We start from the raw sequence: 144,179 nt of genomic DNA, 5'->3' as shown, positions 1-144,179 counted from the left end.
GTGCAGATATTTCTGCCTTTATGAGAGGCCTACATCCCAAAATATGGGGTTGATTGGCATCTTTTATTCAGTCTAGATAAACGGAAAAGCTTTCCAGCCCTCAAATAAGGAGCATGCTTTATAACAAGGGACAACCAGCAACCCAGATCTTGTGTCAGGAGGAAGACAAGATGTAAAATAAACCAAACAAACAGAACTAAATATTTCTACCCTTCATCTGGACACATTTTTTTGATGCATGAACTAATTACAAGGGAAAAAATGCCAAGATAAGAGTTAGAATGTGTTCTCTTCCTCCCCTGGTCCAGTTTTCTTACATGCACATGCACACACACACAACATACACACACACACACACACACACACATATATATATGAATCTGCTCTGTTTCTTTCGACATGTCACATGATATCTGATGACAAATTAGTTTGTTCTTAGTTTACCCCACCACCTTTTATCTTAAAATGGTAGGAAGGTTATTGTGTCTTTCACACTTCTGGAGTGGCTTAGACTTTGGATGGGTCCAGATTGCTGGAAGACCCCCTCCCCCCTCTGTTGTGCATAAATGCACACACACCTACATACAGACACATACATATCCTACACACCCACCCACTTCATAGAGTACAAGTAAGCTATTCATATTTCTGAATGCCTGTGTGAGGTTGGGGGAATGGTGACACTGACATTCCCCATTGAAATATACTTGGCTGTTCATTTACATTCACACATTTTTGGTTTTTTAAAAATTAACTAATGATGTTAAATGCTTTGCCAAAGGTCCTAGCAGGTCAGTTGCAGAAGTGCCATTTCAGCCTAATTAGAGCTCCTTGGGGTAGCCCAGGGGCCTCCTGCTACAGCGGGTGACAAGCTGGGAGCTGACAGCTTCAATTGGCTTCAACAGGGAAGGTTGGTCTGGTCATGTTTTCTAACTCAGCCAGGTGTTAGCTGAATGAGGGTGGAGGGAGAAGGGGACATGGTCAGTCTCAAGCTCTTGTTTGATCTCTCTTTCTTCTGTTTGCTCTGTTTTGAGGCCCTTCCCTTTGCCCATCCCATCTTGTGTCAAGGTCAAGAATGGCCTTCAGTAAATCAGCATTTTCTCTTATTTCTGGGCGGTCATTAGCAGCAATCCTTCTCCTTCGCCAATACAGACTGAGGCGTTGGGGCAGAAACAATGCTGGGGCTCTAGAAAGCCACCCACTTCACATTGTGAACTTAAAACCAGATTAAATGAATGAACACAGGAGATGACAGAACCCTGCCACCCTGCAAGCTGTGTTTAAGCCATATTAGAAACCAAAGCTAATATTGTTAATCATACTTGTGCTTATCAAATGCCCTTGACCAAGCTAGCTGTGCTTCACTGAAAAGAAAATATCAGTAATCAGAAAGATCTGTCCTTCTCCCCCAGCCAAAAAAAAAAAAAAAAATCCTATGCGTTTCATAATCACCTTTAAAAAATAATTTGGCCAGATAATATTATTAACTTTCCTTTTGATATTTTTAATTGTCTCACCAGCAGGAATATAGGCCCCTATCCAGCAACTTCATTCCTCCAAGCTTGGGGGAATTTATGGGCATGAATTCCTGTTCACAAATGCTATGCCCACATCATACTCACCAGGTATATTTAAGGTGGAATATTTTCACTTAGGTTCAGAACTGTGATGGTGCAGAATATCAGAACCTAAGTAGGTGTAAAGGACAGTTCAGTATGATGATCATGCCCAAATGCTCTGACCCAATACTAAAGTGTAGACTTTGGGCTGATTTTCATTGAAGCATTGACTTCCAAGGTCACATCAGCACTTGGTTTCAAAGTTCACTGAGAGATCTTGAACCTGCCACTATTTTTTATCCTAACCTACTTTGCAAGGGATATAAATGAGGAGAAGGGTCATGTATTCTCTGTTGACATCCTTGGAAGAAAATCCAATTCAGAGGAGGTGGGAAGCAGGAGGAGAGAGGGAGGAAGAAGTAACACTATCCAATGAAAAATAAAATTTGCATGAAGCATAGGGGAAGCATAATCACCAGCAGTGATTATGGATACAGTTTACATTGTGCCATGTGCATATCTCATGCGAAACAGTGAAAAGCATAGAGGCAATGAAATCAGTGATTCTAGAAAATCCAGAACATTCGTAGGTCCCAGTATTTGCTGATCTTTAAAACTGTCATCATAATGTGAACTTCATCAGACTCTGATGAGCCCACAGCCTTTCCCTCTGATTAGCTTCATTTATACTTCTCGGTCCAGTCAGCCTCAGATATCTTGACTCTGACCTTGTTGCCTTTCCCTCTAGGTTTGCCAGACAGCAACCAGGGTGCCATTTAAATTCTCCAATGCAGTGTGAGATGAGGCAGCCAGAGCTTTTTCTGACCATTTCTTGAATGTCCAATGCTCAGCTGACTCACCTGGAGTCCTACCTAATGTTACATTTGGGGGGAGATGGATGACAGGCCATTGGTGACTTGTCTTCGTTGCAACTGATGTACCACACATCTCAACATTGCAGTGTGGCTTCTCCATTTGACACAATTGTGTCTATATCCCTCTTTCTGACCCCCACCTATGATTTCTCTGTATTTATGTCCCACAAATGTATGAGAACATAGTGATCATTTTTTATCTATAAAGTCTTTATTTTTCTATGTAGACCATAGATACAATGCATGGTTAGGCTTTGGAAATTGAATCTTAATAGCCAACCTCACAAATCCAGTGCTTTCCAGAACTGTGTGTTTATACGAGATAATGTTCTGTGCATATAAATCAGCTACCCATCTACATGCTGTGCTGATTTAAAGACATAAACAGATGGACAGCCTTCTTCTCTTTGCCACACATAAGTGTTTTTATTTCTGATACAAAAAGAAAGCTTATCTTTTATAAAGAGAATTATTTATTAGGAGAAAAGTGAAAAGAAAGCTTGTGAGTGTTTAACTGAAGTGACTGGTAAATCGACTTAGCGCTGTGCTATAAACTGTGATACATTATTTGTTTTGTACAGGTTGTAACACTGATAGTGAACTGGTGGTTGCTGTTCATTTACAAGGATCTTGTTAGAAGAAAACATAAAGAATGATATGTGTAAAGTGTTGTAGGGGGCAGAACTAAATGCAAAACAGAAAATTAAGGTCAATTCACATAACCAAATTGACCTGGATCAGCGCGATGGATCAGCGCAGTATTTGCTATTTGGTAAAGCAGCGATGTAAACATATCAGCACAGATACATATATCTTTCACACATTTCAACTACGTTTCACAGAACCACCACAAATCAATATCATAAGTTGAATAATAAAACTTTTAAGGAGATAAACAGATAAGAACAGTCAGAAATCAGGAGGGAGGGGCAAACTCATCTGCCGGAAGAGATTAGTCAGGTGAATACACTGTCCAAATTTAAAACAGCATTGAAGACCAGTCTCTTCTGGCAGTATTATCTAGATGATTTTTTAATTGTAAATTTAGATGATGAATTTTACATGTGGATTGTTTTAAAATGTGCATGTCTTATTTGTCCTTTTAGACTGTTACATGTTTTAATTAATGTGTATTGTTGATTTGCCTTGATCCACGGGGAGAAATGACTGTGCGACAAAATAACACAATGTCTACATGGGGAGTGGTGCCTTTTGTCATATGTGGGAAGAGGGCAGTAACAAAAAACCCAAAGACCTTGGTTTGTCCCCTGATAAAAAAAACAAACAAACAATACAAGGGGAGTGTACATATGCAACCACCAATGAGTCACTTAAAATCCATAGGGGTAACCTGAGCAGCTGTTTAAGCTCAAAAGCAACAAACCCCATCACACACACTTGAAGCATTTAATGTTTTTTGTTATCTGGCCTCACTTTCCCATCTCCCATTTCCCAGTGCCCAGCATTGACTGAACAGTTTTCACATTCCCCTCCCCTAATGCGGATCTCTCCCCCCCCCCTTTTGAGATTTATATTATTTTATGGTAATGCACTTCTTTTTGGTTCTACTATTTCCACCTAAAGATGTACAATATCTCCAAACAGTTTTGAAAGATTGTAAAGAAAATAAAATGATTCCGAACAAGGAGAAAAAGCACTGAATGCCTTTTGCTTTCTTTTTTCAATATTGTATTTGTACTGTATGTAAGTACTAAAGCTGCCTTTAAACTCCCTGCCGGTAAAATGAGAGTGCCCATTAAATTTTCTTAGTATAGAAAGATAATTTGTCAAGAAGAATCCTCACTGTAGTGCTTTGGATGCTTGGTGTTTTTTTGTTTTGTTTTTTAAACAGCTTCAAAATAAATGAACAATTGATCTGTATGGTCACTAAGATCTGAAATTGTCTTATCTGTCACTTGTTCCAACACCAGGCTTCTTAAAAGGGAAAACAACAATCACAATCAAAGGTGCTTCACTGCCTGGAAGAAAATAGAGGTTGTAAATGGGCAGATGAATTATGCGTTTCCAGTAGGCTTTTCAAGGGAAGCATTTACTGAGGGAGAAAATTGGTTTGTGTGTGGATTTTTTTTTATCATATAACAGCTGAGAAGTAGAGTTTGTAAAAACATGGAACACCTACACAGACACTTAATTTTTGTTGCATAGGAACACATATCAAATAGGTTTCGACAAATCTGGGTGGGAAATGGGTTTTTCCCCCTCCACTGATACCCTTGTATCAAGATCTTTAACAAATTTCTGAAACACCCAGGAGAAGTAAATGTGCCAGAGTTTAGGCTATTATAGTAGTAGTAAAAAAAAGAAAGAAAGCACAGCAGTTGTGGAATATCCTGCTAAAATAGGAATAGGAAATCTAAGTGGCAGACAGATGGAGTATAAAATTTGCTGCATTGCTCTTGAAAGCTGTCACCTAAAATCCAGACTTCAGGAGCAAGCATCATTTATATTTTTTTTTTCCAGAAGTGGGCTTGAATAGGCTACAGGTTCTCTTTTCCACAGAGTGACCTAGGCAGTGTCTGGCCAATCTACACTAGTGCTTCACCTTCCCACTACTGTGCTGTATGGCATACGTGTGTTAAGAGGTAGAAATTTCATTGGCAATAAGCAACAACAAAACTGATTTATTGTTGCAGCCTTCAAAGACTCCCTGGAGTGTCTGTGCATTTGCTTAACTTTCTCCTTCATTCCCAGTTTGTTGCAATGCCAGGGTTCACTCTCCACTCTGTTCTGCATCCATATGCAGGTTAGATGTAAATATCCTAGATTAAATATTCTTTATCCTGCCCCCCTAAGTAAGTGAGAGGAAATAATCCCCTTGAACTGAAAACAGCCTCTTTAGCTAAGAATTCTATCTTAATTTCCAAACAAAAACACAAGACCTGTGTTTGTTTATGTGTGTGTATTTAAGTGACAAGCTGTGGATAGTAATGGTCAATGTATAACATAACATTTCTTATGTTTAATGACATCACCAAGTGCCACCCCTAGGTCTCAGGTTTGGGTCCAGAAACCTCATGGTATGAGACAATATTGAACTGGCAACCCAATAACTACCCAGATGGAGGTATACAGGGTATCTTAGTGGTTCTCAAATTGTAGGGCAGAACCCCCAAGAGGGTACAAGAGATGCTCAAGACTTGGAGGCCCTGATACCTTCTCCTCTTCCCAAACTTTTTCTCTCCTGGAGAGGAAGAGAAAGGCAAGGAGGGTGCTTGGAGTGTCTGATTGACACAGGGGGAGAAAGAAGGGGAGGAAAGCTATTTCCTTAAAAATGTTAAAATAAGAATATACATGAATGTGTAAATGAAAATACGCACACTAAACAAACAAACTATGTTTATTCATCTACCAAATCAAGTGTGGGGTGACATCTGCATATAGATGTAAAGTGGACCACAAGGGTAAAAGGTTTGGGAACCACTGGTATATAGCCTTAAAATGCAAGCCCTAGAACTTCTGTTGCTTGCTCCAGAATTTATCTAGGCCAATACTACTCTCAGTGGAGACTAAGGAATGGGTGCTGATCCTTGAGCTGCATCATTCCCTGGTGGGTTTCCAGGAAAGAAAGAAACAATTGCAACTGATGGGCAAAAATAAAGAATTGATTCCTTGCAGACTGGAAAAAGATTATTGCCAGTCCCCTACATCAGATAGCTTGGGAAGTACAGATTTAGACCGGCAGAAGCAAATTCAATAAGTAGTACATCAATCTAGGAAATGATTTGCCAGTCATTTATTCTGCTCAAGGGAGGGTCGTTAAGTATTCTGAGCCTGAGCCAATAGAGAATATTCTCAAAAGCTTCTTGTTTTGACAGGTCATCACTTCTGTGTGTGTTTATGGAAGGGTTCTTCATGTGCTTGCAAAGCTGAGGTGCAAATTACAAGGAGAAAATTATGGATGAGGAAGTGCTCTTCTCAAATGATATGACTGTGTTCAGACCACTGCGGGACAGCCTGCACTGACATATGCATATTTCCATATAAATTACAGTATACTGCTGCCAAAAGATCAATTAGAATGTCTGAGGCCTCAACCTGCCAGTCATGCAAGTGAGGAATAAATGCATTTGGGAGAAAGAAACAGAATGTCTGAGGCTCTGAGGACAAACAGTTAGGTAGGAGTGTTCTCTATAAAGGAATTGGTGAGATCTAACAGAGCAATCTTTGGGATCCTGCCACTTACCACTTGCCTCCAGCTGAGAAGAGAAATTGCACACACAACTAATGAAAAGTCTGACCATTTTGCAATGGGCCTTTTACTGGTACCTCAGTTGCCCACAGATACACACCCAGCACTTGCTTAGATGAAACTAACTGAAAACCCTCAAATGCACAATACTTCTGGCAGTAATGGTGGACATGGAAATCTGTCACTCTTGCTTTCTTCAATATTGATTTTTTTAAAAAATTCTCAATTTGTTTACACACACACACACTCATAAGATGCTTACTTTTTTGTTTAGTTATTCAAAAAGAAACTGAAACAAAATTATCTCACATCTTCTCTATCAGATTAAATAGATACACCATTCCTAGCATTTTATAGGATCATCTTCTAAATGTCTGTCATACACGAAATAAAAAATGCAGAGTCTCATGAGGAGTCACAGAAAAAGAGTGGCAAATGCAATTCACTCTTTAAACTGTTTAGTATACAGGAATGGAAATCTAGATTTTTTAAAGCTAAATGATTAAAGTGCAGAGCATGGATAGACAAACATTTATCTTTGAGCTCTTCCTACATCTGACTTTTAAAAATATTTTATTTTTTTCATCCTGGATAGCAAGAAATGTATGTATTTTGGTAAGCTCTTACTGAAAATGAACTGAAATAAAATTTTCACTCATCTCTAGGCAGTGATTTTATTCTGTGCAGAGCTGGCCCAAACCATTTTTGCTGCATGAGTCTGAGAAGATACAGGATTCATAATATGCAAACCCAGACAGTACCTCAGGCGGGTTACAGACCGCCCATTTGGGGTGGCCTGCACCTGCCCCTTTCCCCGCTGTATCGTCGTAATGGCAGTGGCCGTGTGGAATGGCCGCCGCCATTTTGTGTGTGCTCCGCGCGTGCTAGGGTTGGGAGCGTCCGGAAAGGATGCTCTTTTCTAACCCTAGCATGCGTGGAGCGCGCACTTTTAGGCCCCAAATCCACAACCAACTCTCTTGGTCCCTCAGAATTAAAAATACAATAATAGCAAAATAAATAATTAATGGTATGTTGCCCATGCATGACACACAAAATCTGAGACAGCTGCCCTACACTGCCTCATAACATAGATGACCTTGATGCTTCTTTGCATTCTAGAATTCATTATATCTTCCATAGTCAAGGTCAGGTCACTCTGTCACTGCCATAATACCATACACGGCCATACATAATGATGCATCTGCAGTACACCATTATATCAGTTTCATACAACCATTTGTTGCTTAGTGAGGTACTTCGACTCCTCTGCCAGAGAGCTCTAGTCCAATTTCTTGAACTATAAGTGGCTGTATAAACTACAGAATTAAACCTATTAAGTCATCAGCCTTTCTCTTCCTGAAGTACAATGGAAATTTGTACTCTCTAGCAGATGTGAAGACCATGGTATATAAATTCTTGAATCCAACATTTTATCAAAAGACCAAAGACAGATATTGGTGTCCTCCTGGGCAGATATCTTTGCCTGATAGTTGAGGTGAATATAAATTCAAACTGTGATGAATAAGTACATACAATTCCACGTATTCCTCAATATTTACATCTCCCTTTCTAAATCTAAGCTATGGTGCGTTACAAACTGCCCTCAAGTGGCCGTTCTCCCGCCGCCGCCATTAGCTGCAGTGGGAAGCCCCAGCGGCCAGACCGCGAGGCTTCCAGCCGCAGCGAAAAAGGAGCACCGAAATGGCGCTCCTTTTTGGCCCCCGGAAGTGGCGCAGTGAGGCGCGGGGTATGCACTCGTGGTGTCACTTCCGCTGCGCCACGTCTGGACGCACAGCGTTCATGACATAAAAATGGCAGCGCCCATGTGGATGGGCGCTGCCATTTACGACGTGCTCCGCGCGTGTTGGGAACGGGGCCGGTTAGGAAGGGGCAACCCTTCCTAACCCTAGCACGCCCCTTCCTAACCCTAGGACGCGCAGAGCGCGTCCTAAATGGCGGTCTGTAACCCACCTATGTGTTTTTCCTATACACCTCAAATAGTTGTAATTGTGATTTGGAAACCCAGCAGCTCTACTCAGCTCCTGTAAGGCCTGTAGGGACAGAGATGAAACCCCATCTTATTTTATTTTTAAAATACAATAAGCTGGTGGAAGGGTGGTGGAAGTGGGCGCCATGCTTTAACATCAGGGATTAGCATTAGATAATTCTGAAGTCCAAGCAGAATAATGCCCCTTTGGACAAGTTTGGATGCTGCTGGAAGTGAAGCACGCTTCTTTCTTAAGCTAACAAAGCTGAAATGAAAGGCCACTCAAAGCTTAGTCCAGGTTTGGGAATGCAGAGAGCATGTCACTGGAAATAGCCTCTCTTATTTATTTATTTTTTTAGGAAGTACCGAGTAGGGGAAGAGGGAGAGAGTAGGATGAGTAACAAGCAGATCCACATTCTTAGTTTTTTGTGGGTTTTTCGGGCTCTGTGGCCATGTTTTAGAAGAGTTTATTTCTGACATTTCGCCAGCATATGTGGCTCGCATCTTCAGAGAACCCTAAAGCATCTTTATGATGGACTTTTCAATCACAGTTTTGTGGACTGAGACTGTGACTTTGACAGTTGCTTCCTCTTTCCTATATTCAGCACACATTTACTAGTCTTTGCAATTAATCTTTGAAGCCTGATGATACAAAATATCATAATAATGCAATTTGACACCATTTTAGATGCTGTAGCTCCTTCCTATGGAAACCTGGGATTTATAGTTTTATAAGGTCTTTAGCCTTCGCTGCCAATGGAGTCCTGATGCCTCACCAAGCTACAAATTCCAGAATTCTGTAGGATGGAGCCATGGCAGTGTAAAATTGCATTATTTCCACAGTGTAGAAATACAAATTCCATGCAAAATGGGGGAGGGTAGGGAGAGAGTGGGAAAGGGAGAGAGATAAGCAAACACTCTTTTAAATGGCTCACCAAATGAATTGAGCCATTACAATTCTAGCGATAAGATACACCCATTAACTGTAATACTGTCTTAAGCCATATGAAGAAAACTCTTAAAACAAACACATACACACCCTAGTACAGGCTGAGTCTCCTTCATCCAAAACGCCTGAGACCAGAAGCATTTTGGATTTTGGCTTCTTTTAGATTTTGGAATTCTGGATACAGGAGACTCAACCTGCACTATAGCTAGTAAACTTGTTTTTTTATGACATCAGGCAGAAAATCCCTCAAGTACTTTTCCCTCTCCCCGGAAGTATAATTAACAAATTAAATAGTGTACAGTTTTTGCTGCCTTTCCAATATCTGCTGCTTGAGGCTGTTGCCTCACTAATACTAAGGCAAGGCCTAATTCTGGCCTTGGCTATAGAAGGATCTGAGTAGCAAACATGAGCGTTAGCCTGCCTGCAGTGAAGTACTGAAAATTCTTCACTTAAGTACTGTACAAGACGTGACTGCCTGGGCATGCGGCCTGGAAGCAAGCCGGCGGTTTGGCACTTGGCAGGCAGTCACTCAGACAGAGAAGCAGACAGACAAGCAACTGAATGTGTGCCCCAGGAATGTGTATCTTCATTAAGAGAGTTATGCCAACAGCAGCAGAAGGACAACTGAGATCCTATTTACTGCCCTGGAAGTTGCAGTCTCCTCTGAATTCTCTCCAGTGAATCTGCTGCAGCAACTCCTTTGTCCTATATGCTACTATAGTAGTGCAAAATAAGGATAAAGACAATGTGGCTTTCCAAAGAAAGCTGGACCGCAAGTCCCATCATCTGTTATTATTGGCAATATGCTGCCTAAAACAGCTGGCCAAAAACTTCAAATACTTGCAACAAAACTGGGAGGCAGAGTGGGAAAGCTAGTTCACAGCCAGGCTGTGTCGGTGTACAACCCTAGTTTGCTAGAGGAAAATCTGAACAGGTACAACCCACAGGCCTCCTGGAGCCCAAACTTCTTAGATGTCTCAGGCACTTCTTGCCTGTGTTGATACCCCACACTTGAAACCCCTCTGCACCAAACCCCCAGCAAATCAGCAGAAAACCAAACACTTCATACCCAACAACACATGACTTTTTCATTTGCAGCTTTCAGGTGGGGGAAGCTGCTTTTTTTCTTTTGGATTTTGGATCTAATAGTTGTTGTGCAGAGAGAGCATTCATCAGAATCAAAACATATAGGGAACATTAAAGCCTTTCCTTTTTTTTTTTTTTTTCTTTTGGCTCAAAACCCAATGAACAGTTCCTCCCTGAAAGTTGCTTTTACCCCAAGAAAGATAACTTCCATCATGCTGACAATCTGATAATAGCATGAATTTAAGATTGGGACTTTGCCACAACTGCAAAGCCCCTGTATTCACTTGTGTCACTTCATATGGAAGACATTGTGCGGGATTACAAAGTAAGGACTTTAATATTGACCATTACACATAGGAAGAATATATAGGCTAGTGCAAAAGTGATATATGAGGTAACTGAGTCTCCAGTCCTTTGTACCTTTAAAGAGAAGAAGCTTCTTGTCAAGTGGGATGTAGGGGCTAAACAGGCTACCCCTACATGCCGCAGCCCCGATCTGGCATTTCTGCAGTGTAAAAAAGAAAAAAAAAAGGAGTCCAGGGAAGAAGAGAAGAATTTTATGTAATTTTATGTATGGGCATGTATGTTATGAAAAGTGGAAGGTTTTATGTTTGTATGTGAAAGAATATATATATATATATATATATATATATATAGTGGTTCCTTTTTGCACTGTGGAAAGGGGGGCTTTGGTGTGCTGGCGGCACCTTTTGGCACTCCTTTTGACACTGTATCATCTGGATGCGTCAAAGGAGCAACATGACACTGCCCCTTGTCAGGCGCATGGCACGATGGTGGCATCAGGACAGCATTGGGGCATACATCATGTGGATGACACCCCTCCCCACTTTACCCTGAGGCCAACATATAACACCAGTCTGTACAGGCTTCTTCGTGTTCAGGACATACACATATGAGGGTAGTTTTTTGTTTGCCAAGCAGGATCTCTTTCTGGGTTTATACAGTAGAATGGAGAAGCTGAATCCAGTCTGCAAACTGGTTGACGCCAATATCCTGTATATCCCTAAACAGTCAACACAGAGCTTGATTCCCAACCCTCCCTCTGTATTATCACCCAGAATTTTGTGGCTTTATTTGTAATATATGTGAATCTTTATAGTGCAATTAATGTCACAACTTTATGTGGTTTTTAGCATGGAGCCTGACTCCAGCTGTGGGAAGATGAGGCATGAGTGCCTATCAGACTCAGCTGTGGGTCCTGTAATGAGACTTTGGGGGTGTAGGCTACCAAATTCATGCCCAGCTTGGGGGCAGGTGGTCTGCCCCACTCTCTGGTGGCAGGGAAACCACATAGTGGCTCTACTCACATAGAATCCCAAGTCTTTCATTTCAAAGGTATACCCAGCAGGTGGTCTGGGTGATTGGTTCCCATCAGCTGGCAGGTGAGTTGACTGACACTTTGATCTGGACCATGCTGGAGTTAAGCCTCTACAACTGTAACCAATAAAGACCTTGGTTGTAAAGCCATCATACCTCAGTGTTTTGTTATTTTTAAAGTTCTGGATGGCTGAAATTATATCTTGCTCAGTTATTGGTGAATTTAAGCACTTTTTAAAATTGTCATCCAAACTTTAATTAGGAGAGTATCAATAAAATTTGATAATGTAAATCACACTGGAAGGATGAACTCTGTTAAAGCTAATTATAATATTTTTTTAAATACAATACAAATTTCCCTTGGAAAGGAGTACCACAGCCCTTCCAATCTTTAGATTGTAAGCCTGAGGGCAGGGAACCGTCTATTATCCCCTCTGTTGTAAGCTGCCCAGATTCCCAGTAATTGGGCGGTATATAAATAAATCCTATTATTATTATTATTATTATTATTATTACTATCTTTTTTTCTGTTTTTATTTTCACTGCCCTAGCCAACAATTTAGAATTTTTATTACCAAATCCACAGCAAGACATCTGTGTATAAATGAGAGTCTTTCTAGAAAACCTGATCACCCCTAGAACTTCCACTTCTGGGACAATTCACCCCAGTCCCTCATATCACCTGTTTCCTTATGTTTCTTCAATAATTCTTCTTTTGCCTCTCTAGCTTAATTTTAAGCTTGCCTTTTTTTCAAGAAGGAACCTTCCTTTACGAAGTGTCCCCTGAGGACTGCTTTTAAAGAATCCCATAGGGGGGCAGATGTGGTATTGTCCTATATTCTTCACAGAATTGCTTTGATTTTTCCCCTTTATTTTATCTACTACACCTGCATTAAGTAAGCTTGAGTTTGACCTCCAAATTGGGATTTGAGGGTGCTTCAAAACAGATGCCCATTTGATTTGTATATGGAGTGAGCTGAATATATAATATGGAGTATATAATATTGTATATGGAGTGATCTGAATATGGATATATAATATTGTATATGGAGTGATCTGAATAAGGCCAGGAACAAAATTCATATCATACTTAGTAGACACAACTCGAGCTGAAAGCAGGCTATGATATATTTTAGAGTAAGTATGAACAGAATGTATACTCCTTAACTTTTGGGTAGTCACTCCAAGCATTTACTAAGCCAAATCTTCTAAGAAGCTGATGCAGCTTTCTCCCCTCTGTGTTTTGTCTTTATCATTTTCACTTTGGGTCAAGGATACAGTTGCTGTCAGCTCCCAGTATCTTGATGAGCACTTTTTGGACATTGCTCTTGATAGTATTATCTGGTTATACTTTGCATCATGGAATGTTTTCTGTGGTGGGATAGGGTGGGTAGGGGATAATTTATTGTTTTAACATGCAAACACTTAATAAATATATTATTTAAAAATAAAAAAGTTTGCCCTCTTTTATCTCAACAGATGCGGTTTGTGTCTTTATTGCTTAGCAAAGGTTCAGTCACTGCTGAACCTCTAATAATTATTTTTCAGCATCTTTAATCCAAAGAATTGTATGGTGACATGGGCTTCTCTAACAAAGACAAATGGGAGATTATCTGTATATTTATAAACTGAGAATAGGTCCAATGAAGTACAAATGAACAAACCCCATGGCATTCATCCTTTCTCTCTCTAATCAGCTTTATATATTTTTGTAGCACTGGCTTAGGGCCTAGCTGAAATGGACTTGTTAAAAACATCTTTAAAATAAGTAGATGCAAAACTATTTTTACACCTCCCCTGTCAGTTTCTGTAGACAATAGGCTTTAGGAGGAGATTTCATTTTCATTTAATAAATGCAAACCTTGTAATTAATTGCATAATTAAAAAACCAAGCACTGATCTAAAGATAAAAGTCCATTTGCCTAATAAATGATTTATTAAAAGATTTGCCTAAAGGCAGACTTTAGAGAAATCTTTTACATATTCTTTTCTAAAAATACAGAACGCTCAGGAGGAAATTAATATTGCATCACTAATGTTGTTAAACAGTTCCCATTTCAGCATTTCCTAGATGTCTGTTGATGAACTTAATCTTAATGAAAGCCTCAAAACTTGAACATTTTTTTTACAACTACTAACCATACTGGTAAAGACCAGCTAGGAATTTTAAAGTGTCCTCCCATGCTGTTGCAACCGTCTACAAGCTGTTGCACTCCAGACATCTAGTACTGTATTACAAAACCAATCACCTTAAACCATATCCCCTTTCGCCATGGCTAGGCTTGCCATATCCCGCCTGGGGGGTGGGACTTTCCCGGTTTGGGGCGGGTCTGCACGGTCCCGCCCCAGTTTGCCCCCGCCCCCGGGATTGCCCCCGCCCCCAGGCAGGATATGGCAAGCTGAGGGAGGCTTTCCCTTGCCGCTTGGGCTCTGCTCCCCGCTGCAATCGCGGCAAGGCCCGGGGCCCAGGCGGCAAGGGAAAGCCTCCCTCAGAGGAGGATTCCCTCGCCACTTGGGCTCCGCTCCCCGCCTCGATCGCGGCGAGGCCCGGGGCCCAGGCGGCGAGGGAAAGCCTCCCTCAGAGGAGGATTCCCTCGCCGCTTGGGCTCCGCTCCCCGCCGCGATTGCGGCGAGGCCCAGGGCCCAGGCGGTGAGGGAAAGCCTCCCTCAGAGGAGGATTCCCTCACCGCTTGGGCTCCGCTCGAGGTCCAGGGCCCAGGCGGCAAGGGAAAGACTCCCCTCAGCGAGGCTCCTATTCAAATGTAGGGCACACAAAAAATGTGTCCTACATTTGAAATTTTGTCCTACATTTTTCCCGGTTTGGAGGTCCGGACGTATGGCAACCCTAACCATGGCGGGTAGCAATGGTGGGACCTACAGTCTAGCAAATCTTGAAGATACCAGTGTAAGCAAGACTACTCTAGAGAAACAGCATGCAGTCTTTCTTATCTATCTAACACAAGTGCCATTGAAGGGTGTAGGGACTAGGGAGGGCAAGGATAATCTGTTTGAGATGCGGATGTTTGCCAAGACTTCAGTACAGGGAGTCAGTTCCAAGATAAGAACTACATCTGCACTGCAGAAGTAATGCAGTTTGACACCACTTTAACTGCCATGACTCAATGTTATGCATTCTGTTTTTGTTGTGTTTTTTTAGTTTTGTGAGATATTTAGCCGTCTTTCTCAGAGAGCTTTGGTGCTGCAGCAAACTACAAAGATGGAGCCACAGCAGTTAAAGTGGTGTCAAACTGCATTCTGCAATGTGGCAGCAACCTCAGTTGCTGAAACATTAATACACCTGAGGTCTGGAGGTGAGATACATTCATCTAACTTTAGAGGCACTCACTGCCCCTGCCCACTTGCATCATTGTGCCCTTTAAATATACTCTCTCTCTCTCTCTCTCTCTCTCTCTCACACACACACACACACACACACACAGATGTTTGAATATATTTTACTCAGAATGCCCCCTATACTCTCTACAAGATTTGTGGGACAATTTTATCATCTTCTCCAGGCTGTTTTAGGCCCAGAAGACCCCGCTCTTTTTTTTTTACCCAGCAAGGAGTAAACCAGTTTTTGGGAGCTGGGAGAAGCCGCTAAGGTTTTGAATGGCCTTGGGTGGTGGCCACAGGTACTGTGCTAGAGAATAAAGGAGACATTTTGAATATATTTTCAAAATATATTTCAAAAATAGAGATGGGAGCCCTAAGGAGCTGCAAAACTGACTTGGGGGCTTTATGTGGCTTGCAGCTGCATCTTTACCACCTCTGAACTAAAGTGAGTAAGAAATTAGAAGCTGGGCAGGGAATAATGTACATAAGGACTTTCAATCCACCAGGCCTTCTCACTGAACTTGAAGAATTAATGCATGGCACATTTCATTTAAGAGTACTTTGCTAAGAAGCCATATTACAAGTACACTGCTGCCGATTTCTTTCCAAGCTCACCACTGGCTGTCTTCCCAAAGCCCCAAAAGGTGATGAACAATGCATTAGGTGATGATGTATCAGAAGGATTAGTAATGATGAGGTGATGGGTTAACACAAGGATGCAGTGTAAAACTAGAGTATCTTTTCTTGGATTTATCTTGATATCCCTGCTAGGATATATAATCTAGAATGCTGTTTGAGATGAAATTTGTGCCAGATAAGGCTTCATTAAACTGGTGAAAAACTTTATCTGACTGCATCCACACTGTAGAAATAATGCAATTTGACAACACTTTAAGTGATGTAGCTCCATCTTAAGTAATCCTGGGATTTGCAGTTTTCAAGGTCTTTAGCCTATTTTGCCCAAGAGTGCTGGTGCTTCACTAAACTACAAATCCCAGGATTCTGTAGGATGGAGTCATGGCAAAGTGGTGTCAATCTGCATTATTTCTACAGCGTAGATCCTCTTTCTCTCTCCTTCTCTCTCTCTCTCTTGAGTGGGACATAGCAGCAATGGAGAGTAACTGGGATAAAGCTGTCCTGCATTTTGTGTGAAGCTTGGCAGATGGCAGGACACCTTTAATTCATGACAGACATGGTTTTTAATTGCCTCCCATCTTAGAGATTTAACATTTTTGGAAATTTTGAAGCCATGGGAAAGAAACCCTTTTCTTTTTCATTTGGGGTGAGAGAACAAAAACTTTTGGAAAAATTAGCACCCTGTGGAAGTTGAAAGTTACTTACTGTAACTACTTTTGAGATACATATAAATTGGTCAGGCATAAAAGTTTCACATTTGATACAGTCCGTCCTCTCCTTACGCGGGGGATCTGTTCCGGATCCCTCCGCGTAAGGCGAATTCCGCCTATGCTCGAGCCCCATTGGAAACAATGCGGCTCGTGCGTGGCGGCGTGGCGGCGCGCGCGCGGGGCGCAATGGGCGCACGCACCCATTCAATTGAATGGGACGCGCCGCCCCTTCCGCCCTGTGCACGCCCCGCGGCTTGAGCGCGTATGCTCAAGGCCGCGTAAGGTGCGCCCGCGTATGGCGCGGGCGCGCTGTATATGAAAACTATACTTTAGAATATAATTCCAACTTGAATATGTCTATTTAAATTTTACTTTTTGTTAGAGTTGGTGTTGTTTTTTGTTCCAATTGAAGCTACAATGTCCTGACTGAGAGTGTATCAACACCATACAATTACAGCAGTTGGATAATCCTTTAACAGTCATGGCTCCATTCTACAGAACCTTGAGATTTATAGTTTGGTGAGCTACTTAGGATTTGCTTGTAGAGAGTCTTAGGAGGGTTACTGACCGCCGAAATGCGGCAGTCTGCTGCCGCCGCCGGTTGCTGCATCCGGGAACCGCAGCAGCCAAACGGCGCGGTTCTCGGATGCAGCAAAGAAGGAGCACAAAAATCACGCTCCTTCTTGCGGCCCAGAAGAGACGCCGCAAGGCACTAGTCACGCACTCGCGGTGTCACTTCCACCGCCCGATGTGCGGACGCAGAGCGTCCATTATGTCAAAATGGCGGCGGCTGTGTGGAATGGCCGCCGCCATTTGTTACGGACTCAGTCCGTGCTAGGGTTAGGGGCGTCTGGAAGAGATGCCCCTTTCTAACCCTAGCACAGACTGAGTCCGTCCTAGGGTGCCCGTCTATAACGGGCCTTAGTGTCCTAGTTCTGTAACGCATACTGCAGGTACACACTGTATTTTCTTCTTTGTGTACTTCTGAGTAAAATTCAGGGAAACAACAGGCCATAACACCACTTCAAACCAGATAACATTTGAGACTGCTTTACAAATAATTAGCCTTAATCAAGGTCAAAAGACTTATTTTGCAAAGTGTTTCCAAATCTCTACACATAGTCACTACTTTGGCATTAGGTGCCTCAGATTATTCCTCTTTCTGTAGAACCTTACTATACCTTATGCACATTTACCTCTCTTCCCTCACCTTTCCTTGTCTATTTTGTTACTGCATTGTTGATTAGAAATCAAATTATAATAATATTAAATGTATGTTTATTAGCTGCACTCTGAGCCAACAGTCATACTTTCTAATGTTTTAACTGGCACTGTTTTAGATTTGTAAGCCGCCTTGAGTCACTGTACTGGGAGGAAGGCGGGATATAAATAAACATGATGATGATGATGATGATGATGATGCATATAACTATCACTGGTGGATGTGGAAGCTCCTATACCTAATAAGTCATGCTATCCTTATTCTTTTTGCCCATCTCTGAAAACTTCATTTGTATATCAGGTATTTTCTTCCTTCTGCATTAGTTAACTGTTAGCACAATGAACTTCTTTGCTCCCTGACTTCTGCCTTTATCTAGCTGCCTCTGCTTTTATACATCATGGGCTGGAACTTTGTTGAATTTTCTCTAGAAGCCCCTTCTTGAAAATAACAAAAGTAGAACAAATTGTGCAGCATTATGAGCATTATTGCAGTGCTACTGCCAGAGTGTTTCAGTGTGCTCAGTTGGATTGGGTCCTGAATGTCTTGAGGTGGCTTGAAACTATCCAACCTCCTTGGGACATATGCAACATTGATTTTGATATAAATTCTGCATTCAGTTGGATGGACAGACAGACAGACTAGACTAATGAAGAAATTTGTATAATTTGAAAGGCAGGCTGAATGCAGAGATGCAAACTGCCAGGGGTGGGAGATGAGAGGGCCTATATCAGAAAAGCCTTATAAATGTGATTATTTCCACATACAACCACAAGGTGGCAGTACATTGTAAGAGATATGCTACCTGACCTCTATTACTGATTCACCCTATTTTCATAAGATTTTACAATGTGTCAGATTTCTAGAAAAGGGCATCTATATAGCTGGCTGGACTGAGAGAATGAAGTTTTGCACTCTGGCATTTGTGCAGGTTTAAATAAACTTTGGCTAGCAACAGGGAAAGGCAATTAGTTGATCATGATAGTGTAAGCCAACACATAAAAACCTCTTTGGAGGGTTTAACTGCTAGATGTTAAGGGCTCCATTAAAACGATTTCTCATGGGCGCTTTAAAAGATCTCTGAGATCAAACTGAATGTTTGTTTCCACATTTTCTCTTTCCTGAAATTATCACACTGCATTTTGTATGTGGATACAGATACCCAAACATAAAATACACAAGCCTCTCAAGTATGAAAGCCATGCATTTCTAATATTTGGTGTCTATGGTGTCTTTAAAATATGGCCCTATATCTTTCCCAAACTGTGTCTCTCAAAATGTTTAGAGCAATCTGTGCCATGCTCTGAATACATACCGACAACAGGCCTGGATAGTTGCTTTGGGACTCATTTAGAGAGAAAGTCAGGATAAAAATTAATTAATTAAAGATCCTTTACAAAAGGTGAATTACTACTCCTTGAGGGTTCCAAGAGAAACTGTGCACCCCTATTGTTTTTTCCCTTTGTTTAAAAAGGAAGAGGAAAAAAGTGGCTGTCCAGGGAGTCTGGAGGGGTCAAGAGGCACAGAATCAGCTCTCCTTATCACTCATTAAAAAAAAATCCTAAACAGAATTATGCAGTACAAAGCAATGAATATTCACTCAGACTAAAATCCCAGTGTCTTTATTCGATTTCACTCCTGGATAAGTGTTAGGTATGCAAAGAACCAAAATTATTGCAGAGAAAATTTGGTTAACTTGCTGTTCATTAAGAGCTAAAACACATTGTTTATATCAAGTTGGACAGATTCACTGAATCCATGAAACTCGTGTATGTATTAACATAACAAATCTAATTCATTCAATGTATCTATATTAGCTGGGCCTATCAGCTGGTTTTAGCTCTGAATCTGTTTAAATGCTTCAGAGATGGGACATTGCCAAACCTAAATACTGAGAAATTTTGGTATAAATTCTATGATGTGCTATAGAACAGCAGGAGCTCTGCAAAAAAACAAAACAAAAAAACCCATAGTACTGATTATGCAGCACCGTCATGTTCCAGGAATTACATTACACAGTCCTTCTAAATAAGGGTCAGCTGGCAGTTGCTGGTGGCACAATAGCACTGTGCTGAGTAACCTTAAGTACTCAAGAAAAGATAAATTGCCCTTAGAGGAGCAGAAAAATGGGTCTGGAAAAGAAATATATGAATGCCCAGATGCTTAAAAGCATTAAGTAATAAAATATAACCATGGGAGAGATCATTTCCTGACAGCTAATGTCTCAAAGATGACCTTTTGTCCTCTGCACCAGCTGCAAGAATTGCATTCTCTTCCAGTCACTAAACTGGGGCATGCAATGTAAATATTTTAACATCACACTCAAAGTATGTTTCCTCTCAGATCTAAGACTCACAGAGTTAAATGGGATTTGCTCCCAGGTAAGGGTGCATAAGATTTCACCTTGAGGAAAATGATGTGGGCTAGTATTCTAGTCTCTCAGCCCTCTTGCTACTCCGTTATCTACTAAATTTGTAACTTTTAATTATATTGATCATTATGGCCCATTACAAACGGGCACTTTAGTACGTGCTCTGCGCGTGCTAGGGTTAAAAGGGGGCGTCCTTTCCGGATGCCCCCAACCCTAGGACACATGGAGCGCGCACAAAATGGCGGCGGCCATTCCACACGGCCGCCGCCATGAGGACGTCACGACCGCGCCGCCTCTATACGGGGCGGCACGGAAGTGACGTCCTCACTCCGCGCCAGGGCGTCTAATGCGCCCTTAGTGCGGAGCAGGAAGGACCTCCATTTCAGAGCTCCTTCCTGGTTTGGTCCGCTGGGCGCAGCCTTCACACGGCTGCGCCCAGCAGACCAAAGGAGAAAGGGGCCAAGCGACCCCTTTCTCCTCCTCCCCGCCGCTGTGGGGTGTCCTTGGGACTTGAAGCCCCAGGGACACCCCTTTCCCGCTTTTTTGCCGCTTCCCCGCAGCCTGAAAAGCGGCAGATCAGGACCTCAGCGGCTGCCGTTCTGGCCACTGAGGCCCTGATACACAGAGGAAAGGGGCGGGTGCAGCCCGCCCCAACAGGCGGTCTGTAACCTACCTATTTTATGGCTGTATTGCTTTATGGGGAAGAATCAATTTGGTGGTAACACAAGAGATTTTCAGAAGCTAGCAAGGTTGGGCCTGGTTGGTTCTTGGATTAGACACCACCATGAAATACTAGGGATTTCCAGGGGCTCTTTCACACTACACAGTTGTAATACTATGACTTCACTTTAACTGCCATGGCTGTGTCCTACTGAATCCTGGGATTTGTAGTTTGGTGAAACACCAGGGTTCTTTGGCTGAGAATTCTAAATGACCCTCTCTAAACTGTAAATCTCAGCATGTTGTTGCGGTAGTTAAAATGGAATCATTGTGCTATAATTGTTTAGTGTTTAGAATGGGCTCCAGGTACTGCTAGGAAAAAATCCTGTCAGAAATACTGGAGATCTGCTGTCAGTCAGAAATAACAATATTGGGTTAGATGGGCCAATGGCCTATAAGGGGTGGGGGTAGCCAGGGGCATCATTAGGATGTCTGGGGTGTGTGGGCCACACCAGGTGACATCCTGGGGGTGTAGTACATCTGGTGGGACCAGTATGGCTTCTGGGAGAGTGACAAAGAGTGTTGCTTCTCTTTCTTGCTTGCCCAACAGCCATTCAGTACTCCATTGGGAGGCCACAGCATTGCCCCCTTCAGAGGTTACTGGTGGTTCTGGCACAGCTGCTGGTGAGCAGCCACACCAAACCCAAAATAGAACCCAGAATAGGCCACCAAAGAAGGATTGTTCATATGCCCATTCTGGCTTCTTCACTGCCATGCCTCTCTTGGCCAAGGGAGCCATGGCAGTGGGGAAAAGAGATGAAATCACCAACCATTTTCTTCTCATGAAATTTAACATCCCACTAATTTATGAGCAAAACATAATCTGTTTTAGGAGAATGTCAAATTACAGAAGGAACTAGGGCAAGATCCTGGGAATGCTGAAAATGCAGAGTATCTTTTTTAGAAACGGCTAGGGCTGCAGTCCCCCCCCCCCCAAAAAAAAACCCTCAATGTTCATTCAGGATGTAGCTGCTCATGTATTGGGATAGTTTAACCCCTTTACATAAACTGAGATCAATGTATTGACTTCCTTGGAAGTTGCTCAGCACTAAGCAGTTCAGAGTGACAGCAATAACTTCCACTTCCTTTCCAGCAATTGTAGATGGTTAAGCAAAAATATCCTTGTGTCCAAATAGTTCAGGTTACTGTTTCCTCAGAGCCTTGCACTGTAGTTATTTATACAAGGAATTGATCAGGCATCTTATTACCATTTGTGCTAAAATGGTGCGAGGTTGTCCTTCAGACAACAGCAGCATCTGAAACTTTTGTTATGGTTTTCATGGGAATGCCTACTAGAAGATGCAAAAATGAAGAGCAAGGACATCTCCTTGATGTCCTCTGGAACGTAATACATATTTGTTCGTTTTCTTCAATTGTCTTCCAAAGAGAAATTGTGATCCATCAACACTAATCAACATTTGCCTTCCAGACATAATGTAAGCCTTTCTTTCTTTGGGCTACAGTTAATGGGCTTATGGTACTTTAACATCAGTATTCATACACACAAACATATTTTATAGGACACACTTTGGGCTGTAAATCTAATGAGCTTGGCGAAAACTCAGGTAGGATAGAAAGAAACATAAATAAGTGGATGTGCCTACATATTTAGAATTTATCTTTCATTAAGGAGTAATCAGATTGTATTTTCTGAATCTGTGATCACATCTTATCACATTTATACCAAATCAGTTATATAGCATTCCCTTCTTATTCTGTTACTGCTTTTCCCACTTGTAAGTGAGATGGCTTTTACAGATCTGTTTCATTGGCATTGGCCTAACACTTTATCTATCATGTCTTATTGCCCCAGAATGCTGTGTAGGGCAGCTTATGACCAAAAGGATCCTGATAGTAAAGTACAAGCTACTAGCAGCTGTACCCCAATACATCTTCTTCAGTAACTGAGTTACAAAGTGTTGCCCTTCTGTGTATATTTATGAAGAGTCTGATAGTAAAATCAGCACTTCAGTCAGGAAACCTGCAGGATAACTTAAAACAAGTCTTCCATAGCAATAGCAATAGCAATAGCAGCTTCATACCACACAAAGAAGTCTCTAAGCGGTTTACAACTGTAAGCAAATTGCCCCCATCAAGCTGGGTACCCATTTTAGAGACCTCAGAAGGATGCAAGCCTGAGTTGAGCCTGAGCCCTGGCTGGTATTGAACTTGCAACCTTGCTGCACTACAGGCATTTAGCCACAGCACCACCAGGTTTCCATTACAGACCTAATTAGAAATATTTATTATTTATTAAAATATTTATATCTCACCCATATTTATATCTGAAGATCTCAAGGAGGCTTGCAATAAAATGAGCTTAAATCAAGAAATAATTACAAAAGTTTAAAAGATTAGAAATATACTAAATAGTTTTTTAATTTAAAAACAGACAATTTAAAACCAGTTAAAACATGCTTGAATTATATTCTCTTATACTGAAGAACCCACAGCTTCTTAGTATGATAAAGCATCACCAGTTTATGCATTTTGTTCTAGAACTGCCACATTAAATTGCCCTTTGTAAATGGTTGCCGATCATCTTCAGGCTTTCTTGGATGGAACTGATTTTCTAGATGCATTTCAGACTGGCTTCAGGCCTGGATTTGGAACAGACACTGCCTTGCACAGAAACTTCTTGTACAAAGATATAATCCATCACAATTGTGCTAGCAGAGATTCTTCACTCTGCTAGTAGTAAATTGGATTTAGCCCTTGATAGCACAACATTTGTTGTTGTTTTGGTTTGGTTTTTAAATAACACCACATTGTTTTAAATAAGCAAATTCCTCAGGTTGATATGAGTGTACATTGAGAACTGAATTATCCAACTAGCAACAATGACATGATTTTAGTTGTACAGTTTGTTTGAGCTCTGTTTCACATTTTACTAAAAGTGTACTAACTTTCAGGCATATGAATTAAATGTGGCATTTCTGCTGCATAAGCCAGTATGGATGAGCTGAATTAGAATGCAAAGCCAAGTCACTGAGACAGCTTACTCAAAACTGATCAGCTCTGCATGCAAAGATATTCCACATATCCCTTTAATAACTAATTCTCCATCCAACCATAGGTTATGCAAGTAGGGCATGAGAAGATACCACCTTTCTTTTAAGCAAAGCTGTGTTAGTAATATACCAGTAATAAAGATAAACAAAAATGTTAGATTGTGGGGAAATTATGGCATTGTGGTCACATTTAAAGGAGGTAGAGCCACTGCAGTGTAATGGTTTGAGTATTGGACTAGGACTCTGGAGACCAGGATTCAAATCCCTGCTTGGCCATGGAAACCCACTGGGTGATCTTAGGTGAATCACATGTTCTCAGTCCCAGAAAATCCAGGGATAGGTTCACCTTATGGCCCCCATAAGTCAGAAAGGACTTAAAGGCACACAATAACAACAGCCAACATTGCCTACTACAATCAGTATCCTATCTACTAATTTAATGGCAAAGATTTTACAGCAAGGATGAATTGTGCAAAACTGCACATGCAGAGTTCCATATGAATTGTGTTATGCAACCCTTGTTTTGCATGGCAATGTTGTACAAGTGAAGCAAGACACCAAATGTGTGAATGAATGTATAACCAGATGTGTACAGTATGCACATCCATGTACAACGCACAGTGTACAGTGGCATGTATAGTGCACAATAACATGCACAGTGCTCCGCATGTGCCACTTTGAACAAAAATGTCCAGCTACTTCTGCAGGGGAACTTAAGGCACTTGTAAAAGACCAATAAGATTCTGGTGTATGTGCTTTTTTTTAAAAAAACTTTTAAAAATATTTTCTTTAATTTAAAAAATAGAACACACACAAATAAAATACACAATAAAAACAAGAAGAAATATCATCAAATAAAAGTGCAGTTGGAATTACTGTTACTACTACTAATACCAGGAGGATGCTATTTTTCCACAAAGGTTTGTACAAAGTGGCTCAGAGTGCAAGAATAATGGCAAGAATAATAATACAGGAACAGGAGTACCTATCAAAGTGTCAGTAAGCAGTCAATAACCAGTTCACTACGAGTATATGTATAATGCCTTGTAAAATCAAAGCTGCATCTGGGAAAACCAGGTTATGAAGAATGTTAAAGGTCATATGAAAGGATACACATGTGGCATGTGGGAGAAATAGTGTGACAGGACTCTGCAGACACAACCAAAGAATGAGAAGCAGGGCATGATGGGAAGGACACATATTTCCCTCTAGCACCATGCCTTCAGTCTGTCTTCATCAATATAATTAAATTCATCCATAGTAAACTGTATATATTCTGACAGAGAAGTACTTTGGGTAAGGCAGGAAATGACAGAAGGAATCTACTTTTGCCAACTCAATCCTTTTGGTTGTATTATTGGACGTGAAAGAATATAGACTTAGGCGAGAATTTGAAACCTTTTCTGCAGTGACCTTGTTTGAGCAAGCTCTTTTCCTGTCTTCTACTATTCATTCTAGTCTGACTTGTCATTCTTCACTCTATGTTTCTCTGGCATGTACAGTTTCTAATTCTTAGAAAACCCTTTTACACTTAGCTCTACTACATGATTGCCCTGAATTTCTAGGAGCCAAGGCAGGCGTGATGCCCATTAGCACCCAGGTATGGCTGATGGCTTCCACTCCCCCCCCCCCTTTATTAGAGAGGGAATCTACTCCAGCGTTTACACTGACATGGAGTCTTGGAGCTGTCTCATCCACAGGGTCACCATTGGTCAAGAGCGACTGGAGGGTGGTTAACAACAACAAATACACACACACACTATACTACACTACACTCTCTCTCACACACACTAACATCCTGACTTTCCCCCAAACATTAATTTACAAAACTGTAAAAAGAATTAAACATTAGCATTATTAAACAAATGATTAAAACAGGTAAGATACTAAAACACTTAAAACATATTTAAAATTCAGTCTCTCTCTCTCTCTCTCTCTCCCCACACACATACATATACACAGATAAAACTCACCACTGCACACACTGCAACTCCATAGTTAACATTCAGAAGTCTGCCTAAATAAAAATGTCTTTACTTGAAAGCAGAAAGACAGAAGAGGAGGGAACAACTGGACCTCCCGTGGAAGGGAATTCCACAGCCTAGGAGCAGCCATGGTAAAGGCTCTTCCCCCAAGCACTAAACAACTGCACCTGAGAGGGTGGTAGGACTGCAAAAAAGCCCTCCCCTGCAGATCTCAACAGACACCCTGGTTTATATAAGTAGATATGGTCCTTCAAATAACCTGGATCCAAGTCATGTAGCTCTTCAAAGGTCTAAAACAGCTCTTTGAATTCTGCCCAGAAACAGACAAATAGCTAAAGTAGCTGTTTCATTGGGGGCATCACATGATCGCTGTAACAGCTACAACTACTACCACCATTACCAGTAGTACTACATGTTTTGTATTTCTGATTATGTTGATGACCACCACCTCTCCCCCCCCCCTCCTTCTCCTTTACCCTGTCTTTTTCCAGAGAAACACAGAGTGCTACATAGCTATGTAAGGTGGGTTAGAAAGAGAACATTTTGAGGCCCAAGGACAATCAGTGACATTAATGGATGGACAGGGATTCAAATACTGTGTAAGTTTTCCTGATCATAGTTCAGTTCTGCAGTTTCTACATCAAACAGGGCAACTGACTATTAGGTACTGCATTTTATAACTGTTAAAAGGGTGCATGAAAGAGCATGCTCCTCTCTTCTCCCCTTCCGTGCTTCACTTCTCTCCAGACAGCCTCCAGCCACTTTTGTCTGCTTCTGGCTGCCTTACTAGACATGAATGAAGAAAAGTGTCTGGAGCAATTGACTAAGGAGCATTAAGGTGTAGAACAAGGAGAATTTAGTGGTTCTTTGCTGCAGGCTCTTTTTACTATTGAAAGCTCCCCTTGCATTGGCGTGCATACACAGAGAGAAACTTTGTAGCATGAATAGGCAAACATTGTCCAGCCTTATACATATTCCTCAAGATTTCACAGATGCAAATCTGGACACATGGCTAAGTGACATCAGAATGTGGTCAAAAGTGTGTGGCCAGGCAAAAAGAGGGCAAAAGTTATTAATAGTTAAGAACACACAAAACTACTATTTTAAGCAGATAAACCATGGAACATATGCACTGCGTCTGGGAACACCTGAGTCTTCATGATTCTACCTCTTCCTTTCTTCTCCCTTCTGCTGAGTTAATTGAGTACACTCTACTATTGCACTGTGAATTTAGCAGCAACTGAAATAAGCCACAATGAAGGGGGAAAGTAGGAGGGAAAGAGAGAAGCCAGTGTAGTGTTGCAGTTTGCGCAGTGGACTATGACACTGGAGGCCAGGGTTCGATTCCCTGCTCAGCCATGGTAACCTACTGGGGGACCTTGGTGGGTTACATACTCTTGGCCTAAAAAAAAACTGTGGTGACTCCGTAAGTCAGAAACAACTGGAAGGCACACAACAACAAAGAGAACCAGAGTCTTTTAAAGCAGCTGGAAAAGTGAGAAAGCAGTGGATTAACTCAGGTTGTCCCTGCTGAACTGGGACACCTGAAGCATATGTAGTATATATTATTTTATTTCCTATTGTTTGTATAAAGCTGCTCAATAAAACTGTTCTCTCACTGTTGTACATGTCCTTTCAAGACTGCTACCTGAGGTGACTGTCTCATTCTCAGTAATTGAAGGTCAGGCCCTGTTTTCACCTGGAAAAGTAGTTTTTCCAAAAAGGAAAGGGCTCTCTCTGAATTTTATAAGTTTAAGCAGATGAACAACAAGGAGGAGGTTATTTTTTTTGTCTCTGATCAAAAAGCTTGCTTATTTGCATATGGGAAATGCTTCCTATTTCCCACCATTCGTTTTGCTTAAGATCACAGCTTCCTGTGGCTGCTGTAAGGTTAGGTTTTAAACAATACATTGAAGGAAAGTTACACACATGGAAGGGTCTTTGGACATCATGTGATCCAGCCTTCTCCCTCAGTCCAGTAGAATTACACTACAATATTCTGATCATCCAACCCCTGCCTAGATGTAGAGGTTGGAAAAGTTAGGTTTTTCTGTTGTGAAAAATAGGAGATTGGCACCGTATTCCCACAATACCTTTCCAAGCTGTGTCTAAATAGTGCTAGCAGATTAGTGACTACCACTCCAGAGGCGACTTTGCTCTGTTCTTGAACAGCTTTTGCCATTATGATACCTGCCTTAAAGAGAGTCAAAATCAAGGTCACGGGACTGTCAGCTGGTTCACTGGGTCCTGGACCCACTCTCAGTGGCCAAGGTTGTGGTACTGCAATGATGGGCCATGAAAAGCCTCTCTCTCTCAGGGGTGAAATTTGCTTAACCAGAACCTGAACCTGGGAAGGTCATCTGTCTCTGGCAACAGAAATGGTTTTATCTCCTGTCCTCCCACTGCCACTACCCATCTGTCCCAAAAGTGCCTTGTGGACTGTTAACATTGACATAAGGGATCAACAGGGTCCCAGTCCTGGTCCCCTGCAATTTCTATCCATTTGTTTTAGTGCTTCTATTTTGAACAAGAGAAAATGAGTATGACAGCTAATCACACACAACTGCATGTGACTGTGATATCCAATTTGGCCCCGTTTCCTGAGCCAACAATAACTAGACTAAATGGTGTGTGGTCATTAACCTCAACAAATAAAACATTAAAAAAAATAAAAAAAATAAATTTGGAACAGCTTCATAGGAACAATGCATTTGCAAATAAGTAACTAATTCTTTCTTTTCCCCTTTCTTGTCCTCTGTTCTTCATTCCCCTCCTTATTTGTAAAATTATTAAAATAATTGTGGGAACAATCTATACAGTAGCCAGAAACTAGTGATAGCCCTATTGAAATAATATCTTACAGCCAGTATAATCAAAGGTATTGTATGTAGACTGTGCTGTTGCTTTCTGTTTAGTACTATTCATGAAATTGTAAGTTTGTGGTCTGGAACTAATTTGTTCTTTCACCTGATCTTCACATTGATTATCTCTCTCCCCTTCCATTATGTAGACAATTTTAGGAAACAAAGCTTTACATTCACAAGAAAAATGCATTTATTTTGAAAATAGTGAAATGTCCTATCAGGAATTATTGCTTGAGAAGCCCTGAGATAAAGCTCTGTGACTTCAGATTGTTTGGGTTTCTAAATGTCCTTGCTGAGATCAGCTGGCATTGCAGGATTAATGAATTCAGTCTTGTCTCCTTTTCAGCTTACGTTCTCTTGAAAAGAGGAAGAGGATGTCCTGGGATGGAGTCCCATTTCACATCAGAGCTCAAACAAACGGAGCAAATTAGAAATTAGTGTGCAGCCTTCCAGTGACCAAGACCAGCCTCATAATTACAGTAAATGAAATGCCATGCATTCATCCATGATAATAAAATTATGGCAAAATGACATCTAGACAAGTAAACAATGCTTTCCTGATGAAAACTAGATCATTGTATTTTTTACATATGTTTATTAAAGTGATTAACAAAACAGAAATATTAAAAGGCTACAGCAGCATATCCCAGCTCTGCTTTCCTTGGCTATTCTGAAACAAATAGTGGTTTACCCAAGGTGACAGTTAAAAAACACACACAAAAAATATTCCGTAATGGATGGATGATGCTAAGTGTTATCAGCTAGGACTAGCTGATGGTATTAATCAAAAGGTTTTCTTTTTTTCTAACATCTTTGTATCTGGTGGTATTTCAGTTCCAATCACTGAGGGAATTCAGACTGGTAGCTTTTTTGGCATTGGTATCTGCATTGTCCCAGCAAGATATTTTGTGCTTCATTCCACTTCAAACCATGTTTCCTGGTGTGGGCTGATGCTCTTGAAACAATTCCCCTTCGTTCTTCAATGTACTTCCCAATGATTCACACTGATGATCTGGGAGAAAGGGATCTCTCTTAAGCAAGTTGGTTTGCTCTCAATGCAGATGCCACCAGCCTCCTCCTCTCCTTCATTCTGTTCAGCAACTTTCCCCTACTTTTCTACTATTGAGATTCACTTCCCAACTTTCTCTCTCTCTCATCCCCCCGCCCCCCTTCTGCTCTCCCTCGTCATTTCTGTCTTTTGTTCCCTCTGCAAACTCTGCAGTACAGGGTGCAAAAAAACACATGGAGAAAAGGAGAAGCATTAGCATCAAATCACTGTAGTTTTTATATTTAAAATGAAAAATATATCAGGAATCTAGGCCTGTATAGATCAGAATAAGATATACACTGGGCAGATTGTAAATGTGAAAACTCAAAGACTATTGTCTGGACAGTCCCCTGAAATGTGACAGTTCATCTGCTTGATTTCACCTGCTTGAGAAATCAGATTTCTGTGATGTTCTGCATTACCATGCCATGTTTATAATTTGAAGAAGGACAAGGCTATAGATCGGCCAGGCTCCGCATGGCTCTCGAGCCACCGGAGAAGGCCTTTGCCACAGCAGCAGCCTTCTCTGGGGGCCTAGCCACCCGGCCAGGCTCCTCGCAGCTCTTGAGCTGCTGGAGAAGGCCTTTGCCGTGGCAGTGGCCTTCTCTGGGGGTCTAGCCAGCCAGGCAGGCTCCTCGCGGCTCTTGAGCCACTGGAGAAGGCCTTTGCCGTGGCAGCGGTCTTCTCTGGGGGCCTAGCCAGCTGGCCATGCCCCTCAGCTCGTCGCGGATGGCGAGGAGCCAAAGGAGAAGGAGGCCTCACCGCAGCAAGGCTTCCTTCTCCCTTGGCTCCGTCCTGGGTGGAGCGGAGCCAAAGGAGAAGGAGGCCTCGCCACGGCAAGGCTTCCTTCTCCCTCAACGCCATCCCGAGTGGCACGGAGACGGAGGAGAAGGAGGCCTCGCTGTGGCAAGGCTTCCTTCTCCATCAGCTCCATCCCAGGTGGCGCGGAGCCAAAGGAGAAGGAGGCCTGTGAAGCTTCTTTCTCCTTCGGTTCCACGCTGTCCGTGATGGAGCCGAGGGAGAAGGAAGCCTTGCCGTGGCAGAAGGGGGCCTCGGGGTTTGGCTGCCGCTGCCACAGTAGCAGCAGTGGTGGTGGCAGCGGCCAAAACCAGGGAAACCTGGAAAGCTGGAATGAGACCTTCCCAAGGGTCTAAAACCCGGGAAAGTCCTGCCCAAAAGCGGGAAATGGCAACCCTAAGTGGATAAGATCTGGTGGCACTTCCCCCCCCCCACACACACACCAGCAGATAGCAGTCCACTCAGCCCCCTGAAAATGCTAAACTGGGGGTGAGAGATCTTGGCCTTACGTGGGCAGTGGTAGAGGCTGAAGAGGGATTCCTTGAAAACTAGGTTGAAGGAACCTTTCATGAGTCAGTCTTTCCGCTGAAACTATATAGTTTGCAGAGATAATCACTCCCCTTTTTAAATTTGATTCTCCAGTGAAGGGTGTGTCTGAAAATGTATGCAAGGCATTTTATCTAATAAAAAGAAAGCCTTGTTGAGTACACACATAGAGATGTACCCTATGCTGTTTTATGAATTTCTGTCTGTATTGAAATGGGAAGCATTAAATTTTGATTCTCTTTGGTATACCTGCCACTGAAAACATAGATATCTTAAAATGGAAGAGAAACAGAAATTGTTGTTTCTGTGTGCCTTCAAGTCATTTCTGACTTATGGCAACCATAAGGAGAACCCATCACACAGGTTTCTTGGCAAAATTTGTTCAGAGGGGGGGTGCCTTTGCCTTTCTCTGAGGTTGAAAGAGTATGACTTGCTCAAGATCATCCAGTAGGTTTCCATGACTGAGCAGGGATTTGATTCCTGGTCTCCCAATGTCCTAGTCCAGTGCTCAGACCACTACACCACATCACCAAATAATTAATGGCGTACAGGGACCTGACACCAATAGCAATGAATAAAGATGTAAAGTAACAATACAGAGAGTGCATGAAAATGTTAAAAAAGAAAAGAAAAGAAAGAAAAGAACCTACAGGGAGAACCATTAATCTCCTACAGCATAATATGATACAGATATGGTAAAATATTATTTAGGTATTTTAAGAAATGTTTTAAGGTATTGTCCTAGCTATTTTTAAAGCTAATCTTGTTTTTTCATCTGTTCTAGTACTCATAGGGTGCACCTTCTTTGCTGTTGTGTACGTAATAGTCACAACACCAAGGGCTTCAGATAATACTTCAGTTTCTATTTAGGGTATGTTTCTAAAGAAGGAATACCTTTATTTAGGAATCTCTGTTTATCTAAAGAAAGAATGTCTTTTTAGTTATTTCATTATAAATAGGATTCTGACAGCTAATGCACAAGATGTAACACCATGGGGAGTCTGATTTGAGTTCCCACATGTCACAGCTGTATACACAGACTGAGTTGTTTGTATGGATATCATGCCAAGAGGTTTGGCTACTTCTCTACACATAGATTTGCACTATAGGCAGTGCACACGAGCAGCTGAACACATTTGGTCTTACCTTGGACTTCAGCCCTCATATTGTTTTTTTTGCACTGATCTGAGTTAGAGGAACTTGGATAACATAAAAATATCATAAAATACAGTGTGGTTTAGAGACATGCAGCTGAAAATGGATCAGCTATTACTGTGGATCCACAAAGGTAGTGCTGATGGGGCTTAAGAGACACTTTAATCAGTTAGTATCTTCAGGGTTGTTTTGTAGGATTTTGAACAACTCCATGGAGACCACCCTCTCAAACAACATCTACATTTCAACTGAACTTTCATGCAGAGCTAGAAAACCTTTGAATAGTGCGAACTACTTGATGTTCTGGGCCTCATTCCCACTACAGAATAAACCGTTTTTCAAATTGAATCGATGAAGTGATTTAACATCGAATAGATGTTCGCACTATTCAAGCAGCAATCGAACTGTACCTGTTTCAATTTAATCCACTTTGTGTTTACATTAATCAATGAATCGATTCAACATGGAGTTGTGCCACAGGGCTGACTTTACCACAGGGAACTGATTCAGATCTGCAGCTCATTTGCAATAGCATTGAATCAATTCATTGCAAAAGACACAAGTAATTCAGCGAATCTGGAAGAAGTGCTTTAAATAGATTTAGTGCTGGGGCCCCCTTCACAAACCATATCGGGGAATCAGTGCAAGTACGAACAAGAGCCATTTAAGCCAGTTTAGATCCGCTTGCAAACCAGTTTATTATGTAGTGGGAATCAGGCCCTGATGTACAATTCAGCTCCACGTAGCACATCCAACAATAAGGGGCTGCCAGAATGGTGATCCAAAACATCTGGAGGAACATTTCCCCACTTCTGCTGAATATACTTCCTTGGCTGCAGTTCTCACAGAAGCTGTTGGGAGGAAATGGATCTCCCCCAGCAGTAATATGTTGTGAGGTACCTTTCTTGTAACACAAAGTATTTGGGGTTGGGTTGTCCCTGAATTGAGATACATAAACTTAAGAAAAGTGCTGCTCATACAGAAGATAGAACCTGCTAGACCTAGATTGTTGATATGTATCAACACAGTCACCTGCGTTTTCTGGACTCTCCATAGGAGAGTATCTATGGTCATGGTCAGTCCCAGCATTTTAAAGTTCACCAGTACAACACTGACCCTACTGTTGTAATAGTCAAAATCCAGCACATGTTTATTGCAGTGTAACAGTATTGCTATACCATTAAAAAGTTACTATACTACCATAACTCCTCATTCCACAGAAGTGCATTTGGTTGCTGTCCTGTCTTTTTCTCTGTGAATATGATTACACTATATGCTTTATAAATATTTCCGCCCAAAATCAGATTGCTGCTCTACTTACCAGGAAAATGTTTTATTTTTGTAACCACTTCCAACACCCATTTACTTAGGCTCCTCCTGCATTATTCACACTACCTACAACCAGACTGGTAACTTAGGCAACCTGATTTGATAGAGATTAATCCTGGCTGTGCTTGACATTCAAAAAGATGGCTCCATCCAGTAAATTTAGTGTTTATACAGACATTGTGAGTGGTTTTAATGAGAGTGGGGGAAGAAGGCCAAAAAAAGAAAGAAAGATAAAAGAAGGATGCCTATGTTTGTTTACATATTCCTATTAAATATATTGTTGGCATTCTTTAATTTTGAAGTCCTCTGTTAATTATTTGATATGAACCCAGAAGTCTGCAAAAGCCCCCCCCCCTCCCCAAATTAGGAAACTCTAACATGAAATGAAAGTTCTTTGGTTTCCTGTTTCCTATGAGTCTGCAGTCATATTCTAAATATACAATTGTAGCAGGCCAAGGGCCATATGTTGATCCCTACTGTGTAGTATCAACAGGGAGGAGGAGGAGAGCTTTGCCACATGCAGTCCTTTTCTCTCTGGGAATTTTCTCTCATAGTAATGAAGAGATGAGACTTCAGAGTCAGAGCAGCTGATGTCTGAGTAATGAGCTTGAAATGCTTTATGGTCACTGTTGTACAATACAGGCATATTTCAAAAGCAATCCAAAACAACAATGATCGTGGAATCTTTCTCAGAGGTGCCGCTTATCATATAAATCTCTCTTTAGCCTTTTGGGCTATGGTTATTTCAGGACTAAATAACAGTACAGGGTGAGTATCCTTATCTGAAATGCTTGGGATCAGAAGTGTTTGGGATTTCAGATTTCTTTGGATTTTGGAATATTTTCATATACTGTACATAATAAAATATCTTGGAGATGGGACCCAAGTCTAAACATGAAATTTATTTATGTTTTGTATATACCTTATACACAAAGTTGGAGGGTAATTTTATATGCAATATTTTAGTATTTTTGTGCATGGAACAAAGTTTATGTACAATGAGCCATCAGAAAACAAAGGTGTCACTATCTCAGCAATTTATGTGCACAATTTTGGATTATTTTGTATTTTGGAATTCTGGAAATATAGTACAAACTGGACTATAGTTCATCTCTGGATTCCAGAACATATGGAGCAAGATAAAAGTGGAAGGTAACTTTGAAGACATAGTCAAGCCTCAGCAACAAACAACCCCCAAAGGGGGATTAAACAAGAGAGTTTCCAATTATTCAATAATCGGACTTCTTAAAGTTGGCACCATTTAGCTCCTTCCACCCTGATTGTCCCCCAATGCTCTCTTTTGCAATTTATAAGAATATAAAACAAGAAATGTATTTTTCTTTTGTTTTGTAAGAATAAATACTAGATTCCCACCGAAGCATTTTATAGCCTTCTGCACATCAGTAAATGACACTGGTTTCTCCCCCAGTCAAGAGCACACTGGGGATTTGTTTTCTAACATGTTTTCAGCCAACATGCATGCCCCAGAAGAAACTGTCCACTCAATAGATGCATATTATTTTTGCTGAATACTTATAAACAACATGTAGTACCTATTAATTTCAATAGCTGCTCTTTCTGATGATGAACAAACACACCAATGTTACTTTATGTTTATTTTTACAAGAGAAGGGACATGTTGACTCGTATTGGTCACAAACTGAGGGTGGCTCTTGTGGGCCAGAGTGTAAAAAGCCCCTGACCACTCAAGATAGCTCTGCTGGATAACACTGTGCAGATGCAATGGTGGGAGAGAAGTATAATTGTCACAGCATAGGCCTTCAAAGGAGCTTTAGCCCATGCTCAGTCAGAGACGCTCTGAGTCTTCTGCCATCATTGCTCCAGTCTCCATCCCACTCATTTCATCACTGCCATCTCCCCAGAGGGCTCACTTCACTCACTTCATAGAGGACATTTAGGGACATTTGTGTGCACCCATGGGGCATTTCCCTATTCCAGAGATCAGCCAGGGCTTTGACAGCATCACCTGTCAAAGCAACAGGAAATTCCCCAACAGCTATCAGGATTCCATCTGGATCAATAAGTCTCCTGGAAGTCACTGGCTGCTGACTATTTGGCTGCTATTTTCAAAACCAGGGGTTCCAAAGGCAGCCCCACATAGAACAGATTACAATAATTAATCTATCAGTAATACAGTCAAGGGACACAGTGATGAGATTGTGGGAAGCTGTTATTCTAGGGCCTTTGTTGTTATTGGTGGTACAGATTGAGTCTCCCTTCTCCAGAATTCTGAAATCCAAAAGTCCAGAACCCCAAATTGTCCAAAAAGGGTGGCTGAGATAATGACGTCTACAGATGCTTTGTTTCATGAACAAAATTATTCAAAAGATTGTGTATAAAATTACCTTCAAGCTATGTGCATAAAGTATATACAAAACAAATGACTTTCATATTTATACTTGAGTTCCATCAAGATATTTCATTATGTATATGCAGATATCCAAAATCTGAAAAACTCCAAAATCCAAAACACTGATCTGAAGCATTTTGGATAAGGGAGACTCAACCCGTGAGAGCCAGTGGAGTGGAGTGGTGTGAGCATTGGACTATGACTCTGGAAGCAAGGATTCCAATTCCCTCTCAGCAACTGGATGACCTTGGGCAAGTCACACTCTCTCAGCTTCAGAGGTTGGCAATGGCAAACTCCCTCTGAAGCAACTTGCCAAGAAAACCATTGCAATAAGTTGGAGATGACTTCAAGGCATAACTACAACAATAACACTCAATGTGTATAGTTCTACATTTTGTAATTGAAGTCCCCAAACTGGGCCACAGTGCAGACAGTTATATTGATCCATATTTATCTATCTGCAGGTCTGTGTGCCTGTGTACTATTTATGTCTTTCGTAAAGTGACTGGTTCTTCCTTTCCTGTTCAAGATCAAGCAAGATGTCCCCGAATACTTTGCAGCATATACTATATTGTTATTTGTCAAAATCCATTCCCTTCCCCATCTCTGACACTAGGGAGTTTATCACATGGGAGGATTTTCTCTTAATTTCGAATGAAAAGAAAGTGGGGCCAAAACTAATTCAGCAAATTTATGTGAACTTGAATTGCATTCGAACTGACTTCCCATTGCCTGAAAATAGCTTGCCATTGCCCGAAATTGCATGTGGTAGCCTATCTCAGAATAACGTGAAACCCCATGATTGCGTTCGGACTGACTTCCCATTGCCTGAAATTGTGTGTGGTAGTCTATCATGCAATAACGTTAAACCCCATGATTGCGTTCGGATTGCCATTGGATTATACTTCCAATTTCCCTTTTCTGATAAACTCCTAGGAGGATTTTAGGTAAGTTTGGAGGAAACAAGGGAGGCTGCAAGGGATGGCAGATGTGTGCTAATCAAAAAGTCCCTGAGGTTGAATCCAATGAGCCTTGAGTCTACTAGAACACTTAGCAGGAAAGAAAGAAAAATAATAGAGGGACCTTTGTGCAACAAAAATACGTTATGTCCACACTTCTCTGCCACAATGAGAAAAGCCTCATGCTAACCAGATTTGAGCCACTATAACCAGAGTGACAGGAGTGTGGTGTCCTATGTGCTCATCGATCTTATTGAAGAGGCGGGATAGAAATAATGTATTATTATTATTATTATTATTACTACTACTACTACTATTATCATGAATGAGAGGGAGAATAGTTTTGTTGGATAAAATAATTTGGAAAATCAAGAATACCGACCAATTAAATAACTGGTATGAGAAGCTGTGAGAACCAGTCTGGCATAGTGGCTTGAGTGCTGGACTACAACTCTGGAACCCAGGGTTTGATTCCTGTTCAACCATGCAAGTCACTGGATAGCCATGGGCAAGTCATATGCGCTCAGCCTCAGGAGAATGCAATGGTAAACCTCTCCTGAACAAATAAAACCCCATGATAAATTTGCCATTCAAGTCAGAAATGACTTGAAAGCACACAGTATACAGACACAAGAGAAGCTGTGCTCCTCTGTAGTTCTGAGTACTAAGTAGATTCAAAGAGTCTCTTCCAGTGTTGCTCTTGTTGCAGAGATATTGGGCCCTAAAGGACTCAGAGTGAACCTAGCAAATGGTATGCAGCACACCTCGGTTGCTCTTATGCTGTGCTGTGCAGCAAGCATGAATAGCTATGGCATCATTAATAATGAGCAATGCAGCACTCTTTGCAGTCTCTGTCACCACTGGATATCCATTTGGGGGGATGTAACTGTACAAACATGGATAGAGAAATATGGATGGCATCCCCCCTTTTTCTCTCTCTCTCTCTCTGCAGTGCTACACATGTCAGTTCACTGCTCAGGGCTGCATGGGAGCACACATCTAACCACTTTTTATTTAATGGCAGTGTTCTGCTCCCATCCCCCCCATCAATTTCCAACAAAACTAATTATCTTTCTCCTCTGTGAGGGGCAGATGGGGCACCGCACTGCTGTCACTGCAGCCATTGCTTTGGCTTGTCATATGAACTGGCCTCCCATCATGGCAGATAAGGCCTTAACCACACAGTGCAGCGACTTGAGCATCTGGCGCAGCCACACATGGGAACGTGGCTGCAATGATCCAGGTGCAATTATTATTACCCAAGCAATCAGAAGCAGGAACCAAAGGAGCTAGTTGCCTGTCAGGGTAGAGTCCAACCTTGGCCACAGCCATTTGAGTATCCCCCTGAGCATCTGTCACAGCCACAAATGGGAATGTGGCCACAATTACTCGGGTTTGTTGCTGTTGTTGTTGTGTGGCTTCAAGTTGTTTCTGACTTATGGTGACCCTAAGGCAAACTTATCATGGGTGTTCTTGGCCAGATTTGTCCAGAGGAGGTTAGCCATGGCCTTCTTCCCCTGGGGCTGAGAGCATGTAACTTGCCCAAGGTCACTCGGTGGGTTTCATGCCTGAGCAGGAATCGGATTTGTTCAGGGGAAGTAGACTGAAGGTCATGCTGGCAACTTCTTTTTTTCCATTAGCCTCAAAGGTGCTACAGATCTCTCTCTCTACATACTTGTCCAGAGGAGGTTTGGCCTTGCCTCCCTCTGAGGCGGAGAGTGTGTGACTTGCCCATGGTGGCTTTCATAGCTCGGGAAACAGAAATCATGGGGTCTTTTGATCTGTCCAGAGGGGGTTTGCCCTTGCCTTCCTTGGAGACTGAGAGCATGTGACTTGCCCATGGTGGGTTCCATGGCTGAGCAGAGAGCATTTCAACCTTGGTCTCCAGAGTCCCACCCTCAAAGCAGGCTGCTCCCATGGATTGGGGTAAAACCCTACAACACCAAATGACACCCCAAGCCATCCAAAGAAGGAAGCAAAGCCCCAGAGGGGTAAGAAACAGGATCCCTTAAAGAAAGCAACTCCAAACCCAAGCCCCCCCCCCCTCTAGGGTGAGCTGAGCTGAGCTCCTCCTGTGCCTGCTCTTCCCCAGAGGGCTGCTCTGGGGGGCTCCTTTGTCAGCTGGTTCCCCTCCTCCTCCTCCTGCTGCTGCCTTCCCCCTCCTTCCCTGGCGATGGGGCTGGAGGCAGGCAGGCAGAGGAGGGGCCATTGCCTTTGCAGAAGACTGAGCGGAGGAGCATCCAGGGCTTTGCAGCAGCAGAGGAGCGAGAGAGGCGAAGGCAAGGTCAGGCAGGGGAGGAAGAAGAGGAGGAGGAGGAGGAGGAGGGAAGAAGGGATCGCAGAGAGAGAGAGAGAGAGAGAGAGAGCATCCATGGCTGAGGCTGCCCAGTGAAGCCACCGCCTCATCGCCATGGCCGGGACCGAAGGGGTGGCGGCAGGTAAGGGGAGTTGGCTGGATGGTTGGCTGGGGTCCAGGGAGGTCCTCCACCCCCAAATGGAGGACACTCCTGTTCTTCCCACTCTCTTGCTTCGGTTCTTTCCAGGTTCCAGCGAGCAATCGCTTCCAGTACTGCAGCCCTTTTCCTTCTGCTCAAAGGCATCCCTTTTGTGTGCTCTGTGTGTGTGTGTGTGTTTTAAAAATTGCAAGGCCCTCTGAGTCCCAGGTTGTTGTTGTTCTTGTGTGTGTGTGTATTTTGAGGGGGGGAAGCAGGATATAAAAAAAAATAGTAATCATAGTAATAATAATAATAAATAATAGAAGTAATAATAATAGTAATAAATAGTAATCATGCTAATAAATAATAATAATAATTAGTAATCATAGTAGTGATGATGATGATGAAGATAGGGCAGCCTCAAGGAAAATGGAGGACCTTCTCCAAGGCAAGGGCCAAGCCCTGGCTAGGAATTGCGAAGCCCTGCGTCTTTAGTCCTGCTCCAAAGGGAGGGCATTCCGAAGGAAAAGGGAAGACCTGGCCATTGGAAAGATCAGGACACACCTAGGAATGGACATTCGTGTTTCTGAGCCATGCTCCAAAGGTTAGGAGTTTTTTGTTGGTTGATTTTGGGCATTCCTCCCAGACAGAAGGTGGAAATGGAGGACAGGTCCTGGAAATGGAGGATGTGTCTTGGAAATGGAGGGCAGATCTTGGGGAAAGGAGGGGAGGTCTTGGAAATGGAGGGCAGATCCTGAGAATGGAGGACAGGTCTCGGGAAAGAAGGGCAGGTCCTGGAAATGGAGGACCGGTGTTGGAAAAAGGAGGGCATGCCTTGGAAATGGAGGACAGATCCTGTCAGGCGCCGGCACTCTTTGGCAGGGAAGGTGAAAGAGCTGTGAAACTACAAATCCTGAGATTGGACATGTGTATGGAAGCAACATTACTCTCGGTTTGGCTCTAGGGCTCAACCTGAACACACACCCTTCTCTCTCTCAGAAAAGGTCCAATCCTGGGTTTCTGCATGTGTGGACTCCTCTGCCAGTCCAGCAGCCCCGATCTCTGCTATCCGTGTCAAGCGGCTGCTTTGGGACTCCCCTTGTTCTTGGCAGCGGGCTGCCTCTGCACTGCAGCAAAGGATCCAGCTTGATGCCGCTTTAACTCCACACTGGTTGTGTACTGTATAGACTCATGTATAAGTCTAGAAATTTTAGTCAAAAAACTGATCCCCATAACGTGGGTCGACTTATCCATGGGTCAATGTAACTCCTGTACTTTAACTCTTATCAAAAATAAGAACCATGCCCGGGTGCAAGCTGAGAGTTTAGTCTCTCCTTGGAGTACCTAAAAGAAGTATCAGCCCCTTCTCTCTTATCCATCCGGCTTTTAGGGTGAGCACAAACAGTTATGCCTGTCAAAACTTCTAAAGATCTTTAGCATCGTTTCCTTTGCTTCATCCTTTACATCCCTTGTTACATGCCCCTAAGATTGACCCTTGACTTATTCAGGGGTCATAGCAAAATCCATAATTTTGGCCCCAAAACCTGCCCTCGACTTATACATGAGATTGACTTATAGTTGAGTCTAGACGGTATTTTTGGGAGAGACTTCTCTGACAGAGAAGGCTCGGGTGCCAGAACAGAGCTGTTGAGAAAAAGTGGGGCCGAACCTGGATTTATTTCTGCAGTGCGGATGCAACCTGCTGGAACTTGAGATGGACCTGACACACACATATTTGGACCATCCTTGGAGAGGAGGCTGCTTCCAGTGTGTGTGTGTGTGTGTGTATTTGTGTGTCTGTTTTGTGAGGTGGGTTAGTTTCCCCTTTGCCTTCTGCCCTTCCAGAAGCTTTGCAAAGGAAAGCTTTCCCCATCCAAAGTGAGCTTCCTTTTTCTGCACAGACCTGGACTGCAGCAGATTGGGAAGAGAGCCGGCGGGCGATAGGATCCAGGTGGAAAAACAATGCGGAGGAATCCCAGGCCTCCCTCCTGGGGAGGAGGATGAAGATGATGATGAAGATGCTCTGCAGCTGGGCGGGGCGCTGGACCGAGGCTCAGCCGGGCTGCAGGCAATGCAGCGATTTCCCAGCCCTGGCGGGGCTGCAGCAAAAGTGCTGCTGGTTTTCCCTGGCTTTTTAAATTCTCCCTCTTCCCCCTCTCTGGCAGATCTTTTGCAGAAAGGGCGAGGGAGGGTTCCTCCTCCAGAGGAAGGATGTGTGTGTCAGGTACAGCTGCTGACATGATGGAGGAGAAATGACAGCTATTGTTTGGGAAGCAGAGGAGAGGGAGGCAAACAACATTCTTTCCATTGTTGCTAATGGACAATGGCACATGTTGGGGTTTGGTTGGGTTTGCAGTTTTCTTACCTCCTTTCCAATTTCCCCCAATGGTGGGGTGTTTATTTTACTCCGCCTCTCCGTCAGGATCGAGGCAGCTTACAATAAAATCCATACCATACAAAAGTAATACCAATTATTCCCTCCCTGCCTCCCTCCCTTAAAACTTCATAATAACTAACATTTCAACATTAAAATATTAAACATTAAAAATATCCATTAAAATAATCAGAGATGAGAAAATTTATAGGGTTACAGGGTATTCAATGTCATGATCCATTCCAATGAGTGGCTATTCAGGAAAATATATACTGTGTGTGCATATATATATATATATATATATATATACACACACACACGCACACACACATACACACACACACACACACACTGTGACACTGTATATACTCATGTATAGTGTGCCCGCGCCATACACGGGTGCACCATACACGGGTTCAAGCATACGCTGAAGCCGTGTGGCAATAAAACAAATGGCGCATGTGCCCATGGCGCGCACACACACACACACAGACACACACACACACAGTGTCACGCTGCAAGCACACACACCATTATTTGCAATGGGGCATGAGCATACGCAGAATTTCCCTTATGTAGGGGGATCCAGAACAGAGAAAAACTCACTGTATAAGTCTAGAAATTGACCCATAAACCTGTGTTGACTTATCCAAGGGTCAATGTAAGAACTGTACGTGTAACACTTATTTTAAAAAGGAACCATCCCTTGGGGAAAGGCAAGAGCATAATCTGTCCTGGAACCACTCACCCCATCATCTTAGCAACCTGCCACACTGCAGAATTAATGCAATTTGACATCACTAACTAGAGAAGATGAAATAACTCATAAAACTACAATTCCCAGAATTCCATAGCATTGAGCCATGGCGGTTAAAGAGGTGACAAACTGCATAATTCTGCAGTGTAGATGCAGCCTTAGTTATATCTGACAGTGCAAGCACTTGGTAGTATCTTACGGCAAGAGACAAACTTACAGTCTTTTAAAATTGGACAAGGGAGAATTCTAAATGGTTGGAAGCCTCTAACTCAGCTGCAGGACTGCCTGTTTTTAATAATTCACTCACACCTTTAAGTCAAAGGGTGAGGAACAGATTTTGATGGACATCTGGCCTTCCAGTGATGTAGCAGAGCCAGGTCATGCAGGACTTTTCAATTGGCAGGAGTTATGGCACCATCTGCTTACCTGCCTTGGATTCCTCTATTCCTTTTGAGCTTAGGTACATTTGCCTCAACAGTTGGGGAATAATGGATTTACCCAGCAATGATGCATTTTTATTATATTGTTTGTAATCCAAAGGGATGCCTTGGTCTTGAGTGGGCAAGAGTCATTAAGTCATACACATAAACATCTCTTGGTGGAGATGAATATTAGTAAAACAACCACTTAAATTGTTGGTCTCTCTATGGGATGCCACTCTAGGGACTAAAAGCCTGCACTTAACAATTTACAACTTATATTACTGACTGCCACTACCATGAGTCCTAGCCAGCATAGCCAATGATGAGATATCATGGGAGTTACAGTCCAACCACATGTGGAGGGGCATATATTTTCAGCCATTCCCAATGTGTTTCATTAAAACCAAGTATGTCAACTGTACTTTCTAGTCTCTGTGACATGCACAACTTAAACCCCTTTTTTGTAACACTTAGCAAAGGAGAGAACTTGTCTCACTCAGGAATTTTTTCACACACCCCCTTTTTTTGGCAAGACTGATACATAGAGTTTGCATTTCTGACTTGGGTGAAAATATTGTTGCATCTTGAATATGACTGAGAGGATGCTCTTTCTTCAAAGGTTCTTTGTATCACACCCCTTTTCTTGAATCCCATTAATAACTAGATTGATGGCAGGGGACTGGAAAATGCACTGAAAGCAATCCTAGACCAGACTCAGATGCCCCAAGGCTCTGGTATATGTATAAGGTATATGTCCCCTCAAGCGTTTCCCACAGTAACCTGACAATTCTTAATTTCTGGTGTACAGAGCAGCAGTCTGTTGGGTGTGGCTGGCCTGCACTAGTGTCTGGCACACATCATTTTTGAGTACTAAGATAGTAGAAACTCATAAAGAGCAGTCATGAAGCAACATAGCAAGTGTCATTTGTTTCATGGCTGTGAATTTTGAAGAAAATGGAAAAGCCTGAAGCTTTGAAGACTACCCTTGCATAGTCCTTTATGGCGGTCACAGAGACTTGAGTCTCTAACAGCCACTTCATCTGTATGCAGGATGCAGGTGTGTGGTGTATAACTGAGTCATTTAAATGCAGGACATCTGAAGCAATGGGAAGGATATGAACTGTGAAAATAGAAAAGGTACACTTAGCGATGACTGTTCTGTATGTACAGAAAGGGCGATGGAATTGCTCTCTCTCCCCTGGTTTTTCAATGGCGGGGATGAGAATAGATCTTTTAAATCCCCTTTTCACATACCAGTTTGCATAGGAGTCTTCCCCTGTAAATAGTTTCAACACCAGAGAAGTAACATTGTAGTAATGGGGGAAATGGAAAAGCCAGTTTACTTAGCTGTCATATGATGGATGTTGCATTTTCGTTTTATGTGGTTTTTGAATCTTGTATAAGTTGATGCTAAAATAAATGTACATAGGGAGGTTTCTGTGGTACTCAAAGACATGATTCAGTAGAGTACTCATTTGTCATAACAGAAATGCTGAGCCGTGGCTTATTCTCTTTGACACAGTAAACAGCCCAAATGTTTGAACAAAATATGAAAAATTATGTTGCGTTCAGAAGACTGTGATGAAATCTGTTGCAGTAAGCTTTGCTCCAAAGCCAAAGCATTGCTAAATCACACTGAGGCAGTCAGATGTTGCAGTAGGCACTAGACATTAATTATTTTTATGATCCCTCGTCCTATAGTACTGCAGTCTTTCCAGCAGAACAGACAGCTAAACTGATACACAAGATGCTTCAGATAAAACTAACCCTGCTTCCCACCCATTAGTAACTCATTTGCTTTGAGTGTGGTGTCAGTTTAGGAGATGGCCTTAGTTGTTTGGTGTTCAGTGTGGCAATCTTAGAGTTGAAATATAGTGCTTACCTGACTTGTTATAACAATCCCCCAAAGGAAAGCCTGTTCTCGCTGACCTCTTTAGACCAAAAAATGGTGTGACAGTTCTATTGCTGTGTAATACTCATGGGTGGTCTTTAAGGAAGTGCAATTCAAGGACGTCTGTCTACCACAGCTAGAATATACCTCAGATGTAGCAGCATCCAGTGTAGGATAAGATAATGTTTTACACAGAAGAAATATGTCTGAAAAAGTGGGTTTATATCCATGAAAACTAATGCTAAAATAAAAACCATTTAGTCTTAAAGGTGCTGCAACATTCTCCCCCCCCCCTTTCTCCTTTCTATGCTGAAGAGACTGACACAGCAAAATTAGGACATATATCAGCTTGAAAACTCTTTGGGTGCATTTACACTGTGGAGATAATGTGATTTGACACCAGTGCAACTACAGTGTTGTAGCTCCATCCTGTGGAATCCTGGGACTTGTAGTTTTACAAGGTCTTTAGCTTTCTCTGCCAAAGCAGTGCTGGTGTCTCATCAAACTTCATTAATTCATTTGATTTATTATGGCAAATAGCCAGCATAATACCAAACTTCAAATCCCAGGATTCTGTAGGACAGAGCCATGCCAGTTAAAGTGGTATCAAACTACAGTATTTCTAGGGTAGATACAGCCTTTGTAACTTTCAAGTAGGAATGCACAACCTTTGGGCTGCATGGGCCCCAAGAGATTTTGTATAGTTTCCCATTAGTCCTTTGTAGCCAAATTTATTGCTGATTTTCTGCTGCCACTGCCACATTGGCTGCTACTGTGCATATTAATCAGATGCACAGGCATTGTCCCACCTGCTGTTAAACATCTTTCAGAAACTACTGTACAGCTTCTCAGGATTTGATGTCCATTGCAAGGATTCTTTGGACCCCAAGCTCTGAGCTAAGTTGAGAACATCATCTAAAAGGTGCTCCAGCAGCTGTAAGATTCTCAATGCTATAGGAATTCAGAGCAGAATAGAGGGGAAAGGAGAGCAATGACATGAGTGGAAAAAGTTGTGGGTGTTGGAGGTGGATGGGTGATATTAATTAATTAGAGTGGATTAATTAATCAGATGTGTAAATAAATTGAATTAAATGAACTTTGAAAAGCAATCTGGGGCATGGCATTAACAGTAAATAAATTAGTACATTTATTTATGTATATACTTATGTGTTTATGCATAATTTGTGGCTTCCAATCCTCCATCAAACACTGGTCTTCAAAGCCAAAGCCTCTAATTTAATATACTGGGCTGAGTAAGGACTGGTTCATTCCAGAATGGAATTATATAGGTCTGACTTTTGTCCCAGTAAAATACCTACTTGTTTCCACAGACATTAATTCAGATGTCAAAGACCAATGAATAAGAACTGTCACTGTCCACTATTAAGCCAGCTTTTAAACACAAGCTAAGGTTATTGCTTACAGTAGATTCTTCCCAAGTCATTTCCCCTTGAAAAAGCAGAACACAGCTCAATGAGAAAATCATATTGGTACTTATACCAGCAGAACTAAGGTAGTCATAAGAAGTGAAATTGTACTTTATGGAAGTGATGGCATTAGGGCTTTTACCCTGATTATGATTAGACTGTCAATAAACTATACAACTAGAAAGTAGCTTATAATTCATTTAGCCTGAGTCATCCATCTGTCAAGACAGCTATGCTTTTAGTAAGGCATATAATGCTCTATGTATGTCTCTAAAAGCTGGCCAAGGAAGAAAATCAACACATCTGAAATGTGTTGGAGTAGAGTTCTACAGATACCATAGATTGTTAAAAAACAAATGAAATAGTCTTAGAGCAAATCAGGCCTCACTAATAATAATAATAATAATAATAATAATAATAATAATAATAAATAATTATTTGTATACCGCCCTTCCTATGATCAGGGCGGTGAACAACAATCAAAACAATACAGCGTATCAACAACAAATTAAAACAAAAATTAACATAGACAACAATACAAATACAATACAACTGTTAAAACCAATATTAAAAACCCCCACCAGCCAGCTACCCCTGCTGTTGGGGGGGGGGGGGGGGAACTAGCTGGAACTTATATCAGGGAATGCTGATCGAAACAGGAAGGTTTTCAACTCCTTCCTGAACTGGGCCAGGGAGGTGGCCGAGCGGAGCTCTATGGGCAGCATATTCCAGAGGGTCGGGGCGATGATGGAGTATGACCTCTTTGTTGTGGAGGCTAATCTAGCCCTTGGGACCCTCAGTAGTTGCTGCCCAGATGTGCGGGGTGGAATGTATGGGGAGAGGTGGTCCTCAAGGTATCCTGGGCCCAAGCCATGTAGGGCTTTATAGGTTATAACCAACACCTTGTATTGCGCCCGGAAGCGAATAGGCAGCCAATGTAGATCTTTAAGTACAGGTGTAATATGACTGGCCCTGGAAGTGCCAGTGACCAGTCTGGCTGCCATGTTCTGTACCATCTGTAGCTTCCGGGTGTGGTACAAGGGTTGCCCCATGTAGAGCGCATTGCAGAAATCCAATCGAGAGGTTACCAGAGCATGTACTACCGTTTCAAGGTCTCCCTGGGCCAGATATGGGCGCAGCTGGCGAATAAGCCGAAGCTGATAACAGGTGCTCTTGACCGTCACATTCACCTGAGCCGTGAGGTGAAGCGACGAATCGAGAAGCACCCCCAGACTGTGCACGGAGTCCTTCACAGGAAGCGTGATCCCGTTCAGGACAGGTGGAACCACCGCCATTCCTGGACCAGGGGAACCTATCACAAGTACCTCCGTTTTCTCTGGATTCAGGCTGAGTCGGTTTTCCCTCATCCAGCCCATTACCGACTCCAGACAGGCCACGAGAGGAGAGACGCCATCCTCAGTCACTGCATCAGTCGGAGACATAGAGAAGACTATTTGGGTGTCATCAGCGTACTGATAACCCCGCGCCCCATGTCTCCGGATGATCTCTCCCAGCGGTTTCATGTAAATGTTGAAAAGCATGGGAGACAGAATGGCTCCTTGAAGGACCCCAGTTGTGAAAGCCCTCTTATCGGAGCACACGTCTCCCAGCTGCACCATCTGGAACCTCCCAGAGAGGTAGGAACGGAACCACTGGAGTGCAGTGCCCCCGATTCCCACCTCCGCCGGGCGCTCCAGAAGGATACCATGGTCTATGGTATCGAAAGCCGCTGAGATGTCCAAGAGCACCAACAGGGACATGCTTCCCCTGTCGATGCCCAGACGGAGATCATCGACCAAGGCGACCATGGCCGTCTCAACCCCGTAGCCCGCCCGAAAGCCAGTTTGAAATGGATCCACTAACATCTGAGGCTGAGACGTTGTATGTATCATGAGATGTTGTGACTCCCTGGCAAAGACAATAATGATTGACAAAGTGTAGATTAAAGAATGAGTAGATTAAAGAATGAAATACAGCAATGTAAGAACAAAATGTTAAATCAACAGGGTGAATGCCAATCTTTAATAAGATGTAAAAATCATTTAAATGCTTGGAAATGTTTGTCAGAGTGCAACCCCTGGACAATTTTTCAGACTAGTGAACCATCCAAGCCACAGCCCCTCTGTCATCTTGAACTGAGATTTAGCTTATGGGCCTTCATCAATTCTGTTACCTATTGCAGACAGTTCTTGAGACATCAAAAAGTTGGCTAACACCGGTGGGGTGGGACTACAAGAATCATGTAGTCATTGAGCTCATGCATCAAGAGTGTCACTAGTTCCCTGTCAGCTGTCCTGTGGTACAAGGTGGTACGAAGAGAATCACTAAATCTCATTTTAGGAGAGAAGTTTGATACCTGAAGGACAACAAGTCTGCGCTGAACATGTTTTTGCTACATAGTACTGGATCTATCTATTCTTAGCGATTATTTTTTGGAAATGTGTTCAAATTTCGGGATTTTTCATTTAGAAATATGAGAGAGATAGCATGATGACTGGTTCTTATTATTTTTAATGGTAGGAATCTAGCCGCATGTCAGTATTGTAATATACTTTATCTGGTGCACAAAATTCACCAATGTTGGACCCAACTGTGGTGCTTCAGAAAGTGGTTGATTCAGTCATACTGCCTCATGCTTTAGCTCAAGACTGGAATGTGCGTCAGAAAATCCAAAGCTTTGTGAATCTTCCTGTGGACTTACATGGGGAAAATGAACAAAAGCTGATAAGTTTTTTAAAAAGTTTTGACAGAATTAGGTGAACTTGGCATGCATAGTAATCCTGTATCTATGGTAGGTGGCTTTGCCATTTGATGATATTGTTAAAAGGGATGACTATAACTTTAAAAAAATTATTGCCAGCATTGATTAACATTTGCAGTTCATGAAGCCTGTTAAATTTCAGACAGAGAGGTGTAAGGATTTTGTTTTGTTTCTGAGCAGCCTTTCCAGTTTGCGAGTGTCAACTAGTTCTGAATCTGTGGAAGTTTTTAAAGTGTTAAAGTGTTTAAAAAGTTGTGTGCCCCTGCTATTTTGTGTCTCATTTATATTAGCACAACATGTATTACAGAGGTGTCCATACGTAGGTAACATACGCTATTCCAGACAAATAGGTCCAGGAAGTTTTGTTTGAAAGAATGTGTTAAAATGTGTGTATGTAGATCAGGAGCTTCTGTAGGGGAATACGGGAAGTGGAGATCACCCATGTGACACCCCAGAGGGGAGTATGCCTCCAGTGGGATAGTACACCTGGTGAGACTGACATGGCTGTTGGGCAAGTGAGAAAGGGTGCCACGCTAGACCCTGCCTGACTGGGCCATCCAGAGGCTGCAACACTTCTCTCTGAACAGGTTTTCTGGAGGTGCCATCACCAGTTGCTAACCAGCAGGGGGGCAGGCAAACCAGGCAATGGGAGGAATTTCTGCCCCCCAGCAGCACCAGGTGACACCAATGGCCAGTGATGGGATTCAGTTCTCTCTACCCCACATGTTGGGTGGTGGGTGGGTGAGGATCCTTTTCCCATCCCCAGGCACACTGTACGTTTAAAGGCAATTCTTTTGAAGAAAAAAAAAAGACTGCATGATAAAGGTGTTCCTAAAGAAGCAGCCTGTAACAGTTTAGAAAGATGGGCAATGGTAAGGTTTTACTTTCTGCTTTAAAGGAACTGTTCATGGGTGTTGAATTAAAAGCCAAGGGTGGATTTACTGACATGGAAGCCATTAGACTGCTATTGCAGGTGCATCCAGCAATTATAGAATTACGGGGGATAAAAACCGGTTTGTTTTCTGTTCTGTGCACACCAAATGAAAAGTATCTTTGGCCTGTTACAGACTGCCAAAATAAAGCTGCTTCGGGTCTCTTTGGAGGTATGCTATTTAAATGATGCATGGGTCCTAAGAGTCCGGAGGTCGCGCCAAAGCCACACTCCATTCCTAAGCACTGGAGTGCAGCTTTGGTGCAGCTTCTGGATTCTCAGGATGCATGCATCATTTAAACAGCATACCTCCAAAGAGACCCAAAGCAGCTTTATTTTGGCAGTCTGTAACAGGCCTTCTTTTCCCAAAGTACTACACTTGGAAAGAAAATTGAGGTCTCTGGTAAAATTTACTCCCTCATTAGAAGCAAGAACAATCTGTCACTAAACTACACCCCTTCTTTCTACCTTCACAACTGCTGATTTCCTTTTTTAACTGGCATTCCTAGACTGTCTTGAGTTTATCTCAAAGACATAGCTGTGTTGGTTTGGAAAAACAATATGCAAAGGGATCTTGTGGAACCTTTGAGACTAACCGAAGGAAAGAAGTTGGTAGCATGAGCTTACTTTCTCAGATGCTTGTGCTCATGCTACCAACTTCTTTCCTTCAGTTCGTCTCAAAGATGCTGCAAGATCCCTCTGCCTTTTGAGTTTGTCTGTAACTTCCAGATCTTCAAGATGGACCTAAAGCTTTTGGAGCAATATAGTTCACTTCAGGTTATTCCAGGGAAGCCCTGCTTTTCCCTTGGACAAAGCCCAAATCATTGTGTAGCTGGCCACATTAGTTCTGCATGTAGGCTTCTTATTTAATATTGAATCATTACTGGACTTAGAAGGATTCTCTTTACACTGTTGAAATACAGGGAGGATAAAGAGAGAAAAATGATAAGTAACCAGGATTAGATAAATTCAAAAATATAAAAATTAGCATTTATTTAAGTTTTATAAAATGTAAACATGCAAATATGATTCAAGAACTGTATATAATTTATTTACATAAATAAGGTGAGCAGAGTGGTGACCAATGGCTACTATATCAGTGAGGTGATGAATCTGTTTTTTTAGTGTGAACCTTACTAGGCCTGTCCAAGGTGCTAAATCTTAACCCCTTGATGAGTTCAGTTCTTTGAATAGCTCCTTTAAAGTTTCAACTAAAACCTGGAGTGGATTTGCTACCCCACTGACATGGGAGCGAGTGTGGTGAAAAGGTAGGTGTGATGAACCTCAGAGCACTGTGGATTGTATGTTGAGCCCCACTTCCAAAGTCACATTGGTTCTCCTGTCCCTTTTGTGCTACACAGTGATAGCATTGCATTCTACTTTAATTGTCATGGCAACATCTTAGGGAATTTGGGATTTGTAATTTAGGAAGTGTTATTTAGAACTCTCAGCCAGAGCATCCCCAAACTACAGACCCCCAAATTTCATAGGATGCAGACATGGTAGTTAGTGGAATAACAACACTGTATTTGTTTAGCATGAAAGGATTCTGAATTGTAAGGTCTGAACTGGGAGTCTGAGTTGGTACCCCATAGGTTTAATGTCGTAAATTTAATTAAATTATTCTTGCTATTGTTGTTATTATTTTACTAGTCCCTGTGAGTGATACTCCATTTGTTGGTTTGTTGCAGTGAAAGTAAAAGTATTTTGTCACCTTAAAGTTTATCACATCACATGTATAATTTTGCACAAACATAAATCTGATAGTCTTTAAGGTGTCACAGGACTTCTCAAACTGTATAGTATTTTAAGGTGTGAGGATTCCAGAGGACTCTCTTTAATCATAGTATGTAATCATGACTTTTTACACTAAATCTGATAACATTCATACAATTTTCCTAGCCAAGGACTATTTGCCCATAGCAGTCACTTTCCTTGACAATATGTCAAAGGACTTTTGTTTATTATGAAATGCCCACAAGCAGATAGCTTAGTGGTACAGCAGTTCTGATTATACAAGCCTTGCTGTTGATATATGGAACAATGTGGAGACAGTACAAATTCAGAGTAAAGAAGCTGCTTCAGCAGAAGTTTGAAATATGCCACTAGTGTCAGCAACTGCATAGACTGGAATAAACTTGCAGCATCATAAATGAACCAAATGCAATGTCTGTGAGAAGCACGTAATGATACTGGATGAAGACTAATGTCAGGTGATAGCTATTGTATAAGTAGGGCAGTGAATCCATTCCATGTTTTGGGCTGAAACAGCTATTCAAAGTACTGGACCTGGTTTTCAAAATGGTTTCAGCACCATGGATAGTTCCTGTAAAGTTCAAATTAAAACCTAAAGAGGATCCATCACTCAATCGAAGCTAGTAGCCGCCACTGACTAATGATGGTGCAAGGGACCTCAGACCAGGAGATCCACATTTTTGCAAAATGGTAGAATAACAGAACAGTGGGTGAGACTGGCTTTTACTTATAGTTTGAAGGTGTTTATTGTTATTATATGCCTTCAAGTCCACTTGACTTGACTTAGGGTTTTCTTGCTAGGATTTATTCAAAGGAGGTTTGGCATTGCCTTCTAATGCTGAGCGAGCACAACATGTCCAAGGTCATCTAGTGGCTGAGCAGGGATTTGAACCCTGGCCTCCCAGACTCCTAGTCCAAGGATCAAACCGCCATACCAGGGGCTTCAGTTGTGCATCAATAGCTATATAGTTTTTTTCTTTTCAGGCTCTAGCTGGTAATCACTAAAAACTCAGTTTCATACTTCCCTGTATCTGTATAGCTGACTGAGGATGAAAAAACTAAAATACAAAAGGCAAGCAAAATCACTACTATGACTGCTCCCCCCCCCCCCACTTGAATGTACAACCTCTTCTGGCATTGCCAGCTTTAAGCAGCACTCCCCTACTGTTTTGATTATAGGATGTTTGATCTGCCGTGGTGGCCATGGAAACCTAGGGAAAAGTGCTATATTGGGTAGATTGAGTTAAAGTGGAACACATTCTATTCATACAAGCCCAAATCACCTCCTTCCTTATCAAGAGGTATTAAAGTAGTAATAGTCACATGAAATACATCATGTGTTTGCAAATGCATGAAATGACCAGAACCAGATCACGAGTCCTTACAAAAGCCAGTGCCTGGACCACATGCCATAATTTGTGCCTTTGCAATATGAGATAAGAATAAAACAACCCTGAGATACCAGTTGATCTGTTTGTCTATCCAAGGCTTGGGTCCTTTTAAAAGATATAGTGTTTCACCACATCCAAATTAGAAGTATGTTTTGTAGGGAAAGGATTGTCCCTACCACTGCCATCCCTGCCACCACCAATATTATTTCCTTGAAGAGGTCATTACAGGACAGATAGTAGATTTCTCTTTTCCCCTCAACTTTATAAAGCATTATAGTCTTTTCTAGTGAGTCCTTTCTTCTCATGATATGGCCAAAGTATGACAATCTCAGTTTAGTCATCTTTGCATTCAGGATGATTTCAGGCCTGATCTGTTCTAGTCCCCATCCAGTGGTCTTTTTGGCAGTGCACAGTATTCTCAGAACTCTTCTCCAGCACCACATCTCAAATGAACTGATTTTCTTCCTATCAGTTTTCTTCACTGTCCAGCTATCACAACAATACATAGAAATGAAAGGTATGGTGGCATGGATGATCCTAACTTTAGTATTTAATTATATATCTTTACACTTCAGTATCTTGTCTACTTTCCAAGTCCTAATCTTCCTCTGATGTCTTGACTTCATAGCTACTCTTCCAAGTCCTAGTCTTCCTCCAAATTTCTTGACTTCAGTCTCTGCTCTGATAGATGAGGCCAAGTAAGGAAAATCTTGAACTAAAAATTATATAAATTGTCTGTGGTCATAATTTTTGTTTTCTTAATGTTCAGATGTAAATCTGCCTTTGTGCTTTCTGCCTTGACTTTCTTTAATAATCTTTCCATATCTCTGATATTTTGTTTGTATTATGATGTCACCTGCATAGCTTAGATTGCTGATGTTCCTTCCTTCAGTTTTCATGCCTCTTCCTCAGAGTCCAGTCCTGCTTTTTGTATGATGTTCTTGGCAATCAAATTAAGTAGATAATGTGATATCTATTTAATCCTTGCCTGACCCCCTATTAGTGGACAGAAAAATGCAGGGGAGAATGGGTCATACAGTCCTCCACATGCACTGCTGTCCTAATTTAGATTATCCCATTTTACCCTTTTGACGAGAAACAAACCCAGAATAGCCAATCGTCTATCAAATACATCATCTAATCCAGATAACAATCTCTATATGAGTAAGGGGAAAGTCCTGAAACCAATGCAATTCTTAAATTGTCTACTGAAGTATTATTAAATTCTCAAGGCTTCTCAGGGATATTTCTGGTTGTTAGTGCCTGCAAAAGATCAATCTGATATGTAATAGTCAACCTTGTCTCCATCTATTAGTTCTTTTTTCTAGTTCTCTGGATGATGTTCTGTGCAAAGAAAGAAAAAGAAAGAAAGATATGTGAATATACTGAGAAAAGTATCTAGCTGTTACTGAGAAGCCTTCCTTCCTTCCTTCCTTCCTTCCTTCCTTCCTTCCTTCCTTCCTTCCTTCCTCCCTCCCTACACGATTTAACTCAGAAATATTTCAGACTTTGCATCTCAGAGTCCTTCACCATTGGTCATGCTGTCACTAATCTGTATAGGAAAAACACAGCATCAGCTTGAATGGTCTGGTCATAATACATGGAGGTGCCCTGAACATCATCTAATATGATGCCTTGTTTTACATTCTTCCCAACATATTCTACAAGTACTCTAACAGGAGGATGGGAGATTCTGATGTATTCCTGGGTGATGTGGGAAGCCAGACTTTTCACCTTGCTCATTCCCTGGTGAAAGAAAGAGAGAAGAGGCTTTCTGTCTCATGGGGAAAAACTTTAAGGCTTGATAAAATAAAATGCTGTATTCCCCATCCCAAATGTTTTTCCCCAGTGATCAGTTCAAAAGACTTAGCACATTATGGCTGGAATCTTGTACAGTTCTGTGCAGCAGAGTAGTTCTCATGTCAAACTACATTCCAACTGGCCATTCAAAACCCCTAGACTTAGCATTCAGCCTCTGGAACTCCTCTGTTGCCATTCTGTGACTAGCAATAGCAATAGCAAGTACATTTCTATATTGCTTATCAGTGCACTTAAGCACTCCCCAAGTAGTTTACAACGTGTAAGCTAATTGCCCCCAAAAAGCTGGGTAATCATTTTAGCGACATCGGAAGGATGCAAGCCTGAGTCGAGCTTGAGCCCTTGGCTGGTATTGAACTCGCAACCTTGCAGTGAGTGAGTCGATGCAGTACAGGCATTTAATCACTGCGTCACCAGTGGCGAGCAGGGGGAGAAGGGAATCAGAGAAGCATCTGGATATGTCCTTGTAGCCAAACACAAAATGATTATTTACTGAGGTCCATTGAGGATTTCTACATGATAGAATCATTTTGTACCTGGCTATAGAGACACAGCTAGATTCTTCTCTTATCCATCTTCCACTCTCCATGAGGCATAGGATGACTCTGGAAGAAGAGCATTCTCTGATCTCCACAACAACCAAACAAATGAAAGGCACAAGCTGACCTTAGCCCTGTGGCACGAGGTGGGCTTCTCACTAACAGAATGCCAGCAGTGATTTGTGGATAGGTGCATTACATTTTGGTCCTAATGACTATGTGAAGCTAGTTTGAATGTGGGAGGATACCCGCATACCAGTAACTAAGAGGATCAGGACAGTCTTCTCACTTAGTAATGCTAACTGAACTGTGAGTTACATTAAATTGCATCAGGGGCCAGGAATCCAGTGGCAGTATCAGGATGTGCCAGAGCATTCCTGGAAGTTTGCACTTAAGTTTTTAGAGAGTGCATGTTGCTGCTAGATTGGAGTTTATGCACCCTTGGAATACAGGATGTTAACAACAGCCGGAATCTTGTTGAGAAGTTATGAATGCATAACCTAGTTATCCACTCATGACTGTTTTCCATTGACAATCCTTATGTAACCTCTTGTTCATGAGATACGTGGGACCATGTTATGTGGAATCCCTACATAACTCCTCATTCACGAGATACCTAGGGCCATGATACAGAATGGCTCCACTTACTGGGAAGCAGCTGCTTCAGTCAATGAAGATCTGTTCCCTGTCGATCAGGAAGCAGCTGGCTGATGGTCCCACCTATCCCCTCATATGAGCGATCTCTTGCATGAGGGGAAGGCACAACAAGATCCCTATTTCTGCCTGTTGCTCTGGAGATCATGGAAGGAGGTGGTATTGTCAGTCAGCTGTTTCTCGATTGACAAGGGATGAATCCCATCAGTCACAGTGGCAGCATTCTGGTAAGTGGGGATTGGATGGATTGGGATGGGCTTCATTGCATAGCACAGTAACTATTGTGTTTACATATAAGTAAATCCCCAACAGGATTCTGACCCTTATCCCTTTCAAGATGTACACTAGAAGAGACAAGGAAGAGATTGCATCTGTACTGGCATTTGCCTACACTTTGTGACCCTTTTGATGTATGCTATCTGCTATTTGAGATTAGTCCAAATGAATTTGTTCCAGTTACATTACCAGAAGAATGGTATTGGGCTTTCCGATTAAAAAAAATACATTTTAATAATGTGAACCAATAAATGTAAAGATTAATACTTTTATTTGTGTGGCTCCTTTGTCACAGTGGGCAAACTTGGTGCTTTGAATGACTGTGTCCTTTTCAGCAGTTCCCTTCCCCTGCCACCATGGGGAATACTCAGTTAACTAAAAGGCTTTCAATTTATTCCAGAAGCAGTTACATCAACTGCCTATGCATCTCCAGCAAGAAGCCTGGGAGACCCAGGAATAACACCTTTGTCCCCATCCCACATTGCGGTAAGAAATACATTTTGTATATTACTTTTTTCCTTTTTTATAGTGAGAATTTCATTCTACTGATTATTAATGGATGCTTGTCATGTTTATTTCATTGGTAGATTATTTGGTTTTTAAGGCCACTTTGCTGGACAGTGTCATCTCAAGGAGACAACACAGATCATGGTATCATAAATTGCAGCTTTAATTATGGTGTGTTACAGAGCACCAAAAAGAGGCGCCTCCCCGGCACCTCTCTTTGCTCCGCAGGAGTGTCACAGCAAGCAAATTGTGCGGCGCTGCTGCACACCAAAAAGGAGTGCCCAGAAGTGACTCCTTTTTGCAGCACCGCTGCAACACCGCAAAGCGCCAGAGATGGTTTGGTGACGTCGCAGCTGCGTGGCACGATTTGGACGCGGCGCAGCTGTGACGTCATCGTTGCCTGCGTTGTCTGTATGGCGCTGCGCAGCTTTGGCATGCCCATGACATGCTAGGGTTGCGGGGCATGTGCACGCCCCACCCTCAAGTAACCCTAGCACATCATGGGCGCGCAACAAAGGGCCCATCTGTACCGGGCCTATATAACACACTTTAAAACAAATTCCAAGGTAGATAAACATACTGGTCTTTCAGCATAAAAATTAGAGAGCCTTGTGATCATGGACAATTAAAAGGTAGTGAAACCTAACACTAGTGAAACCTGACACTTTCAAGATCAATTTCACACTGGTGAAAAGGTGAGTGAAAGTCTCTGGAAGCTTTATTGCACTGGATACCACCATTGCATGAGTAATAGTGATTACACAGGAAGTTGTGTAATTAGTTGATGAACACCATGTGCAAGAAGTTGTATGATTGTTAGTTCAATGATTTCACACTACCATTTAGTCAATAAAAATAGTGTTGGATATCACTCTTTCAGTATCTCTGAAAAAGCAAGCTAAAGAATTCTGAACCCAAGTAAGAACTACAGATAGTGACCCTTTAAAACACTCTTTAGGGCAGCACAAAAAATGACCAACAATAATTCAAAACCAGCAATATAAGAACAATAATCTAAAAGCCAGCAGTGCCTTTAATGGAATCATCTCCATTAAAAGCCATTTCAAATTGATAGATCTTAAATTCATTTCTAACAGATGGGACCAATCTGATTCCATCAGTAAAAAAGGACAGTTGGCTCTGGAGAGGGAGCATGATAGTTTTCAGACAAGATGAGGTCCCAGGGGAGACAGTGCAGTTGCATCATTTAATAGATTTCTAAGCCTACCACAAGCTTCACTTGTCCCAGACTAGGGAAGAATTTGCTGCAGAGTAGAAGAGTTGGGAAAAGATCTCCTTTGATACTTTCTTGGAGCTAAGAATCAAAATGTTTGTGTCAGCAGTAGTGACCTTCACTCTGTCAAGGTCTGAAAAGCAATACAAGATCAGTGTGGTAGTGTACTGAACTAAGTGATTACATTGCCTGGTGTGATAAAGAATGTTTTGAGCCCACAAAAATTCACAGTGTTAGGTTTTGTCTCTCATAAGAAGTACAGCTTCTAGCAACTTTTTCCTCCAGTGTGACAGGGACTGGTACATATTTTGAGTCCATTGACTACCATTGTGATAGTTTTCAAATAATTAGCTGTGTTAGTCTCTTGCAGCATAAAAAAGGGGAGAGAGAAGGGAGGGAAAAAAAGGAAAGATGGTGTATGGAGTTCTCATTCATTTGGAGAAAATCATGTCACAAAAATGAAATATCATCTTGGTAATGTACTAACTTGCTCATTTCATTCCTTCTTGAAGAAACAAGTAGTGTTGCAGTTTGACATTAAACAGTGTTCGTAATGTTTATGTAGTTCTTACTTGAAACTGCATATGGTCTATTTCTCTTCTTTTCACAGAAGGATTCTGAATCAAATGACGCAGAGGAGCTGTCATTTCTGGTTATTGTGGCTATTGATTTTGGCACAACTTCCAGTGGCTACGCCTACAGTTTCACTAAGGAACCAGAATGCATCCATGTGATGAGGTAATGGCAAGGATTCCAGCTTTATCTATACAGTGACTGGAATACATGTGATGGTACAGGTAGCAGCACCTTTTTGAAACAGTAGCTGAAGGAAACTCAAGAAATATCTGGCAAATTGTTAAGCAGTGGCTACTGGGGAAAATAATGTATCAAGGGTTTAAACAATTTATGCAGTGGCCACTTGAAAATGTTGTGGGAAGAGTCCCAAGCAAAAATAGAATTCCATTAGCAAGGCTCATCACTAATAATAAGTAAAATTTAGTACCATATAGGTTTAGAAATATGAGTTGAAAATTGCTGGAACTTTTGTTAATTGGAATCTTACTCTCATGTACCACCATACCAGCTTACTGATGGAGGTTGTCTTGTTTTCTGTGTCACTTAGGCCCCCAACCTGGAAGCTGTCCAGACTCTTGTAGTGCAGTAGGACAAGTAGGACAGTAGCATCATACTACGTTCCTTAAAATGAGAGTGTGTTATACTTGACCCTCCAGGTGTTGTTGGACTGCAATTCCTAGCATAATTCACCATGACAATGCTGTTAGGGGTACTGGGACTTGTTGCCTGGCAACACCTGGGGGACCTTATGAATCTCACTATTGCCTTAAAGGCTCAGACTGTGGCCTAGCTTCCTTCCTTCATCTAATTAATTCAGGAACACAGACATGCTGGCATGAACAGGGTACATGCCAGCTTTACCCATGGAAGAAAAAGTATGAAGAGAGTTATCAGCAGTTATCTCTGTTACGATGACAAGGTAAAATAATCAGTATGCAAAGGAATCTTATAACACCTTTAAGACTGTTGAGAGAAAGAAGTTGTAGCATTAGCTTTCATTGACTTAGGCTGCTGCCACACTGCAGAATTAATGCAGTTTTCATACTGCTTTAACCACCATGGCTCAATGTTGTGGAATCCTGGGATTTGTGGTTTGTTGTGACACCAGCACTTTCTGACAGAGAAGGTGAAAGCTCTCACCAAAATGCAAACCCCAGGATTCAATATTAATGCACCATGGCAGTTAAAGTGGTGTCAAACCTCATTAAATATGCAGGGTAGATGCAACCTTAGTCTACTTCCACCATGAATCAGAGAAAATAGGCTAAGGGTATATCCACAGTGCAGAAACAAAGCAGGTTGACACAACATTAATTGTCATGACTCTTTTGTACATAATCACAGAATTTGTAGTTTGCTGAGGCACCAGACTTCTCTGCCAGACCAGGCTGAATACCATATCAGACTACAAATCCCATGATTTTACAGGATAGAGCCATTGCAGTTAAAATCATAACAGTCTCCTTTATTTCTACAATTTGGAAGAGCTGTTTGTCTGTGCAAGCTAATGCTACTTCCTTTATGCAGTTAGTCTCACAGGTGCTACAAGATCCCTTTGCATACGGATATTCCAGACTAAGGAAATTATTGCACACAGAAAAACCAGCGGGAGAGACGTGGGATCTAAAAGACAAAAATGGGTCTTATTGCATTTACCTGTGCCTGGGCTGCAAGCAGCCCATATCTACCCAGGGAACCCATCTACAATCCAGACTTTTCCTGCTGTTTTTTCAAGAACGGGAAACTTTTGTCTTTTAGATCCTGTGTCTCTCCTGCCGTTTTTTTCTGTGTGCAATAATCTCCTAACACAGCTATGTAAGGTAAAACCATATAATTAACCAAGAAAATAAAGGAGGAACCTTTAGTCAGAATCCAGTAGATTCCGACTGTTCCATGAGCAGACTGACATTCTCATCACTCACACATGGAAGTATCCAGTACTACCCTGTGTGAATACCAATGTGTATCAGTGGGTGGATAGGTAGATGGTATGCTGCTGAAAGAAAGCACACACATTTCCTTCCAAGAGCCACTTGATGTTTTTAGTGCCTAGTTTGGGGAGTCCTCAAAATTAAGTAACATTGGGAGAGGTGTTTATGGTAATCACCCATCAAAAGGCAGCTCCGAGGACACTTTGAGCCAGGTATTAAAAAAGCAAGTGCCTCTTAACAGACAACAGCCTCTGGCAAAATAGTGTGAGCTGGACAGTCTAGTGTATTAATGCTGGCAGAATGTTGTACTCCATCAAAAATTAATAGGATTTTTTGGCCTTTTTAAAAAATGAAAATGAGGAAGATTTTTTATTTTACCATAAGCATGGAATCCTCCTAAAATACAAAATTCTAATCATAATATTTGTCATTCATAGTCATAAAAACAATGATGATTTCTAATATATAATTATAGAATATTTAATCCAAAATCATAATTACTTGATGGGATACAGTTTTGATTGGAAGAAAGATTCTGATGGCAGTCATTCTATTCCTAGCCCATCTCACTTGCTTGTGTGTTCATGTTGCACCCCCCAGTGGGTGGGGAAACCATGAAGAATAGACAGTGGCCCATTACAGACCGCCTAAAAGCGGTGGTCTGCCGCCGCCGGTTGCTGCATCCGGGAACCGCAGCGGCCAAACCGCGCGGTTCCTGGACGCAGCAAGAAAGAAGCGCCGAAATGGCACTTCTTTCTGCGCCCTGGAAGTGGTGCCGCGAGGCGCTAGTCGCGCACTCACAGCGTCACTTCCGCCACGCAACGTCAAAATGGCAGCCCCCGTGTGGATGGGTGCCGCCATTTTGTACAGACTCGGTCCGTACTAGGGTTGAGGGGAATCCGGAAGGGACGCCCCTTCTCAACCCTAATACGCCCCTTCCTAACCCTAGCATACCCCTTCGGCGCGTCTGTAACACGCCTATATTTACAAGTTCAGTTCAGTTCAGAATGCGAGAGAGAGAGAGAGAGAGAGAGAGAGAGAGAGAGAGAGAGAGATGGAGAGGGAAAGAACTACTGTTGCCAGGGATAAGGATTAAGTCCTTGCCACCTAGAATTAGATAGCAGATTTTTCAAGTATGTATTTAGGAGGGGATAAAAGGCTAAATTCCATCTTAGGTTTCTACATTAATCTGACAAAAAATGTTTTAAAAATCCATATGGAAATTTACATATAAATTGCATTTAAGTATTTTTAAATATTCTCTCAGTCTTCTCTTGAGCTACAGATTTCCAAAGATACTTCAGTACTTTTTCCTTCATTAGAACAATTTTAAAGCACACTGGAAGCTATCTGAATATTAAGCCAATGGGTAATGGGCAGTGTAGTCCTAACACTAAAATGCATCAAGTGTATGGGGTTAGGGTTAGGATTACACAAAATTTTCTTTTCCTATCTGATTTCAGAGATCTGATAGTAGAGTAATTTGCTAGCAATGAATTGCTGCATTAACATTAAATCCAAACGCCCTCTAACCCAGTGATAGAGCCACATTGTCAAAACTGTTAGTCCACAATGAGGATAGTCCTGTGTACTTCCAACAGTCCTAGTCTGGGAAGAGTTTGGAGTAATTACAGCTTCAGCTGATCTAGTTCCAGCTTCAGCTGTCCCTTGGCAATTCAGGATTGTATGATTCACAAATTAGTTCAGGAGGTGCAGATATGACAATTTCAATCAGAATTCACAAAAATCAACATCTTAAAGCATCCTGACTTTCAAATTCTGTTTAGCCAGCTAAACAGTTTTACAATCAGGAAGTATTTAACAAGTAACTTTACATTTACAGTAGTTTCAATGACTACCTATCTTTCAGTCTTGCAACTAAAAAAAATGAAAAAGCATCTGATGATCATCTCAAAGTGTCAACTATCCATTAAATGAGAGCCATCAGTAAACTCTATAGGTTTCAAGCTGTCGTACAACTGGTAGTGCAGAAGGGATTATAAAGACAAAGGTGGTGTTTATATCTGTTCCGTTTTTGAGAATATTTACATTATAAAAGAAGCTAAAAGGCAGACTGGATTTTCCTCCTGGTTTTGTATTGATTTTTTTCCATTGTTTGCTTTTTGGAGAACCATTTTAAAAATAATTACTTTGTCATTATTGTTAATACAGCTACCAAACAAATCATTGAACTTGATTCAGCAGCGTGATAACTAAGTGTTAAACTTGCTGTTCACTAACAACAGGCAAAACAGAAATTTTCAAGCTAACCAAAATCATAGCATCATAAAGCTGGAGGGAGTTGCAAGGGTCAGTAATCCAGTCCACTGCCTTCGTCTGATTTGTTAGACCTAAATAATTCATGACAGATGCACATTCAGTCTCAAAAAAAGGAGAAAAAAAGAAATGTCTCCAAGGAAGATTGGATAACTTCCCTGGACAATTTGTTGCTTCATGGCAGCAGTTGGGAACGAAGGAGCTGGGAACACACAGTAAGGGCTTGCATTCTGTATTTTCCTGGCTGGAACTAAAACAACAACCCACCACCTCAATCTTCTTCCCTCTAATTTTGTCATCTGAAGCTGGCCTTGCAGTACACAAAGAGATTAAAGGGAGGAATATGATTCTATGCAGTGGAGGTTCATCTGCCAGCATACTCTTGTTCAGTAGTTGGGCTTCCAGAGAATGGAATGGAAACTAGTCTACTGTTTTCTGGAAAGAACATGCCCTTCCATCTCTTCAGTCACTGCTAAAAGTTGATCTGTAAGACATCATGTGATGGCTTATTGGAATGCAGCACTCATTTCACTGTGGATCATGTTTGTGTAGGTTGGGAATTCAGTGCCATTACAGTTGGCAAGCAGTGAATTAAAGAATTTGGAGAAGCTAAGAGAACAAGCAGAAAGGAGAAATTCTCCTGAAGATGAATGTTATATATCTATCTTCCTCCTTTTTTGGAATGTCTATTGCAACCACAGAATGCCGTGCTCTCAAGAACATCATGTATCCCATGTGTAGAAAACATTTAAGGGAATTGTATATTCAGATATTAAATGCTACTTTGCCACTCTTGGCTATGCTGTCAGTGAGTTACTGTGCTGCTGATGCTACAGCTCTTCCAAAGCATTCATCCCAGGAAGAGGTCTAATGCGATTTCTGTTTAGGAAAAATAGATGGCTGTCACAATTATTCAGCTCCTAAGTGCATCTTCTATTAACATACCAGTCCCTGAATGAGTCAAAATTACAGTCATTAAGGATTTCTGATCAAAACAATGCCTTTCTTCTTTCCTTAAATGTGCAGCTGGTGCATAGGATTTAACAAGCAGTAGTTTTAGTTAAATTTCTGTACAACCCAGTGGAGAACTGATGACATCTTTCCATGTGTTCTTCCATGAATCCTGGAGAGGCTTATGCCTGCATTAAAATCTAATTCAAAGTGGTTGAAGTTAGGGACATAAAGATCTGCCATTTGTCCATGGGCCTTGAAAATTTTTGTACATTTCTGTGACCACAAACAGAGAGCAGGATACTCGTGCTATGTTGATAACCAGGGTGGAGGGGGTGAACACCTAACATGCTATTTATTTAAATGTTTTTAATAACAAAACAGACTGAAAAAGGTGTGTTTGTTTTTAAAAAAGAACATGAAATGTGTCACTTTGGAAAACAGGAATATAATATGGTATAAACTAATTCTTATCATATTAGAATGCTATTAGACAAACCAACATTTCTTCTGGAAAATTGTGTGCATTAATGATTAACTGATATGTTTAAAATGTACTTTATGGAACTGGAGGAGAGGTCTTGTTGGATCCTTCATCCAATTTCTCATATGTCCAAACTAACCAGAGAAGGGAAGGCACAGATAAGAGCAAAGTGAATAAATCTCAGGCCTGCACAAAATTACTTTTATTAGTCCCAGTCAGATTTTGAAATATCTGCTATCTTTGAAATATCTGTTATCTTAAATGTTAAGAACATAAATATTAAAAATGTGTAATATTATTAACACACAGGCATTATCAATTATTAAATATCAATAATATATTTGGTTGGATCCAGTATAACCCCATGTTTTGGGGTCATGACCATGTTAACTGCTCAAACGTCTACCCAAAGTATGACCAAGGCTGCCCCCGCACTGCAGAAATAATCCAGTTTGATACCACTTTAATTGCCATGGCTCAATGTAATGAAATTCTGGGAACTCTAGTTTGTTGTGGCACCAGAGCTATCTCACAGAGAAGGTTAAATATCTCACAAAACTACAGTTCCCAGCGTTCCATAGTATTGAGCCATGGCAGGTGAAGTGGTATCAAACTGGATTATATCTGCAGTGTGGTTGCAGCCCTTCTAAATAATAATAAACCCATTGTGTAATTGTTTAATAGCATTATATAAGTGAAAGTAAGCATATTTCACTGACATTGGAGCAGCCCACCTCCCTTGGATGGCCCTCCATTTTGAGTAGTGAATTTGATTCCACTATTATTATTATTTTAATTTCTAAAAAATATTTAGCCTGCTTTTCATTTTTAAAGAACCCCCCCCAAACTATTGTGTTTTTTGAACTGCATGGATATGGTATGCCAAAAATTTCATTGTTTCTAAATAGTGTTCCTTTGTATTTTAGACGATGGGAAGGAGGAGACCCTGGTGTATCCAACCAGAAGACGCCAACAACAATCCTCTTAACACCAGAAAGAAAATTCCATAGTTTTGGTTTTGCAGCCAGAGATTTCTATCATGACTTAGATCCTAATGAATCAAAGCACTGGTTGTATTTTGAAAAATTTAAGATGAAGCTTCACACAACTAGTGTAAGTAGAATAGTGTATTTACAATTCTACTTGCATATATTTCTTTTACATACATATATACTCTCTCTTTCTCTCTCTCACACACACACACCCAGACACAGCATGGTGTAGCAGTTTAAGTGTTGGACTAGGGCTTGGGAGTCCAGGCTTCAATCCTTGCTCAGCCATAGAAGCCCACTGAATGATCTTGGATACTTCTCACTCTTGTCAGCCTAAGAGGAAGGCAATGGCAAACCTCCTCTGTATAAATCTTGCCAAGAAAGCTCTGTGATAAGGTTGGCATAAGTTGGAGTTGACACAAAGGCACATATAAACAACAAATATACACAGACTCAAAGTAATGTTTTCTGGAGCATTTTTTCTTTCCCCCTTTCCAGGAGATTGTCTAGCCTTTTAAAATTAATGCTGTACTTGACACCATCAGCTACATTTAGTTTCACTTCAGAAGCCATCAGCACACGTTGTGCCTGGGGTGAAATTTACTTTAGCAGAGACAGATTCCAGGAAGACTTCACTGACAAATGAGAGCCATTTCAGACTTTATGCTGTAGATGTGTCTGGCAGTGAATACTCTCAGGCATGAAGGAGAAATAATGTGTCTTCAAAAACTCAGTGACAGGTAGAGAATGTACATTGGAGTGTCACATTTACCCTGGCTCCACATGTTGAACTTCTACCACATATTGCACAGTGTTCATTATAGCACGCACTGCATACACAGCTAATATTTGTTCAGTTTAAGCAATGGTCCAGAATTTAATGCTCATTTAAAGAAGATACGGCGTGGCTACATGAATAAAGATTATACTGGAGTTACAAAAACTACTATTTATTGTTTACTAATTGCATGGATTGCCAGCCTGCCTTTTAGGATATATATTTCCTCAAGGTTGCTTAAAATGAATCAATAAAATACACAATCAGAATCTCAAAATTTAGAAGGGAAAATTTGATAGCAGCAGCCAAGACAGTCCTTAAATACAGGAACTGGAGGGAAATGAGGAGTTTTGTCCAAGACATCTGGATAGCATCATGTTAATACAAAGGAGAAATACTTGTGGAAAGCCAGTTGGGGTATGGCTGAATCAGAAAAAAAATTGCACACATTTGGTATTGTCAAGACTTATCACCGGCATCATAACAAACTTTACACAAGCAGGTCTTGCTTTCAGATACAGTAAAGACAACCTTGGAAATATCTGTTTGCACTGGACCCAAACATATCTGAAAGTCCCAGTTTGTAGCCAAGTGAAAAGGGTAAATGGGCACAAACAGGCATGACACCTAAAGTCCCTGCAGTTTTTCTGAGCTCCTAGGAGGCATGAAAGCAGCTGGCCAATCCGGTAGCTAATTGACTGGATGCTACAAAGCAGGTAACCAAAGTAAAGAAGGCTTTAGTCAGGTTCATGGAGAAAGCATAAAACTGTCTGCTCCAGCAGTCCTTCAGAAGCCACTTCCCTGCCTGCCCCTGCATCCTGTTGACAGTGTTATGATGTGATCTGCTATTGAGTCAATGTTCATGTAATCCCTGTCACAACTTTGGTAGACTGGCATGAGGATGAATAAAATTGGGGTCAGGGGGGTAGTAAGTAGCCACTGGGATGCACTGTAACAAGATAGCTTATCCAACTTGGGGCTTTGCTTGGCCTCAGACCGAGGTGACAGGAGATCCATGCAGTGGCTTTCACCCATGTGGAATCTCACTTCTGTCACCCCAGGGTTCCTTCTGGCACTCAGGCCAGAAAGAAGGTGGTCTCTTGGCCAACAGCCAGGTTGTCCGATTAGTATTATCTGCACACCATGCCATGCCATGCCATCCATCCAGCTGCAATCAATAAAGCTATGGCCTAAATTTATTCCACACAAAGTTGTCTTGGTCTTCATTAAATGTGCTGCTCCAAATTCACCACTTTGAGCTGCAAATTATAGTTTAACTCTGAAGTTCTAATAGATAATCCTGACATGTTAATTCATCCAAAAGAAGTCACACTGGATTTTAAACAAATTCTTCTATAGAAAAGCATTTTACTAAGAAAAGCAACCAGAGGCAAATCAACAAACATGTTATCCAGTGCCATGTCATGATGGAGAGACAAAGACATAAGCTCTCCAATGATTTTATAATAATGTGCAGTCTAATTTTGAGCATTTGACATGCCTGTTCCTCTTAATTCACACAATCCAGTGATCTTAATTTTGGTTATGGTTCATAGCCATCAGACACATAAATGTTAAGGTAACATAATGCTAAAGCTGCCCCCCCTCTTCATAGTATTTAAATTTATTAGACACAATTATCTAAAAATAGCTCAAGTTTAGCATGCTAAAATTAAAATATATAAAAGTTAAGAAGAATGTCTAAAACAGTGTATCTGCAACATATTTTTGAACATGTGTATTTTTAAAAACAACACTTACTAGGACAAAGCTTAACCTGTTCTGAACATGGAAATGGCACAGTCCAGGATTAATTAATTTTAAAATTCTTGGTTAAAAAAAATAGGCAAAAGTTATAATGGTTGAAGGTGCATTTTATAATAATAATAATAATAATAATATGTTTTATTTATAGACCGCTATTCCGCGATGATCATAGCGGTGTACAGTAAAATCGTAATACAATACAATACAGTTAAAGGAGGGAGAAGTCTCATCCTTCAGGCAGTCCAAGATGTTGCTGGGTCTGCCTGATGGCTCCCTCTGAGGCCGAGATGACAGTTGAGGAGGGAGGGGCCTCGTCCTTCAGGCAGTCCAAGATGTTGCTGGGTCTGCCTGATGGCTCCCTCTGAGGCCGAGATGACAGTTGAGGAGGGAGGGGCCTCTTCCTTCAGGCAGACCTTGATGTTGCTGGGTCTGCCTGATGGCTCCCTCTGAGGCCGAGATGACAGTTGAGGACGGAGGGGCCTCGTCCTTCAGGCAGTCCAAGATGTTGCTGGGTCTGCCTGATGGCTCCCTCTGAGGCCGAGATGACAGTTGAGGAGGGAGGGGCCTCTTCCTTCAGGCAGTCCAAGATGTTGCTGGGTCTGCCTGATGGCTCCCTCTGAGGCCGAGATGACAGTTGAGGAGGGAGGGGCCTCTTCCTTCAGGCAGTCCAAGATGTTGCTGGGTCTGCCTGATGGCTCCCTCTGAGGCCGAGATGACAGTTGAGGAGGGAGGGGCCTCTTCCTTCAGGCAGTCCAAGATGTTGCTGGGTCTGCCTGATGACTCCCTCTGAGGCCGAGATGACAGTTGAGGAGGGAGGGGCCTCTTCCTTCAGGCAGTCCCTGATGTTGCTGGGTCTGCCTGATGGCTCCCTCTGAGGCCGAGATGACAGTTGAGGAGGGAGGGGCCTCTTCCTTCAGGCAGTCCAAGATGTTGCTGGGTCTGCCTGATGACTCCCTCTGAGGCCGAGATGACAGTTGAGGAGGGAGGGGCCTCTTCCTTCAGGCAGTCCCTGATGTTGCTGGGTCTGCCTGATGGCTCCCTCTGAGGCCGAGATGACAGTTGAGGAGGGAGGGGCCTCTTCCTTCAGGCAGTCCAAGATGTTGCTGGGTCTGCCTGATGGCTCCCTCTGAGGCCGAGATGACAGTTGAGGAGGGAGGGGCCTCTTCCTTCAGGCAGTCCAAGATGTTGCTGGGTCTGCCTGATGGCTCCCTCTGAGGCCGAGATGACAGTTGAGGAGGGAGGGGCCTCTTCCTTCAGGCAGTCCAAGATGTTGCTGGGTCTGCCTGATGACTCCCTCTGAGGCCGAGATGACAGTTGAGGAGGGAGGGGCCTCTTCCTTCAGGCAGTCCCTGATGTTGCTGGGTCTGCCTGATGGCTCCCTCTGAGGCCGAGATGACAGTTGAGGAGGGAGGGGCCTCTTCCTTCAGGCAGTCCAAGATGTTGCTGGGTCTGCCTGATGACTCCCTCTGAGGCCGAGATGACAGTTGAGGAGGGAGGGGCCTCTTCCTTCAGGCAGTCCCTGATGTTGCTGGGTCTGCCTGATGGCTCCCTCTGAGGCCGAGATGACAGTTGAGGAGGGAGGGGCCTCTTCCTTCAGGCAGTCCAAGATGTTGCTGGTCTGCCTGATGACTCCCTCTGAGGCCGAGATGACAGTTGAGGAGGGAGGGGCCTCTTCCTTCAGGCAGTCCCTGATGTTGCTGGGTCTGCCTGATGGCTCCCTCTGAGGCCGAGATGACAGTTGAGGAGGGAGGGGCCTCTTCCTTCAGGCAGTCCAAGATGTTGCTGGGTCTGCCTGATGACTCCCTCTGAGGCCGAGATGACAGTTGAGGAGGGAGGGGCCTCTTCCTTCAGGCAGTCCAAGATGTTGCTGGGTCTGCCTGATGGCTCCCTCTGAGGCCGAGATGACAGTTGAGGAGGGAGGGGCCTCTTCCTTCAGGCAGTCCAAGATGTTGCTGGGTCTGCCTGATGGCTCCCTCTGAGGCCGAGATGACAGTTGAGGAGGGAGGGGCCTCTTCCTTCAGGCAGTCCAAGATGTTGCTGGGTCTGCCTGATCGCTCCCTCTGAGGCCGAGATGACAGTTGAGGAGGGAGGGGCCTCTTCCTTCAGGCAGTCCCTGATGTTGCTGGTCTGCCTGATGGCTCCCTCTGAGGCCGAGATGACAGTTGAGGAGGGAGGGGCCTCTTCCTTCAGGCAGTCCCTGATGTTACTGGGTCTGCCTGATGGCTCCCTCTGAGGCTGAGATGACAGTTGAGGAGGGAGGGGCCTCTTCCTTCAGGCAGTCCAAGATGTTGCTGGTCTGCCTTATGGCTCCCTCTGAGGCCGAGATGACAGTTGAGGAGGGAGGGGCCTCTTCCTTCAGGCAGTCCAAGATGTTGCTGGTCTGCCTGATGGCTCCCTCTGAGGCCGAGATGACAGTTGAGGAGGGAGGGGCCTCTTCCTTCAGGCAGTCCAAGATGTTGCTGGTCTGCCTTATGACTCCCTCTGAGGCCGAGATGACAGTTGAGGACGGAGGGGCCTCTTCCTTCAGGCAGTCCAAGATGTTGCTGGTCTGCCTTATGGCTCCCTCTGAGGCCGAGATGACAGTTGAGGACGGAGGGGCCTCTTCCTTCAGGCAGTCCAAGATGTTGCTGGTCTGCCTGCTGGCTCCCTCTGAGGCCGAGATGACAGTTGAGGAGGGAGGGGCCTCTTCCTTCAGGCAGTCCAAGATGTTGCTGGTCTGCCTGATGGCTCCCTCTGAGGCCGAGATGACAGTTGAGGACGGAGGGGCCTCTTCCTTCAGGCAGTCCAAGATGTTGCTGGGTCTGCCTGATGGCTCCCTCTGAGGCCGAGAATCAAAATGTTTGCGTTCAGTCCCAAACAATGCTATCCTTTTAAGGTGAGAGCAATAGCTTTTGACATTTACTGCTTCTGTTTAATAATGTTCTAATTATTTTCTTCCCTAAGACTCTGTCTCTGGAAACAGACTTGACAGCTGCGAATGGCAAGAAAGTCAAGGCACTTGAAATATTTGCTTATGCTCTGCAGTACTTCAAGGAACAAGCATTAAAGGTAAAGAGTCATAATCGGTCTACAGTTTCTTATATTTATAACTGTGACAAATTTAATCTTGCCAGACTTCAGCCTGCAGTGGTTTTTGATGTAAACCTAGGCTGCATATACACTGTAGAAATAATGCAGGTTGACACTACTTTGGAGCTTATTGCATTAACAAATAAACTGGCTTACCTATTCCAGCTTGAATTCAGGATCCTAGATGTTATCATACCTAAATCATCACAAATCTAGCCAGGATGCTTTGCTCAGCCAGCACTTTTTCAAAGTTGGGGAGCTTCAAAAATTGGCCAGCTAAACGAGGCTTCAACCAGGGATGCATCTGGGCGGCAGCATCCCAGCTAGATCGGCAGCGATTTAGGTATGATAACATCCAGTAAACTGGCTTATTTGTTAATGCAGTAAGCTCCTTTAAGTGTTATAGCTCCATCCTATGGAATCCTGGAATTTGTCCCTTTACAAGACCTTTAGCTTTCCCTGACAAAGAATGTTGGTAGTTCATAGAACTAGAAATCCCAGGATTCTATAATAAGGAGCCATGGCAGATAAAGTGGTGCCAAACTGCATTGTTTCTCCAGTGTAGATGCACCCATAGTGTTGGAAATACACAAGCCCTATTGTGGTAAAGTGCCTTGGATACTTTTAAGCAATTTCCTTCTTAACCAATAAGATGCTTCTGCAGAATCCCATTATACATTGTTCCAGTGTTGACATTCTGGCTCTGTAAAAGTTAGTAACAATAACTTTTGATGCTTTTACACAGCTAGAACATCTTTGAGTGCTAATGGAATTCTTACTATGAAACCGTTTTATCTCTGAGAAGCTATGCTTGTCTGTGAAAAGAAAAGAACAGCTATAGGTAGACAGATACCAACCTGATCAGTCAAGTCTGACTTTGGATCTTGTCCAAATCTCAAATGACTGTTCTGCCAGATTTTCTAGTTAGGAATATTTTTAATTAATTTTAAAAGCACAGTTACAACAAAAAGAAAAAAAAGAAAAAAGTGGTGGGAAAGTGCATAGAATATGAAAATAGGCTAGGTGAATATATATATATATATATATATATATATATATATATATATATATATATTCTTCCCTAATATATATGCTGACCATACTTCCAGAACATTTTCTTGAAGCACTTGTTTGAAATACATTTTTATGAAGCCAAAACAGGAAGGTCTTCTGACCATTGAACAATAGATGGGTGGCTGAGATGGTGACACTTTTGCTTTCTGATGGTTCAGTCTACACAAATTTTATTTCATGCACAAAATTATTTAAAAATATTGTGTATAATATTATCTTCAGACTATGTGTATAAGATGTAAAAAAATAAATAAATGAATTTCATGATCTCATCCTGGACCCCATCTTCAGGATATCTCATTATGTATATGCAAATATTCCAACATCCCCACAAAACTCTGAAATCCAAAACAATTCTGGTCTCAAGCATTTTGGATAAGGGAGACCCAACCCATACAAATCATATGCATGTTTGCTGGTCTTTAAGTAGACTTTCCTTTTAAAAAAATAATAACAGGCTGAGTGATCCTATCACTGTGCCTAATGGTATGGCCAGCCTATCATTTTATGGAGACACTTGTGATGTTTCCTGTCTCCAGTAGCAGGAGGAACTATAGCCCTTAGTTGTAGGAGTGGATGGTATCTGTTCTTCTGCTTCAGACAACAAAATGTCTTGGGGTGGCTCTGGTAATAAGGTGACTTTCAATGAATCACAAATTCAATCTATTACAGTATTCCCATGTTAGTATTGGAAACCAGCCCAGCTCTATGTCACCACAAATACAATTGCAAAATGGCATCTTGTCTTCAAACAAATTAACTGTATTGTTTGTGCCACAACAGCCAGCATAGTATACAATTATGAGCACACATACAAATAAGGACAATTATCCAGCATACCCAAATAAAAATAACCATCCAAATTGCTTATTCAGCTTTTGCCATGGCAACATAAAACATTCATTCTAACAACATTATAATTCATTGCAATAAGCAGCTGTCTTGGCAATTCTGCCTGGATATGAGTAAAGAGTAACTTTCCTGAAGTTGTATAACATCAAGAAAAAATAGTATATAATACAAGTTGTCTATCACAACATAATAGAAGTTTCTAAAATGCAGTATCTTGTTTCATTAGCACGAATGCCATGCCAGTCTTCCGTTTTTATGCTGAATTTGTCCTCCTAACCCATCCTGGGCTATTCCACTGGAATTTGGTTGCTGCTCACACCATGACAGCCACCACTATGAGAGCCACTGAAATTTGATGGCAGATGTGGCAGTTCTCAATAGTTTAGGAAGTTTCTGAATTTATTCCTGCACCATAGAGTCATACAGACAGAAAGAGCAGAGTGTCTCCACTTTTTCAAGGGAAGGGAAGGGAAATGGGAAAAGGATGCCACCAGCTTTCAATAGAATGCTTGTATCAATGGTGGCAGCAAGTGGAGACCACAGAATGGCTGGAGCAGTTGCATGATGTCTGTGGGCCATTTGTTCACCACTCCCAATCTACTGTCCAAAAATGTTAACTAAATACAGTTCAGACATCTGGCTGTTGTACAGTTCTACAACTAATCAATTTCTTCACAGTAGACCACTCTATGTAAATATGTCACCCTATTCACAACCCTGTTTTCTCAGTTATGAGAATGCCAAGCAGGTCTCAGCTACTGTTTCAGCTATTGCTTTTCACATGGCAAGACTGCAGATGCCTTTGCCTATGGATCAAACTGCTAAGCACATGTTTTAAGATCCTATGCATATAGCTGCTCACTCTGTTTCATAAAGAAATCCCATCATCACTACCAATTCAGATATCCAAAGATGGAGAGAGTTGGAACTGAAATCCTTCCTGCCCCTACTGCTTTGCCATTGAAAATCCTTCCTTGATGCTGCCTTTTTACTCATGAACATCACTTCTTGGAGTCAAGTAGCATCATCAGGCATTTTAAGTGGGAAATGAAGTGGGTTGTAAATTATTAAACCCTGCTCTACTCTTATGGTTCTGATCAAGATCAGGACTCCCCAAGGCAGCTTTCTGTGAAAGAAAGGGATATTTGTAGGCTTTAAAATGCATGCTTAATGCAATAAAGGTATTCACACAGCCATTAATTTTATCTAGGTTGCATCTATATTGTAGGAATAGGATACTGTAGGATATAGGAATATTCCTCAGGAAGGAAGCTATGTTTATATGTATTAGTATGAAAAGAAAGGAGTCTTGTGACATCTTTAAGACCAACTAATTTATTTCAGCATAACCTTTCATGGTCTCTAATATCATCTGAAGAAGTGAAGTGGGCTCCATGAAAACATATGATGAAATAAAAGGGATGGTGTTAAAGGTGCCATAAGACATCTTTCTTCTTTATATAGTATTATTTTACGTTTTACCTAATCTAGGAATGGGTGAAAGGTATATTACCTGATGACGTGTGATGGGTCAGCAAAGGATTTCTAACTAAATTAGGCTGCCAAAATTGAAGAATCCCACCATAGCAATACTTTCCCATGGTGGTGGGGATTGCATGCTCCCATGAGGCAAGAAGGTATGCTGTTGGTAGCACTACTGCTGGTAAGGTCCCCCAAATTAGATAGGCTTTTGCTGGGGAGCCAGACTGAATGAGCCAAACAACTACTGTCAGTAGCAGAAGCAGGAGAGGACAATGAGAGATGATCCCTTAGATGGCAGTAACACTTTAGCAAACTCTTGTTTGTACTGCACAGAAGAATACTCCAGTAAAACACTCTTGAATGTCTTTTACCATGAAAATTCTATCATAAGACAATCCAAAATAAAGCAAGATAATGAGCTACACATGTTAAAAGGCCCAGGGAAAAGCAAAGGGCAAATATGAGTAGCACTGTGTCTAATGGTTCAACTGGATCCAGCTGAACAGATGTCAGCTCTGGGCCTAAGAGAAGGCTGCCCCATTCGTCCTCCCCCCTCCACCTCCTGGGGTCCTTCCAGAGGCCTTGAGGGCAGCCTGCACTGCCTGTTCCATCATCCCCCGCCGCCAGCACCAAGGCACATCTATTGCTCCACCCCAAAGCTCCCCAGTGGCGTGGGATGGGCTGAATCAATTTATTTCAAAATAAATCAATTCAGCCCAAAAGACCCCGATTTAACCAGTGCCTTTTTGATGCAGGTTAAATGGGTTAAAACAATGGCCCCCCTTTCTGAATCGCTTCACCGATTCAGATTAAGTGGGAACCATGGTGGTTTAAATTGCATTGTTATTCGGTATGATCCAGTTTAAACCATAGTGGGAATGAGGCCAAAATCAAACATATAAGACAAACTATGGCCCGGAACAGACGGGCCTTTCTGACGCCCTCGTCACGTGCGAGGGTTGCCTGGAGAGCGGAACGCCCACACGCCCCGCAACCCTCCTCACATGTGATGAGGGTGTAACAATGGCGGCGCCTTGTAAACATGGGTGCCACCATTGTTATGTAAACACTTCATGGTGTCTGCACGGTGCCACATGGTGCTTACGTAACGAGTGCGCCAGTGGTGCACTTGTTATGCTGCCCCTGTGGATTGAGAAGAACGCACTTTTTGAGGGTTCTTTTTCCACCAGCGGGAAGCTGCATGGTTTGGCAGCTATGGTTTCCCGCTGGCGGAAAAAAGGCCACCACCAGCCCGGACCATTTTACAGGTATGTGTAAAATGTGTTATATTCCAAAGGAGCATATTGCATATTTACTGGGCTCCTTCCATCTTTCACAGGGAAGTGGAAAGGAGACATAAAATCCTTGCACTTGAGATCATTGCTAAATTATATTACAAGTATCACTAGTTCTTCAAATTGAATACAGGTTCTTAAATAAATCACTGAACCCTTGTTTGCTATATACTGAGCACAACTGACTTCCCACAAGGAAGCAAACTCGAGTGTTTTCAGAGTTTCCTGCAGAGAAAGGAATTACAGTGAACTCAAACTTTTAAAATGAAAAGTGTGATTTAGTGATGGTAACATACACAGTAGTCATTTAAAATAAATAAAGTGTAACAGAGTGTGGTACTTGTATTTGTTAGTTATACAGCAGATATTCAACAAGATTAATGCTTAAAAGAATTCATTTAGACCATCCTGCCACCTTTGCTGCAAAAAATAATAATCCACAAAATATTCTCTTTTCTTTGCCAAGCTTTGAACTCTTTGTCGGAGAAAAACATGTGCTTCCTGATTGCACATTTTCCTTGGTCCTCCTTGTCAAGGTGTAACTGAAACCTTTCCTTTGACATTTTCTGCATTCTTCACAGTCAGTCAGTTCTTTAAACAGTGTGACCCAGACATAACATTAAAAACATGAAAAGCCACATCAGTTTTCCAAAACAGCTGGTATCAATTTTATGTCTCACTTTAACTATGTTTTCATTTACTCCAGGAGCTGAGTGATCAGGGAGGAGAAGCAATTGATAACTCTGAGATAAGATGGGTCATCACAGTGCCAGCTATTTGGAAACAACCTGCAAAGCAGTTTATGAGGCATGCCGCGTACAAGGTAAGATTATTATTGTGGTGCCAAATTGCAGGAGTGTGTGTTTTACAAACTCCTAACTTGCAAACCCTAATTAATATTCCTTGGAAACTTAATAACCAAGCTATAACCATCCATGGCTGTACCAGTGTCCTTTGGTTTTGGAGGTACCTCAGTCTGTTGCATAAAAATACTGTACCTGCTTAAAAATCACTGCATGTAGCAGAACATAGTGGTCTATGTAAGTAGCAGATACTTTTAGTTGACTGGAATATTAACATAAGAGATAAAGTAAGTTTATTGTTAAATTATCAGCTCATTAGGAGTTCATATTGGAGAAGACAATAAGTTATTTCATGCAAAACCTTTTATTCTGGGGAATCAGACATATATCTGTTCATGTTGCAGTCATAAGAATTAAAGTGATATTTCCAGATGTTTATGCTACTGTTGCCCTGCCTTATACTCAAAGGGAGAAGGGTACAAGTAACATCATCTTCTGCTAATCATCATTCTGTCTACGGAGCTTATCCCATTAACAGAGAGGCTGGCTTACCTCTTCCAGCTTCAATTCTGGATCTGGGATGCCCCCGGATGTTATCATAGCTAAATTGCCACCAATCTAGCCATGATGCCACCACCCAGATGCATCCTGGGTTGAAGCCTTGCTCAGCCAGTACTTTTTCAAAGCCAGGGAGCTCCCAACTTAAAAAATTAGCCGGTTGAGTGAGGCTTCAACCCAGTATGCATCTGGGTGGTGGCATCCCAGCTAGATAGATGGCGATTTAGGTCTGATAACATACGTGGGCATCCTGGATCCTGAACTGAATGTGCAAGAGGTAAGCTGGCTTATTTCTTCATCTGATAAGCTCCAAAGTTCTCACTTCCCTAACAGTGAAGCAGAATCTCCTGTGTCCTGTCATGTCAAGGTATCCAAATTAGAGTCCTGTCCCTTTAAGTTGATCACCCTCTTCCTTAGCAAGGGACACTAAAGTATAGGAAAGCAAGAGGAAGGCCATATGAAGAGCCAGTTTGAAAGAAAACTAAGCAATTGGCATTAGTGCCATTAACAGGATACCACAGCCTAATAACATGATTGATTCGTTTTTACCCTCAGACTCCATCAAGTTAATTTTACTCAAGGCTAATTTGTGAGGTTTAATACCTTTGCTGACTCCCCAAATGGGTGTTCTGTCTTTTTTAAATGTCTGTAAGCTGTATCAAGCAGACAAATGCTAGTTTAGTTTGCCCCAAGTCCCTGCAGAACTCACATTTCTGTTAGGGGAGTGTAGGTATGACAAGTTTGCTGCTATGATAGTAGCACTTTCTGTGGTGAATACATACAGAGATAGAGAGCTTAACTTCCTTTATTATATTTACTTGAAGTACTTGATTTCTAGTGAATGGATTGACTGACTAAATAGGTAGAGGTGGCTATATTTCTGCAGAAAAAAAGTTGAATTCTGCAACCAGAAAACATGATTCTGTAGTCAGACTAAAGGTTTCTTCACACACTGCTCACTGGAAGACACAAAACACATTGTTCTGTAAACATTTCAGGTGATGATACCTGTTTCCCTAGCTTCTGGAATCCTTGTGATCTCGCTTCCATGATGTACAAAAGCCTACCAATGAGTAGAGAGATGTGAAAGCAAATCTAGCCCTGCTGTAAGCAGAATGAGGCAACCACCCTCGGCATGAATGCTGGGTAGTGTTCTTCATGAATTCTCCAGCTAGTCCCTTCAGTAGGAGGATCGAACTGTATATGCTACTCAGATTTTCTGGTCCCTGCAAATTGGCCTGCTTCCTCAGATATTTTAAATCCAAGTACCAACATAGTCAGTTTCTGCATGTGGACAAGAGTGGTGTCCACACAGGCCAGAATACTCCAGGAACAGTCTGGGCAGAGTATTCTGGCCCCAGAGCTGCCCCTACATCTTCCCATTTCCTGGCACTCCTGGAGTGACAGTAGTGGTTGTTCACATGCCTGTCCCACTGTGCCACCTGCTACTATGGGTTGCTTCCTCTGAAGCCCCCCCAAAAAGGTACCCAGCCTCAGTCTCATGGCTGGTTGCCTCATTCTGACCTCGGAGGGTGTGACTCATGGCAGCAGCAGCAGGCAGCATATGCAAACAGCTGTCCCTCATTGCTCTAGGGGGCTCTGGAAGAACCAGAGCAATGTTAACTTTTAAAAACTGTTTTAAAGGGGGCGGGTATACAATGGATCCGGTGCTGAACTGGCCAGATATCATCTTCACAACTTGCACCAGAACTGGGGATTGGGCCCTATGTTAGGCCTGAATGCCAGGATGATTGAGGGGAGGATGTGTTATTTGGCCCATGTGGACATGGCCTCAAAGTGGGCACAGTATCAGATACCTCAGGCAGCAAAATGCTTTGCACCAGCCCTACATGTCAGCTTCCTTGCCTCAGGTCCTTTGGATATGATGGGAGCAGGACAGGATGCGTGAGCTTAGTCAGTGTGGTGTCAAAGCCCAACATGCCAGCTTCCTTGCCTCAGGTCCCATGTCAACATGGGTATGATGGGAGCAGGACAGGATGCTTGAGCTTAGTCAGTGTGGTGTCAGAGCCTCAGCCCCTTTGACATGCATTCAAGTCCCCAAAAGATATGGGCCTGAGGTGATAGTGTTATGGGTGGGTGGGTGTCCTCCCTGCATTTAGCCTCATATGACCAAGCTGCATGCCTGTATAGATCTAGTACTGGATTGTTTTTTCATTAGGATTCCTATAGTAGCTTCCATCAACATAAATGATCTCCCAGTTACTTCATGTACAGTGCGCCCGCGTCATACGCAGTCGCGTTATACGCGGGTTTGAGCATATGCTCAAACCTGTGGAGAGCCGTGTGGGAGCGCACGGGGTGCAAGGGGCAACGTGTCCTGTTGGAATGAATGGAGTGCATGCCCATGGTGCACGTGTGCCACTGCACTGTCGCGCCACCGCCGCATGCATGGACCCCATTCAAGTGAATGGGGCTCGAGCATACGAGCTATTTGGCTTACACGGGGGGGGGGGGTGGGTGGGTCCGAAACGGATCCCCTGCATAAGCCAAGGCCGCACTGTATACCATATCTATGAGGTTTAATGAGGATAATAATCCATTGTTAATTTAATGAGAACTTTGCTCTATAAAGCCAAACCAGATGCTACATAGGAGAAACTTTCCTGATGCGTACTTGCTCATTTGTTTCATTCACTGAAAAGCAGCCGTGCACGACTACAAGTCTTCAGTATAAGATCGCAGAAAAAGAGAGATTTAGTTAATTCTTTCCTATGTTGGCCTTTTTTTTCTTCATAACAGTGAACCACTATCAAGATGTATTCCCACCTGTGGGTAGCAATATTACTACATATAGCATTTCACCCCATAAGTGGAAAACTACCCTAGGATTGATCTCTGAGAGGGAAAAATGTCATAAGGAAAATGGTTAAGTAGTCCTTTCTCCTCTCGCCAACTGGAAGCCTCACTGCTTTTCATTTAAAAGGGGAAAAATCATTCAAAGAATATTACAGGCTGGCTTTGCAAACTCTAGTTTGGCCCTGTCTGAACATGAAACTGGATGTACTGAAAGCAAGATTAAAGAAAGGATCATGAGCCTACGCATATGACAGCTTAATCATTTGGACTGTAATTTTTACTAGGATAAATTATCTCCCATACTGACATTTTAGACTAGCATGGGTCACCAACATAGCATTGGCATACTGTGGCACAGGACTCTGTTGCATTGAAGCAGCAGGTCTCTCAGCAGGCTGTCCTTTTGTCAGTATGAAAAATCTAGAGCTAATGATGTGCAATTATGGATACTACCTGAAAAAGAGTGCATGTGTTTTTGAGAATGAGAAATGTAATACCATATATACTCATCTATAAGTCTAAAAATGTATGTCCAAAAATTGACCCCAAAATCCCAGGTCAACTTATTTACAGGGTAGTATAGTCATGTGATAACAGCTCTTTCAGATTTTCCCATGCAGTTTCTTTCTGTCCTGAACCAAGCAGATAGAGTCCTTAGTGACTGATTGACTGCTGTTTGTTTAGCAGTCCCTCTGCCACCCATGAGCTTCGCTGTCTCAGGAGTGAAGGCTGAAACACTTAAGCCTTGTGTTGATTGCTGCTTCCCTCTTGCCCCTTGCATACACACACTGAAGGAGCCTCCACATTTTACACTCGACCTATCCCCAGGTCATGTCAAAATCCTTAATTTTGGTCCCAAAACTTGCCCTCAACTTATACATCAGGTTGACTTATAGTCGAGTGTATATGGTAGTTCTCGACAATCCAGGCAGAGGCTATGAAAAGAAAGGGACCAGTTTATATATACACTGTGCCCTTGGCTTACGCGAGGGATCCGTTCTGGACCCCCCTGCATAAGCCAAATAGCGTGTATGCTCGAGCCCATTCACTTGAATGGGCTCGTGCACACGGCGGCGGCGTGGTGGCGTGCATGCGCCATGGGCAGGTGCCCCATTTATTCCAATGGGACGTGCTGCCCCTTGCACCCCCCACGCTCCCATGCGGCTCTCCACAGGTTTGAGCATATGCTCAAACCTGCGTATAGCACGCCCGTGTATGATGCGGGTGCACTGTACTACATTTCATGCACTGGTGTTACCTATTCTCTTCTATGGCAGGGGAATATTTGGTTCATGGATAGTTCAGTTTTGTACAAGAGACTGGGAGGCCCCACACTCACAAGACTCTGTTATCATAGTCTGTTTGGTATTCTGGGAGCCCTGGTGGCGCACTGGTTAAATGCTGGTACTGCAGCCGTTCACAGCCACAAGGTTGTGAGTTCAAGCCCAGGGACTCCAAGATCCATTCAGCCTTGCATCTTTCCATAGGTCACTAAAATGAAAACACAGTTTGTTGGGGGCAGTTAGCTTACACATTCTAAACCGCTTAGGGAGTGCTTAAGTGCACTCATAAGCAGTATAGAAATGTACTTGCTATTGCTATTTCTTTATAGGTCCATATTTCATATTGCCTCATCACTCCACTTGAGTTCTGGTTCAAAGTATATATAAGTAACACAAATGTGGTACAAATGAGGAGGAGAAGGTAGACGCCCCATTTGTTAATCCTCCCACTGTCTGATTATTATCTTCCTCAGTATTTACGGTAGTAACTCCTAAATAAATTGACAAAATGTTGTTGGGCCTAGTTTTTGTTTTCGTTAAATGACTGATAGAAAACTATTGTAGATTTGTCAGTGTGTTTGCCGTGTTTAGATGTACATATCTTTTTTTAAAACCAAGATATCATATATTTGATTTCTGTAGTTAGTTAGAATTGCATAATCCACCAGCTGTGACAATGTAGTGCATGTTTTCTAAATGTCCATAAACCCTTAACATGCTGTTTAGACCCATTGTAATCCCTTGAAATATGTTGTACCTGTCTCTAATGTTGAGCAACATTTTTCTCAACAGTCTGTATTGTGGGATTGCTAATGCTAGTGCCAGAAGCAAATCACTTAAAGCTTCTCAAGGAAGGACACGGTTGTAGGTAAAGCTGAAACATTAGAGACTCGTGTGTTATATTTGTTGTCGCTTGCTTGCTGTTTGTGTGCATGTGTACCTGTGGAATGGAAAACAACAGTGTCAAGAAAAATCAGCCAAATGGTATTCAAACATTACTCATCTGTGGCACAATGGAGTTTTGTTGAATATTGCCTGTATCTGTGGATTTGGTTTTTGTTAGTTTTATTGCTCTGTGATTCTGTGTTTATTGACCAGATGTTAATGTTTGAGGGAACATGAAGCTTTCAGTTGAGAACTGTTAGCTTGAAGAAATCATGGAGGACTGATAGCATAAACATTCTAGTAGTTTTTGCTTAGTATTGTTGCATTGTATTTCATTATAAACTGCCTTTTATGTCTCTTGAATGGGGAAAAAGTAGAAACAAAATGGTGGGGGACAAAAAAAATTCTGATAATTGAAGATAGCAGCAAAAGAAGACAAAATATGTTGTGGGTTGATAAATAGGATTTCAGTAATATCAGTTGCCTGCTAACAGATGTAGACTCTAGCTAAAATGGAACCCCCGAAAATATATTTAAAATACTATGAATTCTACTCATATTCTCTCTCTGGCTTTGCTTCGCGAACGAAGATTCAGGAAGGACTCATCCCGTGCTTTGTACAAGCGCGTTGGTGACTAAAAAGGCCAATCCGGGACAAACAGGTCTGGTTGCAGAAAGCACAGCGGAACGTCTCCTTGGGTGATGTTTCCGGGTTGTGGTTCTTTCTGCGTTGTCTGCGTGCGTATTATGCGTTAGATTAAACTCATATTATGTGTTAGATTAAACACAGTTGAGGAAAAACCAAATATCTCCTTATGAGTGAAAAAATGTGTTCAGCTGTAGTGAAAGAAGTTGGAACTGAAAGAGGACTAGAATCTATTTCAATGACGTAAGAAACAAAGCTTGACACGTCAACAATAATGACACTTCTTAATGTAAAGCAGATTTTCTGCCCATTCTTGCATGGCAGGGAGTTGAGCTTGATGGTCCTTGAGAGCTCTTCCAACTCTGTGATTGTATTCTGTGATTCTAATTTAGTAGAAATATCGTGATACTTTGTTCCTGAGGGTTTTTTTTTTATTGGAAACAGTAGTACAGCAAAATTCTATGCAAGGATTTTATCACTAGTGTCTGAAAAGAGCAGCTGTTAGAGATATTTTCCAAGGTGTTAATACTGTACTCTCAGTAGTATTTTTGCTTTCATATGGAAACTGGTACCATCAAGATTTTGGGCTTCTTAAATTGTTTAAAAGAAGAAAAAAAATCATGTGCTAATGCTTGTAGAATTTGAATAATGGATAATGGCTATATTTACCTGAGAAATTTTAGCTAGTTTACATTTCTCAAGAAATGGGTGAAGAGATTCCTGTTATGATAGTTTTCATTTGTCTCTGTCCCTTTGTCAAAACTCTCAAGGAATTCTTGTAATTAAAACATTGGACACGCAGAGCAATTGGTTTCCTTATTGCTAAGTTTGATACAAAACTATTATTGTGTGTGTTCTTAAAAGACGAAGCAGACTTTTAAACAAATTTCTGCTAGGAGTTGCCTTCATTGTCTGTGACATTGCCTCTTTCTTAAACTAATATTCAGATGTGGTAGAAAAGGATTAACACTGCAGTCCTCTGTGTATCTACTTAGAAATAAGTACCACTGTGTTTAGCAAGATGTACTCCACATATATGATTATAGCCATAATATTCTTGTTTCACTTCTTTAAGTTTTCTCTTTTTAAAAAGGCATTCTTTCAGCTCACATTTCACTGCAAATTCTTCAATCACAGCATGTGCACAGGTTGGAATTTCCACCACATGTAACTGGAAATCATAATGTTACAGAGGGGTCTGGAGTGTCAACTGACTCTTTTCTGAAGCAACGAAGGGATGAGGTTTGATTAAGCTAGTCAGGTATAGTCAAAGCAGATCATAAACCTTTTTTAAAAAATAGTATTTTATTAACATGTTATATTAAATTGTTACATCTTCTGACATATATACTTCATGTCAAGGGACTACCTTTACCGTTTATTCTACTGAGCTAGTGTAGGAAAAGTGGTTTGCATGTTCAAAACAAAACAGAATCTGATTTTGAAAATGCTATTTTTGGACTACAACTCTCAGTTTGGCCCAGACAACATGGTAGAAATTGGTAAAAGGTAAAGATAAAGGCAGTCCCTTGACATGAATGTCTAGTTGTAACTGGCCGTAGGGGGCAGAGTTATCTCCATTTCTAAGCCGAATAGCCAGCATTGTCCAAGGACTACTCCGGTCGTCATGTGGCCAACATGACTAAACCAAACACTGATCCCTTCCTACCAAAGTGGTACCTATCTAGCAACATGCATTTGCCTGCTTTCAAACCGTTAGATTGGAAGAAATTGGGACTAGTGATGGGAGCTCACTTCATCAGGCGGCACTCGGACCTCGAACTGCCAACCTTCCAGTTTTACAATACGTAATCAGAACTGGAGTCTTAACCACTAGGGAATTTATTGCATGCACTTTTCAGCCTGATCTGGGTACGAGACGGGATCTGGCTGGAACGGGGAAAAACGGGTTTTATTGCACACAGAATTGCTGCTGCGCTGCCACCCGACCATCACCGTTCTCTCAGCCGTGCTTTGCCAGCCCATTTTGATACTACTGAAAGCTCCATAGTACCAAAATCGCTGGGTGTTAGAGCATACCTATTTATATTAAATTTTGGAGTGTGTGTGGAATTCACGTTGACTCCAAACTGACCTCCTAGGGGCACCCCCATTTCTCCAAAGCAGAGATGTCATGTAGGCAGCTTGCAAAGGAGGGGGTAGGAGCCCTAGAGATAATCCCCACAGGAAGTTTGGGAGTTGCTAGACAAGAAAAACCATCTCCTCCATAAACCAGTACAACACAGGTTGTTTGTTTTCAGCCTCACACCTAATGGCCCAGCGATTAAGTCAATGGCCATCTATTCGTCTGTTTGCCTTCCTTGATTGTGTTCAGATCCAGCATCTTGGCTCAGTCTGTTCTTCACCTCGGTATAACAAAAGCCCAGGTCTTCATACCCTTTGTCTTGTCTGAAGTTAAGCCATCAAATTCATAGCTAGGGGCTACAAATTGTCTATATAAGCCTCAGTCTAAACACACACTGGTGTGCTACCTTCAGAATCCAGTCTGGCTTCATGTCAGACCGAACTCTGATTTTAGCTCCCTTGGCCATTTCCTCCCACGTTTTGGTGGCCATGTCAAATCATCATCCACATCTGGTTCCTGGAGAAGCCTTCGGAAGTAAGTATCTCTCGTAGATTTGCCTCTCTCAACTTTCTCCCGATTTCCCTCCTTTACTTTCATTGAGAATTGCATGTGTGTGTGAATGTGTGTGCCCCTTTTGCTGTGTGTTTGTTTCCCCCCTTTTAATAAATATTTGGATTTAATTGGAGCAGTCCGTCTCAGCGTTGTCTCTCAAGGGATTCTTGTGGACCTCTTGTAGACACCACGGGACCTGGTCTCGCGAGGGTGTTGTTACAACCCTACCTCTCAGCAATTGAACTAAATTCAGAAATTCCCCTAATAAGATCCTTCCTAACATGGGAGAAGCACAGATGGGGGACAGGTGATGGTCAGGTGGTGGCGCAGCAGCAATTTTGTGTGCAATAAAACCCGTTTCCCCCCCGTTCCAGCTCAATCCCATCCTTTGCCCAGATTGGGCTGAAAAGTGCATGCAATAAACTCCTAAGTCACCACATCCCAGGTAGAAATTGATAGGTCCCTTTATAGATTTAAATTCTAAGGTTCAATATTTGAATCATGCTGGCAGGTTCATTCATTGGCTAAACAGAAATGATTAGGTAGAACAGTGACTTAAAGTCTTGCCTCATGTTTTGGCTTCTACAAAGGCCTAGAGACTTAAGGTATATCTATACTAAGTACTGAGATATTTTGTGTCCCATTAATTACCATAGATCCCTCTGAAAGACTTCTAGAATCTGTATTTTAATGTAATTAAGATTCTCTGCTGGAGAGTTCTGGCCCACTCTGAACTACAGTCTCCAAGATACCCTGAGTGATGATTTTTTTTTTATTAAAAATGAACAGATTAATCCTCTCTTCATTTATTCCCTCTCTTTTCAGGATACTTTGGTACTTTCTTAGTAACTCACAAAACTGTACGTTCCAGGAAACATTAGGCAACTTGTATAACTGCATAATACATGGGCCTTTGCTCTCTTTTTATATGAAATATGGAGATCCCGGGCAGCTAAGTGTGTAAAAAAAGGCACCAGTTGACATGGCTAGAATTAAAATGTAACTCAGCCAATTAGGTATTATGACAATTGAAACTTCTATTCTTTTTCTTTTCTCATTTATTTTTCCCTACTGCTCATTCAGCCTTTCCATCTCCTCATTCTTCCCTTCCCAAATCAGACAGCAAGCATTCACATTCACAGTGTGTGAGGACTATGTAGCCACACTACATAGTGGTGTCAAACTGTATTTTTTCTACAGTGTAGATGCACCACCAAAAACCAGTTCCAATCGTTTTGACCAAAACTCAAAACACTTATTCCTGAGGAGCCTGGTGACTCAGTGTCACTCAATGACTACAGGCAGATTTTAATTGATTAAAATTAATTAGTCCATTAAAAATAAAATAACACTGAGATACACACCTTCAAGGGCTCCATATGAATTCAAAGTTTCAGATGTTTGGCTTTGGAGGTAGGTACATTGGAGACAGAAAGACCAGCACATACACAGATTTTCCTTATTATATATAGATGAAACAGAGCAAAGTGTTCAACTATTTCTATTTGTTCATCTATTCTCCCTGATGTTGTCTGCATATGCATATAGGACAGGAAATACAAAACAATAGAGACAGCATTAAGGATACAGCCAACTAAAAATAACTGAAGATATATTTATATAACTGAAGTTATATTTAGCAAGGGTCATTTAGAAATAAACAAACCAATGGATTGTGTGACCTAGGATATGTGCATGTATATCCTTGTCAGGTTTTGGAACAGACTGGAATTTGTTTTTCTAATTTGCCAAGCAGTTTTGTATTGTTACCCACCTCGATACAATACTGGGAGAGGCGGGATACAAATAATAATAATAATAATAATAATAATAATAATTAGTGCAGACTGCTAGACTTTTTGTCCAGTCCTGACTCCCTCATTATTGTGCCTTTCTTGCAGGCCTTTGGCAATTAAACTGGATTGTTGTTTTAAAAAGCTTCTAGTATGGGCAATGTTTATTTGTTTAGATATGTTTTTAAAATGGTTGTTGTTGTTTTCCTAATTTGTTTTATGATTACATTTGTTTTATTCTTTTCCTCCTTAAACTCCATTTTTGTTGGGGGAAATCAATTTATAAATCTAAGCCAGGTTTAAGTAGCTGGCCCCATGTTTTTAACATGTCCAGTGCTCTTGGTATAGGTTTACAAACATTTTTCCCTCTGTACCATTACAACTTCTTTTCTTGTGAATGCCACTAAGAGGATTTTCAGTGGTAAGCAAACTTTTGCTTTTTGATTGAGAAGAATGGAGGCATGGTGGTAAAGATATATTTGGGTTATTGTCATTAAAACCTGGCAGCTAGGCCTGGCCCAAGACATTTTGCTGCCTGAGACAGATCAGCAAACAGCATGCAATTCTCGTCCAATGCAATCTATGTAATACTCCAAACCAGACAAATTGTGATACACGATGCATAAAATTTCATAAACTGTTCTTCTTAGCCCTGGCAGTAAAAATATACAGCTGGCCCTCCATATCCATGGATTCTTTATCCACAGATTCAAGAATCCAGGACTTGTAAATATTAAATATACTCCAACGGCAAACCTTGGTTTTGCCATTTTATATAAGGGACACCATTTTACTATGCCATTGTATTTAATGGGACTTGAGCAGCCACAGATATAGTTATCCATGCAGAACAGTGTTTCAGTGCCAAGGAGAACTGGAGAAAGAATTATGGAGAAATACTGATTCTGCTAGCAAAAGTAGTGGACTCCAGCAGAGATACAGTGTTAGATCATGGTCTGTGATCACTATATCTTTGATTAGCATAAATATATTCTGGTTTCTATCTGCAGATATAGCTCTCCTTTTCAAAGACATAGGATGGTTTTGTTACAGGATTCTTAGTGGCCTCCGCAGGAGGAGGAGGAGGTTGGCTGCATCTTCACTGCAGAAATTATTCAGTTTGACATAGCTTTAACTGCCATGGAATTCTGGAATTTATAATCTGTTGTGGTATCAGAGCTCTTTGACAGAGAGGACTCCATATCTCACAAAACTACAGAACCCAGAATTTCATAGCATTGAGCCTTGATAGTTAAATGTGAAACTGCATTATTGTAAAACTGCATTATTTCTGCAGTGAAGATGCAACCTATGATTTCTTACCTGCCTCTATATGGACTGAAGCAGGGAACAACAGATTAAAATACAACAACATAATGCAATTAAAAACGCATACACCAATTAAAAATATATAGTCAGTTAAAAGAGCATTAACATTGGGTAAAAAAGCAAACATATTGAAAACAAACAATTCATTATTTAAAAAACTCATAATTTAAAAACCATCTAGATAGGCCTGCCACAAGAGATTGGTCTTTAATGCTGGTTTAAAGTCAGAAGCTTATTGCATGCATGTTAATTCAGTTTACCTCTATCTGGTTTAAAATTTAATTTGGGCGGCATCCTGATGTTATCAGACTGTTTTTACCACTGAATTTGCCACCCAAATACAATCCGGGTCCATCCCTGCTTCCACAACTGCTCCTCCCGGCTCTTTTTGCATCTGGGAGTTTTCGAGTTAAGAAAATGGCTGCGGAGTGGCTCTGGAAGCGAGGATGGACCCGGGCTGTATTTTGTCAGCAAATTTGGTGGTAAGAACCATCTGATAACGTCAGGATGCCACCCGATTTAAATTTTAAACCACAGAGAGGTAATCTGAAATAACATGCATGCAAAAAGCCTCTCAGACAGCATATCCAACTTTCAAATCTCTTCCAGCAGGTTATTCTGCAATTTTAGGAATAGCTGATCTAGCGGGTTTTTTATTATTAATAATAAAAACTATAACAGCATTTTAGAGGGTGACCAAAGAATATGATATCTGCAACTGGCATAGTATGGTTATTATCAGTTAGTTGTTAATTCCTACCATGGAAAGACTGAAAGATCTGGAACAAAGGCAAGTGGGTAATTTAAAGCTGTAGTCCCTCATTGTCATACCTCAGTTTTCCCCCTGCAGAATATCAAAAGCAGTGGGAATTAGACTACATTAGCAGCATTAGAGAAAATGGAGGAAATCACTTAATTGTCACTTGTTGGTAGTGGCAGATTGTTGTCAGTGAATGGATTGGTGTTATTACTGCCAGTTCTCATGGATGTAACTCTCATGGTGATACTTTCACTTCTAGGTACTCCTTACCACATAAGCACTAATGTCTGTTATGAAGCTATAATGTGGTATAGGATTGCAACATTTTGAAGGCATAATTAATTAAGGAGGCTTAATTGATCATGGTGTTAAAATGCATGGCACTAGAAATATGTGCTAACAAATTTCAATTTACACCTACTAATTGCTGCAGTTATGTTCGCACAAATAGACAAATGTGCCAGACTAATGGAATACTGACTTTAGTCCCGCATTTGTATATGTGGCCTAGCTAACTGGTAATAGCTGAGGTATTTAAGTAGAGAAGGAGGCACTGTTCTGTCAAGTAAATAACCACAAACATTTTTGAGCAGTGTTGCAAAAATATGACCTCTGAAATAGAAAGGATCATAAAAATCAAACAAACTATCAAATGTTGATGCTGCCTATGAAAACTGTATTTGTTAGATTGACAAACCTGCACTTTGCAGAATAAAATAAAATTTGTCACTTAACGGTTATTACTATGATTTCATCCACAATACTATGATTTCATCCATTGCACCAGTCTCTCTGTGTGTGTATTTACAGCAACTAGGTTTTGGAAGAAACTAAAGCCACATTGCTGTGGTGGAAGAAGAGAAAATATGTTGAGATGAGCAATGTCTCTATCGCTTTCAAGGCCTACATCTACCAATGTCATCAATGGGAGACTTTCTCAAATGTTTTGTATTTCCAAGATCAAACCATGATCAGCTAAAATGTTATAACAGTGAATGCTTTTGCCCAGCAAAAGTTCAAGTTTTCTTTCTGCTGATTATTTTCATCTGTTGTGCTTGGTACGTAGCACCCTCCCCCAAACATAATAAATCCCAAACATGCAGTAGCAATTTTTAGGGTTTTTGATCAGTAAAAAAGGTGGCTATGGGGTCGACAGACTACCCCAAAAGGGCGGGCTGGAGCCGCTCGTTTTTATTCCTGATGGAGGCTGCTGCAAGCAAATATCACAGCCTCCATCAGGACTAAAAAAACCCTGCTGAAAACAGGTTCTTTTTAGTCTGTGCACCAGGTGCCATGAGTGCACCAATGGCACTCAATGTTTAGATGCTGTGCCGCACTTGCGTCATCATGGCGGCCGCATGTAGATGGGGCCGAGCCATATTGGCACCACCGGCATGAGGTAGGTCTCGGGAGCATGCGGTCACTCTGCACTTCCAAGCCCTAAAATCGGCCCCAGACCGCCAGTTTCCAGTAGTCTGTACCGGGCCTATGTTCATATGACGAGCACAAAAGGACAGCGTTTTAGGACTCACAGTTATAAAATTATGATATGATGAATTTTCCCTCCCAGTTTTATCAGAAATATTTTTCCATGCAGTGATCCCCAACCTCCATTGTTCCTGTAAATGTTGCTGGGTAATAATGGAACTGTAGATTTAGAAGAGCTTGGAATTAGGTTTTTTTAATAGGTGCCAGTCTCCTTCACTCCTTGATTTTACTCCTTGATTTTGGTCTGTGGAAAATCTGTTCAGTGCATGACCTCCACCACTATACCACTTGGCTTTGTCCCCATCTGCATGAACTTTTTGATATGGGTCTCAGGTAGGGTTGACAGGTGGAATAAGGGACAGGGCTCCTGTAGTTTTAATATATGTAAAAGTGGGAATGAGAAGCAATGCCTGCTGAAATCCCCTCTTTTATACAGTTATTATTTCATCTGAGAACCTTAGTCTCATGTTGCAGGCTGAAATCCAAACAGAGGGGGTTGTAGTGTACATAGTCATACCTGCTGGGGTGTTCTAGAAGCTGGCAGTTCCAGGTCATTTCCAGTTCTTCACACACTGAAAATCATCAGTCTAAATGGGTGAGAAATGTAATTTCAGACACATGGTCCATTGTTGAACAAACTAACAGAAATAAATGTCAGAGAAGAACAGATGAATTTTTCTACACAAGATGAATTTGTTTTCAGCTTGGAACTGATGAGCTGTCAAATCAATATCCATGTTGATGCGGAAATAATTTCTAACAAGGGCTAAACATCAACGTGATTATGCATTACTAATTAAGCAAACAGGATTTGCTTCTGCATTGAATGGTTTGTTCCAAAAAGGATGGTTGTGAGGTCTCAAAATCTTTCTTTTTCAAGAATTCCATTGAGTCACTCTGTTCTTATGGGAATATGGACCTATGGAGGAAGCTAGTGTCATGGCCCTTCCCCAATTGCCACATCACCTACCTGTCCAACCATAATTATCTGTGTTCAGGCTGATGGAGAGATGTGTCTATATGTGTACTATGCTCCCTGCAGGATTTATAACCATGAAGTTCTAAATTATACATGGCACCCCTTGCTTTATATCTTCAGTGCCCAATTCATAGGCAGTGATGGGTGGGACTAAAAGGGGAAGTGATGGAGACGGAGCCAGTAAGTACGATGCTTCCTGCTCCTTGTACATCCATAACTGCATAAGGGGACAATGAGAATTTAGATAAATGCAGGCTTTTAAATAGGAAAGATCTTGTTCTGTTGGATGAAGTTTCCACTGATACACCAAAGCAAGGTCATGCAGAGGAAAGAAGAGAGTAAGCCAGTTTTTTGTTTTGTTTTTGGCTTTAAGGAGGTTGGCCTTCTTCTGAGACACCCACAAGAGCTAGTACCAGAGATGAAACATTACAAAAGTGGGATGCAGAGAAGTTAAAGCAATAAGTAGCTTGCAGCTTCTCCAGAATGTATTGTGCTGAAGTGTAAAGAAGTAGTTTCTCTTGAAGAGTTTCTGCTAAAAATTGCTTTCTAATACAGACCATGTTTTGCTGGTGAACATTCACACACACAGCAGATGTGGGGATCAGCCTGAAGGGCATAGAAAAGAACACTGTGCTCAACCCTACATTCAGTCCTGTCACTCCTGTTTCCCATATTTTATCACAGAAGCTATGGTCCTCCAGTTGTTGGGACTGCAACTTCCACCACTGTCTATCATCATTGACTATTCTAGCTAAGGTAGATAGAAATGGCAAATGCATCATCTGCAGGACCACTCATTACCCTCTCCTGCTTTAGGGATTAATACTAAAATGCAATAGGAAAAGAGGAAGATCACACTACAGCTGGATTGATCCAATGAAGAAAGCCATGGAAATGATTTGCAAGGCCTGAGCAGGGTAGCTGGTGACCAGACATTTTAGTCTCTGATTCATAGGATTGCCATAACTTGAAGTCGATTTGATGGCAAATAGCAACAACAAACTAAACTACTAAACTGGAACCACAGAAAGCTCCCATGTGCATATGCCAGCCTATTTCTTTGCACCCTATTTTTTGCTCCATCTTTCTACTGCAATGTATTGTTCAGATCATATAATACAACATTCAAATTACCTCTACCAACACTGTGGTTTTAAGTGTTTTTACATGATTGCATGGTGCTTCTTTATGTTCTTCTGTGTTTGTAACACATCATGTTGAAGGATATTGGTTGGAGCCCATGATATATGGACACAGTTGTATTGCAGCTGATGGCCAAGACAGCTGATTGCCCGCTAGCCTCATATGGGAACTGGAAGCTGTTGTAGCTTTGTCAGCACAAACTAATTTATACTGGAGTGACATCTCTGGCTAAAGATCTGGGTGTTGGGCTAGAATCCATATTCTCATGAAAGTGTCATATGTATTTGTGCTATTTTATTCCTTCTTAAATTGAATTAAACCACTTTAACAGTACTATAATTTAAAATGTATGCAAATCATGCTATGTTTCTGTCTTCATATAAGATTTATTTCTTACACAGCTTATGGCTGTACTCCAGTTAGTGACATATGCAAATGCAATGTGACATTATGCCAGCATATGTCCTTATCTTGTTGTTATGGATGGAAGTATCCAGGACATCCTCCTCACTGACCCCCTGCCCATACAACCTACCTCTTTGCTGCCGTTTAATGGTCAGGAGAGAGCTGAAGGGTAGCATTGGCTGTGTTCCTGTAGTGAGAAAAAGCACTGCCTTGGATCTTCTGGTGCTCCAGGGGTCTGGAAAGATTATGTCTTTGTGCATTTGGCTGCAGGAAAGCAGCTGAATGCTGCCTGGCCTCTCCTTGCCTTCCCTTGCTAATAAAGGCCATGTGGGAGTACCCAGACAACAGGGAGGGTGGTTGTGCTTTCAGGGATATGGGATGTGGAGTTACTCCACCAGTGCAATACAAGATCTCAATGATGATCTGTGTGCCAGAAAGTCATGTGTACATTTCATATACATGGGCACTGTGATGCTTAAGCTATAGTCCTACAAACACTTGGGAGAAAATCCCATTCCACTTGGTTTACTTCTGAGTAGAAAGGGGCAGTATTAAACAACTCACTTCATTGGTTCCCAAACTTTGGTCCTTCAGTTATGTTGGACTCCAACTTCCAGACTCCAACTGACTGTTAGCCAAGCTGGTTGGGCTTTCTGGGTGTTGAAGTCCAAAACATTTGGCTGTCCAACATTTGGGAACCATTGGGTTAGATTAAGCTTTTAGTACTCTAAAGAGACATTTTGGTTAATTGAAAGTCATTTTAAATTTTAAAAAAACAGACCCATTTTTAATGTAGATGCTTATTAAAACTGGAGATGGCAAGTGCAGTTTAAAAAGAAACATTCCCCCTTCTTTCAGACACAAAAATGTTTCTGCTAACATGATATCTGGTTATGGTAGCAACAAGGAACCTTTGGCCCTCTAAGTTTTGTACTGTGTCTCCTACAGTGGTGCACCATTGTCCATGTTGACATGGAGAACCAAAAGTTTTCACCGCAGTCTAGGGCACGATTCTGGTGGCACATACTGCATCCACCTTGCTGAACAGGTTTAGGTCTAATCAGTGCCTGAATAGGAGACTGCCTAGGAACTGTTATGTACACCTTTGAGTTTTTGAGGGAAGACTGGCATAATATAAATGTCCTAAAAGATAAAACGGCATGTGCACATCACTGAAAAACACCAAACAAAATATTGGGGGGGGGGGGGTTTAAATCTTTCTTCTCAGTATATTCTGAGGCCACTGAAAATGTCCACTATCCTTTTGTGGAAACCCTGAAATCCAGAAAGCTCCTTCAGTTGTTCACAATGACAATTTGCCCCAGTCAAAGCTTCTAAGTCTCACAAGAGCAATAACGAGTTTTGAATTTCAATCTCCCAGGTACCGACCTTCCACCCCATTTTATTCCTGGTTCAGTGAACTAGACGGGGTACAGACAGCAGAAAAGGGGCAGTCCTCAGCCGCCACTTTTCTCGACAAGTTGGAGGCAGGGCAGCCTCACTGGCAGCCCCTGTGGCTCCAACCCAGCACTTTTCCGGGCCACGGGGAAGCGGCAAAATGCTGCTTCCCCGTGGCCTGGAAAGGGGTATCCATGGGGCTTCATGCCCCATGGACACCTCAATAGGGGCAGCCCATTTCTCCCTGGCTTCGTTCCCGCGGCAATCTAGTTGCCGCAGGAACAAGGCGCCCTCCCAGAAGGAGCTCCGTTTTGGAACTGCTTCTCGCGCCGCAAATAAGGCGCCCTAAGCGCCCTCCAGCAGCGTGATGATGTCAGGTGCACCCTGGTCCATTTGAACGCAGGGCAGGTGTGATAACATCATTGCGTGCTGCATATGGACGACGCCATGTCAAGATGGCACCCTCCATACGTAGTAGGGCTGTGGAGCGTGCGGTTGCTGCGTGCTCCCCAGCCTTACTTTTGGCCCCAGCATGGTGCTTCCATGCCATCTGTACTGGGTCCTAGTTTCCAAACCTGGATCTACAATTATTATGGAACTACAGCTCCAAAATATCTGAGCATTGGCACTGGTTGTTGGGTTTCAGACCCTCTGAGAGCAAAATGCCTTTGCCTGAATGATATATGGCAAACAAGTGTAGGCAAAATAATAAATCTGAAAAACAAAATATGTGTACTTTGGTGCCAGGACCACACTAGGAATACTTTACAGCCTCTTTCATCCTCTCTTGAATACAATGGAAACTAAACAGGTTAGACAAAAATTCTTGATGTTCCAAGGATTGAAATTTTGTTCTTAACAAGGATATGATCCAGTATGAATTAAGCATATTTAAGCCAAATGATTTCAGGTCACATAACTGAGATTTAAATGGCTTGAGTGGCTTGAGTTTTTGGCTTAAATGGTCCCCAAGTATGTAGTCCTTGTTTTGTAATTTAAATTTTTGAAAGTAGGCAGGGAAGCCAGGAAGTTCTGTTCTTATTCAGAAGACTAGCATATATTTTAGCAGCCCAGACAAATGTTCCAATTGCACTGGACAGCAAGAGAACAGATCTAGATGACATGATTTGGCACCACATAATATCTATATACCATCTTTAGTATTTGTAATCATATAGGATCATAATGTTAGAAAAGACTGGAAGGGGTAAAAATTAACAAATGAACCACAAATGCAGTCTGGGAATATAGTTGTATTTCATGCTAAGGCAGAAAAGCCAGAGCTTATTGGTCTGTCTTTTGGGGAACCTGACATCGCTTTTGAAGCTTAGAAAGTATATAATTTACTTTTAAGTACATATTTATTTATTTTTGATATGTCATATGCACCTTCATCAATATATTCAGTGGGGAAAGTGCATGTATCTCTCCCATTTATAAATCAGTGGAACAAAATAGATCTCTCAGCATCAACCACTTTACTTAGCATTTTGATAACAAGGGTAATAAAAAGATATATAACTCAGCATTAATAAAACCACCACGAGGGCAAGCAAAAATCAAAGGTGTTTGTTCAATTGATATTCCATTTTCTTCTTCCTGCCCACAATCTTAGTTATGATTCTCTTTTTGCAGGCTGGAATGGCTTCCCCTGAGAATCCTGAACAGCTGATAATTGCCTTGGAACCAGAGGCAGCTTCAATCTACTGCAGGAAACTCCGCCTTCATCAGATGATAGACCTAAGCAGCAAAGGACCCGTCAATGGTTATAATCCAAGTGAGACTATTGGCACTGGCTTTACACCAGGTACAAGACAGCTTTTCATGCTTTCATTTAGTGCCTAACCATTTTTTTGTAAGTACCCTCTCCTTTTCTTCTCAAAATCATTTTCAGCAAGATGTCTTCAAAACACTGACACCAGTTTACTGTAAGTAATAGAATAACCAAAAGAATAACCAATAAACCAGTGTCTGCTGTATCATTGTCGTCATCATCATCATCATCATCATCAATATTATTATTTCTCCAAAACTGCTACTCAGTGAGGTTTACACAAATGAAAGATAAGCAGATAATTAAATACAGATCACAATTATCCTTTTTTTTGTTTTGTTTTCATTGGATTTTTAAAAGTATGATTACAAAGAAAGATAGAATACATAACGTATTATGAGAATGGGCTAGGTATATAAATTAATATAAGCTGACCATATTTCTTTAAAAAAAACATTTTCTTGAAGCTGGCATCTACCATGAAGACCTAAAATAGTGAGATCTAACAATAGAAAAAAGTATCTCTTTCCAGCCTTGGAGTACATGCTTTTTGGCAACAGTGGGAGCATACAGGATCTAACTATATTGACCACTAGTTAAATTCTGTGTCTCAGGGATAGTTTTTAAAAAACATTTTTGTCTACAAATTATTTTCCAATAAAAAAAATTCATAATATTGCAATATAGCCAACCAAAACAGTCAACTTGTTTCTCAAAAACAAGTCATGCCAGACTAATCTGATCCTTTTTTGACAGCGTTATAGGATTGATAGATGAAGGGAATGCTATGGATGCGGCATATCTTGGTTTCAGTAAGGCTTTTGACAACGTTCCCCTATTATATTCTTGCAAAAAGGCTAGTAAAATGTGTCCTAGACAGTGCTACTGTTAGGTCGATTTGTAATTGGCTGGCTTCTCTTCATCTTGGAAGGAGGTAACCAGTGAAGTGCCACAGGGATATGTACAGGATGATCTAACTCTGAATTTCATTCCATTCTGATTTCATTAACAATAATTATCCTTTTGTTTATACAATGAGACTACACTGGCCAGAATACTCCAGGTGGCTCCAGGAGTATTCTGGCCCTGGAGCTACCTGGATTCACCTGTTTTCACTCCATAGTAATGCATGGTGGCTGTTTCAATTTCAGTCATCATCTCATTAGCGACTAGGATTCTTCTCTCTACCTATACCTTTATCTTTACACTACTCTACCAGGTGTTTCACATCTGTGTTGTGCACTCACTTTGTAGTAATCGGTGCAAGAATCCTGAGGAAATCCACAAATTCAAATTCTTTAAATATTCTTTTTTGCTGCTGAAATGAAATGTGTACACTTTTTTTGCAGTTTGCAGTTGGCCTTACAGAGCTTCAACATAATTAAATGAGAAAATTCTGAGAAGTGTATTGAAAACTGTTTTGACAAACCAAATATAGTCATTATTATACACTATACTATATTTTCCTGGGTTTTTTTAGCTCTCCAGACTGCTTTTCCGCCCAGTAGAACAGACTGAGCATAATCCCATTCACATAAGCAGAGCTTCACAGAAGATTGTTTTGATGAAATGTGACAATTACTTCATATTCCCTTGAATGTGTCGTCACTTGCTCTCTATACCCCATTACCCTGTTATCTCTAGTTTCAGATGTGTGGCATGATTTCATACTCATTTGCTTATGAAATATATTTAAAACACAGTACTATTTTACTTAGACATAACTGCCGTTGACTTGAGTGGGGCTTATTCCAAAGTAAGTGAGTAAAGAATTGCAGCCTTTGGATAATAACAGATTGTATGTGTGGTCTCTTACTCAACACCTTCTTTGCAAATCCATATGGAACATTTTATATATGTACTGTATTAAGCATTGCAAGATGTAATTGTTATTCTTATACATGTTTGTTTGTGTAAGCATGATAAGGCAATCCCATCCTTCAAAGAAACCTCTGTAACAAATAGATTCCATATGTATAGCTGTGTAGGATAACAATGAAAATAAATCAAGTACCTCAAGGTTGAGATTTATTTGAATCCATAGTTAAAGATTTGTCAAGGAGATAATCAGCAGGAGGCTAATTTTCAGGAACCCATCTAGTCTTTTAAAGCATTAATCTTGGGGAGACAGACTGTAGCTCAGTGGTAGAGTGTATGTTTGTTTGTTTTCTCTGCAGAAGTTCCCAGCTTCACTTTCTGGCATTTGTAGTTAAAAGGATCAAATTACATGGAATGAAGGGGAGGAAAACCTCTCAGCTCTTGAGTTCTCAGAAAGCTTCTGCTAGAGCTAAGAGGAGAAATTGTCTGACCCAGTCAGCTTCCTATATATCCAAGTTCTCTGTCAAATAAATAACCCACCGTATCATCCTAAAGTATTTATTTCAGGATCACAAATCCAGTGCTACTCCTTAATACAAATTTATTTTGGTCAACTTTAGATTCTCTGCCAACTGTGCCCTCTGCTGGCACGAAAGGCATATTATCTGACTCTAATGCAGCTCTCATTTTGTTCATATAATATTACAGTAAATGTTGTCAATAACTAGCAGAGCTCTTTTTAGTATTAGGGCTACAGCTTAACAAAAGGTTGGCTAGTCAACCTTCCATCTTCTTGCACTTACTTCCTGCTGCCTAAATATTCTGTTTGTTCATGAGTTCTGATAGCTATTCTCTCTCCTTCACCCAATAGCTAAAGAACACATTCGACGTAACCGGCAGAGCCGCACCTTTTTAGTTGAAAATGTCATAGGAGAGATCTGGTCCGAGTTGGAAGAAGGTAATGTCCTGTCCTTTGCTCCAGCTGGTTTCTATTTTTCCAGGACTAGTGCCTTCCCTGCTCTATTGCTCTGTCCTTTGAAGACAGTCAGAGCAGCTGTAGCCTAAAGGCACTTTTCTATCCTGCTGCTTTGGTGGCCTTAGGATCCAGAAGATCACCTGTTGCTAACAAATGAAACAAACAAGCCAAAAATCCAAAACCATCCACAAAACAAAATTAGAAAGAGTTATTGAGCAATTTGCTTCTAAGAAATGTGGATAAATCTTTTGAGGCAGTCTGACAAATACATGTACAAACAGAATTCTTTCTCTACTTGCCTAAACTCTTCTTCCTTCTTGCCATCTATTATCTGTTGTCTTTCCTAAATGTTGCCACTGATTTTTATCTTCTTGCAATGCATTGTAAGTAGGGCTCCCTTTGAAAGTGGATCAGACACATAGGTGATCCAGAACGGGGCAAGAAGATTGTTCATAGGCACTGGCTGAAACAACAATATTATAGGTTTTGTGGGTTTTCCGGGCTATGTGGCCATGTTCTAGAAGAGTTTATTCCTGATGTTTCACCGGCAACACCTTCAGAGAATGCTGGCATTGAAGAGAGTGTGGTGTGTGTGTGTGTGTGTGTGTGTGTATATATATATATATACACACACACACACACACACATACACACACACACACTGTGTGATTTGCAATGGCTTCTAGCATTTCTAGAGGCCATTCAAAGTATTGGTAGTAACTTTTCATGCTCTAAGGCTCTTGGGCAAAGGATATCCTCTTGCTGTATAATCTTAAATGGCTCTTGATAATGTAACCAGAGGAAGTTCTGCTTAAACAGTTGAAGTGGATGGCTACTGGGATGAAATCTCCATGAGGACTAGTGTCTTCCATCTCATGGGGCAGCAAATCTGTTTCACTTTTCAGTCTAAACATTAAAAAAGCAGCCATTAAGGACAAAAAGCACTCAGAAAGATGGTCAAGTGCCATTTGCTATTTTGTTTTCATCCAGGAACAACTTATTGGCAGAGCTGTTCTCCAAAAAATACAAGCACAGCATGTTCCAGAAAAAGGAAATTTAAAACTCATAAATCCATTTGTCTTTATTCAGCTTAGATGTAAATAGCCTTATGAAGTCGCTTTGCTTTCTTTTAAAAATATATGTAATGTAACAATCCATTCTGTTGGTCTCATAGTTGCTATATTCAGATGTCTGCATTTAATGCTGTTACTGAAGATTTTGATACCTGGCTGCATCATTGCTAAAATGTCCTCCAAACATCCCTAAAAGGTGGGGGAAGTGCCTGTGTCTGAAAGCCAGGCACGCTTTCTGAATCATCATGGAAACATGGCTCCCTCTTTTGTATCCCTGAAACGTTCCTGGGATAGGATTTTCTATGAACGCAAAGTTTGCGTTCATAGGAAACCCACTCCCCTTGTGACGATTCAGGGATGCTAGGGAGAGCAACATTTCCATGACAATTCAGGCTTTCTGACATAGGTGCTTCACCCACCTTTTAGAGACGTTTGGAGGATGTTTTAGCAGCAATGGAGCCAGGTATAAAAATTCTATCACACGCGGTTCGGAGCATCGCCTAAACGTCATCAAAATGGGGCAGAAGCGTTACAGTGTGATCATGCCTGGCACTTCTAAACTGAAAGGGAAGCGTTATCGTCATGGAATCATCAGCGGAGAAGTCCTTTTCTTATTAATGGATTAATCCGTTAATAAGAAAAGGGCTGCTTCCCTGATGATTCCATGAAGTTTCCGTAACGATAACATTTCTGTTTCAGTTTAGATGCGCGAGGCATGATCACACCATGATGCAGCCGCCCCATTTTGATGACGTTTGGGCAATGATGGCGCCGCATGTGATAATCTCCATAGTTACAAATTTTCTCTCTTTTATCAGTCTTTTCCCATTCTTCTGTAGTCAGCAACTTAGCATGTATAATTAAAGATACCTATAGCAATCAGGTAGAAATGTTGAAATAACATTATCTATGAAGAACCATTTTGCTTTACTCTTGTACCAACAGGTGACCGTTACATAGTTGTTGACAGTGGAGGAGGAACAGTTGATGTGACAGTCCATCAGATCAGATTACCTGAAGGACACCTCAAGGAACTCTACAAGGCAACTGGTAGAGCTGCATTCCTGATTCTTTACCAACTTCAGGCTATTTTAATAGTGGAAAAATTCATGATATGTTTGGTGCTCTATCCTGGATTTGTTGTTGCCTTTTATCATTTGTTGTGGTTGTATGTACCTTTAAGTCATTTCTGACTTATGGCAACCCGAAGGTGACTCTATCATAGGGGTTTCTTGGTAAAATTTGTTCAGATTATTTGCCCGCCCCTCACCTTCCTATAATGCGTGATCTACCCAAGATGGGTTTTCCATGACCATACTACAACAATAATAATACTTTCCTTGAACTCCCATTTAACACTGGGGCCATCATTCTGAACGGTAAAAGTGCATGGATGCAAGAAGCTTTAACATGAGTATAAACAGTAGAGGCAACAGAAACACAAAAGCATTCCTTTGGATCCACAATATTCTGTTACACCATCAGCTCAATTAAACAGAAAAGACAAAATGAAGATTAGATTATCTGATCCCAGATTTTCTGCTTGCCCCCTCTGAACTGGAAGTTATCCAGTTCAAAAGCATTCTCTATTTAACCAGGCAATTTTACATATTAACTCATGTTACAGAATAATATAATCCCTAAGTGTTCAGATCACAGTGCAATTTCTGCAGAAAGCATACAAGTGAAAGGTACACACAAAAAAGGCATAAAGGAATCCACTCTCACCTTTGAAACTAGCAGAAAGAAATTTCTAGCACAAGCTTTCCTGGACACAATCCACTTCATCATTTACAAGTGAATGCTTGCAGTGAAAGACAAGTAATTTTATCCTACAAACTAAGAGGGCTGCCTGAGGAGTTCTTCCATTTTTTTCAACAGATGTTTCTTCTCTATAGTTGATAATCACCTAGAAAGTCCTCATGTATAGATGAATGGTGTGTGTGTGTGTGTGTGTGTGTATGTATGTATGTATGTGTATGTATATAGTATGCAGTTAAGTATGGATGGTTTCTGGCCCTTGAAATGAGAGAAACAATGTGAGTGCATTGGGATAAAGTGAGGGCGCTCTTGCCTATCTGGCTTCCCAAAGCAAGAACCAAAACACATTTTTCTGTATTATTTAATTGTAGAATAATAACAACAAAAGCAAGTATTTAGTAAACAGTTACTTGGTGACTTAGGGGCTGTACAAACAACTTCTAAGGGGAGGCATGTAGCCTCCCCTTCTTCAGCCAGTTGGGGCTGCAACAACTTCACGCCGCAGCCCCGATCCTGCCTTCCAAGGGCACAGAAAGGAGCCCTCTAAGGGGTGTCATAGCTGCGGCAGCATGGCTGTATGGCGCCCCTTAGGTGCAACGTTATGATACCGCACGCCATCTGGAGTGGCACGTGGCATCATGGCATTTTGGTGGCATTGTCAAGGGTGTGCATCATCTGGACATGATGCCCTGACTCTGCCCCAAGGCAGACACAAAGTGCCAGTCTGTACAGAGCCTTACTTTTCATAATTGCAGTAACAACAACAACAATTTATTTATTTATTTATTTATAGCACACCCAATCACAAGGAATCCAGGCGGGTTACAGCAATAAAAATGCAGAGAATACAATAAAATACAACACAATAAAATAAGATAAAAGACAGTGATGTAAGTCACAGAATTTACAGCTAGACCTGGTGGAACTGGGCCTGTCTTTTTCACTCCCTCCCAGGTCTGATGATGACAGTAGGTACGGAGGGAGGGTTCTTCTTCTTGAGGCAGGAATTTTATTTTAATTACTTTTAATTTAATTCTCGTTAAATTTAAGAAAAGAATTGGTGGACAGAGCGACGTACAGAAACTTTATTATTGTGCCTTCGAGTCATTTCTGATTTACGGCAATCCTATCCTGGGCTTTTCTGAGGTTGAGTGTATATGATTCACCCAACCTCACCCAGTGGATTTCCATGGTTGAGCAGGGATTTGAACGCTGGTCTCCAGTCATAGTCCAACACTTAGCATAACATTACAAACTCTTCCTCTAGGCTTAGTTCTACTTTGGTTAGACCTACTGAAATCTGTGGGTTGGTTCCAAGTATTACAATACCTTAATTAAAAAAACTGAAATTAATGGGTGTAAATTTGTCACCAACTTCAAAATCCACCACATGGATTTAAATGAATTTAAGTATGATGAAATCTGGAACTAGACAAATGAGATCTAGGACCCTATCGCATGGGGTTAAAACAGTGGCTTACCTTTCCCAAATTCAGTGCTAATTTGGGAGGCAGCCATGTCCTATCACACAGAATTCACTGCCAAATCGCTATCTGGGTCCATCCCGGATGCATCCTGGGTCATCTAAGCCACTCTGGAGATCAGTGTTCAAATCCTTGATTAGCTATGGAAACCCACTGTGTGACTTTGGGTAAGTCATACTCTCTTAGCCTCAGAGGATGGCAGTGACAAAAGCCCTTTGAAGAAATTTGCTGAGAAACCCCCATGATAAGGTTGCCTTAAAAGTAAAAAATGATTTGAAAGCACACACCACCACCAGCAGGTATACGTATACTTAGATCTGAATCTAACTAAATATCTTTCTATGGATATTTAGAATACACATTGCAATTCTAATACTTAGGTCATATATAAAAATCCTTAAACAATATTTTCTATTAATGAGACCATTTGTTTCTCATGCAGGTGGGCCACATGGTTCCTTAGGAGTAGATTATGAATTTGAAAAACTCCTATGTAAAATATTTGGAGAAGACTTCATTGAACAATTTAAAATTAAGAGACCTGCTGCCTGGGTTGATCTGATGATAGCCTTTGAATCCCGCAAAAGAGCAGCAGCCCCAGAGCGGACTAACCCACTTAACATCACTCTGCCTTTTTCATTCATTGACTACTACAAGAAATTTCGAGGTCACAGCGTTGAACATGCCTTAAGAAAAAGCAAGTAAGTTGAAATTTAACTAGCTATCCTCTATATACATTTACCTGAGTGTAAGCACCACTAGACTCAATGGGACTTACTTTTGAGTAGACTACAGACTTTCTTGTGTTCTTTGCCACACAGAAACAAAAGGATTGAATCAAAATAAATTCCCTGTGATATGCATGTAAACTTGTATTGTATTCCTCAGGCATTCCCTCTGCACGAATGGTTCTCATCTCATCTCCCTTCTTCTCTTACTGCATGAAAATATTCCTTTTATCATGAAATATGCACTGTTTACCTCATCTTTTGCTAGCATAAGCAATCTCAAGTTTGTATCATAAGGATGTGACACCAGATTCTAAAGACTCCTTATCCATCCAGCTTTTCGAAAGAACATCTTTCATTAGTAAGTCATACACATATTTTGGTAGCTAAATAGTGCACATACACTACAGAGTAAAATCAGTTTGATAGCAATTTAACTGCCATAGCTGCATCCTACAGAATACTGTGATTTGTAAATTTGGTGAAGTACTTGAAATTCTCTGCTGGAAAGCTCTAGCCTAATCTTTAACATTACTTTAGAAGCAAACTATTTCCCCATGTCTTGTTACAGTGTGGATTTCGTGAAATGGTCATCACAAGGAATGCTGAGGATGAGTCCAGATGCAATGAATGCACTCTTCAAACCCACCATTGATGAAATCATAAACCATCTCAGTAGGTATCATGTAGGGAATTTGTGAAAATTCAATTTCAGCTGATTTTAAAATCAGAATGTACCAATATTTGGACAATCTGTATGTGGGAGAAAGCAAAACTAACAGATTTGCTTATCTCTGTTATCAGGGCAATAAGCTTCTACCATTGACTTTCTTGTTTGATAAAGACTAAATGTTCAAAATTCAGGCCACACTTTCAGAATGACTATACTCAGATTTTTATCTTGAGATGATAATGATTTAGGATGAATGTCTGTGTTTCAGTCCAACTCCACCCTGGTTGTTTCTCTTGAGTCACCCAGATATTTCTAGCAGTAGAGTGAAACAATAACCAAGAGGGGAATCACCACACTTGATTCCACGTCCCCACCCCCAAATCTGGAGAGAGACTAATAGAAACAAACAGATTGATGGTATAATCTAGCCAAAGATATAATATTTCACTACCCACTGATTCCAAAGTTAAAATGGTGTAGAATACTGTGGTAAAATACTGGCCATAGAGTAACCATAGAGAGCATAGAATAACTTTTCTAGAGTAACTATTCAATGAGAGACAGCATGCTGTAGTGATTTGAACATTAGACTATGACTCTGGAAACCAGGGTTCAAATCCTCACTCAGATACGTAGACTCTCTCAGCCTCAGAGGATGGCAATAGCAAACCCCTCTCTGCCAAGAAAACCTTAGGGTCACCATAAATCAGAAATGACTTGAAGGTGCACAATAATATAATAGCTATTCCCTTTCCATGAATAGGATACTGGCTCACATGATAATGGTTTACCAGGATGATGGTTCACATGATTACAACAGCATAGACCAAAATAGCAGGTCTGCAACCATTGTGACTGCCTTATTCATCACAGCCCCCAGCACTTGGCACCAGGCTCCATTGCAGTCCATGAAACTCTGAAGTAGGGTGTTGTACATATTCTGCATAATTTTTAATTGTTCAAGGATTTGAACAGACAAATAGATTTAATGAAATCTAGAAAATTATGGTTCTTCAGAGGAAAAGAATTTCTAACAGAAAAGCTGCCCTCACAAAACATCTCCGAGGATGAGACCAAGTCACTACTACTGTTTGGGTTTGGCAATATTTTGACAGTCTTGCACAAAGGTTCATCTGGCTTATAGTCTCTACTGTTTCATATTCAATTTATTAGTTTTCTCCCTGCTGTACAAAATTACAGTCAGCACCGCATATCCATGGTTTTTTTTATCCATGAATTCAACCATTCATGGTTTGAAAATTTTCAAAAAGAATATAAACTCCAAAAAGCAAACCTTGATTTTTGCTAATTTTTTATATAAATCACTACACCATGGTATTTAATGGAACTTGAACATCCACAGATGTCAGTGCCCATGATGAATCATGGAACCAAAACCCAGTGGATACCAGGGACCAATTATATTTAACTTTCTGTGCTTTTCTATTTTTATGTTGTTGTTGTTGTTGTTGTTGTTGTTGCATTTTGGAGTTTCACGTGAACATTTTTAGGAATTTCCATACCGAAAGTTATTTTTAGCAAAGTGCAGTGTTTTGTGCGAACCCATCACCACTGTGTTTTGTGCAAAATATATTTTGTGTGACATATGTTTTCAAGGGGAAGAAGACAGGAAAAGTGTAAAAAAAGTAGTTGAACAGAGATGAAAAAATCTGAGGGAAGTTGGCATTTTTTTCAACAGGGGATGTCAACATGACCAGACCCTTTTCTTTCCTAAACAAGTAATTTTGTAAATATGTTTTACATCCTTAATAGATAATAATGCCTGTTCGTTAAACTCTAAGTTATAATTAGTGGTAGAGAAAGAAAAAAAATGTTGCTATTTTCTTTCCTTATTTGATTAACATGGTAGAAAAACTAGCCTTTAAAACCCCACAACTGATGTCTATCTGTAAAAAAATATTTCACACCACTAATGTGCCTTTTAAAAGGGTCAAGATTTTTAGCTTTAAATCTCATTTTATACTTTCTACATTCTCTTGAAACATTATTTGAGACGGGAAGAATAGTTTCATGTGCCAAATGAGATTTTAGGCCAGACTTCAAGCCCAATCCAGTGCCATATAAATGCTTTGAACTGCAGCTTCCATCATCTGTAGGCAGCATGGTCAATGCCTAGGAATGGGTATTCTGGTCTAAACATCTGGATGGCCTCTGGCTGATTAAGGATGTTGTAAGCCAAATGATTTACAACACTGTCATCTTCCTATATATGAGGGAGCATCTGGCCCCTCCTGATTCATTTGCGCTACCATTTTGTAAACAGGTGTACATATATAAGCATAAACACTTGTCTTTTTTAAAGCATTCTTCTCACGAGATTACATTTGAAGATTTTGTCATTAGGATCTTTACTGGTTGGTCCTTCTAAAATATATTGTTTTTCTGACCTGTGGGTTTTTCTCTCTGCTAAGGTGATCTATTTGAAAAGCCTGAAGTAACTAATGTGAAGTTCCTGTTCCTAGTGGGTGGATTTGCTGAAGCTCCACTACTTCAACAAGCTATCCAGAATGCCTTCGGCTCCAAATGTCGAATAATCATTCCACAAGATGTGGGCCTCACTATCCTGAAGGGAGCAGTGCTTTTTGGTCTAGATCCTGCAGTCATTAAGGTGCGCCGTTCCCCCCTGACCTATGGGGTGGGAGTCCTGAATCGTTACGTAGAAGGGAAGCACCCTCCAGAAAAGCTGCTAGTTAAAGATGGCACCCGCTGGTGCACTGACGTCTTTGACAAATTTATCTCTGCTGACCAGTCAGTGTCTCTTGGCGAGACTGTGTCACGCAGTTATACTCCTGCCAAGCCTTCACAACTGGTCATCGTGATCAACATCTACAGTTCAGAACATGATAATGTGAGTTTCATCACCGAGCCAGGAGTGAAAAAGTGTGGCACACTCCGCCTGGATCTCACAGGAACTGATATCAATGTGCCAAGCCGAAGAGAAATCAAAACACTAATGCAGTTTGGGGACACTGAGATTAAAGCCATGGCAGTTGATGTTGCCACCTCGAAAAGTGTCAAAGCTGGTATTGATTTCCTAAACTACTAATTGATATTCCTTCTTTCTTTCTTTCCTTCCTTCCTTCTTTCCTTACTCACCACCTGTTATTTCAGTGCTGTTTCCTCATTTTTCATGTGTTGCCAAGTGGACTTGAGTTTTAGCTAGACAGATAAGGATAGCCATTGGAAGGAAGTATCATACTTTTTTGTTGTTCTTGAAATTATCTATTTAAGAGTCCAAATATATGCTTATAAGGTGCTAAACGTGGAAACTGATAACCCCAAATAGCTAATAACCTAATGAGAACGAGGGCATATATACTCAGGCCATTTGCAGTGGTTCCCCCCTTCTGTCCATTACAAGCAGGGCCACAGGTCCGATTTGATTGTGGACTGTATCTACACAGGGAGGGCACTCCTGAAGTGAATCCAGGCTATCCTTCCCTTCATGTGTTTTAAAAAATCTTACCTTTGGCTCCAAATCTTAACCCAAAAAACCACAGAAGGGTGGGTTGGTTGTTTACACAGCATACCATTGTACTGCCTGCCACCACTGCAAGTCACTCCTCTGAGGTCAGAATGAGGTGCCCAGCCAAGGGGTGTGTGTCTCGCACCAGCAACCGTAGGCAGCATAGCAGGACATTTTGAAGACAGCCATCCAGTACCACTCCAGACTGTGCCGAAGTCTGGGCAGCTTTGGGGTGAGAATACTCCAGTAGAAGCCCAGAGTATTCTGTCCAGTATAGACCTGTCCTTAGTCATGTAGTATTACTGCCCCCTTGATTAGGAGAATAAAATGCTCTACTTGAAGTATTTCATACATTCTGAATTTAGGGCACAAATTACCAAACAAACAAACAAAACAAACAAGCTTCATTTATATACTGCTTCATACCACCTAAGCAGTGTCTAAGCTAATTTAATTACCAAACGCTAGTATCTCTGAACTTACAGTTAATATCCTGATGTAGCAAACCACAAGCTGTGTCACTGATATCATTGGCCTAAATCCAAGTATTGATCCAAGTTATGACTCTGCAGATCAGGGTTTGATTCCCTGTTCCACCATAGAAATCCAGTGGGTGACCTTGGAACCTCACACACTCTCAGTCCTAGAAAACACCATGGCCTTAGAGTCACCACAAGTCAATAACAACTTGAAGGCAGACAACAACAACATAGTAGATCCTTTTTCTGTTAACCCTAGCAGATTAAGAGGCAATGAAGACATGTTTAAATAAAGATATAGAAATAAATTGAATCAGTGGGAACTTGGTGAGCCGACACTTGTGCACATGCTATTTATTAATCCAATTTACTCTGGATTTAGGCCACTGAGATTGCTTAAAAGAGAAGAATGTGATTAAACCAGCACTGCAGTGCTGGTTCCCCCCCCCCCCCCAATTATTTTATTTACTGGTACTGTTATTAATAATGTGGCAGGATATAAAATTTGGCAATTTTAAAATCACATGTTCCCTATTTGTACATTTTAACATTAACTTCTGGATTTTAAAATATAATGGCTTTTCATTTTATGACAGTAGCAAAATGGAAATTACAGTCCAGGTGTAGAATTTGCCTTTCTGTGCTAACAAAGTCCATTTGTTTATTGCACATATGCAATTTATTTCTTTTAAACAAAATTCCAAGCCATAAAAGACATTTGCTAGGGATTCTACCTGATTGTGGACAGTTTACTCAATTAAACTACTCATTAAATTTCAAGACTATTTCTGTAACAAAGAACATACTTTATTTAATTGTAGATATTGTGCACATATATCATGGCAGTCAAAATAAAAGGAAAGCCATTTTTCCCACTCTAATTTGAGAGAAAAGAAGCGCTGCTCCTGAAGATGGTGTTTGCCACTTGCAGTTTTTAGAAGCACTAGTATTTTTTTTAAAGAATATGCTATCTGATTAATCAGGGACAACAGTTACTTAGATGATGCAGCCCTTGTATTCCATTTGCTCCTATTTTATTTATATTTTGCAAAATCTCAGTGGAGTTCATATTTTATATTTGCACCACCTGCAGTAGATAGGGTTTTGTTTATTATCTACTTCCAGCTAGCCAATAAATAGCCAGTCCTCTTGCAGAACAAACAAGTCAGTATGGTGGTAGGAGTCAACAGAGGGCATCTCTGCTCTCAAGTTGGAAATTTAGAGGGCCAACCTGATTTTCATTACCTCCCCAATTTTCCAAAATGGAGGGTCATTTTCATTATCTCCTAAATATGTGTTACACATAGGGCAATATTACTGTATTGACATCTAATGTAAGAAAAGTAACATCTTTCATTGGACCAACTCTCTCCATTTCTTGAAGGAAAAAACAATACAAGATTTCAAGTTACTCAGAATTCTTAAACAGGTGCATGCACAAATATACAATGGTTATTAAATCCACACCAATATACTGAGCCAGTTATTTGTCTTCAATTTGCATTCACAATGTTTGCCTTCCCTTTGTCCCCCTTTGATGTAACCATGTATCCAGTGTTGCACACACATATATTCCTCTGATGAAATGTGCCATTTCTAGCTCCCCTCTGCCATCTTCTCATCTCCATGACAAACTAAAGGGGTTATTCAGATGGTGAAAATAATCCTGGTAGAATGTGGGTTGAATCTGTGTTGTTCATATGAATTTTGAATGCACCCGATTAAGTTTGGGCTGCCCCAAATCCACAAAACCCAGTATAATTGATCGGGGTGGGGGGTTCCTGAAATATTCACGTTATCAGCTGTGTGAATTACCAATGTGAATAGACCTGGAATAAAACGGGGTAAAATTCTGCATGTCTTTAATGTGTTTTGAATACGTACACATCATTGATTCCATGTTTATTCACAATGCTGACATGTGTGAGCAACAGAATTCTCAGAGATGCACAAAGATGTGGTTCCAATAAAAAATAGTGTGAACAACAAATTGGGAATGCATCAGTGAGATTATTTGCATAGTTGTGCTAAAAAAAAAACAGTGTCTGAATAACCCCTCTGTCAGGAAGAAGCTTAAATTTGCTGCCTGTAAACAGTGCTAAGCTGATAAATAGGACAGCAAACCAAAATTTAGCTTTGTTGTGTCTGGCCAGAAGAGGGAGCAAAGACATCATGCTCTGGGTATCATTTGAATGGCTTTCAAGAGGCTAGATAAGAGATTCCGTACAACAAGGGAACAAGACACTGATGTTTGAGTACTGCCAGCTTCAGAACTGTCAAAAGTTCCAGGTGACAAATTATTATTATTATTATTATTATTTATTCATTGATGTTGTTATATCCCACCTTTCTTCAATACAGGGACTCAAATCCGGTCTCTTCCAAGGGTGAATTAGAACTGAACACCAAATGACACACCCATATGCACACACACACACACACCATTTTAACTATAGGAAGATGAAGCTGCCTTTGCAAAACTACTAGTTTCTCTAGAGTGGCACACTGTCCACCAAAACTCAAAGTGGGCAAATTCACCAATTGAAACTGGGATGGCCTTGATAAGAATTCACTTCTTCGCTTGGAAGGTCTTTTTGGACTCATAATGCAAAGTCCAGTATTGTGCCATTTAAAGCCACCTTACAAGGCTGTGGTGCATAGCCAAGGCCAAGAACACTGGATTGAAGCCAGACACATCCTGTCACCCAGTGGCAGAAATGCCTGCTTTTACTGGCTGGCAAAAGCTGTCACTTTTCAAAACACTTGGACAAAAACCATTGTCACCCATTACAATCCATTGTGCTTTCAAGAAACCAGAAGACTAATTGTTTAGTTGAATGCTTTCCCTATTAGCCATGCATGATTGAATAGCCATAGAATCTCTATTTGAAAAACTTCAGAGTCTTTATCACTTAAATAATACCTTAGGAGCCTGGTATGCTTTGTGTAAGTGTTTTAAATTCTCAGTAGAGAATTTAAGAAGAGTAAGCCCTTGCATTATATCCCTTATATAGTTCCCTGAAAGACTGAATATGCTTTGCTGAATTAACTTTCAGAGGGATGGACTAGCTCATTTTAAAGACAGAATCTCACTTGCTGTTCCTGGAATAATAATTTTATTGGATTTATTTTAAAAGTGTGCATGCTGGCACCATTTCAGTTTGGAACCTGACTACTGTATCTTTAAAGGCAAATATTTCCTTTGATTTTCTAGTTCAATTAGTATGTGGCCTTCCATAGTTTACAAATAAGCAACACTGTAGGATAAGCTATGAACAAACTCATTTGATGTATATACAATATTTAAATATTGTACAGATGCTTTCTTTCTAAAGTGCTATTTTCTTGTACAGAACGGTCTTTATCCCTGTTGATTTGCATTCAGTGGTTAATTTTAAATAACATAGTTTCTCAGTCTGCTTCATTAATTATAGGCTTTTAAAGTTGGCAAGATATGTAATGCAAAAGCTGATCTTTTAATAAGGGGAGGGGAGTGGCAGAATGGCAGACAATACCACATTCTTCTTCTTGCTACGCAAATAATAGCATGCAGACACACTGCTGGGTTTTTAATTCTTTTTTTTTTTTTTACTCTTAAATGCACAATGCCATTTGAAGGAATGCTTTGGAACAGGTCATTCAGCAGATTGTCTTCTCTAGGTAATCATTTGCACATTTTTTACACCTAATGAACTCCAATTTCAAGACACATTTTATTTCTATTATATCTGTTTTTGCTACTGTAGACCATAGGCCACCCACCACACAAAAGTAGCCCACCAGAGGCTACCTATAAACATTCTGCCTTTGCCTGGCTGACCATTAATATAGAAATAGGGATTGTCACCATGTGCGGCTTTGTCAGTTGCAGGATGTACCTGCCTGTACTTCCTAGAACTACAAAACTCATGACAAACTAAAAAGACATCAACACAGATGTCTCCGTATGGAATCACATGACAGCAATGGTTTCTTGCTCCAGTAAGAAATAGATTGAGCGCCTTTTTTTAGTCTGTCACATCTCCGGATGGGCCAGGTCATGCAATCTGCTTTCCAATTTTAGAAAGTTAGTTGCTGCTACCTAGAAGTCATGTGAGCATATTGTAAGTCAGCACAACAACTACATGATTTCTGACTTCTGCTAGTCTAGCAATTGTCTCTGGGTAACACTTATTATACAGTACTTATTATAGTAGCAGCAGCAGCATACAGTTGGCAGGAGGTGCTTCAGAATTAGTGTAGGTCAAATTACAGTGCAATCCTATATATTTTTACTCAGAAACAAGGCTGCTGTGGTCAGAGGGACTTAGGCCCAGTACAGACTGCCGGGGCCGATTTTAGGGCTTGGGAGTGCAGAGCGACTGCATGCTCCTGAGCCCTATGGCCCTGTCCACATGGGGGCCACCATGACGATGCAGGTGTGGTGCAGTGTCTAAATATTGCTATGTCATTGCTGTGCACTCATGGCACTTGCCGCACAGACTAAAAAGAATCCACTTTTAGCAAGTTCTTTTTAGTCCTGACGGAGGCCATGCCGTCTGCTTGGTGCAGCCTCCGTCAGAAGTAAAAACGGGCAGCTCCAGTCTACTCTTTTGGGCGGTCTGTCGAGCTCCTTATTCCCAGGTAAGTCAGTATAAGACTGCAGCCTGGATTACACAAGGTTGTGTGTAAAGCTACAATCTTCTAGATGTCTAAGATCTCCTATTATGGGAATCCCTAAGCAATGATCACCACAGGCTGTGAAGGCCTTTCTCCTAACAAACTAGGCCTCTAAAAAAGTCAGTGGAGCAAGTTAGGGAGCATCTCTAAAGACATTTTCCATCATTTGGCCAGGATTCAATGGTTCCTGATGCCTCTGCCAGCAGGATTGGGACTCTTTCTCTTCTATTTTAGGCCCTCCATTATATTGAAAACCTGTTTCAAAGACTCCCTTCAGCCCTCTGATGAAGGCTTTTAAGTATATAGGGAGGGATAGAGATTTTATTCTTTTTGTTAAGTGCTTTCATGTCAGCTTCTGTATCACATATGAAACGTATGAAATAGTATCACATAAGAAACGTAAACTAGTGAGTTTCTGTGACTGAGCAGAGATTTGAACCCTGATCTCCCTGAATTTTTGTCCAACACTCAAACCACTGTACCACACCACTGTCTAGGGACCGTAATTCCACCTCCCAACTCTGGTGGTGGAAACAGCAGAAGAAATGTTTAGATCTTGGCCTTTGTTCAGGTGTCAAGATATTTCTTATCTTTAGAGGGGATAGTTATATGCCATCTTTTCTATTCTTTTCCTTCTGTCCTTGGGTGGTTCCAGATTATTTGCTCCTAATGGCACCAGTACTGTCTTTCTACCTTTATTTAACTGGATTTCCCCCCTTCTAGTAAGAAGAAAAACAGAAACAACAGTGTGAAAATACAGGAGGGTTCCAAATGGAAAGCCAAGAACATTTAGAAACCCTTTCCCAAAGATTCTGTGAATGAGGCAGAGCGAGTACAGTGTCTGATGTTTGGAAACATCCCTTCTCTGTGTATCTAGAATAAGCCACCTCAGTTGGTTCTGCTCCCATTATCCCAATGGTTTTCCATTTAGGTCACTTGTTCAAACCCTGAGTATGTTAAAGGCCCCTTTGTTCACAAAAGCAGATACAGTTAAAATGAGATGAAGGATGTCATCCCCATCCCAGTTTTCTCACATACAAGAGTGTATGTTTTCTTACAAAAGGATGCTTATACACTAGCTGGTATTTATCCATTACTTCTACTTTCTTTTATTTTTCAGAAAAAGATGAGGCATTTCCCCAGTCCATTAATGGTGGTTAGACGCATGATCCCACTGTAGGAAAGAACACTATAAAGGAAACATTAAATCCTTCAATATTTATCTTATTTAAGCAAAAGTATCTGTAAGCATTTTAAGTGTTACCATGTCTTCATAAATTCCTCTTTTGAATGTCTGATAAATAGGCCTGGTTCCAGGCTGGAAACACTGCCTGCAATTCTGCAGTAGAGTTATCTCATCTAAATTATTTTGAAAAAAGTTTCTATCCTATCTCAAACAAATGATTCCTTAATTATGCAAAGGCGTTGATTCCATTTTCGTAGGAACTGAAGGATATTAAGCTAACTAAAAGGTAATGTGTAGCCCAACAGTGCAGTAGTTTACATGGGGAAGAAAAAAGCCTTCCTTTTGGATGGAGATATGTGAGTTTCTGATCTAATTACTTCTCCTCGGTATAATTCATGCAATGTGTCTGTAGCCAATGAAGGGAGATGACTCGTGGATGGCTGCAGCTCTTCAGAAATACACAGTGTAGTTGACATTTCAGCCTGTATTCTTGCCAACAAAACCCCACTGGACAAGTGTATGAAATTGGGGCAATTGCAAATATGTTAGCTCTAGTACCGTGGGCTATATATACCTGCTGAACACAGTCTGATTCACTGTTTTGTGTAGTAAGCATTTAAATATAATCCAACATCAGTAACGAGTTTTTTTTAAATGCTGCTATCATATGTTGTTATTATTGTGAGATGCAATTTTTTAAAAAACGTTCCCCCCTAAACATGCCTCCTTCAGCCCTAAAATTGAGTATATTTTCACTGAATGTGCTTTCCACTATTCAGAATCTATCCTCATCTCCTTCCTCAAATCCTAGCAGATCTAGGTTATGTGTCTAATGGGACTTTTTAGAAATAGGATGTGATGCTGTGATTACATGCTTTAGTATGGAGCCCTATGATATATTTAAAAATAAATGACAGATAAATGTTCACTGATATGTAGAATTTACCCTCATGTTATTTAAGCTGGTAGAAGTAATTCTGATATGAGCAGGAAACTGGCGTTTATGTAAAGTAGATGCTTAAGTGTTCTGCTCTGCAGGTTTCATGCAGGCTTCTGTCAAGAGAATTTTAAGGGAAGGGGTGTGCTTTCAATGCCCTGTTAAACTGACACAAATGTAGACTGTTTCAGCAAAATTCCCTTTGGTTTCAGTGGTTTTCTGCCTGCGTAAAACCATGAGGAAAAAACAAAGTGATTTAGCATACAATTAACAATCACAGCAAGAATGCAATGATGTGAAAAGACACCTCAGCCAATGCTCTGCGTAGCACTTTCAAAGAAGCATTTGAACATACTATTAAAAGATGTAATTTTCAAACCTGCAGCGATGTATTTGCTATAGTGAACTGCATATTTACATTTAAAAACACACAAACACAGTGCATTGTGTATAGTTTGTTGGGCATAATGCTACAGTATTCCTATCTGCTTGGATAATTCTTCAGATACATGGTTTAAGAAAACAAACTTTCATTATGATCTTCATTCTCTCCTCTTTCTGTAAAGGAGTACAAACCTCACTGAATTCTGGAGCAGATCACAGCTTGTCACATTTGCATCTTCTGAATACACTGTGCTCTTCCAGAGTGTCAAATAAAACACAGTAAACTGTGCAAGACGTTGTGCTATGCTGATTATTTGTGGGACTTGTGTGCAAATTATTACCAACATGAAATAGCATTCAGCAGTAAGTTTTCTTGTGGAAGTTGCTGCTAAATTCAGTGCAGCAGAGTTTACAGACAACCTTGTTCTCTCATTTTGGGGGGAGAAAAATCACCTCTGTGTCCTGCCTTGACCCATATGTTTGGCAGTAATCACTAAGAATTTGGAACTGCTCGTTCTAATAGAAAGTAAACATTGGAATTTGCCCTCCCTCACGTTGCAAGACAAATACGTCAAAACATTCATTTTTCCAGAGATAGGAAGTGATCACTTACAGATAACAAGTTGCCTCCATAACTAAGCTATATTACAACTGTGGCATAACAAGGTATAATTTCACTTTTTTGTGTAGTAGCACTACCTAATTTAATTACTTCTCTAGTTACATAGTGTGTGGGGGCTGATTACTTTTAGGCCTCATTCCCACTACCTTTTAAACTGGATTGTGAATTGGTTTGAACCAGTTCAAATTACCCTGGTTCCCACTTAATCTGAATCACTGAAGCGATTCCGAGAGGGGGCCATGTGCTAGACCCATTTAACCTGCAACTTTTGATGCTGATTTTTTCTGCTTCCTTTTCGATAAATCAAACCTGTGCAAGTGTGAACCACATGCAGATCGGAATCGATTCAAATTTCCCCTTTGGCTGTCTAGAATCGAATTATTTTGAATCGATTCATTTGTGAATGGGAACCACAAGTGGATTGTTTTGGAGGGAAAAAATGTGACCAGGGCAAATGTAGTGGGAACCACACTCCGCTGTCGAATCAATCTATTGATTCAGATTGCACACCGATTTATCTCTAAGTGGGAATGGGGCTCAATGTTCATTTTTCAGCAAAGTGAAGCAGCTTGTAGCATTCTGATTTTTTAAAAAAAAACCTAAGTAAAACTAATTTAGAATATTTTGAATAATATGACTGTAAATAGATACTGTTTAAGACTACAGATGTAACTTTAACTGAGCACCTTTTTGCCTCTGGAAATAATCATTTTTAAGCATGACTTTCCAAATTGTTTTTTTTTTCTGAATATAACTGACCGCAGCAAAAAACGGTTACATCTCCCTGAATCCACAGTACCAAAACTTAACATTCCTTCAATAAGCATTTCTACAATTTCTTTTCTCTGTGTAGAGATAGGGATTATACAGTCCTCTAGATACGTATTGTTGAACTGCAGGTTCCAGCAACCTTAGCATAGCAAATAGTAAGGGACAGTTCCTAGTATTATATGATCACTTTCCTTTTGAGGTCTGCATTGCTTTTCATATGTGCTCCCCAAACAGGCTATAGTGCATAAACAGCTACACAATAAGAATGTATGCATCATCAGGTGCAACAGAACAGCTCTGTTTTCACTGCTACGTGCTACATGATTTGGGAGATTCTTTTTTGATCTGATGTACAACACATTTATTCAGAAATAGGGCTCATTAGGCTCAATGGGTTTTACAAGAGAACTGTGTTTAGGTCTGCAGCCTTAATTATATGCAGAGAAACACAGGGAAATCCTATGAAAGTCAAATGATGTGAATAAGTTTATTCTCCTGTCATTGTAATGAGCCTAAATACCAAAAGCATGGGAACCTGTCTGATCTTGGAAGCTAAGCAGAGTCAGCCCAGATTAGTAATTTGATGGGAGACCACCAATGAACACCAGGTGCTGTAGGCTATATTTTGAAGAAGGAAGTGACAAAACCACCTCTGAGTATTCCTTTCCTAAGAAAACCCTATGAAATTCATGGTGACTTGAAGGCACATACACACACAACTGAACTGAGATGTAGTAATACAGTGGTTCTCAAATCCTCCTGGCCCTTCCAGATCTTTTGGACTTCCAATTCCCAGATTACTTACAATTGGCTATACTGGCTGGAGCTTCTGGGATTGCTGGGGAAAGTGCAAAACATTTAGGTGTCTACAAGCTGAGAAGTGCTGTCACAGGAGCCCAGTTGTCTTGGGCTGGGCTCGGTAAGGCCTGATGTGAGAGCCAGTGTGGTGTAGTGGTTTAGTAGTAGACTAAGCCCTGGAGAACTTAACTGTAACCTCACTTCAGCCATGAATTTGGGTTTTGGTTCCAGGACCTCCCATGGATACCAAATCTGTGAATGCTGAAGTACCATTAAATACAATGGATAGTAAAATGGCATATATAAAATGGCACAATCAAGGTTTGCTTGGGCGAATTTATATTTTTAAAAATATATATTTTCAAGCCGAGGGTGGTTGAATCTGTGGCTTAAGAATCCGTGGATACCGAGCTCCAACTATATACTGGCTAACCTTGGTCCAATTGGCACTTTTCTGCCTAACCTACCTTGCAGGATTGTTGTATTCTTTAAAAGGGCCACATCAGAGAAGCAAAATATAAAACATAACTGTATTAAAATAAATGCACTTTCTGATATGGACTGCTATGGGAAAGTTTTTGGGGGGCACACGGCAAAGACATGCTGAGAAGGTCATTGATATAAGCACTTTAAGAACCACAGAGGCATGTTTTGACTACAGTTTCCAGTCCAGTCCATGGAGATAGACACTAGACAGAAATAATGCAGAATATTTCACCTTTTCTCCTCTTTGCTTAGCATCATCATTCTGGGATGGACTGGAGGTGTAGCTCCAGAGAAGTAAAATCATGATGCAGTCACTCTCTGTAAAACCTCTGCCCCACTCAATGAAATGTTCTTTTTAGTTCCCAAATTTCTAGCTTTACAGACATCTAAAACCTCAGTCGAACATTCAAAAATATGATTAAGGCACCCAAAGAAAAGGGGCAGGAAAAATTACCAGGCAAGTGCAAATACAAATGCACCAAGGGTAAGAGTTGCAGGTGTGCAGCCATTTCAAGGAGTGCAGCTACACTGTAGAGATAATGAAGTTGGACACCACTTTGCCAAGGCTCCATCCTATACAATCCTTCCTGAGCTTTGTAGTTTTGTGAGGCATTGGCCTTCTTGAGCAGAGAAGGCTCCAGACCTTGTAAAACTGCAAATCCCAGGATTCCATAGGAGGGAGTGACAGCACTTAAAAAGTGGTACCAAACTGCATTATTTCTACACTGTAGATGCATTCAGCAGTCTCCTCTGCAAGGCTAGAAATTTGTGAAAGTGAAGTAAAATTTCTTGGGGCAGGGGCAGAATCAAGGAGACCAGAGATCCTCACCACAAAAGAAGGCAAGGCATTATAACATGTAGGACAGTCAAGAAAAATGGAGGACAAGACTGAAAGAAAAACTCAGAAACACTTATTTATAGAAATATAAATTGCTACTTCTTAATGTTATGCTCAACATAGGTCCAAAACACACTGCAGAAATAACCCACTTTGAGACCGCTTTAACTGCCCTGGCTGAATGCTAGGGAATTCTGGGATCTGTAGTTTTGTGAGACATTTCACCTTCTCTGTCAGAGTGCCACAACAAACTATAACCCCCAGGATTCTCTGGCATTGAGCCAGGGCAGTGAAAGGGGTCTAAAACTGGATGGTTTCTGCAGTGTGTTTTGGACCATAGAGGTCATTTGGGGATTTCCCCTGGACAGAAGGTGGGAATGTAGGACAGGTCCTGGAACAGGAGGACCTCCTGCTGTGGACAGCAATGCCTTCCTTTTGCCCTCCCCTTGAAAGTCCCTGGGTGACCCTGGGCAAGTCACACTCTCTCAGCCTCAGAGGATGGCCATGATCACTGCAGTGCTTTCCTTGTGAACTACACACCCCTCTGAGCAGTTTTTTTGGAGAGCCCTAATATTGAGATCCTCCCCCTTGGAAGCAAAATAGGTAGCCAGAGAAGATCAGAGGTGCCCCAACAAACCACCCCCCCCCCAAAAAAAATGCCATAGCATGGAGCCATGGCAGTTCAAAGTGCTCTCAAATCGGATTATTCCTGCAGTGCAGATGCAGCCACAGTCCCACCCCTGGCGCCTCTCTCTGGCCACTGGAGCCAAGGTCACCTCAGCTGAGGTCACAATGCAACAGGAGAGAGGCAGGCCAGTGGAACTTGGCTTCAAGGCTGGCAGGGCAGGAGGTGGCTTTGCTGGAGGAGATCCTCCGGGTCAAGGCTCCCCTGGGCTTCCTGGAGGGACACCTTCCCTTGGCATCCCCCCAGCCAAACCGACCCTGCAAGGTGGACACCTTTCCCAGCACCTCCTTTTCAGGGGTGCCCTTGCTTTCCCCCTTCCCTTTTCTTTTGGGTTGCCTTTGGAGAGAGGAATAGGTGTCAGGGGTGGTGAGCTCCAGCCTTTTGTTCCTGCTTTTCTCTCTTGCCTTACCCAGATGCATCCTCCTTTTGCAGGACCTGCCCTGCAAAACCTCCTGCTGTCCAGGACAAATTCCAAAATGCCCTCCATTTGAAGCAAGACTAAGAAGCATGAAGTTATCTTTCTAGAAGTGTTTTGAGCTTTTTTTTGGGAATGTCTTCCATTTTTCTTGAAGGTCCTCCAGTCCAGGACATGTTGTTCATTCCAACCTTCTGTCCGGGAGGGATTTCAAAATGTCCTCCATTTGGAGCAGGACTAAGAAGCATACATTTATCTTTCTAGAAGTGTTTTGAGCTTTTCTTTGGGCATGTCCTCCTTTTTTTGAAGGTCCTACTTTGTGGTTAGGGCATCTGGTCACCCACCCTGGGTAGGCCAAGCTAGCATGCCAAGGATAACAGCAGATGTCAAGAGCCCACTGCAAAGCTTGGAAACATTATTTATTATTTATGTTTGGACTGCAGCTCCCAGAATCCCGAGTGGCCGTTCCTTTCTGGGAGTTTGTGGGAGTCTGAGGGACCTGAACAAGGGTGCTTATGATATACAGTGGACCCTTGTTATACACTGGGGTTTGGTTCCAAGATCCCCCGTGGATAACAAAATCCATGGATGCTCAAGTCCCATTAAATATAATGACAGCAAAATGGTGTCCCTTATAAAAAAATGGAAAATCAAGGTTTGATATTTGAAATTTATACTTTTTTTGAACATTTTCAAACCATGGATGCTTGAATCCATGTATAAGAAATCCGTGTATAAGAAGGGCCAACTGTAGAAGGTGACTTGGAGGTCTCCAATTCATAAGATTGCCTTAAATCGAAGTCGACTTGACAGTAGTTAACAGAAAAAGTCATAAAGTAATTTAGCAATGCTGGCTAGTGGATTCTGGAAGTTGCAGTTCCCTTCCAATAGCACCCAGGAGCTTAGATAGCTTTTAAAACAATGGCATAAACTGATAGCATGCATGTTGTTAGCGATTTAGTTCTTGTGTGCCTTCAAGTCCCTTTTGATTTATGGTAATTCTAGGGCAAATCTGTTATAGGCTTTCTTGGTAAGCTTTGTTCAGAGAGGGTTTGCCTGTGTCTTCCTCTGAAGCTGAGAGAGTATGACTTGGACAAGGCCACTCAGTTTCCATGGCTCAGCTGGGAGTCAAACCCTGGTCTCCTGAGTCACGCTGGCTTTCCAGCTACAGGTCTTTGTGATGATTGCTAAACTGAACTTCCATGTTCAGAGATAATGTATCTGAGTACCAGACAGCAGGGACAAATTAGAGGATAGGGTTATTGCTTTTACATCCCATGCTTTTGAGCTTCTCAGGGTCCATTGCTGATGGGGGACGGAATTGATTTGTTTATTTAAAGTATTTGTTTATTGCTTAGTCCACCAAGGCCGCTAAGGCAATGTACAAGAGATAAAAACATTTTTTTTAAAAAAAGAGAGACTAAAACAATTAAAAAGGTTACACAGTGTAAACAATCCAAAAAGCAAAACTGGAAGCTGGTTGTTAGATCCAAAAGCCATGCAGAAAACTGTACCCCTGCAAGAAAACTTGTACCCCTGCCAAAAGCTCAGTAATTCTGGATTCCTTTGGGAGTGAGTCCTATAACCTACCATTATTGTTGTTGTTGTTGTATGCCCCCCCCCCCCCGTCATTTTTTTTTTTACTTATGGCAACCTTAAAGTGAGCCTATCATAGGATATTATCACATTAGACAAATCCCGGTCAGAAACGGGATTTAAAAGTAGAAAAACCTGCAAATGCGGGATGATTTTCAGACTGCATTTCTCCCAAACAGCAATAAAGCGAACGGAAAGTGGACAAAAATGACACCTGTTTTACAAACAGAAAGTTTGTGTTATTGCTGTTAGGGAGAAATGTGTTTGAAAATCATCCCACATTTGTGGGTTTTTTCTACTTTTAAAATCCTGTTTCCAAGCAGGATTCGTCTAGTGTGACTCAAAGGGTTTTCTTGGCAAGTTTCTCCAGAGGGGGTTTGGCATTGTGAGGCTGAGAGAGTGTGTCTTGCCCAAGATTACCCAGTGGTTTTTTTTGCTCAAGCTGGGAATCGAGCTCTGGTCTCCAGCATAGTAATTCAATGCTGAAACCACTAAAGCATGTTGGCTCTCATAACGTACCATACTAGGATCCTTTTACTTAAGACATCATACCTAGTTCCTGTAAAGAGAAGGATATTTTTTATGTATAATGTACTAACACAGGAAAAGCACTGATTATTTAAAAACATTGGTAAACTGGAGCATCATTGTGTTTTGCACAGGGTATTCATTGAAACGTCAGATTAATGTTAGTGTATGGCTGCCATTATGATGTTCACTCTCTTTTAACCTGGTTTCTAAAATCATGAGTGCATACCGGCGACAAGTAGATGAACACCACCCTTTGATACCCGGATACACAGGTAATTACTGATAATCTTATTCCTAGTGTTGAACCAATTTCTCAGCATACAGTTCATCTAGTAGTGGTCCAGGGACTGGTGATAGATTCACAACTATCAGTTGCCAATCCCTGATAATTTTCCAGGAAAGAAACAGTTGTAATCAATGGGCAGAAATATGGTACCAGTCCTTGGTACATTGGAGAAAAAAATAATAAATAACAGCCTCCCCGCACTCCCATCTCCATGTCACTGGATTAGATTACAGCAGTTTTTTTCACACTCAGAATTTTCTACATTGTTGCATGTGTGCAATCTGGGAAAGAGAATCACAACATAGTCAATGAATAGTGGGGGTTTGGCTGCAGAAGTGCATCTGAGCAATAAGGATAGCCATAATCACACGATGATAGGTTTGGTGTGTGTGTGTAGGTGCTTTCAGGTTGCCTGTTGACTAATGATGGCCCCGTGAATTTCAGAGGGTTTTCTTAGGCAAGGAATACTCTTTTTGCCATTGCCTTCATCTAAAATCAAGCTTACAGCATCTGATATTCTTTGGTTACCCCCCCCCCCCCCCCAAGTATTATTCTGGCCTAACCTTGTTTAGCTTCCAAAATCAGGTGGGATCTGAGGCCTTCAGAGTATTATGGACAGATTAAAAATCCCTATTCAACCCATGAAATTTTAACCTGTTTTGAATACTTATGATAAAACAGACAGCAAAACTAAATGAAACAGATAGCTATAGTGGGCAATTTATTGTTAATAATAAAAGATCTAATTATGTTTTCAAGTCACCTGCAGAAAGCACAGGTTATTTTCTCAAAATAAATGCTGAGATTCTCAGATATCTACAGGTAACAAATTTCTGATTGACTGAGTGTAAACCATAGCACTTGCTAATAATCACTGCCTGTACATGGGAGAAAGTTGATGCTGAAATCTCACCTTTAGAAGTTATAGTGTGTGCTTCCAAACATAAAGATTCTGCAGCTGCTGTGTAAGATGGTTTTCCATACCTGACACTTGCAAAATAAAAATGACTTTTGTTGACTTCCAAACTCATTGCTACCAATACTGTAAAATCCTCATACTCCATAGCATCTGCCCAAAAGGAGTTACCTTATCATACTCGTGGAATCCTGATCAGAAATGGGATTAAAATTAGAATTAAATTAGAAAAACCTGCAAATGCGGGATGTTTTTCACACAATGTTACTGCCGTTTTTGTCCCTTTTGCCTTCATTTTATCTTCACGTTATTTGACTTTGGCAGTAACGTTGTGTGGAAAACTTCCCACATTTGTGGGTTTTTTTTCCTAATTTAATTCTATTTTAAATCCAATTTCTGTTCTAGTGTGATAAGGTCCTCTCTTGGGTAAAGCTTTACCTGGATGTGACCTTAGTCACAAATGCTTGGTAGCCCAGGAAGGGGTTGGAGTCGCAGTTACTCAGTAAGCTGAAAGTGTTCACGCTTTCTCATATATTCCAGAACTGAGTTGTAGCAATCAGACCTCAATAAAGTGTAAGATCTTTGTAATCATATTTAGTTTAGCTAATCTTGAAGTTTGCTGTTCTTGCTTCACTTATATTAAAACAGAAGTGGGAGATGTTTGCTCTTCCAGCTGTAAGACACCAACCATCCCTCACTATTGTCTGTGCTGACGGATCTTAGGCTATCCTACTAGTTGTATCTTTATTTTGCTGAAGAACTGTCTCCTGTTTTCCCCCCAGGCTACATTCCTCTTAGATATTACCGAATTGGAACTAGTTTTGGAAATGATTCTGTGTGGTGCGTGAACACATTCCGTGATGTAACACAGCGGAAGAGTAACCAAGTGAACGCACTGAGATATGCAGCAGCTACTGATCCACAGCTACCACCCATTTGCTCCAATGAAGATGTAATAAATGTACTTGATGACTATAATTACAAACATCACCCCAATGTGCTGGGTATGGTATGCATCACTTCTAATGAATTTGGGGTTTAGCTAAATTGAATCAAATGTTGCTCATTTTATTGGGACAGACAGTTTGATTCTGAGGTTTGGCTTTGACTTCTGTCTTGTTGCAGAATTCATACTGCCATGATGTTGTGAAGATGGGTTACATGAAAAGTTGTTGGGCATCTGTGATAACTGCTTATTCCTCTCTAAAAATCTTACTGGGAATCCGCATCCTCACTGCTTTATTTGAAAACTTTGAATATAAAAGGCCATAAACAATATCCATAGTTCCCACACAATAATAGTTTGGGGATCCTGGATTATTACATCACAGTTGGCCATGTTCAGACAATATTAAGGCAGAGAATTATGCAGACCTCCATTGTCTTCCTGGTTTATTTATTGTGTTGTCCAGCTCTGACAGCAGCTTGTATCCCCACTTGGGTCTCTCCCAACAAGCCAAACCCAATGGCTTGTTTTATGATTTGGAGATAGGGAACAGATCAGAGGGCCAGCTAGTGCTGGGTTTGGATGTCACAATGAACAACATGATTTGTTTAGCCATGCCATGGTTATTTTAACACCCACCATGCTGCTCATCCTTGAGCCAGGTTTCACATCGTTTTGTGACATATTATTTTAAAACTCAGCCAATTTGAACATGTAGCATGCCCATGCTTGCAGTTCCCAATAATTTTAAAAATATCCAACTAAAATATTGATTTATGAAAGTTTAAAAGGAATGCATTATTAAAACATTATTAAAACAGCTAAAAAACTAAAACACTTAAAACATATTTAAAACATCGTCTCCCTCTCCCTCCCTCCCTCTTCCTCTCTCTCTCAGACACACACACACACACACACACACACACACACGGTAGGTGGAGGTAGACAAGCAAGGCAAAGATAATTTATTGTGATGTTTGGCCTTCAGTTAAAGTTTTGCCAAAACAAGCCCTAGTTCAGAGTTGTCAACAACAAACATATTATTTACAGTTTAAACCATGGACACAATAAACTACAATCCCAGGTTTGGCTATCCTTGCTTCCCCTTGTGTGAAGGAAAGGGCTGAATGGAAGCATATGTCAATCCCATGCCCAGTGTTGTTAATAAGCCAGGATAATTGTGTGTGTTCTTTTTGGGAACAACATACAGTGTAAACAACAATTCAAGTAAGGGGGTAGAGATGGCTGTTAGAGATAATACTGGGCTTTCCTAGATTGGCTTAAAGTGTGTGATTCCATATCAAGGGGAAATTTGAATTTTTTTAAAATTAGGAAGCATTGTTTAATAGCTATTGCATCTGAGAAAATAGACCCAAGTCTATGGAAGCTCATGCTACCAACTTCTCTCTTTCCATTAGTCTCAAATATGCTACAAGATCCTTGTGCATCATTAAGTGTTCCTTAAGAAGCCTAAACCATGCATCTAGCTTGTTTTATGAATGGAACAGAATTTAGCCATTTCTCACTTCTTCCTGCCCTTCCTGAAAGTCCATGTCTGAAGGCTGTGAGAATGGCATGTGGCAAGAGGGAATCACTCCAACAGGATATAAAAATTGCACTAAATTGCTTCCCCTTTATTCCTTCGCATGCAAAAGTGCCATTCTACTGTGAAGAACACCTTTGGATCCAAGCCAATATTTTAATTAGGCAACACTTTAATTAGGAGACGCATGAATCCTTTTAAGTTTGAGGTGGATGTCACTTGATGACGAAAGACTCAAGTAGGGTGAATTCCCAGACCTCTGCAGGCCACATCCATCCCTTTTTCCAAAACAAGAAGTAACTTCTGGTTATGGTTGGGGTACTATTTTGCATTCCCCAGCAAAGCTGTGCTCCTCCACTCTGAAATAGCATTAAAACAAGGACTCACACCCTTTGAAGATTTCTGGGGCATGACTTTGAGTTTTGAGAAAGAATTAGTGGTAGGATCTAGGCAGTCAGAACAGCCTTGGTGCAAAACATTCAGCTAACAGGCCATGCCATTGTCCATCCCTGGGCTATAGAAAGAGAACCATGTGTCAAGGAGTGAGCTAGCTTAGATTCTCCACAACTGCCCTTCAGAATGGTTTTTATGCTCTCAGTTCTTGATCCAAACTCTCTTTCCTGCATCTTATTTTTCCTGACTGTATCCCAAAAGACCAGGGGTGAGCAACTGCTGTGGGTCTGATTCAGTGTTTTGCCCCTTGTACCTTCTCAGGGGGCATAGAGGCTGCCAAAAGATATACAAACACCCAAGTGGATGGAAGCCCACCTCATTTTAAAAAAGTCAATGGATGGATGGATGGATGGATGGATAAGGATATCTGTGCACGTGACTATATATACAGTGGGACCTCGGTATCCATGGGGGATCCATTCTGGACCACCTCCAGGTGAAGTCCACCACCAGGTGAAGTCCTGCTGTCCCTAATGGCAGTGCAGCTATGTGCATGTGCCATCATTGGGGACAATGAGGGCTTACCATCCAAGGATGCTTGAATTTGAGGATGGCAAGTCCACAGATACCGAGGTCTCAGTGTATATAGATGCATACACACGCAAACACACACACACACACACACACACACACACACACACAAATTATGTGAGGGAGTTAGGGGTGCAGGACCCCCATGAAAATGGAAAAATCACAAATATCTCTAGCCTGCCCCCAAACTGTATTTAACACAAAAAAGTATCTATACTGGCAGGGCAGTTGGGCCTAGTTGCACACACATTCCCTCTCTTGCTTGGTCACTTGTTTGGGCAGGAGATGGGATGGGTGTTGCCTTTCTCCCTTCTCCTACAACCATCCCATCCCCTTCCCCCAACTATCCACATGAGTGAGTGAATACCTGCACTTTCCCTCCTTGCACTCCCCTATCCCATCCCATCCCATTCCCTTCCTCTTGCACAAGGGAATGCATGCCTCCTCATACTCCCTGATCCCTTTGCCTGCCACCTACCTGTGTTCAGGGACCAAAACAATGCACACACAGTCAGGTCCAACCATGCTACCAGTTTAATTTCCTCCCAGCAACTCCAGTGTTATTGAAGTCCCTGTTAAATGTTGCATACGGCAGCAGTGGAGGTGACAGTAATCCTTGGATAATCAAATATGTGAATGCTTAACCCCCAAATGTGGAGGGATAACTGTATATGTATACTCTTGCACTGTTAAGATGCATGTATGTGAGTGTGTGTGTGACTAAAAACTCTAACGCCACATGACCTCATCCACTAAGATACCATCATCCACTAAGAATGCTGATAATAGTGTTCTAAACTGCCACTGTTCTGTACAGCTGCCTTTCATTTTTGTCAACTGAAGAAGGCAGAAGCCAAAACATTTTGATCCTGGTTATATATTTTTACATTCTGTTTGTTAATCATTTCAGTACACACACACACACACACACACGAGTTGGCATGGTGTGGTTTGAGTGTTGCACTAGGACTCCTTGAGATAGAAGGCTTCAAATCACTATTCAGTCATGGAAAGCCACTTGGGCAATTCACAATCTCTTAACTTCAAAGGAAGGTAAAGCCAACCTCCTATGGACAAATCTTGTCAAGAAAACCCTGTTTTCTTGCTTACATCTTCAAGCTGCTTTGAGTTGGAAAATGACTTGAAGGCACACCATAATAAATGTGTGTGTGCATTCTCTTTCATGTATATATAATATCTATATGTATACATTTGTTTGTTATACACGTTACACATGCACAATGGAGACTTACAGGCCTGTTTTGTTTTGGCCAGGAAAAGGATTGTCTGGGGCACCTGGAAGACTCATGGGCCATAAAAAGTGCCTTGGGACTTGTGTGTGCCGCACATTATCTACTGCTGCAATTAAGTAAATTTGAGCTTTTGGCTTTCTACCTTAAGACAAATGGTCCATTTCTGTTCTTGTGCCTTCAGTGAGTAGAGTGGGAGAATAAATTCTCACTTGCCATTCTTACAACAGCCCCCTCCCCTAAAAAATAGGCCTAACTTCTCTTTTTTTTAAAGGAATAAAATGTGGCAACCCTAAGGCCACTTTGATTTTCTTTTGAAGTAAAACACTGACATTTCCCCCCTTTGCTGTTAATGTGCAGATGTCAAATTCCAGTAGCAAAAACCTTTCTCTTTTTTGCTTTGCTGTAGGGAAAATTCATGGCAGCAGTCTGTGTGTGGCCTGAATGTCATATGCGAAGGTGGAGGAGATATTACCTATGTTCTGATTAATTGTAGTAGTTAAGGGGGTAATGGCAGTTTCTTCTTTAGTAGAAGTAGTAGGAGCTTTAGTAGGAGCTTTTTCCCAGATGTTTTTTTTTTAAAAAATCACTGGGGAAGGGGCACATCCAACTCTAGCAGCACTAAACCATGACAAAGGGCTCTAATAGCTTTGCTGTTGCAGACAGGGAGCAATAGAAATTGCTTTCTGTCTTAAGATTATATTTATAAGCTATGAGGACTTATTCCATGACCTCTTCCAAACTGCACTGGAAGAAAAGAAAGGAAGTCATTCAGGTTCCCACTTAATTTTCGAAAAGGGAGGTTTGTGACTTGTATATTATTGTTATTGTTAATTGCCCTCAACTTCAATTTACTGCAAACATGTGAATGATAGAACTCCAAGTCACCCTATCCTCAACAGCCCTGCTCAGATCTTGCAGACTCATCTTCTTGTGTCTATCTATCTGCAGTGCAGTCTTTCCCTTTTCCTACTGCTTTTAGGGAGAGTTCAGGCTTAATTTTCTCTAGGACCCATTTACAATGGCCTTGGTATCTGCTGGGATTTGGTCCCAGGAATCCTTGTGAACTCAAAAATCTATGGATGCTCAAGTCCCATTATATAAAATGTTGTAATAAAATTGGTATTTCTTATATAAAATGGCAAAATAAAGGTTTGCTTTTTGGATTTTTAAAAAATATATTTTCAAGCTATGGATGGTTGAATCGATGGATAAACTTTATTTGGCTTTTCAGCAGTTCACTGTATCCACAGAAGTCTTCTCCAACACCGCATTTCAAATCACTTGATTCTCTTTCTATCAGCTTTCTTCACTGTCCAACTTTCCCAACCATACATTGGCCTGTTACAAACTGGCCATATAGTACGCGCAGAGCGCGTACTAGGGTTAGGAAGGGGTGGTGCTTCCTCATCCCCTAACCCTAGTATGCTCTCCGTGTGCACAAAATGGCGGCAGCCGTTCCACACGGCCGCCACCATCAATACGTCACGAGCGCACCGCCTCCAAATGAGGCGGCGCAGTTGTGACGTATTGGGGCCGCTCCACGGCACCTATGGCGCCCTTTGCGCGACCCCGGAAGGAGCTCCGTTTCGGAGCTTCTTCCTGCTTTGCGTCGCTGGGCGCAGCCTTCAGATGGCTGCGCCCAGCGACGCAAGGGAGAAAGGGGCCAAGCAGCCCCTTTCTCCTGCTCCCCGCCGCCGCTGCGGATCGGGGCCTCGGAGGTCTGGCAGCTGAGGCCCTGATACACCAGGGAAAGGGGCGGCTGCAGGCCGCCCCAAACGGGTGGTCTGTAACCTGCCTTCGAAATTGGAAATATGATGTCATAGGACCTTATCATATGGAAGGCAAAGAGTCAAAATCCTATGGATAAATGCAGTTTAAATCCCAGGACTATCCCGCAAAAGCAGGATTGTTTTCAGATGACGTCAGGCTAATTGAGCATTAACACAGCATTAACCTGTGCAGAAAGTAGCAAAATCACACCACTTTTTTACTTTCAGGAAAAACTTGCATTTGCACTTTATTCTTGACTTTCTTTGGTAATCATTTCAAGTCTTATATATTATTTTTTAATAAACAGAACCTGAAAAAAATGTTACTGTGCAAGGTGATCCCGTTCAAGATATTGTATTTCATTTCTGGTTCATTCCACACCCTTTTCAGGATACTCACAGTATTCCATTCCCTATCTTGTTGTGGATGATTCTACCCATATGCTCTTCAGAATAACTTTAAACCCATGAGCCATATTGATTTCTTTCGCTGACAGAGAGAATTCTATGTCTCTCTTTTGGCCCCTTTGCTTTCAAACTGTTCTCTCTCTCTCCTCCCCCCTTCTCTCAGCAGCATTATTTTATAATTCTTTCAAGTTCAACATGGCTGGATATGTAAGTACATACTCTAGCGTGCATCATTATTCCAGTGCTTCAACGCTCTCTTGTAAATGAAGAGCACAATGCATTCCTATTTCCAGTCACTTCTCACCTCATGAAGATCCAGTGCAGGAGGACATGTTTGTCATTACTCTGACATAGTAGTATAGTGGAGTTCTCTTCTGTGTACAACTATTTCTGGGTGTATTTCACATATAAGGTAGTTTGTCCTCAGTCGCTGAAGAGGAACAGTATTGCCATTCTCTGACAGCTATCCCTGGTCCAAGTAAAAGTTATAGACAGGGTTATCCACAAATTATTTCAGAGAAAGCCAAATAAACTAGAAGTTTCCCTTCCTGAGTTTGAGCTGTTGCTAATTCAATGGATGTAATTTCTACTTTTCTTCATTTCACTTATGGCCCCTTAGTAAGATTCCATGTAATATCTCATTTTACAATTTTGCAGGGCCTGTGGAAACAAAAAGGAGTCTGCTGGAACCACCCATTCCAGGATGGACTGGTTTTGTCCCCAGATCAAGAGTCACAGAGTTTGGTCAAGGAGTGCGTTATCATGTGATGGCAGAAAATTGCTACCAAGATTTTAAGAATTCTTTGGATAGAGTCAAGTATGGCCCTGCTACCAGGGAAGAGATGTATGTTGGTCCTAAGCTCTTACAATTATTATTTATTTGATTTGATTTGGTTTGATTTGATTAATATCCTCCCCTTCTCCTGGATGGGATGCAAAGTGGCATACAACAAAGTATGCTGCCTTGAAGAAAACGTGATATTAAGTTACTGAGTGATCTCTATCAAAAATTAACAATCACAATATGTAAAGCAGTGGACCCTGGGTATCTGGTTCCAGAACACTGGGGTCTGGTTCCAGAACACCTTCCCATAGTGTAGTAAAATGGTGTCCCTTATATAAAATGGCAAAATCAAAATTTGCATTTTTTTAATTTTTGGGAGAAGGCTGTTTTCAAGTTGTCTGTGGTTGAATCCATAGATGTGGAATCTGTGGATATGGAGAGGTGATTGTATGTTTTGGAATGCCCTTCCTTGGGAAGCTAGGCTGACCTCCTTCCTGCTGTCCTTTCAACAACAAGTAAAAACATTTTTATGCAGGCAGGCATTTTATATATAATGCATAGCAGGTCGTTTTTTATGAAGCAGGTGGGTTTTTAGTTTGTTTTTAACTTTTGTATATTTTATGTGATTTTATAAATGATGTAGATGTTTTAATTGTTTTGAATTTTATTACAATTTTAAATGTTTTATCTGTTAGCCACCTTGGGTCCCTTCAGAGAGAAAGGCCGCATATAAATGAAATAAATGAAATAAATAAATAAATAAAATAAGTAAGTAAGACTGAGACTTAAAAATAAGGCACTCGATGGATTTCTGGAATAAACAAACGTAAAATCTCTCATAAATAACAAATGCCAAGTGCATCTCCACCATGACTTAGCCATCACCACTGATTTAGTAAAACCAGAATTTCTCACATATGTGATACACTTCCTCTCAGTGTATCTTTATACCTTCATGGTATCCCATGGAAGCTTGCAACTATGAACATGTAAATAAAGTTATTGTTCAGAATTCTGTTGTGGAATTATGAATGCTTAAGTGCTGTAAGGATGATGTTACATAGTGAATCCTGTCCCAATCCACCCAATCCCTATCCCACCCTAGGAAGCAGCTGCTGCGATAGATGGAAATGACATGAAGGCACACAACAACAAAGAAGTTCAATTAAGGATTCTCAGTATTTGTTAGGTATGAGGGTTTTCATGTTTCAAGCTGCTTACAGTCAGCCTGATGGATTCCACCATCTACACCTTGAAATCATTTAAAAATGCATAAGTTCCAAAACCTTGATTTTGCCATTTTATATAAAGGACAGTATTTTACTATGCCATTGTATTTTACAAAGAGTATTTTACTATTTAATGGGACTTGTGTATCCATGAATTCCTGGAACCAAATCCCAGTGGCTATCAAGGGTCCACTGTACTTCAAATTTTTCTGGCTATAACATGTGTTCCATGAAGCTGTGAAGTATTTTTTACCCCACCCCCGCTCCACCCCACCCCCTTTTTTTCATTTCATTGATATTACATATCCCAACTTAATTGCTAATGCTTTCAATTTCCTTTCCCTCCCTTATAGAATGTTATTCTTTCAGATACGTTCAAGAATTATGTGTGATTGGTTTTGCAGGCAGTTCTACTGTGCAGTCTTTAAAATCCTTTGACCATCTTGCCTAAGTAGCTGTCAACTTGGTAGGAAGGGAGACAAAACCTGGGAAGTCCACCTTACAAAATCCAAGTTTTGTTTTAAATCAGGAGTGGGAAATGTGCAGACCCCAAGTGTTGTTGAACTACAGTACTAGCCAATCTAACCAGTGGAATGGGATGATGGGAGTTTCAGTCTAGCAATACCTTATGGGACAATATCATGTTCTCTACCCCTGTTTTAAGTGGAGCTAGAGACAGTAAATGCTTTATAGTGTCTTTCCAAACTGCCCAAGTGTTTCTAACTAATACTTATCATTGCAGTTTTGATAGTACTTGTGGGGTAATTGTTTGTAGATAGGCTTTTTAAACAATTTGTTGGCAAAGCCATTCTGGTGATGGTGATAAAAAGGGGACACTTTTAGTGCTGCAAGTCATTTTAACTAAGTAAGCTATGCAAAACTGTTAGTAGCTAATCCAACTACCCATCCCCTTCAACGACATCAGGGACAACCATACATTCAATTCTGGCTGCAAAAGCTTGTAACATCAGCTTCATTAAAAAAAAAAAAGATACTAGCAACAGTGGGTGAAAGAAAGTACATGCTTCAAAATGGTGCCCGCTCGGATTTTGTGTCAGGGTGTGGCACCTGTTTCAAGAGTTTGAGGTGAGGGTTCAAGAACTTCAATTCTATGCTAATTGCACACTGGTTTTTTTCTCTTTAAACTACTTTGTCAGCCAGTGGGTGTGAAAATAATGTAAAGTAAATAAACCTCACTGGCTACTTAGTCTTAACTGAAAGTGCATGGACTTTTGTTAGCTGTAGACAAGATGAAGATTCAATAGATAGTGGCCCCATACAGACAGGTCAAAATAAAGCTGCTTTGGGTCATTTTGGAGGTATGCTGTTTAAACGATGCATGCGTCCTAAGAGGCCAGAAGCTGCACCAAAGCTGCACTCCAGTCTTTAGGATGGTAGCATGGCTTTGGCGTGGCTTCCAGACTCTTAGTACGCATGCATCATTTAAACAGCATACCTCCAAAGTGACCCAAAGCAGCTTTATTTTGGCCTGTCCGTATGGGGCCATAGTTTCTTCCCATTGTGTGGATGACTTGATGGACAGGAAACTGTACTTTTCTGTAGGATTTTAAACTATTTGAAACTGTCAAATAGTTGTTAAAAGCCCAGAGTCTTTTCAAGGAGAAAAGACAGAATGCCTAGGTAAAATTGGCCAAATAAACTTGGGTCCCTCATTTAACAGAGGACAACTTAATAAAAAGCACAGAGCAAAACTTTCCCGTGTAATGGTGCATAGCTCATAACCAAATACTATGTAAAGAATGGTATAGTCCAAAAATTGGAAAATGGGAAACATTAAGACAGAAATGGTGTCTTTTTCTTTCTTTTAGGAAGGAAGTACAAGTAACCAAGCCCAAAGAATCACATCCACACCAGAGATTCTATAGGCCAGAAGGAATGCTGCCCAAATATACGGGACATATTCCACGTACGTGTTCAGGATTTTATTCTTTGAACATGACTTGTTGCTATGCGTTTCATTTCAGGATTGTGCTCTCATGTCTCAGCTGCCACTTCAGAACAGAGATAGGCAGCTTGCAGGCTGCACAATGCTACCTGGCTGTTTGTTTACCTTGAGTCTTTGTTTACCTTGAGGCATTTCCACATTTTCCACAGTTGCCACAAATATCCCCAACATTCTCCTGGGCAACACAATAATGATGTAGACTTGAGCAATTTGACTCGGTCTCAAGTCAGACTCAAGTTGTTTCAGTGAGTTGACTTGGACTTGATTCTACCATAAATGAAGCACTCACTGACTGCACTGGAGACTTTCATATTTTTAGCTACTGACTTGCTAGCCTTGAAGGAGGAGGAGAAGTCTTCTAGTTTAATTTTCCCACTTGTTCCTCACTTCTGATTCTTCCCCAAACCAAATGAAATAATCACACACTTTTGCACATACACACCCCAGTCCCCTTGGTGCCAGTAACCTACTTCATCAACCTGGATTCCTCCTTTCTTTCCTCCACTCTCCATCAGAAACATATATACACCATCACCACCACCTCCCCCTCTTCCTTTTTTTCTGTTAAAAGCTGACTCCCAGGCTTGACTTGACACTCGACTTGAAGCTATCTTGCAAGGACTTGAGACTTGACCTGAGACTTGAAGGTAGGGACATCAGACTCGACTTGAGACTTGGAGGAAAAGACTTGAATGCATCACTAGAATATTGTGCTTCTGGATCAGGATCACATCCTTCCTTCTCAGCAGAGTCATGCTTCCACTTGGTTGTTGGGAATGCAGTTGTGCCTGGAAACAGGGTTTGTGCCCCATGTGCATCATGTTTCCCAGCTCAGCTGCTGGGATCTGTGCTGGGATCTGTGCTGATCACATCTTGGTGGCTAGAGGGTGTGGTTCCTAATGGGTTCAACCACCTGGGGAAATTGCCCACCAGAGGAAGCGAAGCAAAACAAGTTTAAATATAGAGGTAGACCTCAAGTTCGTGCCTAAAAGAGTAGAATCTGTGTTCTGCTAATTCCGTACTTCTCTTTGGATTTAGATGTTGAAATTATGGCCCTCCCTGAAAGCAGATATTCTGAATTGGAACAAACTTTGCAAAGTTGTCTCCATTACAACCTCTACCATGAAGTTTCAGAGCCAGAGGATTTTTACTTTTACCAAGGGGTTGTTGCTCAAAATGGCTGCTTTGTAAAATCCATATATTAACTTTTCAGTCTGAATCACATTCTCTCCCTCCTCACTTCACCCACTTTGGTACTTGTGAACAGGAGTTTCAGACTCCTTGACTGCACTGGCCATGTGGCTGCATTAAAACAACCCTTTGTGTCTTGTAGATGAACGTTCTGGCATTGGAAAGACCTTTGGAAATGTATGCCGAAGCTGTTCTGTATGCAACCACTCCGATGTGAGTTATGGGGCTTATCTTGCAAAGAAACATAAGGCTGAAAATGTTCAAGAGCCGATGAAGGAAGATAAGGAAGCCTCAGTTAGTTAATGTTTTGGAAAACGACAGTAGACAATTAAAAACATGCAGCAATGTCTGAGATGAACATGCTTACAAGCCTTCTTCTATATTTGTTCAGGTTCATATATTGGACTAAGTATTTCACCTATGTTGCGTTTCTGGCTTTTTTTTGTTGTTGTTGTTGTTTTAAGATTGTGGCAAGTGTCAAGAATGGTGACATGCTTTCTAAGGTATAGCATCATCTAGAATACTTGAAGGGAAAATTTATTATAGTGGCATTCTCAGGGAAAGTAACAGATTCTAAGCAATGCTCAGAAACATTATTTTTTTCTGGGCTGCAGTTCCCAAAATTGACCAACAGCCTATCCAGTGGCCATTGGGGCTGTTGGAATTTGGGAGCTTTTATCCCAAACAGTAATGTTTGTAAACTATGGTTTGAAGATTAACATTCAGCACTTCTTCTGGTGATGGAAGCATAAATATGTAAGAATGAATATCTAAAAAGTTTAGGCATGCAAATATAGACACTCATATACAAACAAATAATCCCAAGATTCTTGTTAGTATCTATCGTAGTGGGACAAGATAAAAGCAGTGAGGTAGTAGAGCCAGGGCTTAGAGGATTGAAGCAGGAGGATTTTTTTTTTCTTATAAGCTGTCTTAGTTGTAATACAAAGTAGCTTGTGTTGACTTGGCTTTAAATGGGAAATTAAGACCCACTAAAAGTTTACAAAAGATTTATTCCTAACGAAGATGTTAACTCCCAGAACTGGTTTGTTGATATGAACCAAGATAGTTGTCTACATTCTTTCCACTCTCCTTGGGGGTATGGTTAGAGAGAATTCCAAAATTTTCAACCATACCACTATGTGGAATAAAATTAATAACATATTATTATTATTATTATTATTATTATTATTATTATTATTAACCATCATTATAATCAATTAATAGCTGATGACATCATTAGTGATGATATCTTGCAGTGCTTTAAAACAACAAATTAACTACAAAATGGGAGCACAGTCTTATGAAGAATAGTTGGCCGAGAGTTAGATGCTATGAATTTCAAACTATTTTACTTTGCTCAGCATTTAGTAGAGCCTTCAGTGGAACTCTGAAGCATAAGCTAAAACTATTAAGAGCAAATATGAAAATTCCATTATTGCTTGGAAAAGGCTTTGCTGTGTTAACATGTATTCCAGAATTAAGGTATAGTAGGTCACATCTCTTTGCAGTTTAAAAAAGAAGAAGAAGAAGAAGAGTATGCTCTCTTATGTATTCATAGAACTGCATTGATCATACTGTTGTAGTGGTTTTGTACAGTGCCTAAAAAGCTATTATGGCACAGGACTGTGAGATGACACTTTGAGCACTTTTAAAAATTCGTAACTTGCAAATGGTTAGAGAATTTTGACACGTAATATTTCTCTATTTAAAAATATTTTTTCTGTATATATCTGACTAATATATATATATTTCTGTCAATTTGTTTGCTTAAATAATTTATGTGCATAATTTACTTAATAAAATTCTAAGATAGTAGAGAAATGGTATTGTGATACTGACCCAAGGGCATTTCTAGAGAAAAGTTGGGAAGACTTGCCAACTGCTCCCCCCCACCCCGAACCCTAAATTGTAAAATAATGGCTCAAGAACAGAGGTAGAAAAGCTACTTTTTGGATTAGAACTTTCCAAAATCCCTCAGTAATTGGTGCTGAAACCAAGCTTGCAAATTCATTCAAAAACTCAACTCCTGGGTTTTCCCCAGTAGTTTTAACAGGAAACCTGGTAGTTCGAAGCCCTTGCTATTACTCCAAAGCACTTAGAAGTGTACCCAATAGATCCCAGTCTACAATCCCCTTGCTCTTGTTGTAGACTGATGCTGCTGCAGCATCACAGTATCTTGTGACATGTTGATTGTCAAACATCCATCTTCATCTTCTGCCCACTGGAAGACTTGGAAATGCCCAGAGATGTATTCTCTCTAGGAATATCTATGTCCTCCAGCACAGCTTTATGGTCAACATCCACCAGAAATTATTCATTTTCATAATGTTTACTATTATCCATGGTTTTGCATTTTCAAGTTAAGTCTGGGAATGTATCCCGATGGATATGGGAGTCATATGGTACATTTTTCTCCATCTCCATCTTTTATTTTGTCCACATCTGAAAGTTCTTCATTTACCAGTCAGTTCCACAATGTATTGATGATTTGTGGATAGGTGTGGCATAGTTTTTCGGTGGTGGGGGGGGGGAGGAAAGTTTAGATTTTTATTTTTTTTAAAAGCACATAACGTAATGAGACTCTTTTGCATTTGGCTATATACAGCTGAATGTTTTAAAGTGTAATTTTTTTCCCATCATTGCTATTAACCCTTAGACTTGTTGTCCTCAACCTATAATTTGTGGAGTCTGCCATCAGGACAGGGAGGTAGATTCGGTGGCATCTGCAAGCTATAATTATTAACATTATTTGCATTATTAATTTACTCTTTGAACTCCTTAGTGAAGGAGTACTGTTTCAGTGATGCTTTGGGCAGAAAAATCATAAGCCACTGGGTCTGAAACTTTTACCCATAGAAGGGGAAGCAGAATACCAAGATTATTCAGTGTATGCAAAAGTAGCAAGAGAATAATTCTTCCTGGCTTGCAGCTCTTCAGGTTGGAGATCTGAAAATGCAAATCTCATATTAAAAATAGAAAACTCATTGAAAATGAAGAAGTTGTCAAGATAGAAATCCAATGTAAACAAGAAACCATCTTCTCTAGATTTCTATGTTCAGCAGATGTGGGAACCTTAGACTCTGGGGCTAAATTTGCCCTCATTTCTTTCTCCAGATGTCTACATCCACTTCCCCTTGATGTAGATTTCACAGCTTCTCTGTAATCCCCCCCCCCCCAAAAAAAAAGGTTGATATGCCTCTCCTAAGCCTAGTTACTGTCAGCATACTAAAATATGCTGGTATTTTTTGGTCTTGTAGTTCTGTCCATTACTGAAAAGATATCCCCAGGAACTTCTCAGAAATTGAACGTGGCCCTCAGTTTTCCATCCTTGATATAACAGAAGCAACCAAGCTGGAGGTTTCTTAACAGCAAATAGCTGACATATTCTTGTCACTGTCTACTCTTTGAAATGTTCAGCAAGTTAAAAGATAAGTAAAAGAAAGAAGCACAGTGTGGACTGAAGGAAAATAGGTTCATGAAGGCACCACATGAAGGTCCAAAGAATATAGCCTTTGGACTGTCACATCCCAACTTAGTAAACTGAGGCCCCAACAAATATTTTGCAGAAAATAATAATAATAATAATAATAATAATAATAATTCATTTCTTATCCACCTCTCCCCAAGGTGCAAGGTGGGGTAAGCCAAGAAATAGGTGAAGACTATATATCAAGGTGTGTGTGTGTGTGAGAGAGAGAGAGAGAGAGGGAGAGGGGTAGGGAGGGGGAGGGGAGTGAAAGAGAGAGGGACGTTCATGCAATTTTCACCCAAAATGGCCCCTCAAGCATTTGTCAATGTGGCAGTGTCCTTCAGTCAATCCCCCAGAGCCTTCCAATCCACCTACCCCACAAAAAACACAAAAATGGCTGAAATCAGCCCAATGGCAGCAAGAGGTGACATTATGCTCAGTTCCAACGTGTCGGAAATGCCCCAATGTGGCTATTAGATGGACGAAGTGAGGGAAGGACACCCACTGCTTCCCCAGTTGCCCCACCCTGGTCTTTGGGATATGACTGAAATGTAGAAATGAAGACTATAACTTTGTAGACTAATAAACAACATGGAAACATATAAACATCAAGTTTATTCTTCTACTTTAAGGCCTTCTTCCCACACACGTTTAAATCGGGATTGGGATCTGGGTTAAACGGGCATGGTTCCCACTGAATCCGAATTTAGAAATCAATTCAGAAAGGGGGGCATGCTTTTTGACCATTTTTACCCATTTAACCCGTGTCAAAAAGACGCTGGTAAAATGGGGGGTTTTTTTTGGCTGAATCGATTTATTTGGAAATAAATCGATTCAGCCCAAGGGGAAACTAGGTGGATTTGAATCAGAATAGAATTCGCCCTAGTTCCCACTGGCAGCCCAGCCCGGGGGCAGCTGGTATGGCCCGGCCTGTCACTGGCCTCTTCTGGCCCCAAAATCCCCGACCCAGTCTCCTCACAGGCATCTTTGGCCACTGACCGGCTTCCCTGCACCTTTTTTAAAAATTCCCGCTGCCGGGGAAGCCGAGAAGAAGGTTGCAGAGAAGCCGGAAGCCTGGCAACCTCCTTCCCGGTTTCCCCTCGGCTTCTCTGTGACCTCCTTCAGCCTCCCCAGCTGCAGGAAATTTAAAAAAAGCTCACAGGGAAGCTGGTCAGTGGTCAAAGAAGCTGGTAAGGAGGCTAGGCCAGAGATTTGGGGGCCATGAGAGGCCAGTGATGGGCTGGGTCAACAAGCTATCCCCCTCCACTTGCCAATTCCTGAATCGATTCCTGAAACCGGCGCAAACATAGTGGGAACTATGTTTTTTCTGAACCAGTTTCAGAAATCGGTTCAGGAAATGGGTTTTCCGGTAAGTGGGAACAGGGCCTAAATTAGCTGAAATTCTAATCATTAAGGCTACTAAAGGGGACTGTCAATGTTATTTTGCCAATCTAGATAATTGTGGTGTTCACAACCTAGAAGCCCAGGTAACCAGAAGGTGGCTCAGGATAAGACCAGATAAATGGCAGAGAAAGAGAATCTCATTTCACCCAAGGAGCATGGCTGGGATCTTAACCCTGGTTAATAGTGCAACTGTATTTTTAACCCATGCAGAAGAGACTTAGACCTGCTCAGGTTGGTGTTAGTGGTCCATGTTTTGTGAACTCTGCTTTGAACATAAAATAATTTATTGTAGTACGTGTGTGTGTGTGTGTGTGTGTGTGTGTGTGTGTGTGTGTATCATAGCCTACATCCTATTGATTAGCTAAAGTGGAGCCATTGAACCTATTGTTGGTGTACTCTAGTTGGGTCTGCCAACAAGACTCATGCCAAAATATATGTTTCTGTGCCTTTTGAGGGCAATGAGAATTATCCCATTTCCCTGAGAGTTATCCCATTTCCTCCAAGAAACATTATGTCAAACCCCTGCATAGCATAATGAAGGCTTTCAAAGCAGCCCCATGAGAGCTGAAAAAAGTTCCCTTTTTTAGACCACAGCTCCCAGAATCCCCCAGGCAATATGGCCAGTGATTTATAGTTGGGAAATAATTCCATGGCCAACCTGTCTGCCTATTGTAGAACAGCTTCAGCTATAACTGAGATCTCACAATAAGGCAGGATATAAATATTTTCATAAATAATAAAGTTTCAAAAACCTCTCACCAAGCTAAGCAGGGTCAGCCCTGGTTAGTACTTGGATGGAGGATTGCCAATCAATACCAGGTCTGGTAAGCTGTATGCAAGCTACAGGAAAAGAGTTCCCACCTTAACATTAGGAGGAACTTCCTGACAGTAGGAGCTGTTTGACAGTGGAACACACTCCCTCAGAGAGTGGTGGAGTCTCCTTCTTTGGAGGTCTTTAAGGAAAGGCTGGATGGCCATCTGTCGGTGTTGCTTTGATTGTGAATTCCTGCATGGCAGGGGGTTGGACTGGATGGTCCCTGTGGTCTCTTCCAACTCTATGAATCTATTTCATAAGAAGAATCTGGCAAAACCATATCTGAGTATTCCTTGCCTAAGAAAACCCTATGAAATTCAAGGGGTCATCATAAAAGGTGATTTGAAGGGATATAAACTCCCTGGATCTCCCTGGATGTGCTTAATGTTGCCCACTTCCTTCATCCCATTTATGCACAAAAACTGAACCATGAGCAAAATTCACAGTAAGACTGGATGAGTCATTGCTTTATTAGACCACTGAAATATTAAAAAGACAAGCTTTTGAGTCCTCCAGGAATCTTCATCAGGCTGGGCATAGGGACAGAAGCAGAAAAGCCCCCAAACCATCCTGGTAAGATGTTGTAGCTACAGGATCTGCCATTAGACTACAGTTCTAAGATATTTGCAGTACAGACTGCCCCAAAGGGTGGATTGGGGCCAGGGTAGCCTCATCAGCAGCCCTGCAGCCCCAATCCGCTGTTTTTCCATATGGAAAAGGGGTGTCCTTGGGGCTTCATGCCCCCGGACATCCCAGGAGCCATGAGGAGAAAGGGGCGGCCCCTTTCTCCTCAGGATTGTTCCCGTGGCTGTCTGGTTGCCATGGGAACGATCCGCTCCCAAAAAAGAGCTCTGTTTTGGAGCTCCTTTCCGCGCCACTGGAAAGGTGCGGTAAGCGCCCTCCAGCAGCACAGAGACATCACACGTGTGCTGCACTGTTTGGATGTGGCACATGTGTGATGTCTCCAACGCATACGATGTGTGGGTGGGGCCACACAATCATGGTGGTCCCCACACATACTAGGGTTAAAGAGCATGTGGCTGGTGTGTGCTCCCTAACCTTAGTATCGCCGCGGCAATGCCCCTTTTTGCCCATCTGGACCGGGCCATAGATTCTGAAGTAAAATCTGATATCAGCACACTTAAGTTTTGCAGACTGCAGTTGATAAAATATAGATCAAACCTTGAATATTTCCTCATTCAATGTTCATGTGTGTGTGTGCGTGTGCGCGCGCACACACACACACGCACATATATTGCAGGGAATAGCACATTTGTTTAAATAAAAAGACCAATCAATCCTGCACATATTTTGTTGCAAATAGCATTCTAAAAGATATGACTGATTACATAGTAAGGAGCATAATTTATATATCACAAACAGTGGGGCCTTTGTCATTGCCATAGCTGAAGAATTTGACACCTTTACAAGAGAACAATATATGTCAACCAAAATGTATGCCAATTAGGCCTCAGTGAGACACTTAGATGAATGATGCAGGAACATGCTGTATTTACAAATAATATGTGGTTTACAGCCACTTGCATTTCCAAACAACACATCTTTTTACGTTGTTATTTTTTTTTTAAATTGAAGCATTTGGAAAGGTCATAAAAATATCTCCATTAGCACTGAAAGCTCTGAAAATGGACAGTAATTTGGTGTTCATTTAACTTTGCATTTTATGTGATAGCTTTGCAAAGTATTATTTGTTTAAACACTACTCGACAAAGTGATTGCTGTTTCACTTCATTATTAAAAGAGGATGTGTGGTAACCCATAGTTAACAGTGAATGCAATGATGTTGTGAGCAATAGCACCAAACAGACTCACAATGTGAGTTGGGGTGAGGTTGTTTGCCAGGGAGGACCTAAAAATAGAAGCCAGAAAAGAACATGGCGTTTTAACCACACTCTGATTCTAATACCACTGTCCCAAATGTGTTTCTGTCAATGGCCACATTCCACCAGGTTAATCTGTTGGGAATTGATGGTGGGTGAAGCTGGAACCATAAACAGACTCAACTGGCATGAAAATGAACATAGGCCAAAATCTGGTCTAATGATGGTAGAATATAAAGTGATGCCAGCTTACTTACACTGGCATTCTGGAGTGAGAAGGCTGTCTCTTTCCCCCAAGATGTGTAACAACATCTAGACAGGGTAAGATGCACCTTGGAGTCTTCTGACAGAGCTTTGCTATTGCTATCCATTTGCTGTTGTACAGCTGTGGGAATCGCATTGCACAAGAAGGCACTGAATATCTCCTTGCAAAATGCCTGAAAAACTACTTACACTGGAGTTGTCTCGCATACCTCACCAAGAGGATTGTGGCCTTAGTGTGGAAAGGGGATAAGATTTGGAAAT

The 144,179-nt window shown here is 41.3% G+C and overlaps 2 protein-coding genes across 4 annotated transcripts; both read left to right on the top strand.

The window, feature by feature from the left end:
- Positions 1-39,287: 39,287 nt before the first annotated feature.
- On the top strand, positions 39,288-116,376 carry HSPA12A (heat shock protein family A (Hsp70) member 12A). 3 transcript variants are annotated; one of them, XM_089510010.1, is made up of 13 exons: positions 39,288-39,500; positions 56,897-56,979; positions 58,845-58,972; positions 65,380-65,566; positions 70,934-71,038; positions 76,469-76,585; positions 96,323-96,494; positions 99,151-99,237; positions 101,274-101,378; positions 104,016-104,274; positions 104,873-104,976; positions 107,407-108,018; positions 114,720-116,376. In XM_089510010.1, the coding sequence occupies exons 1-13, from the start codon at positions 39,473-39,475 to the stop codon at positions 114,758-114,760; spliced, it is 2,028 nt and encodes a 675-aa protein (XP_089366136.1). In that variant the 5' UTR covers positions 39,288-39,472; the 3' UTR covers positions 114,761-116,376. The 3 variants fall into 3 exon arrangements, with proteins under 3 accessions (XP_089366136.1, XP_089366135.1, XP_089366138.1); XM_089510009.1 differs by having other exon boundaries at positions 56,894-56,979; XM_089510012.1 differs by lacking the exon at positions 114,720-116,376 and having other exon boundaries at positions 56,894-56,979; positions 107,407-114,295.
- A 6,674-nt stretch (positions 116,377-123,050) lies between these two features.
- SPMIP5 (sperm microtubule inner protein 5) lies at positions 123,051-136,426 on the top strand. Its single transcript, XM_089507811.1, has 5 exons — positions 123,051-123,120; positions 124,833-125,054; positions 131,611-131,797; positions 134,796-134,893; positions 136,266-136,426. The coding sequence occupies exons 1-5, from the start codon at positions 123,063-123,065 to the stop codon at positions 136,424-136,426; spliced, it is 726 nt and encodes a 241-aa protein (XP_089363937.1). The 5' UTR covers positions 123,051-123,062.
- The last annotated feature ends 7,753 nt before the right edge of the window (positions 136,427-144,179 follow it).

This window comes from Sceloporus occidentalis, unplaced genomic scaffold, assembly GCF_023333645.1.
Source record: "Sceloporus occidentalis isolate IW3139 unplaced genomic scaffold, rSceOcc1.0.p SCAF_2, whole genome shotgun sequence".
Taxonomy (NCBI): domain Eukaryota; kingdom Metazoa; phylum Chordata; class Lepidosauria; order Squamata; family Phrynosomatidae; genus Sceloporus; species Sceloporus occidentalis.
This window is presented reverse-complemented; position numbering and strand designations above follow the sequence as displayed.

Excerpts from the sequence above, each read along its gene's own strand:
- HSPA12A (XM_089510009.1), top strand. The coding sequence starts at position 39,473 with ATGGCCGGGACCGAAGGGGTGGCGGCAG. Across the intron at positions 65,567-70,933 it reads TGAAGCTTCACACAACTAGT|ACTCTGTCTCTGGAAACAGA; the intron begins GTAAGTAGAATA and ends TTCTTCCCTAAG. Across the intron at positions 104,275-104,872 it reads CATGCCTTAAGAAAAAGCAA|TGTGGATTTCGTGAAATGGT; the intron begins GTAAGTTGAAAT and ends GTCTTGTTACAG.
- SPMIP5 (XM_089507811.1), top strand. The coding sequence starts at position 123,063 with ATGAGTGCATACCGGCGACAAGTAGATGAACACCACCCTTTGATACCC. Across the intron at positions 125,055-131,610 it reads ACATCACCCCAATGTGCTGG|GGCCTGTGGAAACAAAAAGG; the intron begins GTATGGTATGCA and ends ACAATTTTGCAG. Across the intron at positions 134,894-136,265 it reads ATATACGGGACATATTCCAC|ATGAACGTTCTGGCATTGGA; the intron begins GTACGTGTTCAG and ends TGTGTCTTGTAG.